Here is a 144,179-nt window from a genome sequence, read left to right on the forward strand (position 1 = left end):
AAAAACACTTTCTGAAAGATCACCCAGGAAACTCTCCTATCTTATTGGTCCCAAATAAATCACATGTTAAAGCGAAATGGAAAGATTCAGAGCTGATCCAAAAAAGATGACCATGAAGGGAAAGTACTGCACAATGAGCTTGCAAAATAAAATAAATGTCAGTCAAGTATGTGTGTGTGTGTGTGTGTGTACACATATATAAACATGTTTGTGAAAAGTGGTACAGGTACATATATCTATATCATAAAAATGCATGGTATATGCATTTTTGTGTAAACTACAGTACAGTTTATGTATACAGTATAGTTTATGTAAACTACAGTATAGTTTACAAAGAGAAGGGAAGATAATAGGCTGTCAAAGAGAACACAAGGTGGACCTCAGTTGTGTGTTACACTTTATTGATTTAAAAAGATTTTCTAAATCTGAAATAGATACAAAAAATGTTAAGATATATTAAATATCATCTATACATAAGGAGCAATCTTCTATGCACTTTATCTATATGGTCGATATAGTAAATGATAGGTCATGGGGAAATATGAAGGAATGCCTGTATACTAGAATAGTTAAAGGATTAAAAAAGTACAAAGGAAAAACATTATATAAAATAATACCATTACATAAAGATAGCGGGAATAATAATCTATCACATCCTAAAATCTTAAATTCCAAAGTAATGGGGCACCTGGGTGGCTCAGTGGGTTAAGCCGCTGTGGTCAGCTCAGGTCATGATCCCAGGGTCCTGGGATTGAGTCCCGCATTGGGCTCTCTGCTCAGCAGGGAGCCTGCTTGTGATCTCTCTCTCTGTCAAATAAATAAAAAAAAAAAAATTCCAAAGTAATGATCATTTGTTATACCACATAAGTATATAACTTTTAATCATCAAGATGATTCCAATTCAGAGGCGCGTGGGTGGCTCAGCCCGTTAAGCCTCCGGCTTTTGGCTTCGGCTCAGGTCATGATCTCAGAATCCTGGGATCAATCCCTGTCATGCTGCTTGAAAAATTCTCTCCCTCTGCCCCTCCCCCAACTCACATGCACACCCTCTTTCTCTCTCAAATAAATAAATAAATCTTTAGAAAAAAGATGACTGCAGTTCAGTAATTGTTAATAGATTTTATTTATTTATTTGACAGAAGGAGAGAGATCACAAGTAGGCAGAGCAGCAGGCAGAGAGAGAGAGGGGGGAAGCAGGCTTCCTGCTGAGCAAAGAGCTCAATGTGGGGCTCAATTCCAGGACCCTGAGATCATGACCTGGGCTGGAGCAGGGGCTTAACCCACTGAGCCACCCAGGAGTCCCTGCAGTTCAGTAATTAATAAGAATATAAATGAACCAGTCCCACTGGAATGTAAATCAGTATGGCTATTGTGAAAACAGTATGGAGGTTCCTCAAAAAAACTAAAATCAGAACTACTGTATGATATAAAAATTTTAAGCCAAAAGAAATTAAATCAGTACCTCAAAGGGATATCTGTGTTCCCATGTTCATTGCAACATTATTCACAATACCTAATATATGAAAACAATCTAAAAAGAGAGTATCTGGAACTATTATATTATGTGACAAATTTGTTACAAACATTTCAATCTCCTCAAAATAAAATTTTTATATGAAAACACAAAGTTCACATTTACCTCATGAGAACTAGCTATTTCAAAGACTGTGTAAAAAACCCGACAACTCTTCTTCTCCCCAAAACAACAGTTTGACAAAATTCTTCAACAAGAAAGTCAAGAATAACCATTGAAACCATCTATGTTAAAGATGCATTGTGCAAAATCAAAAGCTACCATATTAAGCCCATACACCCCTAGTGGTGCAGAATGTGTGTACCTGTGTAAGGCCACACACTATCAGAAGTGACAAGAGCAAAAATGTGTAAGCTACTAGTTCTTGACTAAAAGTGGAACAGAATTGTTAACTTCCTAAATCACGACCAAATGGAATTTATCCCAGGAATGCAAGGTTGGGTTAATATCAGAAAATGAATTAAAGCTACTTTCCATATCAAAAGAATACAGAACAAAATATCTGAAATCATCTCACTGGTTGAATACACATCTTACAAAAGCCAATATTTATTTATAATAAAAATTCTCAATAAACTAGGAATAGAACTATCAAAATATAACACATAAAAATGGGAAAAGATGGGGCACCTGGGTGGTTCAGTGGGTTAAAGCCGCTGCCTTCAGTTCAGGTCATGATCTCAGGGTCCTGGGATTGAGCCCCGCAACTGGCTCTCTGCTCAGCCGAGAGCCCACTTCCTCCTCTCTCTCCGCCTGCCTCTTTGGCTATTTGTGATCTCTGTCTGTCAAATAAATAAATAAATAAAATCTATTTAAAAAAATGGGAGAAGATTAGAGCTAACATCATATCTAGTGTGAGAGACTAAATATCTTATTCTTAAAATCAGGATAAAGGCAAGAATATCTACTCTCATCATTTTTATTCAGCATCATACTGAAGGACCTAGGAAAATAAAGAAAATAAGGTAAGTTAGCAAAATAAGTGGAACCTGAATTGGCAAAGAATAAAAACTGATTTTAACCCCAAAGTATGTGATTTTGTAGAAGAGTACCAAAAATAGTGACTTAATCCATTCTAATCCATTCTATGGTAGTAGAGCAGGTCTTCCAACCATAAATATTTTACTAGAGAAAATGGTACCTGAGCCTAACATCAAACTATAAGAAATACTTTCAGTTTAAGAGGTTTGGGGAAGAGAATTCATTGAGAGAGGGAGAGAGAGAGAGGGAAGATTGAGAACATGGGATGTGTGAGAAATCCCAAGCTCTTCCATGTTGCCAATGTGAACAGTGTAAGGTAAGAATGATTAGAAAGATCTACTGAAGCTAAACAAGGAGTGGATATTTACCTTTGTACCGTGGTTGATGGAAATTACCGCAGTCTTCTAAAATATGTGGTGTCATTTGTATTAAAAAATTCACTTGGGTGATTTTTTGGAGGATAGATTTGAGAACGACATTACTGGTAACACAAAGACAAGGTAGCTAGATGACACAGAACTGCACACAATGAATGGTGGGGACGTCCATCATGACTTTAATAACAGAGATGGGAAAGAGGAAATATTTCTTCAGACACGTAGAATGTAGTAAAAACTGAGCTTTGTGATTAATGGGTTTGGATAGATGAGAAAAAGAAGAGACACTGAGGCTTCAAGCTTGGGTGACAAGATCAAGATTGTCTCACTACAGAAGAAAAACATTGGTTTGGAAAAGGATGGGTCAAGATGACACCTTCCATTTGAGATATGTTAAGCTTAAAATGCCTGTTAGTTAAGGTACCAATGTATAGTAGAGAGTTTTAAAGATCTTAATAAATCTATGAGTAATGTTGTTCTGGAAATAAAATTCTAAGGATGTAAACAACAAACACATGGTAACTGATACCCTGAAATGAAATCAGAAATGGGAAGAACAGAACCAAATACAAAATACTAAGGAGTAATTACATACAAGGGCATGCAATAGTGCATAGAGACCAATGCATGAGGAGAGAGAGAAGGATCAATGGATAGAGAGAAGGGGAGAAGCTGAAGGAGGTGGAGGAGAAGCATAAGGAGGAGAAATGTTTAAATATATGTAAAGATAATCAGAATACAGAATTTTAAGAAGGTAAAAATGGTAAATCACCCAATATGGCAATGAACAAATGAGATTCATTCCACGTAACAGTAGAAAGTTTACTGCTCAACTTAGTAAGAAGCATTTAAACAGAATGAGAGAAGCCATGTGACAGTAGTTTTAAGACTGAGACTCAAAAAAGAGGAATTGTTCAGAATGAGATACCAGCACAAGTGATTTAATTTAACAATCAACTACCTACAACTAATAATCAAAAAGGGATAATCCAAGTAGTAGCCACTGGGCAGATAAGCAAGAGACTTCACAGCTACCTGTGATGTATTTCTTCCTTGAGAACCAGTTAATTCTTGTTATCACTGCTGCATTTTTGCAATTAATAGAGGAAATAGTATTACAGAAGATGAAATAAGGAGCCCATAAGTAGAAAAATATTCTGAATGTGAGACAGATATTAATAAATATAAAAAATTATATAAATCAGTTGTGAGTAAAGATCTAGTATGTTTTTTGAGTGTTTCTGGTCTTTCAAAAATTATTTTATTACATTTTCTTGTTAGTCACAGATAATAATTCCTATATAAATGAGCATAGTTCAATTTGAGTTTCATTTTTATGGGAAAAAGATAGGTGTTTAATATGAAAATTTTCTTAAATGACAAAATGAATCATTGTTTTTCTAACTCAAACATGTATGTAAATATGTCGGTGTTAATACTCTCTGTGAATAAAGCAATTTGGTGACAGTAATCATTTAAGGCAGTCTAAATTATGCATAGAATGTTCTTTAATCTGTTCATCTATAAGATAAATAAATGTAACTAATTTAAAGCATAATTACATTAGAATTTGGATTATGATTCTGTTAATATCCTGTTAATAATATGTTAATAATATGTTAATAATATTACTATGGATAAAATATCAACTGCATGAAAAATTATTTCTTTTTGTGTGTTGACACTCAAGAGTCTTGAAGGAAAAAATAACTTTTATTAAAAAGAAGGTCCTTATTCATATTTTCATATAGTGTAATTTATTTTGTAAAACAACAATGATAAAAAAATAATTGCATAGCTCCCACTCAAGTCAATAATCACAGTGGTTTCCCAAAGGGAAAAAATATAATCTAAAGCAGCTTGGCTGTACATCTTTTTATTGTTTATTTTTTTACATGTTGATGAATATATTATATAATATTTTGAATTTTCCAGGTAGTTACTTTCACTCTAACATTTATGTTACTTTGTAAACTTTCACTTCAGGAAATAAGAGTTATCATTAAATGAAAAGAAAAAAAAAGTTGATAAGGATTTCTGAGAGGTGACAATTTTTTTTCTTTTTATTTAATCAATAATCTCTCCCTACTAAAGATACCCATGATCAAAAAAGAACAAAACTCCCCAACAGCAAGGCAGTGTGTGGTATGTGGGCTATTTTCCTATTAGCAAATCTTATAAAATGTATCCTTTTACTTGCCTGTCTAAACTATTATGCCTGTATCTAATAGATCAGAATAATAATTTTTCCACAGAATTGCTAGGTCACAATGCAAGGATTCCTGAACTAGAAGGGACATGAAATTGTTGTAGGCCAGTTAAGGATTATGTAATTCTTTAAACTTGTGCAAAGTTCACTGCCTATCACAAAACTCCACTTTGCATATTATGTATGTAACCTGGCATTTCCTCAGACCTCGGTAGGTTTAGTCATGCCCTTTGGAAAGCTACGTTGTGAGAGCTGACAGGTAATTAGTTGGGGTATAGAATAAGCTGCTGTAACAACAACAACAACAAAATCATAGAAAACAATGGACAAAAAGAGAATCTTTTTTTCCTCACGTAGCAGTCCTAAACTAGGATGGGATTCCAAGGTTTGTGACACAATCTGGCCATCATCGACATGCGCTTCTATCCCTGCATCTAAGACCCTGCTCCAGTTTTTGCAATTCCCACCAAGAAAAAGAAAAGAAGAATGCAGGGCAGGAAGCAGATTCTTTTTGAAATGATGTTTAAAGCAACGGTTCATACCGAAATAATGGTGTACAGCCTAGCCAAATTTCAAAATTGATTTTTCTTTCTTCCCTTCCAAAAATGGATCCATTTTTCCAGGAAGTTACAGTTGTTGGGTTGCAGTTGAAAGAGAAGAGCGAAAGTGTTTTCTTCTGCTTGCTAACTTGTCTGTCTTTGTTGCATAGATTTCTTTATCCTCAGTACAAAGTCTGGCTTCTGACTTTTGCATCTCTCCCACAGCCACTATCTAGGGTCTAGGGGCTTCCTAATCTGTCCCAGCCAGTCCAAGATAGACAACTTTTGCCTGCATGTTATGCCAGGCCCCTGTTCTTGCTGGCATTCTCCTTTAAAGTGCTTTAAAGGAATCTGACCTTAAAGATCAAGCTCAGATTTAGTTACTGAGCTCCTCCACAATTCTGTATAGGAACATTGTAGTGGAAGTAGGGCAGACTGCAGCGTCCCATCTTTTCCTATATCGGGTTCATTCTGCAAATTTCAAGGACTTCCTTCAAATCTGCTCCAATAACTCTCCCTTACCTAGGCTTCAGGTAGAGATACCACACTTATTAGCTGCACCCCAGTCTACCTCTCTGGTAAGGTGGCATAGGGGAAGCGGGCTGCACAAGGCCTAAAGCCAGGCGGCGGGTTTTGGGGGCAGAGATTTTCTAACGGTTTCCCCAGAGACTGGTGTAACAGGCAGGGCAGCTCCCTTTGACCCTGAACTCCTTTGCTGCAGAGAGAGGCTCCATCAATACATGGAACTACACTGGGACCCCTCCTACTTGTCCACAGTCAGTGCTGACACTGGGACTACAAAGGAGGCTCCGTTAGACAGAAGAAAAGGTGTGAATGGGACACAACAGAGAGGCATGCCTGTGGGCTTGGTTTTTGGAAGATGAGTAAATCTGGGGGAAGGAATCTCTTTTCCATAAACCCCAAACTGGTCAGGATCCATATTCCAAGTCTCAGGGGCAATTAATCTTCCAGCCATAACCTACCTTCTCAATTAGAATATTATTTAGAAATATTTGAATTACTGAGAGTTCAAAAGTTTCTCTCTTTTCAATCATTCTTATTTCTTCAGTTGCTTATTCTTGGCTTTACTTTTGCCTTCTGTTCAAATTTGTTTAACTTTAATTGGATTCTACTTTTTCTCCTTAACATAAATACCTTTTTTCTAACTTTGATTCCTTACTGTTTTTCCCACCCACATGCTTTCCCATAGCATCAGTTTTCTTTTTTAAAGATCTGCATTAACCTTTGTTAACTCATGTTACAAAGTGTTAATCGTCAACAATTTGAAACAAGGAATCTAAGAAACACAGACTGAGGGAACAGGAATTGGGCAGGTTTTCTCCAATTCTTATGATGATGTCTATCATTCACAATCATCAGTGTGGATACTATATGCCAAGACAATAGGTTCTCAAATTAATAATAAATAAACTCTATGAAAAATAAACCCTTTAACAATATTTAGAGCAAAATCACAAATCTGTCTTACCACTCACTGGTTTATATTGTTTATATTTTTGAGTGTCTCCATAGGTTGTAAAGACCATGGGGTCAGGTACTATATCTTATTTACCTTTATGCTTAAGAAAGTGCCTGGTATATGGTACATGGAGAAGGCTAACTATCTGGTATTAGGCTATGTGTTTCTTTAATTTTATTTTACCCCCAACTTTCTTGTCAACAAAATTAAAGCAGCGTAAGTATATAAACAGTAGCTTTAAGTAAAGGATAATAATTAAAAAAAAAAAAAAAAAGAACTCGTTGCTTTTGAACCTTTTTAAATTCTCTGAAAAGTGTTAGAAGAACAAAATCTTGAAAGCCACGTAATATTTCATTTGCCAGAAGCAGTTCCTTAAGAAGTTTAGGGGAAACTATGAAAATCTCAGGCCTTCAAAAGGAATATGTAAGTAGCTAGAAGGATTGGAAGAAGAAAAAAAAAAAAGGCCTTCAAAATTTATGAAAGAACAATTTAGAGTGTTCTCCACAGCTAGATATTATCTAGGAGCAGAGATTATAAGTAGTTAATGCCAAGGGACAAAGGAAGACCTGCCCATACACTTCAAGATGACTTAGAACTGAGTGGAGTCTAGCAAGAAAAGAGTCCAACCATGGACGGCCCCTTAAATCATCCCTGACCCAATGCTACATTGCAGGCCTCCTGGAAACCCACATATCACCTCGTAGGATGAGCACAGGTTGTAGAGAGATGCAAATACTGACTCCTTTAACAGGGACAGTAAAGAGAGTAAGTATAGACTAACAGTGCTAAAATTAGAAAAATTATTCCAAGAGCCAAGTTAGTTTCAGTTACAGGAAATTAGGATTGCATATGTTTACACATAAAATGTATGGTCTTATAATCTTTTAGCTACTATGAAACAAAAATGATGCTTAAATGATTGGATAATTTCTAGCATACTTAACTTTGACTCAAGGTTTGACCTCCTGGATCTGATACACTCCATCTCCCAAATGCATATCTCATTTTCATTCACAGGCTCCAGCCTTCTTTCCCAACATCTAATTGCTATCAGTATTAGCATTTCTGTAGGTTAAAGCTCCTTCACTATTTGTCAACGCATTATTAAAATTTTGTCCCAGTTTTCCTTGTACATTTGCATCACTAAGATACACTCATATGCAAGCAATAGAAGCCTAATGAACACAGGCATAACTGATATAGATTTGGGTTTTTTTGTATATACTTAATAAGAGGTCTGAAGGTTGATTATGTCAGGGTCAGTTTATCACTTAACACTACTGCCAAGAAACTAGGCTCTTTTCAGATTCTAAGTGGACCATGCACAGCTGTTGAGTTTTTAATCATTAAATTCTTCTACTCATGATCACAAGGTAGCCAATGTAAGTTCAGACACTACTCAGGTACAAGGAAGAAAAAGTAAAAGGAATGGTGCCAGTGAAGTGGGTGTGTGTTAAAATTGGGCAAAGGCTATCCCTGAACTCTCCTATCAGGCTTCTTAAGTTTCATTGGCCATAAGTAGGTTTAAAAAAAAAAAATCCCCAGCCCTCAGGATGTTAAGGAAAAAACTATGTTCATGAGGACTGCTACATTAGTTTTGTTTGTTTGCTTTTTTTAAAGATTTATTTATTTTAGTTGAGACAGAGAGTACAAGTGGGAGGGGCAGGGAGTCTTAAGTGGACTCTGTGCTGAGTGCAGGAACCTGATGCGGGGCCCATCTCAAGACTCTGAGATCACCACCTGAGTCAAAGCCAAGAGTCAGACGCTTTAACCAAACGGCACCACCCAGGTGTCACGCTACATTCGTTTTGGAGGGAATCAGAATTCAATAAGCTCAGATGGCAACAAAATATGTATTCCTCTTGTTTGTGACAAATTCTAAAGATCACGTCTCTAGTTTTTCCAATAGAAACTTATATTCATTTTCTTCATTCTTAATATGTCTCCAATTTCAAATAACATTCCAAATGAACTTGTATAATATCTTTGTTGTTAATGCATGCTGAGACATGTTTCTTATCTTTCCAGAATTCAACATGGTAGCGTAAGGAAAGTAACTATATGAAGCCAGTTGGAATAAGATTATCTCCTTCCCAAACTACCACCATTTTGTTCAGAAGTAAATTCTACCAGATCGTACCACTTACCAACACAATACCTCTGGTTTCTGGAGGTGCATTAAAACCTTACAATTCAAATGCATATGAAAATACATGATTCACGGGCACCTGGGTGGCTCAGTGGGTTAAAGCCTCTGCCTTCGGCTCAGATCATGATCCCAGAGTCCTGGGATCAAGCCCCGAATCGGGATTTCTGCTCAGCAGGGAGCCTGCTTCCTCCTTTCTGCCTGCCTCTCTGCCTACTTGTGATCTCTGTCTGTCAAATAAATAAATAAATAAAAATCTTAAAAAAAAAAAAAAAAGAAAGAAAGAAAATACATGATTCAGATGGTTGCTTACAATTTCAATGAGTTCTGCCTTCTGAAAACTTTGCATCAGCACACTTTTAAAGGCACTGATAAATGCCTTTAAAATTCTGGAAACATAATTTTCTGTATTGGTTCAAAATATCAATATAAGAATTATTTTTGTTTCACATCTTGAAAAACCAGTGCACCTGTTATCTAAGATGTGTTGTAAACTTATATGTGTGAAATATCAGATTACACATGTTCATTAAATGTCATAGTGTTAAGTAAACCAGAGAATTTTACCATTTTTATTTATGTATTGAGAATAAAGATAACTACCACCTTAATTTTTTTTAATCAATTACCTTTACCAAGTTTTGCTAACAAAGGAAGAAAGATAATCAGATAGTGAATGGTCCAGAGATATTCTTTACCACTTCATATTTTTTTTCTAAGATCAGTCCATATCCAAATATATGTGGGAAAGAGATGAAGCAAACTAGCTTGTAACATGGAGAACTTACATGTAAGTGACTCTTTTATTGTTGTACAATTTTTTAAAAGATTTTATTTATTTATTTGACAGAGAACACAAGTAGGCAGAGTAGCAGGCAGAGAGAGAGAGGAGGAAGCAGGCTCCCCGCTGAGCAGTGAGTCCGATAAGGGACTCGATCCCAGGACCCTGAGATCATGACCTGAGCTGAAGGCAGAGGCTTAACTGACTGAGCCACCCAGGTGACCCATTGTTGTATAATTTTTAAAGTGAACAATTTTTAAATAGATCATTTTACTCTCATAGAAGATTAGAATCTGGATCATTATAATTAGTGAGTTGTAAAGCTCAAATGCCACAGTCAACAACTCAATGTTAGTTAACGTCTGTCCCTCAAAGCTTGTCATTTATTTTCTTAATATCTACAGCTTCCATTCTTCAGGCAAAATGTAACAGTCACAGCACTTTATTCTTGTGCTTATGTGTTTCATAACTATATGTTTAGATTTGGTTCCAGATCCTCAAATAATTGCCTTAGTTCAGAAATGCTATTTTGCAGGAAATTTTAAAATGCTCATAAATATTACTCCCTTCCACATACTACTTTGATTACAAATTGTTTTATGCTTTATCTGCCTTCCCCAGTTCTTACCTTGCCATCTTTTATTTATTTATAGTAATTCTGAAAAGCCAAACCACCGGATGTCCCACCTTGACTTTGATTATGCTTTCAGTTCACAAATTAATCAGACAAAAATAGAGGGACCCATTTCACCAGTAAAGTCATTCAAGATACTCATGGAATGCTTGAGTTGGATTCATGCCTTGGATTCATGTCTCTCAACTAAAAATGATACAAAAGCAACTGTGAATGGAAGTTCATTTCAATTGACAATGTTAAACTAAGGCTCTCACCCAAGAGCCCCCAGAAGCATGTAGTACCATGAGGTAGAAATCTTCCCCAGAACCTTGGACCGAGCAGATGAAATCATGAGGTCATAATTTTCCATCCAAGAGGTCAGAATAAGACACCATAGGATTCTCTTTCCTATTCTCGATTGTCACTGTTTTTACTATTGTTTGTATATCTTTTTTCTCTATCCTCCTTGTAAGTACAATCTTCTATGATACACTGTATTATCGCCTCTTCCTCGTTCTTTCCCCCTCTCCTTCTCCTCCTCCTCAAGTAGTCTTTTAATAATAGTCATCCCTCATCCCACCAAGGACCCCAGAAACTATGGCATTCTTTCCCTCAACATGTCTCACAATCTTATAATACAACTTCCAATTGATACTTATATACTCTTTTTCCTTTGGAAGCCTTAGCTTCCCCCACATTGCTAAACATGTCTCCAATTTAAGGGCATTCTTTGTGTTAACATTAGGGAAATTTGCTTTTCTCTGTAAATTTCAAAAGGAATATTCTTCAACTTCAATACTTTTCAAAAGAACAATCTATGCTTCTACCTTACTATAACCAAAGGTCACTTCAATGAGTCTAAGTTTTGCTAATTTTTTGCCAATATCTACTCTGTGATTATAGGAGGCAAGAATGTACATTCCTTGCCTTATTCTATGCATCTAATAAAAGATCCCAGTGATCCTGAGCACAATTTTACCTGGTACATTTGGAATTGTCCTGTAACAAAAACCTGACAATTCTTCTTTTCTCAGTTGTATGGGACAATGTCTACATCAAAAGAACTCATACGAACTCAATAAAAATCTGTGGGCAATTATTCTCATGAGCATGCATAGCCCCTAATAAAACATATTATTTTCTGTGGCAATTGTGCCTTTAAATCTGCCTATTAACTGGCCTGGGACCTGCTATCCAGTTAATTTAATCAGTTCTTATCTAATCTTTATAAAAACTGACTTCTTCTCTTAACTATTTTTTTATCTTTAAGTTTTCCTGACACTAAATGATCCCAAAGGTCGAAGACGGTATCGCACCTACAAGTTTAGGTGCCAAATCCTAGTTCCAAAAGGAGGGTGTGGCCTTTCTTGCTTTTACTAGATTCTCAAGAAGCTTTAGAGTGAGAGTCTAATATGTTGAAAGTAAATCTATTAAGAGTTAACTATCAAAGCAATTCATGTATGAGCACCTTTCATGACTGAAGCTCTGGAAAATAACCATGGCTATGGAAATCACCAAAACCAACATCATTGCTAGAGAACTATAGCAACTCCAGTGAGTGGTTCTCTAAAATGGAGTGGCACTGGATATGGTTCTGGCTTTTCATGGTGATACAGGTAGTGGTTAGAAGTGACATATATTCCCTGCAACTTCTCTGATGTCTATGCCATCACCAAAAATATTCAGTCTGTAAACCAGGAAATTTACTGGATCTCCACTTTTGTCTTCATTCTACCATCTGAAGACATTTCAGGTCCAACCTCCTAGAATATTCTCAACTAGCTCCCTTCAAATCTCAAATCTTGTTTTTATTCCTTTATTCAACCACTAATAATTAAGTAGTCCTTTGAGGCCAACAAGAACATGAAGGTCAGTCCAACTCTAAAGTTTTGCAAATCTTAATTTCACAATCACTTGGATTCTAACAATTACAGTGTTTAAGAACAGGCTTTGTTTTAAACAAGGGGTAGGAGGCTATTCTCAATTACCTCCAACTTATCTAGTGATCTGACTTGGTCAAACTTTAATCAGGCTTTTCTCCTCCCCTAAGGTCCCTGAACTTGGGCTCACCACCAAGATTAAGTAAGCACTAAGGTGCAGAACATCTCCCCTTAACAGCTCATTCCAAGAATGAACCAACTTTCAGAAAAAATATTTCCTGTTGAGGCATCCTGCTTTTCCCACCTGTTCACTCCACCACCTATCCTTTCCCCCCACAAAGTTTATGCTATGCCTACTTTCCTTTTTCTATAAAAGTCTTTTCCTCTTTGATTTTGAGACACTCTGAAGATCCTGGGATAGAAGTATTCTCCCTATGGCAATTTTTTTTTAGTAAAGTTTCTCTTTACCTAAGTCAGGATTTATTTTTAAATCACACCCAAGCTTGGAAGAGGTTCTGCACCTCGGATGTTGATTTCAACCTTTAAGACTCTGATGAGACAACTGTGATTGTACTCCTGACACACGAAAATACAAGATAATAAGTGTGTGTTGTTTCAAGCCACTAAGCTTGTAGCAATTTGCTACATAACAACACAAAACCAATAAATGTAGAAATGCACAACATGAACTTGAGTCCCAGTATAGAATTTAACCCCATTTTTTTAAAATAGAAAAACTACCTTAAGCATTTAATAGGCTCCACGTAATTATTTTCTTCTGTGCTTTACTTTATGTTAACTAGAAAAATTCTTTATTCTAATTTACTATATTTAATATAATGGTCTATACTGAGTCAAATCAAATTTACATTAAATAAACTTCAAAAATGAATTTTAACATTTACAATAAACTCTTTTGGGAGATGCATTGAGATATTTCATGACTAAGATATTTCCCATCTACACATCTGAGAAACTATTATAATATTTACTTAAAACTGATATTGCATACATTCCTTTCGCACATTGAGGTCCTTCATCCATTTTGAATCTATTTTCGTGTGTGGTGTAAGGAAATGGTCCAATTTCATTTTTCTGCATGTGGCTGTCCAATTTTTCCAGCACCATTTATAATCCTTGAGGAGAACACAGGCAGCAACCTCTTTGACCTCAGCTGCAGCAACATCTTCCTAGGAACAACGCAAAAGGCAAGGGAAGCAAGGGCAAAAATGAACTATTGGGATTTCATCAAGATCAAAAGCTTTTGCACAGCAAAGGAAACAGTTAACAAAATCAAAAGACAACTGACAGAATGGGAGAAGATATTTGCAAACGACATATCAGATAAAGGACTAGTGTCCAGAATCTATAAAGAACTTAGCAAACTCAACACCCAAAGAACAAATAACCCAATCAAGAAATGGGCAGAGGACATGAACAGACATTTCTGCAAAGAAGACATCCACATGGCCAACAGACACATGAAAAAGTGCTCCACATCACTCGGCATCAGGGAAATACAAATCAAAACCACAATGCGATATCACCTCACACCAGTCAGAATGGCTAAAATCAACAAGTCAGGAAATGACAGATGCTGGCAAGGATGCGGAGAAAGGGGAACCCTCCTACACTGTTGGTGGGAATGCAAGCTGGTGCAACCTCTCTGGAAAACAGCATGGAGGTTCCTCAAAATGTTGAAAATAGAACTGCCCTATGACCCAGCAATTGCACTATTGGGTATTTACCCTAAAGATACAAATGTAGTGATCCAAAGGGGCACGTGTACCCAAATGTTTATAGCAGCAATGTCCACAATAGCCAAACTATGGAAAGAACCTAGATGTCCATCAACAGATGAATGGATCAAGAAGATGTGGTATATATACACAATGGAATACTATGCAGCCTTCAAAGGAAATGAAATCTTGCCATTTGCGACAACATGAATGGAACTAGAGCGTATCATGCTTAGCGAAATAAGTCAAGCGGAGAAAGACAACTATCATATGATCTCCCTGATATGAGGAAGTGGTGTTGCAACATGGGGGCTTAAGTGGGTACGAGAAGAATAAATGAAAGAAGATGGGATTGGGAGGGAGACAAACCATAAGTGACTCTTAATCTCACAAAACAAACTGAGGGTTGCTGGGGGGAGGGGGTTTGGGAGAAGGGGGTGGTATTATGGACATTGGGGAGGGTATGTGCTTTGGTGAGTGCTGTGAAGTGTGTAAACCTGGTGATTCACAGACCTGTACCCCTGGCGATAAAAATATATGTTTATAAAAAATAAAAAATTATATTAAAAAAAAACTGATATTGCATACATTATTTGGATACAGAAGTACTTCCCATAGGACATTACATCTACAAATGAAAAAAGTCTTCCATTGGTTGAGCAGTAATATTCAGTTAAAGTAAATATTAGCCAGACATGATCTCCAATTCATTTTCATTAGTAGAGTCTTTTCAGGCAGATTAGGAAATCGGGAGATCACTTGGTAGAGACGATAATGTGGGGACACAGTACAAAGCTGGTTCTGACATTTAGTAAATATTTTTGTGAGACAACAAAGCTGAATTTTAGAGATTTAGTTTTGACTTAGTAATAAGGAGATGTTAATTTTTACCAGTTGTACAGTGGTTCTCACAGACCATTTTTGAAAGTTTGTTTAATCTCATCCAGGTGTACCTGAAGATATTCTTCAAATTGTAATTTTAGAAAAAATATATTTGAGTATTTGAACCAGAAGCCCATTTTATAGATATTCTGTAACTTGATGAACTGATACAGAATCCCAGATTCCCTTGGTCCCTTGCAGGAATTGTTAAGGACATCCAAGGGACTAGCCAGTCATCCGCTAGGATATAGCCAAGGTCTTCATGCTAGCAGACTGTAGCTCAGAGGAGCATAATAATCTGAAAAAGTAATAATAATAGGGGCGCCTGGGTGGCTCAGTGGATTAAAGCCTCTGCCTTCGGCTCAGGTCATGATCTCAGGGTTCTGGGATCGAGCCCCACATCCAGCTCTCTGCTCAGCAGGGAGCCTGCTTCCCCTTCTCTCTGCCTGCCTCTCTGCCTACTTGTAATCTCTGTCTGTCAAATAAATAAATAAAATCTTTAAAATAATAATAATAATAATGAGGTTTTTCAATTGTATTCCAACAATGAGAGGACTGAGAATATGAATGTTTCAGCATGTTCTGTATTTGCTACAAGAAATTTAAGGTTAGTCAAGGATGTGTTGTTTTGTTAAGGCAACAAATACATAACGCTCTCTCCAGTGTGTTGTGGGTTAAGTTTGTAGATGGACAGTAAGGGAGCTACTGTAATTTGTGCCTCAAGACACAAACAGTAAAGTTGATATTAAAAGGGTGGCAAACTTGGTTAACTACACACACAATTTTTAAACATGTCCACCATAAAATTTTTTTTAAGGAAATATACATTTGCAATTTTTTTAGTGACAGAAATTGTAAACCACACATGAACTTTAAATATCTGGGAGCTTGACCTCATAGAAAACAAAAAGAAAAGCCAACGTTCTGTAATTAACTCACCATATTTTGAATTTTTAATATAAATGATGTAAAACTTATTTTTTAGGAATGGCATAAGGTAAAAAATAAAAGGACAGCTGCTCATAACAATGTCTTCTTTCCCAAGTCATCAGTAATAAGAAATTGAATAAATTTAGGCAATTGTATAGACAAGCCTCTGTCACTGACTGTCACTGCTTAAAAGAAATAGGACTTATAAAGTATTTTATGAATTTTCTAATTCATCACGATATCAAGTATTAATTTAGATGTCGAAATAGTGATGCATCCACACTCAAGTATCTAAGCTGGCTCTCATATTGAGACAAGAATAGAACAACACAAATAATATTTATTTAATGTTTGTCAGGTAATATTGTAGGCATTTTAAATATGCTTTCTTTTTAAGTCTTCTAAACAACCTTCTGAGGTAGATACTGTTATTATGCCTATTTTACAATTATGGTAGCGTAGGCTCAGAGAGATAAAGATTAATTTACCAACGATTCACAACCAGGTGTAGAAGTCTTCCCCTACTCTATCCGTTCTCACAAAGGTCAGCTGAGATTAGGCAAAGTGCTGCAAAATGGAGAACGAGCAACGGTTTATTCTCTGAACCTTGGGTCCCTTCCTGCTCCCTCATTAGCATCTACCCCATGTTCTTTCAGGTTCCATGTGACACCAGGTGCCAACCAACACTCACATAAAGGGATTTGAGAGGCATTCTTCATTTCATTAAAACTCACTCACTGCAGTGTGTTTCTCAGAGAATGTGTAGTTTTAGTGCTTTTCCTATAATTATCTCATGAGAGGGGCCTATTTTTTGAAGTTCTGTGTGACCACCCATCTATAGGGAAGTTGTGAGGAGAGAGGAGATTAGAGGCAGACTGTTTCTTAGCTGCTTGTGATGGCACTTCTGAGAGCACAGCTGCCCTTTGCCTCCGCCTTGCTCAGCAGCCTGGGTCTCTCTCCTCTAACTTCAAACTTGCAGGTACTGTCTACGATGATCAGGCTGCTGTAGAATAAGAAGGGTTCATACACACAGGTCCCAGAATTTCTGCTGCCTCCACACTGCTAAGATCCAGGCTATAAAACATTTGTTGCATAAAGCTATCACCTCATGGATGTTGATCTGTGAGAGGAACTGTAAGAAACGTTACTAAGGCTATGAAATGCGAGGACAGAGCCAAGTCTTAAAGGGGCTACTTTTAGAGGTGACACTTAGAGTTGGTTTCAAAACTAGTTTCTGTCCTCCTTGACAATCTATAAAAATTTATTTATGAATTTTGCATTTAAAGTAGCCTCTTATGCTCATTTAAATCTTAAAAACAAATGGAATTTAGGGAGGAGATAAAAAAGATTGTAATTTATTCCAGAATCCCCATGTACTTCTTCGTTTATGTCAAAATGAGCACCTGATACACTCTGAAGACCATCACTCCAGAAGTCTCAAAGGATCTGATTTTTCTCATAAACTCGATTTTAATCTCTCTTGATTTATTTCCTTTCTGGTACTGCTGATTTTCTCCTGCTTTATCTGAAATGTTGTCTGTCTCTTTAGAATCACTTGGGATTGTCCACTTGGCTTTACCTTCAGTTTCACGTTATTTGTGGAATTATTTTAGATTCCTGTTTTGCTTCACCTGGACATGCTAGAAAGAACTCTAGGCTCTGAAGTCAAAAACATGAAATTATCAAAATGTAAGTGTATGACAATAATGTAGATGTAAAGTTGAGAATGCTTTACTCATTCTCTGATTATATAAATATTTGAGGACCCACTATGAGCCAGACAGTATTCTAATCAATGAGGGTCCGCAGTAAAAAGAAATGAAAAAGCAAAATCTGTACTCCCTACAGAGCTCACATCCTATTGGGCAGAAAGAAAAACAAATAGATAAACACACTCACACAAATATGCAAAGTGGCATTAAGTTGTATGAAAGTACAGACACTTTTGTATGCTTACTTAGGGAATAAATTCTGGAAACAGACTGCCAGGTTTTAAAGCCTGGCACCCTTCCCTTTACTTATTAGTTTAGCTGTGTGACAATGGACATGTTAATAAGTCTCTGCATGTCTAGTCCCTAGTTTGTAAGTCATAAATAATAATATCCCAATGTTGTTGTGGGTATTCAATAAATTAACATTTGTAAAACACTGAATAGTGCTTTATGGGCTAGCTATATTGCAATGTGTGTTAGCTACAATTATAAATAAAGGAAATAGAAAGCCTGGAGAAATGTTATTTTACATAGGTTGGTCATAGAAAAATCCTTAGGATAATGAGGTCATACTGTTCTTGATCAAAAATATGTCTAATGATTTTTTTTTATGTATAAGATCATGTTAGTGCCCTGGTTTCTGAAATAGTAGTAATCTCTCCCTGTTTTAGTCTTAAATTTTCGTTCTCAGTTTGAACAACAAATTGTGGGTTCATTCTATTGTACATAATGGAGAACTAACACCATGCAAAAACACAAAGCTATATAATCATTTGGGAAGTTACAAATATTGATTTTGTGTTAATGGATAAAATATATGCACTAAGTTGCCATTTGGAATAATAATACATATCTTATTACTTAATACTTCAGATAAATCTGAGTATCATTTCTTTTTTTAAAGAATTTTATTTATTTGATAGAGAGAGAGCATGCACAAGCAGGGGGAACAGGAGGCAGCTCTCCTCACTGAGCAGAAAGCAAGATGCAGGACTTGATCTAGGATCCTGGGATCATGACCTGAGCTGAAGGCAGACGCTTAACAACTCAGCCATCCAGGTGTCCCTCGTTTATTTCTTTTTTAAAAACATGAAGCATCTTAATAAATTCTTTCTGTACTGGACAAATCATACAGATCTTCCCACAAAGAAATTTATCATCTGACAAGTAGCATGTATCACCTATCATATAATAAGAAAACACATTTGTGAATAAACCACAATAGACAATGATAGAGAAATCTAAGTAGAGAAAGTGAGCTCATTTTGGAAATGTACAGAATGAGAACACTGGTGTTCTGCTGTGGACCAGACTTAAACCTGTCCCAGCATCAGCATATGCTATGAACTTCCCAGATTTGGGTTATGGAGCTGTATTTCATTAAAGTAGGTTTGGTACGTACATGAATAGTCTCCAGATTTGTCTGCTCAAGTTGTATGTTTTTCCATCTCCAACAATCACAAAATTGGAGGTGGCATTAGTCTCTACCTGGTACCCTTTTTCTTTTGTTCTTCTAATACCACTAATACCCTTTCACAGACCTTGAACAGGAACACTAAGTGGGACCTAATTACTTGTGCCCAAAATAATACACCTTTCCTCGATTCCTGCACGGTTAAGACTAATCAAACTGTCATTCAGCATTATCATATTCGGATATGGAATGTCTTTGGAGTTTTTTACTTGGAATCCGGCTCACTGTCACAAGCCATGAAAAACAACCGATTTTTAATTTAACACAAGAACCGCAGTCTAATGTATTCTCCAATATATCAGTTTTCAGAAACCCATGATTTCCACTTAGTTACACAAGGAATTTTTAAAACATGTAATTCTTGTTACATAAGCTTGCAAACATTTTATGTTGAAAAATATCTGATAATATGAATCAATAATTAAAGAAAAACTGAAAAGGTCCAAATCCTCAGTGTCCCCATGTAGGGAGCTTCTGTTTTGTTTGTTTGTTTGTTTAATATTTTATTTATTCATTGGACAGACAGAGATCACAAGTAGGCAGAGAAGCAGGCAGAGAGAGGAGGAAGCAGGCTCCCTGCTGAGCAGAGAGCCCGATGCAGGGCTCCATCTCTATGACCTGAGCTGAAGGCAGAGGCTTAACCCACTGAGCCACCCAGGTGCCCCGGGAGCTTCTGTTTTAAATGGCTCTTACCTTAGCTAGTTAGCTGGGATCCAGATCTCAGGACTCTCAGTCCAGGTCCCCTTTCCACTCTTCCAGCTCAGGCTAATGATGTTTCTTCTGAAACATGACAAGAAAAGTGAAGCAAAATACTGCTTTTTGTTGGTTCCTTAGAATCAAAGAGCTTATCTGAGGTATCTTTTAACCACAAAATAACCAGAGCAGGCTGCTGGGCCCACCTGTGCTGTGGGAAGGAAGGAAGGGCCTGTGGGCACCACAGAGGGAACCAGAAGCCCATCAGGCAACGCCCGCCCAGGTGCAGCTCCTTGGAGAGTGAGGGGTAGAGTTTATTTGAAGCAGCTACTGAGCTGGCAGTTCCAGGAGTCATCTATTAAGAGGTGGCAGAGAACTTGGTAAAGTTTGAGGTGAAGGAAGACAAATCCATTGTAAACCTCTAGAATTCCAACAAGATTTTCAAGATTTCCAGCTTGTACAAAGACAGTCCTCAGCAGATGTACAATAGGTCAGGAACAGTTACAGGAATATGTGACCAAGCAAGTGGATCTTCTGAGGTACCATAAATAGCATGCAAAGCATTATGAGCAATTAGATGTCAAAGCAAGGGAAATGGAGAGAAACATCCCAAGCATTATAACTAAAGATTCTAAATCTAGCTGAAAAAACTGATGCCTAAAGACCAATGTGGATAATCTCCAGAACCAGTTGGAGCAACTGAAAACTTTTGGCCAGGGAGGTCAGAACCAGGAGAGGTGCGACCAGTAGAAATCAGAGCGAGCATAGCTTCTCATGTCTGTCACAGCACCAAGACCCACAGGGAAAGACAAAATGAAAACCACCACATACCACTGGGCAAATAAATCCTTCTCTTTACATAGTATTCTTATAGAAGACAAAAGAACATCTAAGAGAATTGGGAATCTGCAAAGATGATCATAAAGTCTTGAAGATCAAACAGAAAATCTGGATGAAAGTCATTATGAGAAAAAGTAAAAAGATTTTTCCGAGTTGAGATTGGCTGGGTCAATGAGATTGCTGAGTTCCAAAAAAATGTATATACCATTCTTCTGAGAGTATGTAAATGTGTAATAAAGACAACAAAAGCACAAAGGTCAAAGATGACAGCAATGGCCTAAAAATTGGTAAATTTTACAAGTTATCAAATATGGGGTCCCAAAAAAGGGGATTCTGGTAAATCCTACTAGTAATGTAACATGGCTTTATGTAACACGCTGAAGCTGATTTTTTTTTTTTGGGCGGGGGTCTAGTGAAAATTCTGTAAACAGTACTCAGGAGACTTGCTAAATAAATTATACCATCAAAAGGACATAATGAGGGGCACCTGGATGGCTCTGGCAGTTAAGCATCTGCCTTTGCCTTGGGTCATGAGCCCAGGGTTCTGGGATTGAGCTCCTGGTTAGGCTCCCTGCTGAGTGGGGAGTCTGCTCCTCCCTCTGCCTGCTTTTCCTCCTGCTTGTGCTCTCTCTCTGACAAATAAATAAATATTTTTTTTAAAAAGAACATAATGATATCACAAGGCAAAACACACTAAGCCAAGTCACCAGTATTACAGTATATTTAAAAGCACATAGGAAAGCTAATACACATAAAGAACACCACAGAAATCTGAAGACAACTTCATTGTCTTAAAGTTATCTCAAAAATATCCCAAATCATGTCATTAAAAAAATTTTGTCATTAAATTAAGATTATCTAAGGAAAAAATATGGGGTTGCCCCAACAACTTATAACTACCCTATAATTAACACCAAATTTTTATTAGTCAAGTAACCAAAGATGATTGGTAAAAAGTTTACTTTAAGACTAGCAGTGGACATATATGCTGAAACATTAATTATAATATCTAATACTACATCAAAAACCAATGCTCACTTACTCTGTTTCAGGGATTGTGAAAGTTTTTTACATGAACGATCTCACTGAATCTTTACAATAATTCTAAAAGAAAAAAATAAGGAACAAAATGATGATGTCATTTTGTGAGATCATGTGTTACATGATCTAGGATTGCAAAGACTGCAACTCAAATGCTTTCAGAGGCCACAAAATGAACATATAAAGAGCTGAGTTTGTGAAGATAGAGAGGGTGAGGTGGAGAGCTAACTGAAGCTGACACATTCAAAAGCATGCGTTTATGTAACAATTCTGGAAAAAATATTTCTAAGCTACAGTGGGTTTTATCTCTGTAGACAGAAGATTTTTAATTCCTCAAATAGGTGAGAATATGGGCCACTTTGTAACATTCTAAGACAGTTGTTGTTACCATTAGAACATTCCATCTTAATGGGGCTCCTGGGTGGCTCAGTGGGTTAAAGCCTCTGCCTTCAGCTCAGGTCATGATCCAGGGGTCCTGGCATCAAGCCCCACATCGGGCTCTCTGCTCAGCAGGGAGCCTGCTTTCTCCTCTCTCTGCATACTGGTAATCTCTGTCTGTGAAATAAATAAATAAAATCTTAAAAAAAAAAGAACATTTCATCTTAAATCAATCGATTTATTACTATAAATTGTAGTGAGGGCTTTCATACAGAGGGAAGGTTAATTTGACCTAGGAATGTTTCTCAAAAATTAAAAAAAATATGTCATCTTCTATTTCATCTTATTATTGATATTTATATGTTGACTTTATTTCATGATTTCAACTGTGAGATATTTTAGAACAAATGTCATCTTTTGTCTCTGCATTTCTTTCTTTAAAAAAAAAAATTCAGTTAGCCAACATATTGTCAGCACGAGGTTCAGAGGAAGGGTTGAACAGTTGTGTATAACATTCAGTGCTGATGATATCACATGACATGACATCACAGGACATGATATCATATGTCCTCCTTTATGCCCATTCACGTAATTACCCCATCCCCCTACCAACCTCCCTTCCAGCAATCCTCAGTTGTTTCACAGTTAAGAGTGTCTCTTAGGTTTTTCTCTCTCTGATGACTTTCCAAGGTTTTCCCTCCTTCCCCTATGATCCTCTGCATTGTTGCTTATATTCCACATATGAGAGAAACCATATAATAATTCTCTTTCTCTTATTGACTTATTTCACCTAGAATAATACCCTCCAGTTCCATCCATGTCCTTGCAAGTGGTAAGATTTCACTTTGACGGTTGCATAATACTCTATTGTGTATATATCTATATATATATAGATATATAGATATACACATGTATATATATATACATATATGTGTATATATATATGGATAAAGAAGATGGGGTGTATATACATATATATGTATATACACTTTTATCCATTCATCTGTTGATGGACAATTCAGCCTCTTTCCATAGTTTGGCTATTGTGGACATGGCTGCTGTGAACACTGAGGTGGAGGTACACTTTCGAGCATAACATATTTTATCTTTGGAGTAAATACACAGTAGTGTATTTATTGCTGGGTCTTAGGGCCAGGCTTAACTTCTTGAGGAAACAAGGAAACTTCTTGAGACAAGCCTTAACATAGGGCTTAACTTCTTGCAGAAACTCCATACTGTTTTCCAGAGTGGCTGCAGCAGCTTGCATTCCCAGCAACAGTGTAAGAGCGTTCCCCTTTCTCTGCATCCTTGCCAATATGTGTTGTTTCCTGTCTTATTAGTTTTAGCCATTCTGACTGGTTTGAGGTGGTATCTCATTGTGGTTTTTTGATTTGCATTTCCCTGATGCCAAGTGATGTGGAGCATTTTTTCATAAGTCTGTTGGCCATTTCAATGTCTTTGGAGAGGTGTCTGTTCATGTCTTCTGCCCCTTTCTTGGCTGGATTGTTTTTTGGGTGTTGAGTTTGATGTTCTTTATAGATCTTGAATGCTAGCCCTTTATCAGATATGTCATCTGAAAATATCTTCTCCCATTCCATAAGTTGTCTTTTAGTTTTGCTGACTATTTCCTTTGCTGTGCAGAAAATTTTTATCTTGATGAAGTCCCAATAGTCCATTTTTCCTTTTGTTTCCCTTGCTTTGGAGACACGTCTAATAAGTTTCTGCAACCAAGGTGGAAGAAGTTGCTGCCTGTGTTCTTCACTAGGATTTTGATGGATTCCTGTTTCACATTGAGGTCTTTCATTCATTTTGATTTTTTCTTTGTGTGTGGTTTAAGAAAATGGTCTAGTTTTATTCTACATGTTACTGTCCAATTTCTTAATTTCTTTCACTAGTTACCCGTTATGGTTTTCACTTACGATATTTGTGATTCCCAAGAAATGCTTTCAAAAAATAGAGAGGAATGTTTTTAGTTACCACAAGCATTATAGATACTTAATGGGTTTAACTAGGTGAAGATAACTTCACTAGATATATTTCAATATATGGATCACTTATAAGTAATCAATAATTGCTCTACATCTGCTCCAAACTTCCAGCATCCCTACAGAAAAAAACCACTATAATTTTTGGAGGTAAAACACAAATCTCTTTTACATTTTTCCCAGTTATAAGCTGAACTTTCAGAAATGTACTTATCATATAATTCAAGGAGATTTTGATTTTTTTTTTTTTTGTTTCAATCTTACTAGAGATGATTAGCTAGTTTAAGGTATGTAACCTTAAGTAAATCTGCAGAGTCCCTTTTGAGATATAATATAATGTACTCACAACAGGGACACCTGGGTGTCCAGGGACACCATTGGTGAGCCATCAACATGGACATCTTTGGTGGGTCATTCTGATACCACAGTGGTCTAGCTGTGGTTTGATAGCTGGTTCTAACTTCAGGCCTTTATCTGTTTCCTCTCTGCCTTTTTACTCATTCTCTGCCACACAAAGTCCAGAGCTCAGTAAGAACTGGAAAATATGCTGGAATGCCCATTACCAAGATCTTAATGTCCTATTCTTTCTAAAATGTACAACCTGATATTTGTGCTATGGTCAATGTCTTTAATATCTTTACAGTTATTCACTGTTCTTTCAAAGGTAGTTACTAAGTTAAAATGAGAACATACTTATATGTTGATTTGCTGAATAGCCCTCAAAATTATCATTGCCCATTAGAATCCTATGTCACATATATATGATTTTTTAGGGGTAAAATTGTTTTACTTAGTAGAAACAATATTTTTTAAAAAACTAGATATTCAGATTAAAAAAAGTGATGAATCTGAAATGCTATTAGGCAAGTTAATTATATTTCCTGTCAATGCAGTAAGTGTAACAGTAACATGAAGCTATAGATAAAATTTACCCTAATAACTGGGTGTGAGTCAAGATGGTGGAGAAGTAGCTGGCTGAGACGACATCAGGAAGCAGGAGATCGGCTAGAGAGCTTATCTAACCATTGCGAACACCTACATATCCAACAGGAAATCAAAGAGAAGAAGAGCAACAATTCTAGAAACAGAAAATAAATCACTTTCTGAAAGACAGGACCTGCAGAGAAGTGAATCCAAAGTGACAGGAAGATAGACCATGGTGGGGAAGGCTGGCTCCCAGCAAGTGGTGGAGCAATGGAGCACAAAAACAGGACTTTTAAAAGTCTGCTCCATGGAGGGACATTGCTCCAGAGGCTAAACCAGGGGGAAGCCCACTTGGGGTCAACATAACCCCACGTTCTGTGGGGTCACAGAAGGACCGGGGGTGTCTGAGTGTTGCAGAGCTTGCAGGTATTAGAGCGGGGAAGCCAGCTACAACAACAAAGCCAAAGAGGGAGCTCTCAGCTCAGGGTTACCTTGAACCGGTCACAGGCTGGGTGAGCTTGGAGCATGGCCAGAGGCCACGGAGACGGAAGCGACCAGGCGCTTTTCTCCAAGTGCGACCAATTGAGCGCTTTCCTACCAGCCCGACCACAGGCCAGGGAGACGGCAGCGGTTGGGCGCTTTTCTCTGAGGGTGCACTGAGGAGCGGGACCCTGAGCTCTCGGCTTCTCCGGGTCAGAGACTGGGAGGCCGCCATCTTCATTCCTGTCCTCTGGAACTCTACCAAAAGCGCTCAGGGAACAAAAGCTCCCCCAAAAGCAAACCCGAGGGGATTACTCAGCCCAGCCCCTGGTAAGGGCGGTGCAATTCTGCCTGGGGCAAAGACACTTAAGAATCAGTACAACAGGCCCCTCCCCCAGAATATCAACAAGAAACCCAGCTAAGACCAACTTCACTCCCCAAGGAGAACAGCGAAATTCCAGAGGAGGAGAAAGCAAATCTTATCTGGACAAAATGACAAGGCAGAAAAACTCAGCACAGAAAAAAGAACAAGAGCCAGTACCGAAGGCTGGGGACCTAATCAATACAGACATTGCTAATATGACAGATCTAGAGTTCAGAATGACTATTCTCAAGGTTCGAGCCGGGCTCAAAAAAGGCATAGAAAATATTAGAAAAACCCTCTCTGGAGATATAAAAGCCCTTTCTGGAGAAATAAAAGAACTAAAATCTAAACAGGTTGAGATCAAAAAAGCTATTAATGAGATGCAATAAAAAATGGAGGCTCTTACTAATAGGATAAATGAGGCAGAAGAAAGAATTAGTGACATAGTAGACCAAATGACAGAGAATAAAGAAGCTGAGCAAAAGAGAGACAAATAAATACTGGACCACAAGGAGAGAATTCGAGAGATAAGTGACACCATGAGACAACACAACATTAGAATAATGGGGATTCCAGAAGAAGAAGAAAGAGAGAGGGGAGCAGAAGGTATATTGGAGAGAATTATTGTAGAGAATTTCCCTAATATGGCAAAGGGAACAAACATCAAAATCCAGGAGATGCTAAGAACACTCCTCAAAATCAATAAAAATAGGTCCACACTTCGTCAACTGATAGTAAAATTTGCAAGTCTTAGCCACAAAGAGAAAGTCCTGAAAGCAGCCTGGGAAAAGAAGTCTGTAACATACAAGGGTAAAAACATTAGATTGGCAGCGGACCTATCCACAGAGACCTGGCAGGCCAGAAAGAGCTGGCATGATATATTCAGAGCACTAAACGAGAAAATCATGCAGCCAAGAATACTATAACCAGCTAGGCTATCATTGGAAATAAAACGAGATCTGGAAGTTTTCCTTCTGCTTCAATTTTTTGAAACAGCTTCAGGAGAATAGGTGTTATTTCTTCTTTGAAAGTTTGGTAGAATTCCCCAGGGAATCCATCAGGTCCTGGGCTCTCGTTTTGGGGAGGTTTTTGATCATTGCTTCAATCTCGTTACTAGATATCGGTCTATTCAGGTTGTCAATTTCTTCCTGGTTCAATTTTGGGAGTTTATAGTTTTCCAGGAATGCATCCATTTCATCTAGCTTGCTTAGCTTATTGGCATATAACTGTTGATAATAACTTCTGATGATTGTTTCTACTTCCTTGGTGTTCATTGTGATCTCTCCCTTTTCATTCATAATTTTACGAATTTGGGCTTTCTCTCTTTTCTTTTGGATTACTGTGGCCAATGGTTTATAGATCTTATTGATTCTTTCAAAAAACCAGCTTCTAGTTTCATTGATATGTTCTACTGTATCTCTGGTTTCTACCTCATTGATGTCAGCTCTAATCTTGATTATTTCCCTTCTTATATGTGGAGTTGGTTTGATTTGTTGTTGATTCTCCAGTTCTTTAAGGTGTAGAGACAGCTGCTGTGTTCTGGATTTTTTAATTTTTTTGAGAGAGGCTTGGATGGCTATGTATTTCCCCCTTAGGACTGCTTTTCCTGTATCCCATAGGTTTTGGACTGAAGTGTCTTCATTCTCATTGGTTTCCAAGAATTGTTTCAGTTCTTCTTTGAGCTCCTGGTTGATCCAAGCATTCTTAAGCAAGGTGGTCTTTAGCTTCCAGGTGTTTGAGTTCCTTCGGAACTTTTCCTTGTGATTGAGCTCCAGTTTCAAGGCATTGTGATCTGAGAATATGAAAATATGCAGGGAACAATCTCAGTCTTTATGTATCGGTTGAGTCCTGATTTGTGACCAGTATGTGGTCTATTCTTGAGAAGGTTCCATGTGCACTTGAGAAGAATGAGTATTCTGTTCTTTTAGGGTGGAATGTTCTGTATATATCTATGAGGTCCATCTGGTCCAATGTGTCATTCAATGCTCTTGTTTCTTTATTGATTTTCTGCTTCGATGATCTATTTCTGAGAGAGGCGTGTTATGATCTCCTACTATTAATGTATTCATAGCAATATGATTCGACCCTCCCATTGCACTACTGGGTATTTAGCCCAAAGATACAGAGGTAGTGAAAAGAAGAGCCATCTGTACCCCAATGTTTATAGCAGCAATGGCCACGGTCACCAAACTGTGGAAAGAACCAAGATGCCCTTCAATGGACGAATGGATAAGGAAGATGTGGTCCATATACACTATGGAGTATCATGCCTCCATCAGAAAGGACGAATACCCAACTTTTGTAGCAACATGGACGGGACTGGAAGAGAATATGCTGAGTGAAATTAGTCAAGCAGAGAGAGTCAATTATCATATGGTTTCACTTATTTGTGGAGCATAACAAATAGCATGGAGGACAAGGGGAGATAGAGAGGAGAAGGGAGTTGGGGGAAATTGGAAGGGGAGGTGAACCATGAGAGACTATGGACTCTGAAAAACAATCTGAGGGTTCTGAAGGGGCAGGGGGTGGGAGGTTGGGGTACCAGGTGGCAGGTATTATAGAGGGCACGGATTGCATGGAGCACTCGGTGTGCAAAAATAATGAATACTGCTAATGCTGAAAATAAATTAAAAAAAGAAAATAGAAGGAGAAATAAAAAGCTTCCAGGACAAACAAAAACTGAAAGAATTTGCAAACACCAAACCAGCTCTACAGGAAATCTTGAAAGGGGTCCTCTAAGCAAAGAGAGACCCTAAAAGTAGTAGATCAGAAAGGAACAGAGACAATATACAGTAACAGTCGCCTTACAGGCAATACAATGGCACTAAACTCATATCTCTCAATAGTTACCCTGAATGTTAATGGGCTAAATGCCCCAATCAAAAGACACAGAGTATCAGAATGGATTAAAAAACAAAACAAAACACATCAATATACTGCCTACAAGAAACTCATTTTAGACCCGAAGACACCTCCATATTTAAAGAGAGGGGGTGGAAAACAATGTACCATGCTAATGGACATCAGAAGAAAGCTGGGGTGGCAATCCTTATATCAGATCAATTAGATTTCAAGCCAAAGACTATAATAAGAGATGAGGAAGGACACTATATCATATTCAAAGGGTCTGTCCAACAAGAAGACCTAACAATTTTAAATATCTATGCCCCTAACATGGGAGCAGCCAACTATATAAACCAGTTAATAACAAAATCAAAGAAATACATTGACAATAATACAATAATAGTAGGGGACTTTAATACTCCCCTCACTGAAATGGACAGATCATCTAAGCAAAATATCAACAAGGAAATAAAGGCCTTAAATGACACACTGGACCAGATGGACCTCACAGATATTTTCAGAACATTCCATCCCGAAGCAACAGAATATATGTTCTTCTCTAGTGCATATGGAACATTCTCCAGAATAGATCACATCCTCGGTCCTAAATCAGGACTCAACCTGTATCAAAAGACTGGGATCATTTCCTGCATATTTTCAGACCACAATGCTCTGAAGCTAGAAATCAATCACAAGAGGAAATTTGGAAAGAACCCAAATACATGGAGACTAAACAGCATCCTTCTAAAAACTGAATGGGTCAACCAGGAAATTAAAGAAGAATTGAAAAAATTCATGGAAACAAATGATAATGAAAACACAATGGTTCAAAATCTGTGGGACACAACAAAGGCAGTCCTGAGAGGAAAATATACAGTGGTACAAGCCTTTCTCAAGAAATAAGAAAGGTCTCAATTACACAATATAACCCTACACTAAAAGGAACTGGAGAAAGAAGAACAAAGAAAGCCTAAACCCAGCAGGAGAAGAGAAATCATAAAGATCAGAGCAGAAATCAATGAAATAGAAACTAAAAAAACAATAGGACAAATCAATGAAACTAGGAGCTAGTTCTTTGAAAGAATTAATAAGATTGACAAACCCCTGGCCAGACTTATCAAAAAGAAAAGAGAAAGGACCCAAATAAATAAAATCATGAATGAAAGTGGAGAGATCACAACCAATACCAAAGAAATACAAACAATTATAAGAACATACTATGAGCAACTCTATGCCAACAAATTCGACAATCTGGAAGAAATGGATACATTTCTAGAGACATATAAACTATCACAACTGAACCAGGAAGAAATAGAAAACCTGAACAGAGCCACAACCAGTAAGGAGATTGAAACAGTCATCAAAAATCTCTGAACAAACAAGTCCAGGGCCATATGGCTTCGCAGGGGGATTCTACCAAACATTTAAAGAATTAATTCCTATTCTCCTGAAACTGTTCCAAAAAATAGAAATGGAAGGAAAACTTCCAAACTCATTTTATGAAGCCAGCATCACCTTGATCCAAAAATCAGACAAGAACCCCGTTAAAAAAGAGAATTACAGACCAATAACCTTGATGAACACAGATGTGAAAATTCTCATCAAAAAAAGGATTACTCACCACAACCAAGTGGGATTTATTCCAGGGCTGCAGGGTTGGTTCGACCACCACAAATCAATGGGATACAACACATTAATCCAAAAAAGAATAAGAACCATATGATACTCTCAATAGAGGCTGAAAAAGCATTTGACAAAGTGCAGCATCCCTTCCTGATCAAAACTCTTCAAAGTGTAGGGATAGAGGGCACACACCTCAATAATATCAAAGCCATCTATGAAAAACCCACTGCAAATATCATTCTCAATGGAGAAAAACTGAAAGCTTTTCCGCTATGGTCAGAAACACAGCAAGGATGACTGTTATCACCACTGTTATTCAACATAGTACTAGAAGTCCTAGCCTCAGCAATCAGACAACAAAAAGAAATTAAAGGCATCCAAATTGGCAAAGAAGAAGTCAAACTATCACTCTTTGCAGATGATATGATACTATATGTGGAAAACCCAAAAGGCTTCACTCCAAAACTGCTATAACTTGTACAGGAATTCAGTAAAGTGTCAGGATATAAAAATCAATGCACAGAAATCAGTTGCATTTCTCTACACCAACAACAAGACAGAAGAAAGAGAAATTAAGGAGTCAATCCCATTTACAATTGCAACCAAAACCATAACATACCTAGGAATAAACCTAACCAAAGAGGCTAAGAATCTATACTCAGAAAACTATAAAGTACTCATGAGAGAAACTGAGGAAGACACAATGAAATGGAAAAATATTCCATGATCATGGATTGGAAGAACAAATATTGTGAAAATGTCTCCTAAATCAATCTACACATTTAATGCAATCCCTATCAAAATCCCACCCATTTTTTTTCAAAAAAATAGAACAAACAATCCTAAAATTTATATGGAACCAGAAAAGACCTCGAATAGCCAAAGGAATATTGAAAAAGAAAGCCAAAGTTGGTGGCATCACGATTCCAGACTTCAAGCTCTATTACAGAGCTGTCATCATTGGGACGCCTGGGTGGCTCAGTTGGTTAAGCAGCTGCCTTCGGCTCAGGTCATGATCCCAGCGTCCTGGGATCGAGTCCCAGGCTCAGCAGGGAGCCTGCTTCTCCCTCTGCCTGCCATTCTGTCTGCCTGTGCTCTCTCTCTCCCCCTCTCTCCCTCTGATAAATAAATAAAATCTTAAAAAAAAAAAAAAAAAAAAACCAAAAGCTGTCATCATCAAGACAGCATGGTACTGGCACAAAAACAGACACATAGATCAATGTAAAGGAAGAGAGAGCCCAAAAATAGACCCTCAACTTGATGGTCAATTAATTTTTGACAAAGCAGGAAGGAATGTCCAATGGAAAAAGACAGCCTCTTCAACAAATGGTGCTGGGAAAATTGGACAGCCACATGCAGAAAAATGAAATTGGACTATTTCCTTACACCATACACAAAAATAGACTCAAAATGGATGAAGGACCTCAATGTGAGAAAGGAATCCATCAAAATCCTTGAGGAGAACACAGGCAGCAACTTCTTCGACCTCAGCCACAGCAACTTCTTCCTAGGAACATCACCAAAGATAACAGAAGCAAGGGCAAAAATGAACTATTGGGGTTTCATCAAGATCAAAAGCTTTTGCACAGCAAAGGAAACAGGTAACAAAATGAAAAGACAACTGACAGAATGGGAGAAGATATTTGCAAATGAAATATCAGATAAAGGGCTAGTATCCAAAATCTATAAAGAGCTTAGCAAACTCAACACCCAAAGAACAAATAATCCAATCAAGAAATGGGCAGAGCACATGAACAGACATTTCTGCAAAGAAGACATCCAGATGGCCAACAGACACACAAAAAAATGCTCCACATCACTTGGCATCAGGTAAATACAAATCAAGACCACAATGAGATACCACCTCACAACAGTCAGAATGGCTAAAATTAACAAGTCAGGAAATGGCAGATGTTGGCGAGGTTGTGGAGAGAGGGGAACCCTCCTACACTGTTGGTGGGAATGCAAGCTGGTGCAACTACTCTGGAAAACCGTGTGAAGGTTCCTCAAAAAACTGAAAATAGAGCTACCCTATGACCCAGCGATTGCACTACTGGATATATATCCTAAAGATACAAATGCGGTGCTCTGAAGGGTCAGGTGCACCTGAATGTTTATAGCAGCAATGTCCACAATAGCCAAATTATGGAAAGAACCTAGATGTCCATCAACAGATGAATGGATAAAGAAGAAGTGGTATATATACACAATGGAATACTATGCAACCATCAAAAGAAATGAAATGTGCAATGACATGAATGGAACTAGAGGGTATTATGCTTAGTGAAATAAGTCAATTGGAGAAAGACAACTATCATATGAAGAAGTGGAGATGCAATGTGGGGGCTTGGCGGGTAGGAAAAGAAAAAATGAAAGAAGGTGAGATTGGGAGAGAGACAAACCATAAAAGACTCTATCTCAAAAAACAGACTGAGGGTTGCTGCAGGGAGAGGGGACTGGAGAGGGTGGTGGGGATATGGACATTGGGGAGGGTATGTGCTATGATGAGTGCTGTGAAATGTGTAAACCTGGCAATTCACAGACCTGTACCCCTGGGGATAAAAATACATTATATGTTTATTTAAAAAAATAAATAAATTTAATTAAAAAAATTTTTACCCTAATAAGTCATTATTCCAGGGACATGTTGAATATTTTCAATAGTAATTTTTAATTAATGCTCATTTGTGCAGTAAAATTATTATAATGAATAAGACAAAGCAACAAGCAATGTAAATGAGGTTAATATTTTTTAAAACTTGGAGAAATAAATTACTTTGAATGTTTAAATATGATTTATATTCCTTGGAAATTATGTTTTCTTTATTATTTTTTAAATATTTATTTATTTATTTATTTTAGAGGGAGACAGAGAAAGAGAGAAAGAGAGAGAATGAGCAGGAGGGGCAGAGGGAAAAGGAGAGAGAATCTCAAGAAGACTCTATGCTCAGTGCAGAGCCCATCATAGGGCTCGGTCCCAGGACCCTGAGATCATGACCTGAGAAGAATCAAGAGTTGGATGCCTAACTGACTGTGCCACCCAGGCACCCCTATGTTTTCGTTAGTTTAATGTAAGCTGCTAGTCACAGAATTTCTTTCAACATCTATATCATCTAAAGTGCATGTATGTCTTAATTTTAAAACATTAAGAAATAATAAGTCAAGGAATAAATCAAGAAATAATATTTTAAAAGTTTGTTTTTCTTTGTATTCTATCACAAACTTTAAGTTCTAAGAAAAACACTTTCTTTCTTAAATAAAATATTGTTTCTAGTATAATTGTAATGGCATTCATGAAAAATAATTAACATTTGTTAGTCATCTGCTATGGTCAAGTTATGAATTAGATGTTTCATAAAAGCAATTACTTTTAATCATACCAACAATTTTATTGGGCAGACAATTTATAATCACTAGTATATTACTTGGGAAATTTTGTCTTGTAATGATTAATAGAAGTCCAAGGTTTTGGAGCTGATAAGAAGACCCAGGTCTGTTTGAAAACTACCAATGGTGCTCTTCATCTCTAAGCAATGCTATCTTATAATATAAATTTGCCTATCTGTAGAAATGTAGACATAATAGTGATGCACTGACTAAAAATATAACTAATTAAAAATGTAATCAAAAAAGTCAGTTATAATTTTTACCAAGCAGGCTGGGACTATTGATAAAGTTCGGTAGGAATGGAATTGGTTGCCCAATGGGGGTCATAAGTGTCTATGACCAGTCCATGATCATCACTAGATTTGGGTATTGATCATCTTTGGAACTTCACAGGGCAATATGGAATCAACCTTATTGAGAAACATCATTTCAGATCACTGTGTGGTAGAAAGGAACTGCTGTTACTTACTGAAAACAGCTCTCACACTTATTTTCAAGTCTTTTCTTTTGAAAAGTTATGCTATTTTGGGGGGGGAGTAATATTTTTGGTTTTGGCTCTGAAAAACCTGTCATGTGCTGTACACATTGAATAAGTGGCATATTCTATTCTATTCCCATGTTCAGTTTGTGCGTAGAGAATACATGTGTCATGTGAATGAAATGAACTATATAAATAACTTTGTTCCATATGATATTAAAGTGAACTACAAGGCTGAAGTGAACTTTGGCAAGGTAATCTTTTCAAAAAGGAGTACAGACTATCCTGACTCTATGTTTTATTAGTATTAACACAAGGATTTATGAGGAAGCCAAAAGGGATAAGAAAAATGTAAGCTTTCCTTATTCATTTTGTGGCTAGTATATTTTTTCTTTAGTAAGTTGGGTATGTTCTATATATTGCAGTTTAGAATTATAATGATTTTGATCCAAGTCAAATGAAGCATGATTCTAGAAAATGCCAATCAGTAATAGATAATAATTTAAAAAAAAGCTTACTTTACTTTTTTTGTTGTTGTTGTTAGGTTAAAAATATTTACACTCAAATTCACTCATTCTTTATGGGTTTTTGTAGTCAGCACACACACAGACACACACACACACACACACACACACACACACACACACACAGCATGTGCACCATGTATTATTATTTCAAATGAAAAAAGTCTATAATTAGGCCTGGCTCCAACCTGCTTTCCTTTCAATGCACTGATCATCTTTGACTTGAAGCCAACACAGTGCCTTACAAATATTTTGGTCAAAACTTCCAAAATATACATTTAAAAATTTTTAACATTAATATGCAGTATATTAATGTTATATATCAATACTACTTTTCATCTCCCCAGACCAATTTCAATTGAAAGGTTCTGAAATAACCTTAAAATCAGTATTGTATAAGTAATTTTTTATTTTGTTTTACCAACTCCAAGCCTTGATCCTTGTAGTTTTGTTAATTGAACCACCATTCTCCAATTCTCCCAGGCTAAAAATGTGCTATTGTCATTGATTAGTTCATAGCCCTTTCTTCAAATAGCTAACTAGCCAATAGATCTTGCTGACTGAGTCTGACTTCCGCATACCGTTTGGAGTCATCTCTTTCTTTCTATTCCCCTTGCCACAAACAACATTCATGCCACTTTTACCTCTCACTCTGCATAGCTCCTTAAACTCACGTCCTTTGAAGCACACACACACACACACACACACACACACACGTATCTCTCTATCAAGCTATAAAATAATTAGAATTGAATAATTCCATTAGGGCTTTATGTATGCTATAATATTTGGAAAATTACTTAAACCCTCGAAATTCATTTTTTTTTGCTAGTAATGAAAATAATAATATCTAACCCCCAAAAAAGAAAAAAAATCTAACCCAAGAAGCTAATATGAAAATTAATTTTTTTATAAACTTGTTAGTTTTATGGAAATATGACCATAATTGGAAATATTCTTTCACTGTTTTGTCTTTAGTCTACTCTTTATTCAATCAACCAATTATTTATTTAGTCATTTTATTTATCTCTTCAACAAATAGCCATTTGTTTGAGAGGCATTAAGCGAAGTCCTGGAAGTGCGGATTTGGTTTATGTGAATTTGAAATTACACTGGTAAGTCTCATTCCTCACAACAGATTAAAGGAAGTTCAATTCCAGAGCCCACAGCATATAATTACTTTCTCTCTTTCTGATTTGGTCTTCGGACTTAAGGAGTGCATTTCACACCAGGGTAACAACTGTATGTTAGTTCCATAATGTTTAAAATACCATTACTGAAGTATTCACAGTATTTTTCAGTACATAGGATATATTTAAATCAGAAGAAAAGTTAGGGAAAGACTTTTAACGGAGGCGACACTGGAGCTGATACCTAAGAGAAGCATATAAATTGGTTAAACCAGTAAAGGGTAGGTAAAAGACAGATGAAAGTATAGGTAAGGGTATATACATATAGGGCGTAGCAAGTCCTTAATCACAGAAGAGGCTATAACTATTAAGAGAGACTTGTATTGTCTAGAGATTATTGAAATCTAATTATGAAGATGATATAGACCATTTTAAGTGTGTGCAGGGGACAGAATTATTTCTAATTTGAAATGAATATATGCCATGTATGAATAGTTACCGTAAGCACATTTTTTTTAGAAAGCAGCTTGTCTTCCTTTGTGTTCCTGGGAAACAGTCTCTGAGACAATGATTTGCCTAAAGGATGTTTACTTCGAGCACTCTGGACAACAATATCTATGAGGGAGTGAGTGAGTGGACTAGTTGTTTCATGTGGGCTATCTCTGGGGAGAGGATTTAACTGTGGGTAAGGCTGTGAAAGACAATTCCCCGAGAAGAACTCAGCTGTGTGCCATAAACACATCCTTTCTGATGGTTGGGGGAAGTCTCAGTGCTTAGGTGAGATCTTTGTGGAAAAGTACAGCATTGGGACACCTGGGTGGCTCAGTTGGTTTAAGTCTGCCTTAAACCGCTGTTCCTTTCCTTTCCTTAAGTCTGCCTTCAGCTCAGGTCATGTTCCCGGGGTCCTGGGAACAAGTCCTGCACTAGGCTCCTTGCTCCGCGGGGAGTGTGCTTCTCCCTCTGCCTTCTGCTCCCCCTGCTTGTGTTCTCCTTCTCTCTGTGACAAATAAATAAATCTTTAAAAAAGAGAGAGAAAAATACAGCATCTACAAGATTCTATTGCCCACTTAGGACCCACTTACTGCATAAAATACAGCCACCCACCTGGGAACAACTCTTGCAAGATTCTTGTTGCTTTCTTTCTCTGGGTAAACTCAAAAAAGAAAGGGTAGGAGGATAAATCAGGGTCCCTGCCCCTGCCTCTAGTCTTGGTGCCTTCGGGTACCAGTCATCTTCCCACATTATTCTACATCTTCTTCATTAGAAGTTCCTTTCATCCTTAGTATTTATGCTAGATTATAAAAGACCAGATGACTATGCCAGTGGTATGACTCAGACAAAGATCCTCAGAACTGTCATTTTGTCCTTGCAAGATTGTAACTGCTGCGCTTGTCCATCTAATGTCCAAAGAGAATTGGTAAGTAACAGGAGTCACTCCCCATGAATCACCTTGTCACTAAGGATATTATTGAATTACAGCATCCCTGCCCCTGCCTAATGATCAGTCATTGCACTGTTTATTTACCATTTAATGGTAGCCAGGAAATGGTGACTCCTGTGACTGCTTTTCTCTTGCTGCAAGAAAACTAAGATTGCCACAATTAAAATTAAATGTAACCCTTGAGGCCCCCTGATAAAAGTGTTCCTTCTCCAGAACCAAGACCTATAGTTAGTAGTTCCTAGATTTGCATGGGAGATGGCGGGGGCAGAATTCCCAAGCATGAATGGGAATGAGAGTAAGCAAGGTTGCTGCTACTTTCCTTTCTTGGTTCTTGGATCCATGTGTTCTACTCACTGGGACCTAGAAAGAATATAATTTTATTTCTTTAGACTGGAAGATGCCCAATTCTCACGAGGTATAATCTCACAAGCTAACAACTCAGCTGCCCCTTGAAAGGACTTTTCCATCAGGATGTTAGCCTCTGGATGGTATGCTTTAAGCTAGGACCAGTGTATCCTATAGTTATTCAAACATTTTTCATTTACTTTGCTGAATGTTGATCTCTTGATCCAAGGCAATGTTATGTGAAATATGAAGTCAGTGGACCAAGCACTCTGAAGTCTTCATATACCAGTGCAGTCTGAAGTATTTTTTCCTTATTCGTTATTTATAAGATTGAAATACATCGTGAGCCACATCTAAACAGCCTGACAAAATGGTGGTTCTCCAAATTGCATGTGCAAATCTCATTATTTCATTGAAAATCTATGTTTTTCAACCAAAGGTATTAGGAACATTATTGAATCCTGTTGTGCTGAGTTTACATAATATTAGTGCATTTTAAAAATCTGAAATAACTGAGCAAGAAATTTGTTGGAATTTCTTTGAAAGAGAAGTATCAATGAAGACCACAACCATTACCTAAACTATGAGGACCTGGAGAAAGACAGAATAATGAACTAGAAGAAGAGAAACAGCACTTTCCTTATTGCTCTACTGAATTTGTTAAAATTTCAGAAAATACCATTTACTTACTCTGTAAGATCCTGAAATTGAAATCTTTTCTCAAGAAGCACTCCTGATAATGCTTTCTATTTTCCCAACACATACAAGATATTACATCAGTTTGGTGAAGAACGTGATATTTGAATTGAGTCCTTTGGAATGCACATGAAAAGTAAAGAAAGAGGGAAGTAGGTGACTAAGGAGTTGGAAATAGGTTGGGAAAATATATGAGAACCACTTTTTTAAGCAAGTTCAATGCCAGGCTAAGGAAAATAACTTTTATCTTGTTTCAAAGCAAATGTGTGTAAGGTCTCTAAGCAGTGATCAGAATGCTGTGACAGAGATCTTCATCTGAAAAAAGTATAGGGAGTAGAACCTAGGAAATAGCACCCTTGCATGTATGTGGTGAACTCATTGCTAAGTTACAAAGCTGATTATGACTGGCCTTCTAACCTTTAGAGCCTTATCACATGATGGGGTACCTGGGATTTTTGCATTACACCTCATCCTTTGCATAATAATGCCATGTACTCTGCCCCATATCCCCTTCCACTTTCTGTCTTTGCCACTGTTGCCGCAGTTTCCAGGTACAGCACAGTAGCCTCTCACACGTCATCACAGCTGAACTGTCCTACAGCTTTTCTGATTTAAAAGCTTAGGGACACACAGAACAAGTGCAACCTGAATGTGAGAGGCTGTTATCTCGGCTATAGGCCAACTATAGCCCTTGAACAGAAGAGCTCCTTTTCCATCATGCAAAAAATTCTAAGCTGAATTCAACATTGCTCTTCTCAAGTGTCTGAAAGGATCAGTCCACATTTGCTCACAATGGTGAAGAACTCTAGAGCATTAACTTTCTTTCTTCTAATTCTCTATCCTCAGACCCTCTTCCTGTTTCCTAGGATCACTTCCTGACAAACTAACTGAATACAACTACATATCTAGTCTCCACTCTAGTGGTGGTGGTAGAGGAGGCATCTAGGCTATGATAAGATTTAAGTATGAAACTCATAAATTGTTTGGGATGCATCCTAGACCAATACATGCAATACAAAAGATTACCAAAATAATGTAGGATTAGTCAAGCATCAAATTATATCTAGATGGTATAACTTCTGTATTTATAGTTTAACTGATTACATTATATATGGTGCCAAAACGTTCTCTTCCTCATTAAAGTATCACAACTAAATCTTTAATTACAACAGAAATTTATAGCAATATTCAAAATTCAAAATTAGTGCAATATACAAAATTACTGTTCTTTGGAGAAAGACAATTAAAGCTAGTATTTTAATCCAACAGTAGTATTATTCAACTGTGTCATTAAAAAAAAAAAAAAAGGAAAAACACTGACTCTAGGGTCTTGAAAAAAAAGTTTTGAAATCAGGATAGGGGCTATACCTCTAGCAGTCAAAAAGTTGGTTACTGTGGACAAGCCTTAGCAAAGTTCTCATAAACTACAATGGGATACCCAGTATACAACCTATGTCAGCATATCTGGTACGTTTTTATGACTTTTCTATTGCTGTTTCTTAATTTTTCCTTCAGTATATGAGGCATAATGTTAAATATATCCCCAAAATTCAAACAACATAATCTTAAGAGAGAACATTTATGAAAAACCATGAAAATAATTTAGGTAGCTAGATTTAGTGAGAAGTTGAAAATTGCATGGGATTCGGTGAGGATCTTCTCCTCTTACTCTGTAATCACCAGCAATTTACTTAAGGCCAAACCCTGGGGCTTCTGTCTCTGTTACACATGAAAGGCTACTATTATACTTATTTTAAAGTCTAGTGATTTTTAGGTCTGTAGGGTATTAAAATACTAAAGTCCTAAAAAAAATCATCAGCACATTTCCAAAACCACATTGTTACTGCTATTACCATTTTGTGTTTTAGAGTACTTTAAGGCTTATAAAGTATATTTGTGTAAAGTATTTGAACCTCACAATGATTTCAAAATATAAGTAAATACTACTAATTTCATTTATAGGTAAAGCAACTTATGGTTCCAATAGGTTATAAGAAAAACCAGTTTTGAGCCAAGATTTTTAATTTTCTAAGTTTTCATAGATCTACAAAATGGAAGAATGCTTGGAAGAAGGAACGGTTCTCTGTGAGGCAAAATCAATATGCACGAGTTATCATCCAGGCAGCCGATGAACAACTTTGAAAAGGAGTCTTTCATTCACCTCTCCCTCAGTTAGAGATAAAATTGGAAATCACTGTGGATGGCAAGGTTAGACTTTTACCAGTAAACAACTGTCCAGGTCCACAGGGAGACATAGCTCTCACATAATTACAGCTTTCCAAGTCACTAGTAAATGATATCTTCCTAAAACAGACTTTAGAAATGTGAAAGCGTTGCTTGTTTGCCTATTTGAGTCAATGAAACAATTTTTTTAGTAAGGACTTTTCATATACTTGCATCTATGTTTTGTTTTTAATGAAAAAAAAATACACTCTAATTTCTTTTTTAAAATAATATATTGCAATCCTAGAAGATTGTCCTTTGAGGCCGCAAAGAGACGAAAGATACCATGGCCTCAAAATTAGGTTTATTTTGGGGGTGTCTGGGTAGCTCAGTAGGTTTAGCCTCTGCCTTTGGCTCAGGTCATGGTCTCAGGGTCCTGGGATCGAGCCCCGCATTGGGCTCTCTGCTCAGCTCTCTCTCTCCCTGCCTGCCTCTCTGCCTACTTGTGATCTCTCACTCTCTGTCAAATAAATAAATAAAATCATAAAAAAAATGGGTTTATTTTGAATCATTGGCAGCAGGAGAAATGTTCACAAATATATGTAAAGTAGAAGATAGGAGGATCATTACAATGGATTAACTCAATATTCATGTCTGAAATGCCTATTAAGAAACAAACTTCCTTAACAATGCATTGCTTTTAAAAATGTGAACAATGTGGGGCGCCTGGGTGGCTCAGTGGGTTAAAGCCTCTGCCTTCGGCTCAGGTCATGATCCCAGGGTCCTGGGATGGAGCCCCGCATTGGGCTCTCTGTTCAGTGGGGAGCCTGCTTCCTCCTCTTTCTCTACTTGTGATCTCTGTCAAATAAATAAAAAAATGTGAACAATGTCTACTCATGTTAATCACATATAAAATTAGCATATGAAGAAGGAAGTAGTATATCCTCCATTGATTTACAGTTAAGATAACATGTCTTTATTTCATCATAGGTAAATGACATTATAGTTTTTTATATTATTCCTAAAAATACGACTCTAAAAGTGACTGTTAGAAAGAGTAGAGAACTTAAATCACATTAGCCATTTTTTAGTCCAGGACCTAATGATTCATACTTACATTAATGGTCAAATTACCTAGGTCTCTTAAGTCTTAGACTCCTGTTGTATGGGAATAGATATACTAATGTATTTCACATGCAGAATTACTTATATTGGTATGAGCAAATGATTTTAAAATGTGTTTTCAAAAATGGTTAGCACTGTAAAAATAAGATATCCTTTTCATTTTTAATATGAACAGTCCAAATTGTTTAATGAGGTATGATCCTTTCATCCACAATCCACACATTATACTTTAGAAATATCAGATCTCTTCACTGAAATAAGAAAACCTTTAAGCATTTGGGTATGTCTTCCATCTACAATTAAACCCTTGATCTTCATAAAAAAAAAAACCCTATTATATTTTTCTTGTCCCTCCCTCAAGATATGTTATGACTGTTGTCTTTAAATGAAGCCATAATGCAGAATTATTAAATATCAATGCACTTATTTTAATTAATCCTATATCACTTTTTCATTTTTGATTAGTCGGCTATCATGGACTAACAATTACCAAGCCAAAATGAAAGTGCCCCTAATATGACCATAAAATGTACTACATACTTAATTCTACTTGAATGTAATGGGTATTAGGCTCAGAAAAAAATGAATATAAGTGTGAAGATGTGGTTCTGGCGTTACTATAAGACCTTTGAAACCATCTAACTGAGTGAATTTTGAAAAGTCACATCTCTCTGGATCTTTTTTTCCTATGCAATCAAATCTGTACTTTTCTGTCTTGAAAGATATTTTGCTGTCAAGATATTCATGTTCATTTTATTAGCATATTGGATGGATTTTCTAGCCAGATAATAGATTTTGTTTATAAAACTAACTATATCATATGGTTGCTTTATTTTATTTTTTTTAAAGATTTTATTTATTTGACAGACAGAGATCACAAGTAGGCAGAGAGGCAGGCAGATAGACAATGAGAGAAGGAAGCAGGCTCCCTGCTGAGCAGAGAGCCCGATGTGGGACTGGATCCCAGGACCCTGAGATCATGACCTGAGCCGAAGGCAGCGGCTTAACCCACTGAGCCACTCAGGCGCCCTTCATATGGTTGCTTTAAATATGAAGATATAAGCTTTAGGAAAAACTTAAGCTAAAAGGAAATGTAATGTATTATTGAGAAATATTAGAGGAAGAGAACCCAGAAATGGACTCTCAACTCTATGGCCAACTAATCTTCAACAGAGCATGAAAGAACATCCAGTGGAAAAAAGACAGTCTCTTCATTAAATGGTGTTGGAAAAGTTGGACAGCCACATGCTGAAGAATGAAATTGGACCATACACGGAAATAAATTAAAAATGGATGAAAGACCTCAATGTGAGACAAAAATCCATCAAAGTCCCAAAGGAGAACATAGGCAGGAAACTCTTTAACCTTGACTACATCAATTTCGTGCTAGACATGTCCCCAGAGGCAAGGAAAACAAAAGCAAAAATGAACTATTGGGATGTCATCGTGATAAAAACTTCTGCACAACAAAGGAAACAATCAACAAGATTAAAAGTAGAGTGATGAGGGTCACCTGGGCAGCTCAATCGGTTTTTTCCAACTCCTAATTTCATCTCAGGTCAAGATCTCAGGGTTGAGAGATGGAGCTCCTCTCCTATCCACCACCCTCAATCCTCACTGGACTTCTCACTTGGTGGGGAGTCTGCTTGAGAATCTCTCCCTTTCTCTCTGACCTTGCCCTGGTTCACATATTTTCTCTCTCTCAAATAAATAAATATATATTTTTTTAAAGGTGGTTTGGGGGTGGAGGAGTCAAGATGGCGGAGAAGTAGCAGGCTGAGACTACTTCAGCTAGCCAGAGATCAGCTAGATAGCTTATCTGAAGATTGCAAACACCTGAAAATCCATCGCCAGATCGAAGAGAAGAAGAACAGCAAATCTGGAAACAGAAAAATAACCATTTTCTGAAAGGTTGGACCGGCGGAGAAGTGAATCCAAAGCGACGGGAAGATAGACCCCGGGGGGAGGGGCCAGCTCCCAGCAAGCGGCGGAGCAAGGGAGCACAAAATCAGGACTTTTAAAAGTCTGTTCTGCTGAGGGACATCGCTCCAGAGGCTAAACCGGGGCGAAGCCCACGCAGGGTCAGCGTGGCCTCAGGTCCCGCAAGGTCACAGAAGGATCAGGGGTGTCTGAGTGTCGCAGAGCTTGCGGGTATTGGAACGGGAAAGCCGGCTGCAGAGACAGAGCCGACAGTAAGCTCGCAGCTCGGGGTGACCTTGAACCTGTCGCAGGCTCAGTGAATCGGAGCGCGGCTGGAGGTCAGGCAGATGGGAGTAACTAGGCGCTGTTCTCTGAGGGCGCACTGAGGAGTGGGGCCCCGGCTCTCGGCTCCTCCGGGCCGGAGACCAGGAGGCCGCCATTTGGATTCCCGTCCTCTGGAACTCTACGGAAAGCGCTCAGGGACAAAAGCTCCTGAAAGCAAACCCGAGCGGATTACTCACCCCGGCCCCTGGTAAGGGCGGTGCAATTCCGCCTGTGGAAAAAACACTTGAGAATCACTACAACAGGTCCCCCAACCCCCAGAAGATCAACAAGAAATCCAGCCGAGACCAAGTTCGACCTACCAAGGAGTGCGGTTTCAATACCAAGGAGAGCAGCAGTATTGAAGAGGAGGAGAAAGCAAAGCACGGAACTCATGGCTTATTCCCTGTGATTTTTTTTAGTCCTGCAGTTAATTTAATTTTTTTCTTTTTCATTTTTTGTTTTTTTTTCTCCCCTTCTGGTAAATTTTTTTTTAACTTTTACCTTTTTCTTTTTTAACGTTTTTTAACTAGTTTATCGAATATATGTATTTTTTCTTTTTTATATTTTTCTTATTTGTTTTCTTTTTTTAAAATTCCTTTCTTTTTCTTTTTTTTTTTTCTTTCTTCCTTTTTGAACCTCTTTCTATCCCCTTTCTACCCCCTCACGATTTGGGATCTCTTCTAATTTGGTTAAAGCATATTTTCCTGGGGTTGCCACCCTTTTAGTATTTTACTTGCTCCTTCATATACTCTTATCTGGAAAAAATGACAAGACGGAAAAATTCAACACAAAAAAAAGAACAAGAGGCAGTACCGAAGGCTAGGGACCTAATCAATACAGACATTGGTAATATGTCAGATCTAGAGTTCAGAATGACAATTCTCAAGGTTCTAGCCGGGCTCGAAAAAGGCATGGAAGATATTAGAGAAACCCTCTCGAGAGATATAAAAGCCCTTTCTGGAGAAATAAAAGAACTAAAATCTAAACAAGTTGAAATCAAAAAAGCTATTAATGAGGTGCAATCAAAAAATGGAGGCTCTCACTGCTAGGATAAATGAGGCAGAAGAAAGAATTAGTGATATAGAAGACCAAATGACAGAGAATAAAGAAGCTGAGCAAAAGAGGGACAAACAGCTACTGGACCACGAGGGGAGAATTTGAGAGATAAGTGACACCATAAGACGAAACAACATTAGAATAATTGGGATTCCAGAAGAAGAAGAAAGAGAGGGGAGCAGAAGGTATACTGGAGAGAATTATTGGGGAGAATTTCCCCAATATGTCAAAGGAAACGAGCATCAAAATTCAGTAGGTTCAGAGAATGCCCCTCAAAATCAATAAGAATAGGCCCACACCCCGTCACCTAATAGTAAAATTTACAAGTCTCAGTGACAAAGAGAAAATCCTGAAACCAGCCCGGGAAAAGAAGTCTATAGCATACAATGGTAAAAATATTAGATTGGCAGCTGACTTATCCACAGAGACCTGGCAGGCCAGAAAGAGCTGGCATGATATTTTCAGAGCACTAAACAAGAAAAACATGCATCCTAGAATACTATATCCAGCTAGGCTATCATTGAAAATAGAAGGAGAGATTAAAAGCTTCCAGGACAAACAACAACTGAAAGAATTTGCAAACACCAAACCAGCTCTACAGGAAATCTTGAAAGGGGTCCTCTAAGCAAAGAGAGAGCCTACAAGTGGTAGATCAAAAAGGAACAGAGACCATATACAGTAGCAGTCACCTTACAGGTAATGCAATGGCACTAAATTCATATCTCTCAATAGTTACCCTAAATGTTAATGAGCTAAATGCCCCTGTCAAAAGACACAGGGTATCAGAATGGATTAAAAAACAAAACCCATCTATATGTTGCCTCCAAGAAACTCATTTTAAGCCTGAAGAAACCTCCAGATTTAAAGTGAGGGGGTGGAAAAGAATTTACCATGCTAATGGACATCAGAAGAAAGCAGGAGTGGCAATCCTTATATCAGATCAATTAAATTTTAAGCCAAAGACTATCATAAGAGATGAGGAAGGACACTATATATACTCAAAGGGTCTGTCCAACAAGAAGATTTAACAATTTTAAATATCTATGTCCCCAACGTGGGAGCAGCCAACTATATAAACCAATTAATAACAAAATCAAAGAAACACATCAACAATAATACAATAATAGTAGGGGACTTTAACACTCCCCTCACTGAAATGGACAGATCATCCAAGCAAAAGATCAGCAAGGAAATAAAGGCCTTAAATGACACACTGGACCAGATGGACCTCACAGATATCTTCAGAACATTCCATCCCAAAGCAACAGAATACACATTCTTCTCTAGTGCACATGGAACATTCTCCAGAATAGATCACATCCTCGATCCTAAATCAGGACTCAACTGGTATCAAAAGATTGGGATCATTCCCTGCATATTTTCAGACCACAATGCTCTAAAGCTAGAACTCAACCAGAAAAGGAAGTGTGGAAAGAACCCAAATACATGGAGACTAAACAGCATCCTTCTAAAGAATGAATGGGTCAACCGGGAAATTAAAGAAGAATTGAAAAAAATCATGGAAACAAATGATAATGAAAATACAACGGTTCAAAATCTGTGGGACACAACAAAGGCAGTCCTGAGAGGAAAATATATAGCGGTACAAGCCTTTCTCAAGAAACAAGAAAGGTCTCAGGTACACAAACTAACCCTACACCTAAACTAGCTGGAGAAAGAACAAGAAAGAAACCCTAAGCCCAGCAGGAGAAGAGAAATCATAAAGATCAGAGCAGAAATCAATGAAATAGAAACCAAAAAAACAATAGAACAAATCAATGAAACTAGGAGCTGGTTCTTTGAAAGAATTAATAAAATTGATAAACCCCTGGCCCAACTTATCAAAAGGAAAAGAGAAAGGACTCAAATAAATAAAATCATGAATGAAAGAGGAGAGATCACAACTAACACCAAAGAAATATAAACTATTATAAGAACATACTATGAGCAACTCTACGCCAATAAATTTGACAATCTGGAAGAAATGGATGCATTCCTAGAAACATATAAACTACCACAACTGAACCAGGAAGAAGTAGAAAGCCTGAACAGACCCATAACCAGTAAAGAGATTGAAACAGTCATTAAAAATCTCCAAACAAACAAAAGCCCAGGGCCAGACGGCTTCCCGGGGGAATTCTACCAAACATTTAAAGAGGAACTAATTCCTATTCTCCTGAAACTGTTCCAAAAAATAGAAATGGAAGGAAAACTTCCAAACTCATTTTATGAGGCCAGCATCACCATGATCCCAAAACCAGACAAGGATCCCATCAAAAAAGAGAGCTATAGACCAATATCCGTGATGAACACAGATGCGAAAATACTCAACAAAATACTAGCCAATAGGATTCAACAGTACATTAAAAGGATTAATCACCGCGACCAAGTGGGATTTATTCCAGGGCTGCCAGTTTGGTTCAACATCCGCAAATCAGTCAATGTGATACAACACATCAATAAAAGAAAGAACAAAAACCATATGATACTCTCAATAGATGCTGAAAAAGCATTTGACAAAGTACAGCATCCCATCCTGATCAAAACTCTTCAAAGTGTAGGGATAGAGGGCACATACCTCAATAATATCAAAGCCATCTATGAAAAACCCACCGCAAATATCATTCTCAATGGAGAAAAACTGAAAGCTTTTCCGCTAAGGTCAGAAACACAGCAGGGATGTCCATTATCACCACTGCTATTCAACATAGTACTAGAGGTCCTAGCCTCAGCAATCAGACAACAAAAGGAAATTAAAGGCATCCAAATCAGCAAAGAAGAAGTCAAATTATCACTCTTCGCAGATGATATGATACTATATGTGGAAAACTCAAAAGACTCCACTCCAAAACTGCTAGAACTTATACAGGAATTCAGTAAAGTGTCAGGATATAAAATCAATGCACAGAAATCAGTTGCATTTCTCTACACCAACAACAAGACAGAAGAAAGAGAAATTAAGGAGTCCATCCCATTTTCAATTGCACCCCACACCATAAGATACCTAGGAATAAACCTAACCAAAGAAGCACAGAATCTATACTCAGAAAACTATAAAGTACTCATGAAAGAAATTGAGGAAGACACAAAGAAATGGAAAAATGTTCCATGCTCCTGGATTGGAAGAATAAATATTGTGAAAATGTCTATGCTACCGAAAGCAATCTACACATTTAATGCAATTCCTATCAAAGTACCATCCATCTTTTTCCAAGAAATGGAATAAATAATTCTAAAATTTATATGGAACCAGAAAAGACCTCGAATAGCCAAAGGGATATTGAAAAAGAAAGCCAACGTTGGTGGGATCACAATTCTGGACTTCAAGCTCTATTACAAAGCTGTTATCATCAAGACAGCATGGTACTGGCACAAAAACAGACACATAGATCAATGGAACAGAATAGAGAGCCCAGAAATAGACCCTCAACTCTAGAGTCAACTAATCTTCGACAAAGCAGGAAAGAATGTCCAATGGAAAAAAGACAGCCTCTTCAATAAATGGTGCTGGGAAAATTGGACAGCCACATGCAGAAAAAATGAAATTGGACCATTTCCTTACACCACACACAAAAATAGACTCAAAATGGATGAAGAACCTCAAGGTGCGAAAGGAATCCATCAAAATCCTTGAGGAGAACACAGGCAGCAACCTCTTCGACCTCAGCTGCAGCATCAGGGAAATACAAATCAAAACCACAATAAGATATCACCTCACACCAGTCAGAATGGCTAAAATCAACAAGTCAGGAAATGACAGATGCTGGCGAGGATGCGGAGAAAGGGGAACCCTCCTACACTGTTGGTGGGAATGCAAGCTGGTGCAGCCACTATGGAGAACAGCATGGAGGTTCCTCAAAATGTTGAAAATAGAACTGCCCTATGACCCAGAAATTGCACTATTGGGTATTTACCCTAAAGATACAAACGTAGTGATCCAAAGGGGCACGTGCACCTGAATGTTTATAGCAGCTCTGTCCATAATAGCCAAACTATGGAAAGAACCTAGATGTCCATCAACAGATGAATGGATCAAGAAGATGTGGTATATATACACAATGGAATACTATGCAGCCTTCAAAAGAAATGAAATCTTGCCATTTGCGACAACATGGATGGAACTAGAGCGCATCATGCTTAGTGAAATAAGTCAAGCAGAGAAAGACAACTATCATATGATTTCCCTGATATGAGGAAGTGGTGATGCAACATGGGGGCTTAAGTGGGTACGAGAAGAATCAATGAAACAAGATGGGATTGGGAGGGAGACAAACCATAAGTGACTCTTAATCTCACAAAACAAACTGAGGGTTGCTGGGAGGAGGGGGTTTGGGAGAAGGGGGTGGGATTATGGACATTGGGGAGGGTATGTGCTTTGGTGAGTGCTGTGAAGTGTGTAAACCTGGTGATTCACAGACCTGTATCCCTGGGGATAAAAATATATGTTTATAAAAAATAAAAAATTAAGAAAAATAAAATAAAATAAAGGTAGTTTGGGGCATCTGGGTGGCTCAGTGGGTTAAAGCCTCTGCCTTCGGCTCAGGTTGTGATGCCAGGGTCCTGGGATCGAGCCCCACATTGGGCTCTCTGCTCAGCAGGGAACCTTCTTCCTCCTCTCTCTCTGCCTACCTCTCCGCCTACTTGTGATCTCCCTCTGTCAAATAAATAAATGAAATCTTTTTAAAAAAATAAAAAATAAGTAAATAAAAATAAAAAACGTCGATTGATGGTATATCTCCAAAAATAAATAAATAAATAAATAAAAGAAAAAAGACATAAGCCCTTTGAACTGAGAGCACTAGGAGAAAAGACGAAGATAGTGTAACAATGGTTCTTTGGAAACTGCAAAGTGAAATGGAACTTTAACTGATAGCTTTAGCTCACCCAATTAAGCAGAAACCTAAGCAGCACAGGGAAAACAGAAATTCAATTCTTTCTACATGAAATAATTCCCTAAAACTTTAGTAGTTCCAGAAGTAAAAACATGGAATACAAGAACAGAGAAAATTGTCAACAAAATAATTAAAAACAACTTTCTGAAATTAAAAGTAAAAAGTTACCAGACAGAAAGGACGCACCTGATTCTCAGAAAGTTAAATAGAATCTCATGATTATTATTTCAGAAAATTAGAGACAGAGAGATCAGAGAAAAGTCTGTGGGACTTTTACATGGAAAATAGGGGTAAAGAATACATGTGTAAGGAGTGTGAATGACTTTAACTTTGGAATTCTCATTAATAACACTGGATACTGGAGTCATTGGAATAATGCCTTCAAAGTTCTTCAAAAGCTTTTCTAGACTATAATTTTATACCTATACATTAGTCAAGTGTCAGGGTAAATTAAAGACATTGTCAAATATTCAAGATCTGGAAAACTGCCCACATATAGTCTCTCTGATGAAGTGACTACAATTTAGCCTTCATCAAAATGAAAAAGCAAATAAAGATCAACAAATACTTGAGACATACAACCCAAATCCAACACAGGAGAGAGGCAGAGGCATATCCCCAGGATAATGGTAAATGCACTTCCTGTAAACCAGATAAATAACTCTGAATACCAGTTTGGAGCAGGTCAAAATGCACATAGGATAAAAACAAATAGGTAATCAGTTATCATACAAACCTCTGATTAGATGGAATTGAAGAACTAATCTCAATATTCTAAAACATTATTCTGTTATTTAAGGTTCATGACTTCTTTTAGGATTTTTTTTTTCTGTGATCAGCAATAAACATGACTAAGCCTAGAAAAAGATAATACATTGAATTTTAAACCAAATTACTGTTAATTATTCGCTATGTGAAAATTTATATGTATTTCTCCTTCAGAAAGAATGTTACAGCATAGCACATAGTTTTAATATCCAGAGAATAATAACAATGGAGTTTTTTAAAATTCCTAACAGATTAAACATCCTTTAACTTGTTTATTGAGGTATTTATGATCCATCTAGTATTTTCATGAATAATAAGAAACATACTTGGAAATGTATATTGTTTATTTATTTTAAGAGTAAGCTAGTGAGATATGGTCACTGAAAACTCCTTATAGCATAATAATATAATCTAAAGATTAAAGGAAGATTCAGTATAATCTTTAATACTATCAAGACACTTCATTTTAAATACCGGCAACCACAATGTGTATGATCATGAGTTATGGCATGTGGTTTTTAAAACATTTAATAGCTTCATTGAAAGCCCTTTTCAAATTAACAAGAAATTAAATATTTTTAGCAACAAGTCCTTGTTTTGAAGTGCCCATTTCCTTTTTTTTAGTCCTCAAATACTGGCTAATTGAATAAAATTCATTATAAACACGATGAAAAAATCTGAATTATTATGTATTAGAATTCAAAACTAAAGCTGATTAATTATATTAAACTGAGTTATCATAAAAGTTAGATCCAAGTGGGGTTTTGTTGTTGTTGTTGTTGTTTTGTTGTTAGTGTTCATCAGACTTTAAATTTAGTTATAAATCTCAGCAGTTAGGGAAATACATAAGATTTCCACTTCACTGTTATTTGTGCATGGAAAAAATAAAAGAACATTTATAGAAGATTAATTGGGTAAACAGAACTGAAAATTATTGTCTTCCAACATGAACAATTAGGTGTGCAGCAGAAATGAATATAATATTAAAAATCAAGATTCACTTCTCAGCGTCTGCCACATACAGCTGGATTAATATTACTGTATCTCCATTTACTGAAATAGGATTCCATAGAAAAGAATTAAAGTCTGTGGGGAAGTTTTAAGAGATCAGCTTTGAACAGGTTCAATTTAAGAGTGAGCAGATCATAAATGTATCTATTAAGCAACTGGATTCTAGGGTAGTGCTCATGGCAGATATATGAATTAGGAAGTAGATACAAACTCAGAAACAGGTGAGTCCACTGAATAACCCAAAGAGAAGATATAGATTAATTCTAAAATTGGACTAAGATATAACCTTGGGAAATACCAATATTTAAGTTGTGGTTGAAAAATAGCACATTAATTTTCAGGTAGTAGAACACAAGTCACAATAAAACAGCTTTCTAGAAGGCAGTAGAAGAATGTGTTTCAAGGGTTAATGGCCTGCAATAGCAAGCACTTAAGAGAGAACTTTGTTTGGTGAGATTAATATCAGAAGAATAATGAGTATTGAAAATGCATTTTAGGGCATGATGATAAACAGAGGCACTGAACAGAGATAACTATTTTAATAAGCATGTAGAAAACTACCTGTGACTGAGATCTAGTTCAACTCCGTAGTTCCAGAAAGGAAGGGTACAGGAAATAACCTGAGTTTCTAGAAATGTGTCATCATTCTAAAGGTGCTCTTTGGGGAAAAACAGTGGAATCATTAAAAAAAAAATAGTTATCAATTCTATGTTCCAAATTCTAGATTGTTTCTGATACTTCAGGATATTTTTACAGTGCTTATCATGTCCGACACACTCTTACACACTCTTATTAAACACTCACTAAGATGTAAATCTGTGATAATTACTATACAAAGTAGGTAGAAGTTTTTACCATCATCTCTTATTTTACTTACTCCAGGCCTCAAAGGAAATGGATACTGGAACCAGGACATGGGCCTAGCCTATTTGATCCAGAAAATATGTTCCTATATGTTGATAGCCCCCCTTTTCCCTCTTTTGTATAACAAACTGTATTTATTGGCTCACTAAAAGAATGAAATCATGGTATATAGGAATTAGAAAGAAAGAATTATGGCTTGGTGTAGGAGTTAGCATCAATAATCCAGGATCAGTTCTTGTATCTGCCTTTCCTTCTCTTAAGTATTACTAATCATCAAACTTAAGCCTTTTACGAAAATGATCAACTTCAGCTTCCCCAAATGGCAAGATCTTCTTAATTTGTAAATGCTATAATCATCAAATGTTATTATATATCCACCAGGTCAAATTATAGTAATTGATTTTTGAAATTATGGGTCACATGAAGGAAAATGCTTCTAAACAGTAAAAGCAGCTTTGATTTCTGAAAATATAAAGAAATGAACATGTCTAAGAGTAGAGAATGAATATTAAAAATGACAGAATATTATAACATCCCAAAGCTTATGTTCAGTTAAAATTCCAAAACAAATCATTTGTTTTAGAAAAAAAGATTAATAGGCCATGATGTACAAAGCTGTCAAGTTGATAGTAGAGTATAGCATATAAAATTAATAAGAGAGTAAGCCGGGCATTATTTGACATATAAATAAAATAGATACATGATGGATGGATAATAAAAATAGATAAAGATATAGAAACAAAAGCAACAGATATTTATTATTACTAATACTCTGTATTAGTTTTCTGGGTTTCCTTAACCTAAGTGGCTTACCAAAGGAAAGATATGTCTAACAGTTCTGGAAGCCAGAACTCCGAGATAAAAATGTGAATATACATCTGTTTTAAGAAGAGGTTAATAATAAACATCAGATTCTGCATAATGGTTATTCTTTGGAAGAAATAAGAGAACAGACTAAAAAAAAGTGCATAGGATAACTTAGTAATGGCTTAGTTATTAGACAATACAGCCATTTAAAATATCATCCTTCAGAAACAGGCTTAATAATAAGAGCATGGTAATGGTTAAACTACATAGTAGTTTTAAAATTATACTCCAGAGCCTTACTCCTTGGGTTTAAACCCTAGTGTTTATGCTGAGAAGTTATACATTCTCAGGAAATTTATAAATATCTCCATATTAAGTCCTTTTCTAAAAATAGAAATAATACTAATACCTTCCTTCTGGATTGTAAAGCATTTGGAACTGTGCCTTACGTATTGTAAGCATTTTACAAATGTGTGCCAAACAAAAATATATCATTATATTATTTAAATAAAGTCAAATACATGTCATAAAAATGTCACTCATAAAGAATTATAATTAATTAAATTATTTGTGACTGAGTACCACAAGATGGGAAGAAATATGGTGAGGGAACATAGCAAGAAACATGTTAACATCTATACAATCCATCTTTTTAAATAGAAATGTACAATTTATTATTTATTTTTTTGGCGGAGGGATAGTTGGTAAAACTTTGTCATGCTTTTCCTAAGATTAATTTTAACTATAAGGATGTAAGCTGTTCACAGCAGGGAATATGCCTTATTTTTCGGTTAACCCTCCCTCAGCCACTGTTCAGAAATCTCTTCTGCATCAGGAAAGTTTAACCATTGCCATGCTCTTATTATTAAGACTCAAATCACAATATTTCTTATAGTCAGTTATTCAACAACAGATCAGGAATGGAACCCTGGGTGGTAGAAAGTGAGGGCCTAAATGGATCACATTATTCATCCCCAAGAATACATGAGAATGGATGTGGTAGAAAATACAGCTAATTTTGTGCACCTTAGACATATCCTCTTTGTAACAGACACCATTTCCACCTCCAGCTCTCACCCTTCTAAAGCTGAACAGCATGTGGCTATGTATGTGTCTCTGACCAGTAACTCCACTTGTCCTTTTGTTTATATCTGTTCTTGGGTCATAATTTCCCTACTTGGTATACTTTTATTTTATTTTATGTCCACTGGCCTAGTCATTTAATTGTAAAATTCATTATGGTAGATTGGGGGTTGTATCTAGGGCTTAGGATTGATAGGACAGACAGAGCAAATGGACATTTATAGGAAAGAAATGAGGATGGTGATGACAAAATGATCCAAATGATCAAGAAGATAGTTTTAAGACATATTAGAATATGAATAAAAAATTGAAGTTCTTAGATGTCTGAAGTCTCTAAGAAATCAGAGAGCCATGAAAATGAAAAGAATAAAGGGATACCAAGACAGAGTGCTGTGATTAAAAATTGGGATATTGAGGGGGAGCCTGGGTGGCTCAGTTGGTTAAGCATCTGACTTTTGTGACATGGGATCAAGCTCTGTGTCTGGCTCTATGCTCAGCAAGGAGTTTGCTTGAAGATTCTCTCCATCTGCCCCTCTCCCAGCTCCCTTGCACTCAAATAAGTATATCTTTAAAAAAATGGGATATTGGGTTTTAGTATAAAGTATCCTCTCAGTAATGAATCATGTTTATTGACCATTATTTATCATCTACCAATTTATGCTAAGCCTTATTCTCAACAAAATCCTGAATATAAAAGACAAACATCCCTGAATTCCTGAATTTTATGTTCTGTTAGAGGGAAATAGAAATAAACAAAATAACATATTTAGACTATGTTATTGGAGAAAAAGAAAGCATTGATGGGTATATGGAGTATCAAGAGAGGTTAGTAATTTTAAATGGGGTGGTTAGGGAAGGCTTCGTGAAGACACACTAGAATAAAGAATCTTAAGAATATGAGGAAATAAACTAAGCAGATATCTTGGGAAAGAGCATTCCAGAGAGAGTGAACAGAAGTGCACCTCAGAAGTCTGAGGTCGGAGGGGCTGCCTGACAAATGTGAGCCACAGTAACCTGGCCTCCATAGCAGCTGAAAGTGAAACATGTATTTTAACAGGTTTATCTGGGTCGATCCTATAATGTTTCACTATTACTTTGGAAAAGAGAATAGCATAAAAAATGTAATTTAAAAATACATAAAAAGTTTTCTAAAAATAAAATTTACATAAATTGTCCCAAGGTTGTTTGACATATTCATTAAATAAATGAGGTTTAGTTATGAGCCTTTGGTTAAATAACAGGCTAAGGGTGAAGTGGTCTCCCTTCTATTAGTGACACAGAAGAAAGTAGGAGAGGAAAGCCATATGAACACCTAAAGAAAATCACAGACAGGAAAGAACACACACTTTTAAAAACTCTTTGTTTTTTCTGTATACAAATTTAAGTGCCTCTGGGGACCCTGGAGCCCTCCTCCCCTCTGCCTCACTTTGGGTCACTAACTTTCATACAAACTGAGACTCTCACCTCCTTGGGGTATCTCATTTCAGATTCCAGTTAGGTCCATGTATATGTAATCGTTCTAGAAGTAAACACTATTTTTATACCTCCTAACCTATCATCTCTGTGACCATTCAAATTAAAACATCCTTAACACTCCCGGCCTTTAAACATAAGCTTTCTTTTCTATATGGCAGGGCAGTGATGAAGAAAACCAGTTCAGAACATTGTCTGCCATTCCTTTGCTCACTCATTGGTACCAAAGACACACAGTTCTTAATTCAAGGTTAAAAGAATCCTGGTCATTATGACCTAACAGAGGATGAATGGAAAATGCTCTTCTAGGTGCATATCCTAATATCTGAACACAACTTCTCTCTCTACTCATTCCTACCAGGGGAGGTATTAAAAAGCCAGAGATAAAGGAGACAGACAGAAGACACCCACTGTCTTGATCCTAAACATCTTAACCATTTCACCTTGAATCAGGGACTTAGTCTTTTATCACCGTTTTTCTTAAAGATTAAGGAAAAATTCTATAAAAATTATATGAAGAGTTAGGATCACTACAAGATTAATATGTATCTTTATCTCTAGTATACAATTCCAGTATTTTTCAAATCAATATAAGCAGGACATAAACAAAGAAGGTGCATGCGTGCGCGCGCACCCGCATACCCTTTGAAATGGTAGTCCTGAACAGAAGTTGGTACAAGAAGTAGGAGCACTCTTTTCAACATTGTGCAAGCAAAATATAATTGTTGAGTCTGTGTTAAATAGACAAAGCAATTTTATGAAAAAGTTAAGAAAAGAGTTAAATAATTAAACTTACACAATAATATGTGTGCATTTTTATAAAATAATTCAGTTCAGCTAATGCATCTTAATAGCCAATATTAGAGAATAGCTACCATTTTTGACTCTTAAGCTGCTTTATTTGCATGCAGAATTGTAAAGAATTGAGAAGGCATTATTGAAAAGTTTGCCATAATAATGAGAAATGTAAAAGTGAGCTTACCAATATTATGTACATATCACATATAAACATTTAATATATAAATATTAACAAAAATATTAAAACAAAATAAAACTTAAAACCCTAGTGCAGATGATAGAGCTATAGACTACCTAGCAGAGAAGACATGTTAATTAATAATCTGCAATGGAACATAGAAAGTACCATTCTTTTTTTTTTTTTTTTAAGATTTTATTTATTTATTTGACAGACAGAGATCACAAGTAGGCAGAGAAGCAGGCAGAGAGAGAGAAAGAGAGGAGGAAGCAGGCTCCCTGCAGAGCAGAGAGCCTGATGCGGGGCTTGATCCCAGAACCCTGGGATAATGACCTGAGCCTAAGGCAGAGGCTTTAACCCACTGAGCCACCCAGGCGCCCCAGAAAGTGTGTACCATTTGGGGTCATTTAAGTAAGCATATTAAGGTACCGAATTCAAACTTTATTATAGAAAAATCCCAATTATCAATGTTCTCAGATTTCCCATGTTGATATGTTTATCATGGTTAGTAAACAGCTAAATAGTAGTTACTATCTTACTAGTTTCTGATTAGCACTCATTTTTTTTTTCTTGGCCAAATAAGAATTTGTCCCAGGAGGATAGAGTTATATGTGATTTTTTAAAACTGTAATAACATTACTGGACACTATGAGCAAAATAGACATATATCAAAAATTACCTAATTTCATTGTTCAAATACTGAATACCAAGTAAGTTTTGCCTAATTTTCACAAAAACATAAAGGCAAATAGTTTCAGTTATACTACAAAACTCATATATGAAGATTAAGAAAAAAAGCGACTTGTGACTTTCTTAGGAAAAATGTGTTTTATAGGAGAAAATGATTCCGAAGATAAGTTTCACATCTTATAATTTTTATGTAAAGTGATAGTTTGCCCACAAAAAAGACCTTATACTTTCTCTTCTTTCCTCTCCCTCTCCCTTCCTCCCTCTTTTTCTCTCCCATTCTTTCTTTCTCTTTCTCCTTCTCTCTCTTTCTCTTTCTTTTTCTTCTGCAAAAAGGACCCAAGCTTTTGATAACTTATGGTTCTCTGGAAAAGCACATTCTGTTATTATGCTCTCTGTTAATATGTCACATTCTGTTACTATGCTTCCCATATTAGATTCACAGTATTCTAGGTGTGTTTTCAGAAAATAAAATGCATTTTTACTAGAAATCTGTCTTCTCAAATATAAAATACTTAACATTTTACATTTAAGCCAAGAAATGATAACTTAATTCTTGAGAGTTTTTTTCTTTTTGATGCTACTGACTCTACTCTTCCAAATAATTTTTTCTTAGATTTCCTTTCCCTAATATTAGATACAAAAATAGAACTTTAGACAATTTTAATAAAGATTTTCTTCTTAGTACCTTGACATCACTAAGTTGAGCAGACGACATTGCATAGTGCATGTTTAATCTTCCGGAACCTTCAATGGTTTAATAGTGGCAGTAAATATAATGACAAAATTGACCTAAAATAATTTTAACTTTGTTTCTAGAATTGTAGAATTGTTTCTACTGGAAAACTATGTTCACAATTTCAGTTATCTTTTATCTGAATGTAAATGTTATTGTTAATTGATACCAATACTTTTATCAATTACTTTACTAGTTTCATAAAGACAGTGCTTTAGAAAAGGAAAGTAATTATATGGAACAAACAATAGCTATGAAAATCACGTCACTCCTGAAAATGTGCCATCCACATGGTGGGGACTTTAAGAAATCTTTTTAAGGTATCTTGGAGTTAATGCCAACTTAGAGATAGAATAGTAGGCGTAACTAGAGAGACAGAATTCAGTATTTTCATGCAAAAAGATTAGTATATTGCTCAGATCCACACCAGAACCACAGCATCCCTCAGATGCACTCTCAGTTCTTTAGCTTTCTTCCCCCGACCTGAGTTTCCATATTTGGATTGTATCAAAGAAAATGACCTCTGGTTTTCTTATTATTTTACCTTCCTTGCTTCAAAGAGCCACAGAGTGACTATATAACAATGCTCGGTGCAGAGTGGCTGGTTATTTGCTCCCTTTTAAGCCCAGGTGAGGTCACAGATCAACTGCTACCAGCTTATTATTCCCACACACTTACATTTTCAGAAATGGCTTAAAATAATAAACCCTCCTTGTGTTATCTTATATTGATTTTTCTAATTTTTTTTTTCCTTATTTAATAAACATATATTTTTATCCCCAGGGGTACAGGTCTGTGAATCACCAGGTTTACACACTTCACAGCACTCACCAAATCACATACCCTCCCCAATGTCCATAATCCCACCCCCTTCTCCCAAACCCCCTCCCCCCAGCAACGAAATAAGTCAAGCAGAGAAAGACAACTATCATATGATCTCCCTGATATGAGGAAGTGGTGATGCAACATGGAGGCTTAAGTGGGTAGAAGAATAAATGAAACAAGATGGGATTGGGAGGGAGACAAACCATAAGTGACTCTTAATCTCTAATTTTTTTTTGATGTTGGGTTATTGAGCCATATCCTATACTTAAGGATACTGAAATTACTAACCCAAGGACCTCATTTTGCAGGTGAAGGTACTGAATCTTAGCAATATTAAATAATTTTAGAAATGGTCAAAATGTGGGGTGCCTGGGTGGCTCAGTGAGTTAAAGCCTCTGCCTTCGGCTCAGGTCATGATCTCAGGGTCCTGGGATAGAGCCCTGCATCGGGCTCTCTGCTCAGCGGGGAGCCTGCTTCCTCCTCTCTCTCTCAGCCTGCCTCTCTGCCTACTTGTGATCTCTCTCTCTGTCAAATAAATAAATAAAATCTTAAAAAAAAAAAAGGTCAAAATGTGGATTTTTAATCAGTGTTTCAGTCTTATCTAGTTTCTGCTGTTTTTGCCATCATTTCTTAACCTTCACCATCTGTCAGAATAGCTTCGTGAGTGTTGAAGCACCCAGATTTCCCAGGTACACCCTGTTAATCTGCCTGTGTTGCAGTAAGACTGAGTTGTAATGTCTGAGTCATGCTATACCGATATACCAAAATGCGGGAGATGGAGCATTTAGGACATTTATGGAATTACATTTAAATGAAAAAAGTCTGAAAATTAATAATCTAATTATTATATTAGAGGATAGTCTACAGTTAAAAGAGATAGCAGGATAGAAATTGTGATATTAAGAAAACAAAGTAATGAACCGGTGGCAAAGGAGCAACAGAACTTAATTTTTTTTTTAATGTAATTCTTTTTCTGGAAAATCAATTATAAGACTATGAAAAGTTAACCAAATTACCAAGATTACCAAAGCATTGATTTTATAGACTAGCGGGTTTACTAAATATAGGGCAAAGTAAAGGATATATTCTTATAAAATTTTAGTAAAATTTCTGAATTAAAATTTGAAGTTTAAAACATAACATTTCTATAACCTAGAAACATAGTACTTCTACAATCAATAATATATAGTTAAATAATTGCAACTATAATTATTAAAACAAAGTATTAGAGAAGATCATCCAAGAAACCATAATGAATCTTTATTAAAAACAAACAAAAAAACCCACAAAACTGTGGGGTGCCTGGGTGGCTTAGTCAGTTAAACATCTGCCTTTGGCTCAGGTCATGATCAGAGTCCTGGGATCAAGTTCCACATAGGGCTGTCCACTCAGCAGGGAGTCTGCTTCTCTTTCTCCCTCTCCCTTTGCCCCTCCCCAATCCTGCTTGTTCTCTCTCTTCTCAGTCTCTCTCTCAAATGAGTAAATAAAAACAAAACAAAACAAAACAAAAAACCCAAAAGAGATGAAAAGAGAATGATATGTAGTGCTGGATGTACGTATACTTCAGAAACATGACAGTGGAACTTCTCCTAGCAGGTAAAATTGTGATCACAGATATAGGGTAAGAAGGAGAAAGGAGCCACATTATGTAGAAAGTAGAATGAAATTTTAAGAAAGTTCCACAGCTTTCCACAGTGGCAAAAGTGTAGAGTGATTGAGAAGTAATAACATAAAGTTTCAAGAAAGTTTAAAAAAACAAAAAGGAATTATTAAACATTCCTCAGGGAAAATGCAAATTATTTGGTTTCCACAAGATGCTTTTAAAAATCCATTTTATTAGTTATTCATGCATATTTTCCCCATAAACAATGTTAATATTGCTGAAAACGACACTTATTTTATTGTATGAGGAAAGAGGAAAGAAATACAGCTTTTGTTTAATTGGAATAGCAAAAAGCTCAGACCAAAAAAACTGATCTTAAGGACTGAAGTTTTACATTCATGTTCATTTTTCATAGTGAGCACAGTATAAAACTGTTAAAGTTAAAAAAGGACTCTTTGCCTTGATTTTCTTCATAGTGTATTTCATTACTTTTTGTATGCTAATATCTTAGAAGAGATGAAAAAATAATCCTAAAGTGAAATATTCAGGTCATATAGGGGATAACTTTAATACTTTCTTTCCTAAAACCACTCATCCTGCTTAGTACAGTCACATATTATTTTTCAATCAACTCTGGCAATGATTCATCATGAAATCTCATAGCCACAAAAATGTATTTCTGTGTCCCACAGCAATAATGAAATTCTAAAACTAATTTTTCTTTCTTTTCTCCTTGAATAGAAATATTTTATTTGTAAAAATGCAGTTGTCAACATTCATATTCAACTTGAATTGATATGTTACCAAAGCTCAAAATGGAAAAAAGAAAGGTAAAGTATAAACTTGAAGGAGTATAGTTTCTTATTAAATACATAAAATTTTTTCCAGGAAATATAAATTCAATTATTGAGTGTTTCCTTTGGTATACCTACAATTTAATGTGGCTGATGCTATTTTTTATTTAATTTTGAAGGGAGGATTAAAAATAAAATTGGTTGTTAAACCATTGTATACATTGAAATTACCCACATAACTACACTGATGTTTTGATATACATTGTTAAAAATAGGCTCATACTGTTAACCCAAACAGCTGAGTAAATTATGCTCATGAAGTAAAAATACGCTATGGTCTGTGGACTCTTTACATTATCTAACTTAATCCCAAAAACTTAGTGGAGTTTATTATTATTCTAGCTTTACAAATGAATAAACTGGGATTTAAAGTGTATTAGATTGTCAAAAACACACAACCATCACAACTTGAAACTGAGTCTTCATGACACCAGAATTCAGGTTCTTCATGGTGTATACTGCTGTACTAAAAACTGTTTTCTACATTTGTTGTACAAAGGAGTACACCTGATTAGACTGCAAACTCACAGTACTTTGTCTCTCAAATCAATGCAGTCAGCAGGCAAAAAGGGTTAAGACTCTGTCTGAGTAACATTGCATAGTTTGTGTAGATCTCTCACATCCTTATTATCAAAACTCTGAGTTTTCATTTTTTAGCCCATTCTACAGAGAAGTCACCTTGGACTGAGATTTTAGCTGAATTGCCTCAATTTTCACAGCTAGTGATTTCTGTGTAACGGGGACTTAGTGATTTCTGTCTTCCTAAAAAATAACAAAAATTCTAAATTAAGAGAAAAGAAGCCCTTTTTTCTTAACCTTACCTCTGCCACCTTTCCACCAAAAATAAATTTAAAAATTAATTATAATAAATAATAATAAAAACCCTGAAATGACCAAATAAAAATGTGTATAGAGAAAAAAAAAAGTTGCTTTCATTAAGGAGCTATGATTGCCACAAATTTATTATCTATAATCAATGGAATCAAATTAAAGAAAATCACTATAAGCCAATTTTCAAATTTGCTTCAGAAGAAGTTTAAGGTCTTGTCGTGGCTGCTAAGGAGTAGAGATAATGCACTGATTACCTTCTAATTTACAGACAGTAGAACTTTAAGCAAGTTTCATTTGTAAATCATATGAAGACAATTATTGAGTTGGCTTTGTCATTCTAAAACGGAAGCAATAACATTTAATTTTTCAAACTTAAATGTTTACTAGTAATTTTCTTTAACATATATCTTAGGACAAGATCGAATAATGAAGAAGTCCTCTATTAATTATCAAAATACCTTTTATTAATGTGTGGTTTAGAGTTATCTTTTTCTTACAATAGTACTCTCTGTTTATAGCCAGGGGTACAACAGATAGAGTGACTTGAGTCCCTGATTATTAAAAGGGAAAAGAAAGAAAAATGATAATGCACTATTTAACTTTTCCTCTATCCCACACCCTCCACCATATCCTATCCCATCTAGCCTCAAGGAAATTCCCTGAGGGTCTAGTAACCAACTGTGAACACCCTTCTATAATAGTATGTCCTTAATTTGTAATTCAACACTTCTCATACTGCAAATAGAAGCTGAAATATTCCTCCGTGGTTGTGTTCTCATCTATTTATCAACAAGAATTAGGTGTTTCTTTGTACCCCCAATTCCCAATACAGTATATTATACTAAGTACTTAAATAATGTCTTTGGATTAAATTAATCTTGAATGTTAGGTAAATTTTTTCTCCGTCGATTAGTTTAAAATGTTTTCAGAAAGTCTTCAAGATGGTTGAGAAAATGTATTATTAAAATCAAATATTTTTCTGCAAAACAAAACCTTGCAATATTCTAAAATCATTGCTGTCCTGTGAAATATCTTTACTCAAGTCAAGATGTACGGGTTTAAAATCTTTGAACTTAATAAAAGTTTCACATACTTATTTATATTCTGAACTGCTCTTGCCCTATCCATATTAATGAATCAGAATATAGATTCTACTGTATTTGCCATGATATACCTTCAAAAGGTATATCAATATTAATTTTATGCCTTCCAGGAAATGATCTGTTTAAGTAAGAAAATTGAGTTAAACAAAGGAATAACAACTTTTTTGTTAAAAAAAAAAAGATATACAGGGAGTTTGCATACATATATCTATCATTTTTGTATTTCTATGAAGAATCAAAACAGTTTGTATTAAAGTGTGCTTCTATACAATATGCTTTACCCCAAAGCTAAGGGATGTCTGGTAGAGACACACAGATCTAGAAGGTGATAATCATATTACATAACTATATTGACTACATTTCTCAAGACAGAAATTTACCATTTGTGAACCTAAATGTTCTCAAATTCATTCAAGGCAGTGCAGGCATATCCATTTCTTTTTATTATGACTAGTCATCTTTCCATGAATTTGAACATTACCTCGCCCATTTCCAGCCTCCTTCTATCTCTAAGATTGATTATGGCTGACATTCTCAGCAGTCAAAACATCTTGCTAATGACTTCTTAGCCTGGAGAGCCCAACCAAAATGATGTTCACTTCACTGCCTGCCTAGTTTGTCTCCCGTCTAGCCATCGAAGCATTTACAAAGAATACTTCTATTAAATTTGTTCCAACATGTGTTCAATTAGATGAAATCTTCTTAAATATTGTACTAGATGTGAATTGGGAAAATGCTAAATTGCCTCTGTATTTGTTTGTTAAGTGGATTCTCAAAGGTAGAAGAAGCCCATATTATATCATTGGATTCAAGAGGTAAAATAAATAGAAGATTTTTTGAAAAATTTCACTATGCTTATACATTGAGTTTTACATTTCTAATATAGTAGAATGTATTAAAGAAACTGAATATAAAGAGTAGCCCTGGGTGAAAAGTCATGCTTTATTTTCTATTTATTAGTTTAATGAGAACATAGAAAAAATGTGCCTTTCCATGTAATATAAAGAATGAGTGACAGAATTAAAAAATCAACTTAAAGACATCATTTAATCTCCTTATTCAATAACTAGTAAGCTAAATAGTGCCTACTGGTTTTGTCAAATAGCAAATACACTCAGGATTAATGCTTTGTTCCTCAGAGAACAGAGAGAAAATTTCAAATAACATGACAAACATTATATTAATACTACATGCTGTAGATCAATATTTGCTTTTCTTAATAGTAGGACTTATTTAATGAAAAGCATCCACTAGAGCCTATTTAATGTGGCAGTAAAATATCTGGAACTTCAGAAATAGTATAATAAAAATAACCTAAAACATTGTGTCTGGTAAATTCACAATGCCTGTGATGGTAGCGGTAGCGGTGGGATTGCCTATGGTTGATTGATTAGATTTGTTTGTTTACTAAGCTGATTCTTGTCACTCTTCTAATCTCACTATACACATAGATACATTTAAATAATATACACGTTAAGGGTAGAAGAGTGTGTACTTTTTTTTTTTTTCAAAGAGTGTGTACTTTTTAATGAGACACTTTTCAACATTATTACTCCTTGCCATTCTAATATTGGATATTTACTTATATATGCTTTCCCTTTTCAGGATCTTATTTGTTAATCTATGGGCCAAAATTGAAATTATGGCTACATATTTGTGGATTTAAAAAAAAATCTGTGTAAATTTTGATTATGCATTTTCTAAGGAGAATATTAGAGCTTTCATTAGATTCTTTAGAGGTCTGTGATTTTATCTTTTTAAATTTTTTTAAAAGATTTTATTTATTCCTTTGACAGAGAGAGCAAGAGAGAGGACACAAGCAGGGGGAATCGTAGAAGGCGAGGGAAAAGTAGGCTTGCCGCTGAATAGGGAGCCCGAGAAGGGGCTCTATCCCAGGACCCTGGGAATATGACCTGAGCTAAAGGCAGACAGGCAGACACTTAACCAACTAAGCTACCCACGCACCTTTGAGTCTGTGATTTTAACATAAAGAATCACTCTTCTAAGTATTGTGTGATTGATATTTAAGTCATAAATCATTTGGTATGTATAGTGCATATTTTAAGATCAGATATTATTTTATTCCATATATGTAAGGATTCCTGAATTTACTGTCTTTTTATCCTTTTTGATTTTATTAATTTGGTTATCTTTATTCCAAAATGATGTAAACCAGTTTTGAAACCATTTGTAAAAAACTAAAATGAATATGATGAATTCAGGACAATGACCCAGAAAAAAAGGGTTTAAGGAAGAAAAAATAACAAATGTCTTGTTATAATGATTAAAGGAGTCTCAAATTCAACTCTGAGGTTCCTAGAAATTAAAGTGAAGAAGTATAACCAATTACAGAAAGAAAGATAAAATCATAATGACTTAGACTGGGAAATTATCTTTGGTGGTTTTTCCTAAGCATAAAACAGTTTTTATCATAAGGATTTTTTATTATAATTTTTATAATTTTTATTATAAGGATTCTCATACACAGCTTTCCCTTACCCCGACTCTAGTGAACCAGTTCCACACACCAATCTGCATTGTAAAAATGTAAACACAGCAAACCAGAACCTTCTGCAGGATGATATGAAAGGAATGAAAGATTATTCCTTACGTGAAAGAGAAAGATTATAAAGGTGAGGAAGAACACTAGCACCTGAGAGAAGCTGAGGGAGACAGACCTGGGTAGAGACAGCAGCCGCCATTATAAAGAGCAAATAAAGAACAATGGGATAAGATACTCTAAAGAACGTGTTTCCTCTGTACTTGGCAAGGTACTTGCCACCTTCTGAAGAATACTGGTTCCCTGAGAACCTTTAGAAGCTCCTGGAACTAGACTGTGGGCTGAGGTGATTGGCTACATCAAACTGCCTTAAACGCAAATTTGGGTTTGCAGGAAAAGATTAGCTGGGTTAAATGAAAACCACTGTTAATTTAAAGCATTATATGAGTCAGCCTGGCCAGCTTTCTTTCCCAGTGGCTCCTTGTTTCCACTTTGAAGGCAAGAGTCAGTGTTTCGTCCATTCATCAAATGTGCTTGAGAATTTTTTTTTTTTTTAAATAAAATGAGTAATGAATAAGCAGCAGAAGAAACCAGAAGCCACTAAGGACATGCCAGATAACAAAACCTAGGTATTCAAACACTGCTCACGTGAAGACCTTTCTTACTTCATAACTGTTATTTATTAGCATATGTATTCTTAACTCTTTGTGCTAGCATATATTCAAAGTAGATAGTTTAAAGCTATTTAAATCATCTATATATTTTTTAATTATAGAAAATGATGAAAAACCAAAAAAAAAGTGTAACATTTTCTTCTATGTCTTTTCAGTATTTTTCTATGTATCTATATGTGGTAGTAATTATAATTTACAATTAATTACAAAATTTTTAATTACAAAAATTAAATTTTTACAATTAATTACAAAAAATTACAAAAGTAATTTTTCTTTTGAAAGAAAAAAAAGAACAAATGGAAATACTGAAAATGACAAAATCTTGTATGGTATATCTTTTGCTCGAGTTGCATAAGTAATATAACAATCTGGATATTTCTGGTCAATGATTTTCTTTATTAATGTCTGTGCTCATTGAAGAGAAAAACCTCCTGCTATATATAGGCTGACTCACTGTCCCCTGATGATTTTCCCACTTACAACTTTTTTTAATAGTTTTTGTTATAAAATTATGTATAAAATTGAATTGAAAAGGAAACTGAGATAACATAGTATCTATGTTAGAGCACAAAATTCATCACATGTTTCCTTAAACAATGCCATAGTAGGTCTAATTTGGAGCAAAATAATTAGTATTTTGTAAATACTGTTAGAGCACAAAGGATTAGGTTGTGAAATTAGCAACCTAACTCACAGGAATCAGCTATAAAGTTAGGATCAAGCTTTACTCTTAAGTTTAAGGACAAGCATTTTACAGACACAGACAAAATAGGTCCTAGCCTTGGACACCATCACATCTCCATATTTCCTTGCATCTTAGGATGTGCTCTGGTTCTGATTAAAATATGATATTTGTAATTGACATATGTTGTCATTGCTTATCAAAGAGTATTATTTTGATCATGAAAATCACCATTTTATCTCCAGACTGATATATCTTGCTTGACATTTTATAGAAAGTCATGTGCCACAAATCTATGGATTCAGATTTATTTACCTTCACTAATCCAGACAAACTAGGTCCATCCTGTTAAAGCATTCCATAGCTGGGGATAGTCTACCAGGCCTGTTATTGCATATTTATAACACATGTGACCATGTCTTTTTTTCCTTTATTTCTTAAAGACTTTCCCACTAAAAGAAAAGAATAGCTTAAAAGTTGACTGCCATTTTTCCCCCCTTTACAAATATCTATTATGTGTCAGGCATTTACTGGATCATATTTTATTTTTTTACTGGATCACATTTTAGAGTAGTTCTCAAAACACCTCTATGATTATCATTGCTTTAATTATCATTTTTAAATTAGTAAATTGAAGGTTAGGGATTTTTAGAGATTCATTCAAGGACAGGAATAGAATTCAAATACTGACTTCAGGTGCACATAATTGAGTAAATTCTCAAGCCTTTAAAAATGTCTTAGTCAAAATTAAGTTCAGGCAAATTGTCCTAAAGTAGTGAATAATGTTCAGCTTTCAACTCTGAACACCTGATATGTCCTCCACAGGAGGCCTCAACAACAAGAAGAGATTAAAAGGAGAGATGGAGAGGAGAAGGGAGTTGAGGGAAATTGGAAGGGGAGGTGAACCATGAGAGACTATGGACTCTGAAAAACAATCTGAGGGTTTTGAAGGGGTAGCGGGTGGGAGGTTGGGGGAACCAGGTGGTGGGTATTATAGAGGGCACAGATTGCATGGAGCACTGGGTGTGGTGCAAAAACAATGAATACTGTTACGCTGAAAAGAAATAAAAAATTTAAAAAAATTAAAAAAAAAAAGGAAAGAAGTAGACATAGGAAGTGAAAAAATGCAGAAACCAAGTAATGTGCGCAAGTTCGTTTTTAGGGAATTATATTAATTGTAGAATTAGAAATAGTTTTTAGTTAACTTATACTAATTAGCTTTAGATTTCTCAACCTTTGGAAAAAACAGTATTACTAAATGTATTGAAAATTCCATCTTTTATTTTAATAAGAAATGATATTTTTATCAAAATCTCTTAAAATATATTTTTTCTAGTTAACATTTATTTTAATTTCTATTTATTATATTTATTTGTATTATTATTTTTCTCAAATAATTTTAATTTCAGTTAGATATATTAATGTCATATCCTGACAGTGGATAGTCTCAAATGAATTCACTTTTGAAGTGTTGTATAACCAGTGCTCAAACCTCAGTTTATTTATAAAAGACGATTATAATCCATCCTTAATGTTTTGAAAAGATAATAAAAGGAATTCAATGGGAAAATAATCTTCTTATAACTTCTGCAAATAAACTCACAGTATTTTCCGAAGGTCATGTGCATACATTATGCCTAATGTCAATCAGTAAGTCCCCAATGCACCAAACATTAAGAAACAATCCTGGTGCCATATGGAATGTTTGCACTCTGTGGGTCCAGAACAGCATGAGAAGATATATTCTACTTTTTTTTTAACTCCTTTAAAATCATTTAAAAAATTACCAAAATTATGAAGAAATAATAAGAGTGCATTCTACAGTTTATAAAGAATTGAATTTGATTAGTTTGTATCCTGAAAATTCTATTTTACAATTTCATGGTAGACAGTATTATTGTTTATACCTATTCTCTTCTCTCCCTTGGAGGGAATTTTATATTCTATCTGGAAGAACAAAACATTTGGCCATATGAATTGTTTTAGATACGAAAGATGAAAGTAAATAATAGGTGTCACCTCTGGGCACAACTTTGAACTTTGAACTTTTCCCCCCTCACTTTGAGTACCAGACTGAAGATGTGAAGCACAGCCATGGCCACATCTTAATAGAGAAGTAGTATGTTAGGCTTTTATCATTTTAAGTCACTGAGATTTTTCCTTTTTTAACTTAAATTCAACTAATCAACATATTGTCCATCACGAGTTTCAGATGCAGAGTTCAATAATTCATTAGTTGCATATAACATCCAAGTTCATGACATCATGTGCCCTCCTTAATGCCCATCTCCCAGCTGTCCCTCCCGCACTCAACTCCCCTTCTGCAACCCTCGGCTTGAAGGTTTTTTAAATTATTTTGCAAAACCTAAGTTTCTTTGAATCATACTCATGTTTATATATTTCATCCTTTCAACTTTTCCCTCACAGGTCTAGCATTCTCATATTCCCCACTTAGGTAATTTCTCCATGAACACTACCTTTGTGATGTACCTAGCATTAGAAGCCATCATAGGAAACTTACATTGTTAAGATTGTTGGAATTCTGCTAATGATGATGGTGCCATAAGTCCCCCTTGAACAGTAGAAATCTCTACCAAGTAACTTATCACCCCACCCCCATATCCTAAGTGTCAGTCATTAACTGATTATTGTAGGTTTGCTACCCAAATTTGATTCTCACATCCCTGATAATTTATCTCCTATATATTTGAAAATCCTACCAAGTGAAAAGTGCTAAAATTTGTGAATTTTATACACACACACACACACACACACACACACACACATAGATATATATATTACTTCACTTAATCATTACACAACCCTATGAAGTATGTATACTGCATCTACTAAACACATTAGAGATGAGGACACTACCTGCTGGTATTTCTTTAATCCTCAACCATAATATTTTACATTCCTCTGTCATAATATTCATCACAACTATACTAAGTCATTTATATCTTATGGGTTATTTTTCTGCTAGACTATGAACTTCAATTAGATAGATCCCGACAATGCTAAGTGTTCAATTATTATCTGTTGCATGCATCAGTGGATTGGGAATGCAATTAGTTAACCAAATAACACTGAGGTTTTTACGTGGTATGTGACAAGTTTGAAACTAGGTCTGAATCAGTCTGAATCAGTCATCTTTGCATATTGCTCTACTTTGGAGGCTATCCTTCCTTGAGGATTATATACTGACATAAGAAACATTCTTTCATGCTTCTGCTGTGTCATGCCCATCACAGCTGGAATCTCAGAAAGACTGAACCTACTGAATGACTCAGAACATGCTCTCTAACCATCTTTTTTCACACTTCCATTATTTTAAATGAGTATGCTCTTTTCTAGGTTTCATGTTGGAAAACATTTTATAAATATATTCATATCACTTTATCAGTAATGTATGGCAGCAAAATGACTATAAATAAAGATATGCTTCTTGAAAGAAAAAATACTTTAACCCAAATAAACTGATTTTGAAGGAAAATTGCAGACATGCCAACTACCTATTTGTAAAAATAAAAATACTCAAATTATCCTGAAAGCATACTGCAAAGGAAAGTGTATACTTTAATTTGCTTCATTTGTATAATGTCCCTTCCTGTATCATGTCTAATATAAAAGATGACAATCTAAAGATCGAACTCTGCGTATCAGATTTTTTTTTGTGAAACCTCTGATTTTTTTTTTAAACAAGTTACCATCAATTCTTAATCTCACAAGGGTCATAACCCCCTATGAGAACCAGTGAAAGCTTTTTTTTTTTTTTTAAAAAGGTTTTATTTATTTGTCAGAGAGAGAGAGCGAGCACAGGCAGAGACAGAGGGAGAAGCAGGCTCCCTGCCAAGCAAGGAGCCCGATGTGGGACTCGATCCCAGGACGCTGGGATCATGACCTCAGCGGAAGGCAGCTGCTTAACCAAGTGAGCCACCCAGGTGTCCCCCAAACCTCTGATTTTTAAACCTTATCACTAAGTCTTCTTTTTATGATCACAATTTACTGGTTTTTACAAGAATAAATAGCACTTGTTTTGTCATTTGTACTTGTAAATTAAAGCCTAGATTTTCAGGGTTTCTTTAATGCCTAGAGTTACATCACTAGTAAAAGCTTCACATGAGTTCTAACTATATGTAGCTTCATCCCAAATGTCACTCACAAACGTATAATATATATTGATACAGAGAAATATAACATATATCACCTATACTACATTAGAGATTTAGTTTTACTTTTAGGAAAACCAACAGGGGTAATAAAAAGGCAATCAGATTCTGCAATCTGTTATCGGGATGTATTTTCCTAAAGCCATCAGCAAACATATACATTTAATTTAGAGGCATGGGCAAGCCTCACAGTGTCAGAATACAAGTTTCATTAGACTGGTATTTCATTAATTTGTTCTCTGCAGTATCTTCAACAAAGAATATGTAGCCTATACTTAATAAATATTTCTCAAAACAATAATTTCTCAAAACTTAATAAATATTTCTCAAAACAGACACCTCAAAGCAGGTGTCTGTTTCAAAAAGCTATTATTGTTGCTATTAAACAGGTTGCTCTATACAAAAAAGGGAGAAAAAGTCTTCAAAACATTGAGTTTAACAAATATTAAAAAAAATAAAGGTGAAGATGTTTTTGAAATTCAAGATGTATCAAACTCTGTTGTAAATTTGGAACTTAAAGTGGAGTCAGAAATATCAGACTGAAGAGAACATCTAAAAGCCCACTTTTAAGTGAATACGAGGGGTGGAGGGTGGAACCTGCATTGCCTGAATATGCAGGCCAGAACTGGGATGCAGACCTACACTGGGAGAGTGAGCAATGGAAAAATGAAAGAGCAAAATAGAAAACAAAATAGAGAACAGTGCAAACTGCAGGGAGAGAATGTGGAAATTCCAAAGATTTAAAGGAACGATCTGAAACGGGATGGAAGTCAGGACAAGACATTGGAGTAGAAACAAAAAATGGTATAGAGATAAAAACAGTCTTGAAAAGACTAAGGAATGCTTAGTACAAATGATAAAAAGAACAAAGCAGATTTTGTAATTTGCCCTACTCGGGAAGCCAGGAAAGGGCAGCCGTCAAGAGTTAGATCATGAACTATCTTGTGGCCAAGCTAGGGAATTTGAACTTTATTTGGAAGACTACGGGGAGCTCTTGAAGGATTTTTAGCTGGGAAGTGACATGATTAGTTTTGTATTTTATAAAGGTCACTCTGGCAGCTGTGCAGACCGTGTAATTGAGAATGGTAATAAACTTGGAACATAGAATTTAGACTTTCCTGGAGTAATTAAATTAAACCTTCTTTAATGAACAAGAATACTATTACCCAACATTCAGATCAATATATAAAACTTAATCAATAAAAAGTACAAGAATTTCTGTTAGAGAAATCAAATCAACAGGCCTGTTAATGTAAGCAATTTCACTGTGCATTTAAAATCAGTAAAGCATATAATAAACTTGTTTTATCTTTGTCTTACCCTAACTCCAGTTCTGATTTACTGGATGCAAAATTAATATTATGAAAGGTGGTTTAAATGCTTGCATGGAATTTATTTCACAGATGTCCAAGCTCCTTGTAGTATATATGTATCCCCAACCTCATTTGAATGGTTAAGGACTTCACGGGCAAGGACCTTGAAACCTCCATGGATAGATCACTGCTTCTCGAATCTTACATTAACAAAAACAAGCTGTTCTTTCCCTGTACTTACTTTTTGAGTACGTGTGCTGTGGTTCAAAAAAAAAAAAAAATGCTGCTTTAGAAAAAATGAATCTTCTGTTGACTTCATGAAATAAGATAAAACAATTATTTTTTTTTTCGAGTAATAGCTCTTCAATAGCCTTTCGATGAGCTATAAATTTAAATGTTTCAGCAATAATTCTCAGTCATAATGCATAATGTTAACAGAGGGAATAACTAAATTTGGTGCCAGAAATATTTATTTCTGGTTTCTATAGCTGACAAATAATAAAATTTTGTAAAGTTAAAATGTGCAGTAGTAAAGTAAGGGTCCATGCAGATTTCAAGACATCTTAACTAGAAGCTTACCATCCTCACCTTTCCTTCAAATGTTTAAGGAAATGTGATATTGTGACACACCCCACTTGGCAAGAAACTGGGGTAATCCAGTAGCCTGGGGATTACTTATGTAAAAAATAGGAATATAGATATTACTGTGCAAGATTAATATTTTTCTATTTTTTATTTCTGTTCCTAGACAAAACAAGGATTCACTCTCATTCATGAAAATGGCTCACTTTTTCATAGACTTCTCTAATCTGTATATAAAATAAATCTAGGCTGAAAGCCCTTGAGATAAACTGGCCTCACACGCTAAACAGAAATATTATATCTGGATGCTATAATTTCACCTTATATTTATCGTTCATTGAACCAATAGTAACCTTGCGTGCTGTGTAAATAAGAATGGACCTCATGCTCCAAGCTAAGAGTTAGAATTACAGCCAAACCTTTTCTGTAGAATCGATATCTGAATTTGTTAGGGGTGCTATTAAAGATGTGGTGAGTCCTTGGCTGAATGTGGTGTTAAATAAGGCCACAGCTTGCTAATTCGTATGGCCTCGAGCAGGAAAAGCAGTAATTGTCCACTTTGAAAAATTTCTTTAGAAGTTCACATTTATGAAACTCATTGTACATTCCAATAGAAATATGGAGTAAATTGAAACTATCTTATTTTAAAATCCAGTTTGAGTCATTTTGCTTCCTTTCTCCAAAAAGAGCTTTCAATATATTATTCCATTCAGTGATAAAAGTGATGGTAGGGTAATAAAACAATTGAAACTTAATGAAAAGCTATGAGCAACTTCTCTAATGCAACAGAACATTTTCTGTTCCCAACAGCGTTCTTGTAATTTCACAAGACTGAATAAAGAATTTAATAAACACTTAAATATAAATATGTGCCATTTTAGACCTTCAATTAAATTGAACTGTGTTAATAATAAAGTAATAAAATACTCACCCATTTTACTCCTGGATACGGAATTCCAAAAAGTATATGCTATTTGAGAACACATTTTCAAACTAAAAATTTTAAACTGTGAACTCTGTGGAATCATTTGAATGATCTAAGTGGAAAGAAACAAATAAATGTGGTACCAAATTTCAGTATCTAATACGCAATAGGTAAAATTTTCTTCCTGATATTGTCTCATAGTCTCTTAAGGGAAAGGCACTTCAAAGACTCATTCCACTTTCCCAGATCCTGTGTTTATTACCAACCAACAAACAAACAAAAACAACAGTAAAACCACAATGAGGGACTTTCTTAATTTTAGAAGATAACTATTTATTCAGTAATAATTTGCAATACAACATGAATGCACAATAACATAAATAAGATACTCTTAATTATTTCTCTTGACCTCCCCTGGGGATTTTGCACCACAGAGAGTCAATGTCTTCTACAATTTTTCGGTTATAGACAGATTGAGATCAGAAACTTTGTTGCTAAATGGTGGGTAATATGGAGAGCCCAGTCCTCTTAATTGGTAGTACTAAACATGAATAATTTTTAGAGATACTAATTTATCATTCTTGCTTAAAGGACACTACCAATGTTCAGGTCCTGAACCTGCAGAGTGGATCAGGAAAGTGATACTATTATTTCTACAGTGTTCTTATTTCTGCTCAGAGACAACTATAATTGCCTTCTGGAGGTTTATAGTTTTCCTATGCCTCTTTTACTGCTAGCTTTGTACAATTTCCCCACCCTTAAAAAAAAAAAAAAACCCTCAAATGGCATATAGTGGATGATACCGTATATCACTAGAATTCCCTCTTCAGTACTGAAATGCTGAGATGCTAGAAGTGTTGCTTCTGATGAACTAAGTTGAAGTATTTTGAAACTTTCCATTGGAAGACTCCTCTCCAAGAACACAAACCCTCCAGAGAGCAGTATATATCAAACAAGTGGCCATAGTGTGGAGTAAAGGGATAAAACCCCTTACCTCAAATGTAGATTATGAAGAGGATCAGGTGAGATCTTTGTTAAAACTGCATCAGAGTTCAGTGCCTACCTTTGCCCAATATTTATTTCTTTCTTCACTCCCAGTATACCTCTTGCATGTGAATCCTCAGCTTCCTCCCAGGGAACTGAGATCTGCAACAAGCTGGGCCAGGCCTGGTCTAGGGAAGCAAACTCTAAAATGGGACTTGGGAGTTAGATCACTTACTGGCTGGATGATAATGAGGACCACATTAGAAGTGACAGGGATGGCCCTGAAAACCTTTGGCATCCTGAAATAATGTATTTTCAAAAAGTTTTCACAATAGTAGACTGAAAGGATTCCAATGCAAAGAATGCACTGATAGGCTTTACAAGGGCAAAACTAAAGTAGTAATTCTAAATACAGTAGAAGTTCGCGGCACTAGCTGAGTAGAATTAACGCATCAAAGACTGGCAAAGAAAATCTGAAGGTGACTAACTGCCAACTAAAGGTGAAGTATGAAAACAAGGAGACTACTTTGGCAATATATAAAGGACAGTTACATCCTATAGAAGGAAGTTTGAGAAGTCTAAAGATTGGAGTAGCAGATTTCCACAAAGGGTTGAATCCTAAACCTTATCAAGCAAGACTAAGATGGAATTCAAGTGGGTTTATCCACTCGCCCAATCTCTGTCTTTTGATTAGCACATTTAAACCATTTGCATTTTAGGTAATTACTAATCTGTTAGCACTTAAGTCTACCTTTTAAAAAAAAATTTGCTTCTGTTTGTTTCCTTTCATTGCCTTTCTCTTATTTCTCCTTTTTTTTTTTTTTTTTTTTTTTTTTTTTTTTTTTAATTTCTTCCTTCCTGTGGGTTACTGGAGCTTCTCCTGCACCCATCTGTTTGAACTTTGATTTATTTATGAGGTGTTTGGTGTATTTCTCTGTGTGGTTTTGTCTAGTGTCTCTGAGCATTGAAGTATTGACTTATTGCACATGTGACTTATTGCAGACTCCTGATATCTACAGTTCACACTTCAAGTGAAGTGTGAAAATGAGGTAAATAAAAATACTACTGTTTTGAGTGTCATATGATGTTTTCCTCATAGAATATAATTTATAATAAATGCATGAGGAAAAGTAATAGGCTACTGTATATATAAATACCTCTGTTTTCCCATTGTTCATTTTTCCTTCCTGATGCTTCAAGTTTCTTTCTTTTATCATTTCATTTTTGCTTGAAGAATTCCTTATAGCCAGTCTTTAAAGATAGTCCTGGTAAACACAGATTCTTTTTAGTCTCCTTTGCCTGAGAATGTCTTTATTTCTTCTCCATTTTTGAATAATAGTTTTAGTGGCTATAAAAGGCACAGTTGACAGTTCCTTTTTTGCAGAGTTTGAAAAACACTGTGTAACTTCCTTCTTGCCCCCTTGGTTTGGATGACAAATCCAAAGTCATGTGAATTTGTTTTCAGGCAGTGCATCGTTTCCCTTAACTGTTTTCAGGACTTTGTCTTTATTTTTCAAAAGTTTAATTACAGTGTGTGTTGGCATGATTTTCTTTGGGTTTACCCTGTTTGGGGTTACTTAGCTTCTTAAATCTTTAGATTTGTGTCCTTTGCCAAATTTGGGAAATTTTCAGCCATTGTTTCTTTTAACACTCTTTTAGCCTCACTCTTTCTCTCCTCTGGGACTCATGATATAAATGTTGGATCTTTTGTTCTTCCACGGGTCCCTAAAGCCCTGTCCTTTTTTTTTCTTCCCCATTTTACTCTCCTCTTTGCTATTCAGATTGGATAGATTTTTGATTTATCCTCTAATTCACTATTCTACTCTTTGTCATCTTCACTTTCCTACAGAACTCACTTGGCAAGATGTTTTTTTTTTTTTAAACTATGTTAGTGGATTTTTTTAGTTCCTTAAGTTTCAATTGTAGCTCGCTCTTTCTTTCTTTCTTTCTTTCTTTCTTTCTTTTTGTAGCTTTTCTGTAAAGTCTACTTGCTAAAATGTTTTTTTTAATTTTTCAAGACAATTTTAATTATTATAGAAAAAATTCTCTTTAGTCTTCTTTAAAATACTTGTGAGATACCATCAATATAATTCATCTCAGGGTTTGCATCAACTCACCCAAGCTGTTATTTTCTTGGTTCTTGACATGACGGGTGATTTTGTATTTATACTGGACATCTTTTCCATGATTTTAGGAGACCCAGGGTCCTATTTAAATATTTAAGTGGATGTCACCCTGTTTAAGTTTAGTGGGCAGGTCCTCACCTACATTAGTATGCTGTGGTTCTAATGACAGTTTAATTTTCAGAGCCTTTACAGTGTTATTTTCTCTTTGGTATCTGATGCTGCTGGTATTCTCACTTCTCACTGATGTCTGCTGGTGCTGCCTACCGAGGTTGAAGGGGTTTCCATAGGTTGAGTAATCATTTGTTCCTTGATGGTAAAGATAATCTCAGGACTTGGGGCCTAAGAGACTTCCTAGACTTGGATGCTTGCTTTTAAGTGTCCATCGTGCTGATACGTCCCACCCATCTCACTCCCTCTGAGTGTGAGAGGGAAGTTCCAGGCCCACAGAGACTAAGAGACTTTCTGGGCCAAGCCAGCTTCTGTGACTGAGTACCTCCTCCCACTCCATCAACCTATGTATATGTCTCTCAGCACAAAAGGGAATCCTCAAGCTTGGTGAACAAGAGTGCTTCTTTGACCATTTATCTTTAGTAGCTCTCCCCCACCAATCCTCCTTTCAGGTAGTGTTAGCTCACCTAATGTCAGAGGGATTCCTGTTCCATCTAAAGGATGCATGAGTCTACCTGAGCTGCCTTTTGTTCCTATGCCAGGGATCAGACAGGGATGGGAAGACCTGGGAGAAATAGCTCTAAATCATTGTATACAGACTGAGAGGGCTCCACTAATGCTCAGTTAAAGAGAGTATCCTTTTTTTTTTTTTTAAGAGAAAGAAGGATTTCCTTGCCTAGGAAAAGATAGTCTTATTAATTACCCTGAAAACATGAAATATGGGGGCCTTGTATGTAAAGTAAAAGATACCTCTTGGTTTTATGCAGCAATTGATGCCATATAAAAGTGCTTTACAAAACTTTTCTATACCTCATCCTCAGAGAAGCCAAGAAAGATGGCCAAATATTGGAGTGAAAGTGGTTGTCATCTAAGGAAATGCAAAAAACTTTTATTCCAAGTTAACGCAAGATTTAAAGTTCTTTGTCATGCAATTTTCCGCATTCTAAGCCTTCAGATGTTCCCAGGTCTATCTCTGGAGTTTGGCCAAAGACATGATTAGCTATTGTCAATGTCTAATAATAGTCGTCCATCTGTCTTCTCTCATCCTAGTGACAAGGAAAAAACCAAACTGCAACTGAATAAGCAGCACTGCAATGGTGCCCAGTGAGACTCAGAGTCCCTGATGACGTGGAGGAAAACAAACAAACAAGGAAAAAACTACCTTGGCCATGGGGAGACCTGAGAAATCAGGACTATGTGAGCCAGATGACAGAAGACAGAGAATTAAAGGACATCTGTGTCTGTATCAAAAACAGATATTGCTGTGCCAAAGCTACGGTTCTGCTGAAAACGACTGTTATTTGCCTAGTGTGCTTATTAATGCTTCAAATGAAAAAGCCCAGTTGCTAATCCTAAACTAAGATGAGACCAGTATGGTATTTGAAAATGGGTCAGAAAATTTAGAGTGTAAACAGGGCTTAGATCTTGAAACTTGCTATTCAGCTTCTGCGTGCCGCTACTCAGGCCACCAGCTGGCATGCAGCAGGCTCTTTTATATCCCCAGCAAGTGAGAGAATCAAATTCAACCAGACTTCATTGAACCATCATCTGCATGATCATCGCCTGCATAGGACTAAGAAATACAGAGACAGGTGAGGTTTCTTGAACACTCTCTTTAGGCAACTTTGGAAGATAAGAGAGTAAAGAAAAAGAATATATTCTACCTGGAAATCTAGGGAGTAACATAAATATCCATCTGCCTGAGATAGTTTATAGAATGTCTCTGCCAATGGAATGGTCAAGGTAACCTTGGACTTTATTCCAGTTCAGTAGTTTCTGGCTCTTCAGCAAAACAGAAGATGAGGCAGGGCTCAAACTTAAGAATGCCGAGCCAGCCATTCTGTGAGGCTTACCCTGAAATCTCTCTGGAGAAACACCACCTGTTTATGTCCGCCTGGCACTGGATGCTTGTTAGATCTCTGCCTTCCTTGTTTATCATATGCAATTGATGTTTTCCTCAAAGTCATGGCAAGACTGTCTGTACTGAGGTGATAGATGTACAACTACCTTATAACAATAAGTCTAGACTAGTGTTTTGAAATAGTCCCTGATGAATATGCCAACATTCATGTTGAACTCACAATATTTCTTTATATTCCTATAATGAGAAGTGACTTCCCTGGAGCCAATATTTCTATAATTTCCCCAAGTTTCTCTGGTTCTCTTGGGGATATGAGCCATAAAGATTAGAAGCCAGTGCATTGGGCCTGTAACTGCTGGCCAGAAGCCTGAGATTGTACACACTGCCAGCCAGCTTACTCAGGGCCAGCTGGCAGGCTGGGATGTGGGGACAGATGCATCTTATAAATGGACATCTGTGGAAAGGCTGCACTCCAGGCCTTCCAGGCTGGCAAAGGATCAAAGGGACCATTCTTCTTCCTTGATGATGGGAAGTACAACCTAACCAAAGATGTGATATCCAGTTGGCAGAGGAAAGGCTGAGATATTAAATGGACCGAAATTGCAATCTCTCCACCCCATAACTTTCACAGGAAAAAGGAAAAATCCTACTAGAATAGTGATTTTTTTTTTTTTTTTTGCTTTTCCTTCATCTATAAAATCAAGTAATAATGAGCTGCAGGGAGGAATTAAAAAACAACTTTTTGTTTTGTGTAGTTCTCCAAAGAGCAAATGTTATATATGTGTATTTACATCCATTGCATATGTTGATATATATACATGTGTTTGTATATATAAATGAATATATGCACAGGTGTATATACATATGATATGCACATACACGTGTATGCACATACCTACATATATACATATGCATACATATATGTTTGTGTATGTGTGTATGTGTAGAGAAAGAGAATATATGTTCTTAAAATTTCCGAGAAAATCCCAGTTTATTTTAGGTCTTAAGTTTTAAACATGTCTGAGCAATACCTGGTAAATGACTTGGTGGGACAGGACTCAAAAGTCTTTCATGAGAGACTGATTATATTCCTATGAGAAATTAGTCTTAGTAGAGCAAACTGTCAAGAAGACAACTAGGCTCCATAAAAAGCCCTAGTCTGGGGCGCCTGGGTGGCTCAGTGGGTTAAAGCCTCTGCCTTCCGCTCAGGTCATAATCCCAGGGTCCTGGGATCGAGCCCCGCATCGGGCTCTCTGCTCAGCGGGGAGCCTGCTTCCTCCTCTCTCTTTCTCTCTGCCTACCTGTGATCTCTGTCAAATAAATAAATAAAATCTTTAAAAAAAAAAAGCCCTAGTCCATTGTTTCCACAGACATGGACTCTGTCAACATGTGTAGGTATACAAATACACACACAGAGTAATCTGTAATAAGTTATGAAATATGATGGATTAAACAAAGACATTCTGATTCTCTTTCTACAGCATTTCATAGAGGTTTTCATAAGTGTGTGTGTGTGTGTGTGTGTGTGTGGGTGGGTGTGTGTATAATAAATGTCCATGATGAGACTATTAGTATGTCATGTTCCCCGGATTTTTTCTGATCAAGAATATGTCACAGAACAACATTTAGCAAATGCTGAAATAATAAATGGAGGATGGACTGAGTCTTATTTATGGCATGAAGTTTAAGAACGAAACATGTCTCTGGACTCTGTCTTATAAGACCTCCTGTCTGAGTACAAATCACAGGAGGAAGAAGCATTGAGGGAAGAAATGGAGTAGACACTGAATTGTTCACAGAGCGTTGTGACATTGTAACATAAAGAATGCCACGAATACTGCTGGGACCTAGATTGTTGGGGTTTCTGTGCTTCCCTATGGAGCACAGCTCTACTTCAGGACAATGAAGTCTCCAGAGAACTTGCTCTCCTTAGCACCTGGGAACTCCAGTACACCAGCAGAATGCCTAGAGAAAGCTGACAGCTTACAACAGCATTGGTGTCTATGCCAACCAAACACTTGGACGTCCAAGACCATACAGTTGGGCCTAGATGCAATGATTCCTGGAAGACCTCTTGGTCCTCAGCAGGAGTCCTGGTGAATTAAAGAAAGAAGCAGAAATAGTAGTAAGCAGTTGGGATGGTGCCTAGGAACACACAGTGTCTAAAAGATGTACCAGCTAGAAATCTTCCCTGTAAGCAGTGAAAGCGTGAAACTTCCTGACTAATGTCGGTAATACCCGGTGGGTGGAATGCTATCTAGCCACAGGGTCAGTGACTATAGGAGAGGGTGCTGCCTGTCAAAAATAGCAGCATTCAGAAGCAGAAGCAACAGCCCACAGCAGATGCTGAAAGCACAACCAGGCCCTGGTGCCCAGCGAAGTGGGTCTTTTCCAAGCAGATACAGAATTTAATTTGTTGTACAATATAAATTGCCTCCTGTTTGTGCTCTGAACTACTTTGGGTTCTCTGTTAGTGGGATAACTTAACAGATAGGATTAACATTTTATATATCAAACTCTAAAGAATGTTTTTTTTTTCTTACAGTGAAATTTTATTTCTTACAATGTAATATCAACAATATGACTTGATATAGAAATTTGGGGTATAAGGAAAAGTTATAAAATATATCTGGCATATTGATATAGACATTGGATGAGTACAGAAGTCTGAGCAACTGAAAAATCAATGTTGGTACAGCTGATAATAATATAATTCTGCCTGAAAGATTTCTATTTGTAATGCATATAAAGAGGGATATTCCTCTAGAGAAGTAATATTTGGCAATAGCATAGTATATGTAAGTTTTCTTACTTTAAACAGTTGTATATATTTTCAAGAATTTTGTTATTTGGCCACATTAGAATATGTTTGGGATAGGAAAGTAGGCATGCATTCATGCATCCAAAAAACATTTCAAATATTAATTTAGAGCTTACTATATCTGAAGCTATCTGCTTTTCCCTGAGGAGAAAAAGAGTGATACAGAGTCCATGCAAGGCAGACTCTCAAAGATGAGCAGAGCTGTCAAACTGGAAGAGAGGGAAGGACACATAAGGAAGCCACAGTGATGTGTGCTGATAGGTTCCACAGTCGATATATGTATAGATTATTCTGAGATTATACATGGAGGAAAAACTAATCTTGTCAAGGGTAATAGGAAAGGTATCAGAGCAAGGTGACATTAATGCTGAGCCCTGAAGGGTAATTAGAAATCTTGACAGCAGAGAATGTGAATGTAAAGTAGGCCAAGCAGTGGGAACATTGCATAAAAGGCCTAGTTTGTCAAAGGGCACAAGATATCCAGGGAATCCTAAATAGATAAATAAGACCGGAACATAGGCTTTGTCCAAAAAGGACAGAGGGAGGAGGAGTGAACATTACATTATAGTAAATGAGAAGCAGGATAAATTTAAAGTTATATTTAAATTAAGCAGAGAAACCAGTTAAGGGATTACCATCAAATGCCAGGTAAGAAATAGTGAAGGGAAGGGGTGACGGAAGATAGTGGAGATGTGTTAGAGACAGAATCTAGATATATTGATGAAGTAGAATATGACAATGATATGACTAATTGATGGCTTGGGGATAATGAAGAGGGAGTCATGATGACCTCCAAGGTTTAGCTGGATCACTAGAACAACTCCCTTAACAACTCAGGGGCACCTGGGTGGTGCAGTCAATTACGCAACTGACTCTTGGTTTCAGCTCAGGTCATGATCTCAGGGCTGTGCGGCTGGGCTCTGTGCTTGGTGCATCAGAGAGAGAGTCTCTCTCCCCTTCTCTCCCTCTTCCTTTTGCCCCTCCTTCTCACTCTCTCTAAAATAAAAACAAATCTTAAGAAAACACTAAAAACAAGGTGTAAACTCTAAGGAAGAATACATTTGAAAGAGAAATATGAGCGCTGTTTTGGACATACTATGCTTGATATTTGCTGATTCATTCCCCTTGGTTTCACTAATTAAGATCTCAAGAACTGAGATCCTTAATCCATGAGGATTATACCAGAAAAATAGATTTTGAAATCAATTGACCCATACACATATACAGTCTTTGAAGACACAGACACAGAGGAGATTGAGTAAAGTGTGAAGTGCAGGTGAGTGTCATTGGATCCCTTAGGACACCTCCTGCTTTTTAATTCTTCCTCCTTCCCAGTTGTGTTTAGATAATCCTGTACTTCTCCTCATGGCCACGTGCTTGTCTGTGCTGTGATGGGGTTAGAAATAAACATGTGTTCACATCCAAATAATGAGAATGAAGAAGAATCTCTGCATTTTGGGGCAGGACTGGAAGGATCAGTGCTGGTTATAGGAAAGGTGTCCTCTACACAAAGAAACAGAAGAGATGAAAATTAAATAAGACACCCCAATTCATCCTAAGAAATGTTACACAAGTTTATTTTAGAAACATACATCTAATTAGTCGTTTCAGTATTTTCTTCTATCAGATGGTTGTGTCTATATGTGTTAGGAGTATTCATGAAAAGGGGCAGAGATTAATGACCCATAAGTCATGTATTTATTCAGAAAACGTACAGTGCTCATACCAAGCACAATGTAGGCTATCATTAAACCAAAAAAAATGAATAAACATATTCTCTTCACTTCCCTAATAACTCATGATCCAGTAAGAGGAAAAGACATACATTTAAATAATTATAGTACAGGGAATAATTAGAGAAACAAGGGGTAAAGGGAATCATATACCAAATGTTTTACACATAGTGTCTCTTAATTTTTTAATTTATGTTTAATAGGAAAATGATCAAAACTTGCAAGTGTGGGTTAATTTTCCCTTGGCGAATCAGCTATTAAATAATTCCCTGGGGATTAAACTTTAAGGTTCTCTCGGGTCAAAAGAATTTTAGTGACTCAGAAAGATGTCAAATGCTTTAATCAGCTGATGCTCACGAGGGAGACATGCACAGAGGGTGCTCTGTGAGGAGAAGCTGGATCCAACGTCTATAAGCTGAAGAGCTGAGAGAGGAACTTGTTCTAGTGATACGGCACAGTTAGCAATTTTCATCTTTAACTTCTGGAAAACTTGGGGTTGGAATGTTTGGCTATTGAGTATTATTCCAGTATTTCATGCCTCTTACTTGGCGTCTCTGACACAATCCCATCCTGATAACTGATAAAACAGTGCTTTCGAGAGAGCTGCTTTTTTAAAAATTGTTTTCAGTAATTATGGTTTATCAATGTTCAGAGTCAGTCTGGGGGCGGGGAGGGAGGGTAGGCTTGCAAAAAAAAAAAAAAAAAAGGCAGGGTGGGGGGCTGGGGAAAGAAAAGAAAAAGGAGAAGGAAGCAAAGTTTGATGGCAAGGGAATGAGGGTTGCTGGGCGAAGAGCCAGTTTTAAACGTCTGCAGTTCCATACCCAAATCTCTTTTCTATGACAATTCTCCGCCACACTGATTTGGCTTGCCCTTGACTTCTAGAATCCACCTGTGTGAACTAAGAAGCAGCAATAAATACCTGCCTGAGAGATCAGGTTCAGGCATCACAGAGGAGATGACATAGGATTTAAGGTTATAGGGATAAGTAGTATTTCAGTGGGTAGACAAAGCAGAGGCTTTGAGCCAGTACAGTATCTTGGGAAGAGTCTTGGAATCCCTAGCAAAAAAAGACATAGGACTGAATGATAGAAAATAAGGATATAAATATTACTTGGGATTACTAAATTCAACATGACAATAATGAAGATTAGAGACATGCTTGAGAATTAATAATTTTCTGTTTGGGGTGTCTGGCTGGTTCAGTGGGTAGAGCATACAACTTTTGATATTGGGGTTGTGAGTCTGAGCCCCACATTGGGTGGAGAGATTATTCAAAAATAAGAAATATATATCTTATATTTCATATATATATACTTTCTGATCACAATCAGGTGTAGTATGTGACTTCAAATCCATTGCCCTAGGCAGGTAATGAAGGATCAATAAAAATTTAGAAAAAATCCATTCCAAGGGTAATGTGAAAACCAGAGCAAGGGTAAGCTAGAAATAATAGAGGGGAGAGAAATAGGCAAAAGGTTTAGTGAGAGGTTTTACTCATAAAAATTCCTCTGATGCTTGAAAAGCAGCTGAATGTCACAATACACTTCGATTCTTGAGCCCTGAATAGATTTCAGAGACAAAATCCCTGGGTTCAAATCTTAGCATTGACATTTACCATCTATATGATATTATGTAAGTTATTTAAATGTATGGAAATTGCACAACTATTTCATATAGTTGTTATTAAGATCTCTAATCTAAGATACTTAAAATTCTTAAAATATTATTGGACAAGTAATGCTTGTTACCACCTACTAATTTAGTACAATGATGATATTTACCTGAGAGCAGTGATTCTTAAAATGTATTTTCCAGAACAGGAGCATCAGCATTCTCTGGTAACTGTCAGAAACAGAAATACTTGAGCCCTATCCCAGAGCTATGAAATCAAAAACCACAGAGTGGAGAGAGCAGCAATTTGAGTTTTAACCTGCCTTCTTAGTAATTCAGAAAACCATAATGTTTGAGAACCACCTCTTTAGAGCAACTTAAGGTTAAAGTAATGCTTATTGCTATGAAAAGTAGGGCCATTTTTGAAGCAGATTTTAAAAGAAGAGTGTGGCAAGACTAAGTATGTCAAATTATAGCCACAATATTGGCCATATGTAAATACACTTAAGATGTATGTCTCTTGCTAAATGTCTACTAATTTGTTGCTTTGAGTTAAGCAGTACTTGCTACAGATAGTACAAATTAATACAAATGGTCCTGGGGTAAATAACATTGCTAGGCAAGCTGTACGACAAATCCAAATTAACATTTAATAAGAAAAATATCATTTACAAACACATTCCTCATAATAAATTTAAAATTTATACAGGGGAAGCATTATTACTACTTTTATTTTAAAATGAGAAAATGAGAGAAATTTAAAATGATTTGACAAGGGGTGCCTGTGTGGCTCAGTTGGTTAAGCACCTGACTCCTGATTTCAGCTCAAGGTCATGATCTTATGGGTCAGGAGACTGAGCCTTGGGTCAGGCTGTGCTCTCAGTGGGGAGTATGCCTGAGATTCTCTCTCTCCACCTCTCTCTCCTCCCTCACTCTCTCTCACACACAAAACAAATAAATAAATCTTTAAAAATAAATAAATAAAGTGATTTTACTAGAATTATTTCCATGTCTTTGATACTAAATTTCATGTTTATTTTATTTTCTTTAAATAAAAATAATACAGTACTTACTAGTCTATTTGTTCTTAATAATTATTAACACACCTTTCCACAATGTACCTAATTCTTTAATATTATTTGTATAATCAGTGTTTCATCCTTTACAGAAAAAAACTGAGGTTCTGAGGTTGGAAGATAAAGAATCTGGGTTCAATTAATTTAAACAGACTTAGATTAAATATGCATCTTGTCTTAGGCACAGTAGTAGATGCTGAGGATATAAACACTGATTGGATACAATATTTTCCTTCAAAGAACTTATATTTTGATACAGGATTTTACAGTTCAATGGTAAATAAGTTAGGAAATTGAGTAGAAATTGTTACTGGATGTGAAATGGACAGCTACTACTAATTTTATTACGTTCCCTGATGTTATCCGAGACAGTGTTTGGATAACTGCCACCAATCATCACCATGGTTCATGGGTATAAGATTGACAACTGCACCTGGGTCAAATACCAAGAACATGTGACCTAAATTTTGTTAAAATTTCTATAATACCCAAAACAATCTACAAATTTAATACATCCCCATCAAAATACCAACATCATTTTTCACAGAAATAGAACTACAATGCTAAAATTTGTATGGAACCACAGATGACCTCAAATAGCCAAACCAATAAAAAAAAAAAAAAACTGGAGGTATCACAATTCCAGTTTTAAAGTTATATTACAAAGCAGTAGTAATTAAAACAGTACGGTACTGGCATTAAAAGTAGACACATGGGGCACCTGGGTGGCTCAGTGGGTTAAAGCCTCTGCCTTTGGCTCAGATCATGATCCCAGGGTCCTGGGATCGAGCCCCACATTGGGCTCTCTGCTTGGTGGGGAGCCTGCTCTCATTCCTCTCTCTGCCTGCCTCTCTGCCTACTTGTGGTCTCTGTCAAATAAATAAATAAAATCTTGTGGTCTCTGTCAAATAAATAAATAAAATCTTAAAATAGATGAATGGAGCAGAATAAAAAGCACAGAAATAAACCCATAATTAAAAACCAATTAATTTCTGAAAAAGGAGGCAAGAATATGCAGCAGAAAAAAGTCTCATCAGCAAACGGTGTTGGCAACACTGGATAGCCATAAGCAAAAGAATGAAACTGGACCACTTCCTTTCACCACACAAAAAAATAAATTCAAAATGGAATAGATTAAAGACCTAATTATGCAACCCAAAACCATAAAAATCCTTGAAGAGAGCACAGACAGTAATGTTTCTGATATTAGTCATAGCCATATTTTTTCTAGACAAGCTTCCTAAGGTAAGGGAAATAAAACCAAAAATAAACTATTGGGACATCAAAATAAAAAGCTTCTGCACAGCCAAAAAGCAATCAACAAAACTGACAGGCAACCTACAGAATAAGAGAAGATATTTGCAAGTGGATTATCTGATAAAGGGTTAGCATACAAAATATATAACGAACAGACACAACTCAATACCTAAAATACAAATAATCCATTATGAACAGACATTTCTCTAAAGATGAAATACAGATGGACAAGAGACACATGAAAAGATGCTCAACATCACTCAACATCAGGGAAATGTAAATCAAAATTACAATGAGATATCATTTCATACCAGTTAGAATGGCTAAAATCAAAAACACAAAAACAACAAGTACAGGCAAAGATGTGGAGAAAAACCCTCATACCATGCTGGTGGGAATGCAGATTGGTATAGCTATTGTGGAAAACTGTATGTTCCTCAAAAAGTTAAAAATAGGACTACCCTATGATCTAGTACTTGGACTACTGGGTATTTACCCCCTCCCCCCAAAAAATGAAAACACTACTTTGAAGGGATACATGCACCTCTGTGTTTATTACAGCATTATTTACAATAGTCAAGAAATGGAAGCAGCCCAAATGTCTACCCATAGATGAATGGATAAAGAAGAGGTGATAGATATATACAATGGAATATTTAGGCATAAAAAATGAAATCTTGCCATTTGTATCAACATGGATAGCTGAGCAAAAAAAGTCAGAGAAGACTAATACCATCTGATCTCACTCATATGTGGAATTTAAGAAACAAAACAAATGAGCAAAGAAAAAAAAGCACAAGAGAGAGAGAAAGAGAAAGAAAAAGGAGAGAGAAACCAAGAAACAGACTCTTAACTATAAAGAACAAACAGATAGTTACCAGAGGGTGGGTGAGGGGATGGGTGAAATAAGTGATGAGTATTAAAGAGTACATTTATCAACTTATCATAATGAAGAAATAAAAAAGAACATGTCACCTTGTAGGAAAACAACCCTAAGTCCCAACTGATTTCCTTATATTCAAAGATTATTAGAACTCTGATTATAGTTCTTTTCAATAAGTTTAGGTGCTATAATTGTGTAGGGGCTACCAAAGCGCTAGATTAACTAAGGTTCCTTTAAATCAACTTATTCTTGTACCTATTGCCTTCTTGTCTTTTACCAAGCTCTGCATGCATGCAAGTGACCTTGACAAATAAAAATGGTCAGGTCCTAGTTTTGATTTTGCATTATATTCTACTATTGCTATTTAGATAGTGAATAAATGCTATTCTATAAGATGATATTCTAATGTTATTTCAACATTCAAATTTCATGTTGACTAGTTGTACATATTCATTATTTTCTGTCACTCCTCACATTAGATGTGCCTATCCCATGACTGTCCTCTGTTGGTCTTCAATCTAATCATTCAACCCACTCAAATTATTGAGTTAATCATTTGGTCAAAAAATATTAAATGTACCAGGTGCCACTTTGAAAACTATAAAGATGAAGAGCAGTTCTAGGCCATATGGCAGACTGAAATGACAAAACTAATCCCACTCTTATTTCAAGCATAACAGACCTCTCTACAGTAACTCCATGTGTTGAAATGGGAAAAATATCTTCTCAATATTGAAGGGAAATAGCTATAGACTTAGAATTCTATACCAATTAAACTGTCATTCAAACTGGAGGAAGACTAAAAACATTTTCAGACTAACACAAACATTTTTCCACTTAGAGATCCTTGCTAAAGGAGTTAATAAAAAATTTTCACAGAGGGAAACAAATAAGATAAAAGAAGTGAGATATGAGAATCAATCATGGATAGTAATATGCCAAAAATTAAAAATTAAAAATTAAATTGGCAAATATGTGGAATTTAATACTGACTGTAAAAATGGATAGCTATTATCTTGAATTTAAAACTAAGGTCCCACTAATAAAATGACATGGCATAAGGTGATCAAATTTGTATTCCAAGGTCCTTATTAAATATAGTAAGATAAGAGCAATTTGATAAATAAATGTATATAAAAAGTTATAGAGATAATCATTTGTAGAAGAGAAACACAATGAGTGATTTCTCAGCCAGTATAAGAAATAAGATGAAAAGGGAACCTATTCAAGAGAACACAACACTGGAAATACTAAATGTTTATTTAATAACAAGTAAATGTTAAAATAAATAAGTATGGATAGCAAGGAATATAAATAGTAACTATTGTTATTATGTGTCTAACTTTATATATTAAATGTACAAAGATGGACTTGTAGGAGACCTTCTGAAGATACCAGGGGAGTGAACTCAGGGAGGTAAAAAAGTTATTTAAATTTTGTAACAATATTTTATTTATTTAAATAACATTTGAAAAAATGAAATGTCAACATTACTTTGGGGTAATTGATACTCTGTAATCTACTAAGTATTTTCTGTATTTTCTTAATTTAAAAAATTAATGCAAAAAACAAACACATATAATTGGTTTTACACTTACTGGTACTTTGTTTTTGACCAAAAAAGTTGTTAAGTTTATATATGATAAAACAGTCACACTGCTGAATCTAAATTTCAACCCCACATGAGTTTGTTTTAAATAATTTTAGTTTGAATTAAAATAATTTTAGTTTGCATATAACATTATTTTCTGATAAATAAATTCCCCAGGATCTGGCAGAAATCAGAACTAACAATGGTTACATTCTAACCTCAAAATCCTAGAAGTAGGGGGAGAGTCAAGATGGCAGAGGAGTAGTAGACTGAGATGACATCAGGTTGCAGGAGTTCAGTTAGATAGTTATCAAACCATTCCAAACACCTACAAACCCAACAGGATATTGAAGAGAAGAAGAGCAGCAGTTCTAGAAACAGAAAATCCACCATTTTCTGAAAGGTAGGGCAAGCGGAGAAGTGAATGCAAAGCGACGGGAAGATAGACCATGGAGGGAGGGGCTGGCTCCTGGCAAGTGGTGGAGCAATAGAGCACGAAATCTGAAATTTTAGAAGTCTGTCTTCTTCAATTTCTTTCACGAGTGTTCTGTAGTTCCTCAAATACAGATCCTTTACCTCTTTGGTTAGGTTTATTCCCAGGTATCTTATGGTTCTTGGTGCTATAGCAAATGGAATCAATTCTCTCATTTCCCTTTCTGTATTTTCATTATTAGTGTATAAGAAAGCCACTGATTTCTCTACATTGACTTTGTATCCTGCCACGTTGCTGAATTGCTGTATGAGTTCTAGTAGTTTGGAGGTGGAGTTTTTTGGGTTTTCCATATAAAGAATCATGTCATCTGCGAAGAGAGAGAGTTTGACTTCTTCATTGCCAATTTGGATACCTTTTATTTCTCTTTGTGGTCTGATTGCTGTTGCTAGGACTTCTAATATTGTGTTGAACAAGAGTGGTGAGAGTGGGCATCTTTGTCGTGTTCCTGATCTCAACAGGAAGGCTGCGAGCTTTTTCCCATTGAGGATGATATTTGCTGTGGGTCTTTCATAGACAGATTTGATGAAGTTCAGGAATGTTCCCTCTATCCCTATACTTTGAAGCGTTTTAATCAGGAACGGATGCTGGATTTTGTCAAATGCTTTTTCTGCATCAATTGAGAGGACCATGTGGTTCTTCTCTCTTCTCTTATTAATTTGTTCTATCACATTGATTGATTTGCAAATGTTGAACCATCTTGTAGCCTAGGAATGAATCCCACCTGGTCATGATGGATAATCTTTTTAATGTGCTGTTGGGTCCTGTTTGCTAGGATCTTGTTGAGAATCTTAGCATCCATATAAATCAGTGATATTGGTCTGAAATTCTCCTTTTTGGTAGGGTCTTTGCCTGGTTTGGGGATCAGGGTAATGCTGGCTGTTCCACGGAGAAACATCAGACCAGAGGCTAAGAATGGGTGAAGCCTTGTCTCAGGTACTGCAGGATCACAGAAGGATCAGGAGTGTGGTGGTGTAGCAGAGCTCGCAAGTATCAGATCAAGGAAGCTGACTACAGAGACAGAGCCAAGTAGTGAGCTCTGGGCTTGGAGTTACCTTAAACTGTGATCTGCAGCACAGGAGGACCACTGATCTTTGAGCAGGTACACAAGTGATAGATCTGGGGAGACCCACCTCCCTTTTCCAAAAGACCAGTGTGGCAGGAATCTCTTGCATTTGGACCCCCCAAATGGGGCTGTGTGCCGGAGACAGAAATGTTCAGTCACAGGCCAGGTGAGCTTGGAGTGTGGCCAGAAACCAGGGAGATGGGAGTGACTGAACGCGTTTCTCTGAGGGTGCACAGAGGAGTGGGACCCTGAGCTCTCAGCATCTCTGGGCCAGAGACTGCAAGGTGGCCATTTTCATTCAGTCCTCCAGAGCTCTATGGAAAGTGTTCAGGGAACAAAAGCTCCTGAGACCCATAACCAGGAAGGAGATTGAAGCTATCTCCCAACAAACAAGAGCCCAGGGCCAGATAGCTTCCCAGGGGAATTCCTCCAAACATTTAAAGAATTAATGCCTATTCTCCTAAAACTTCAAAAAAATATAAAGAGAAGGAAACCTTCCAAACTCATTTTATGAAGTCAGCATTACCTTGATCCCAAAACCAGATGAAGACTCCATCAAAAAAGAGAATGACAAACCAAAATCCTTGATGAACACAGATGAAAATTCTCACCAAAATATTATCTAGTAGTATCCAACCATATATTAAAAGATTATTCACCATGACTAAGTAGGGATTTATACCTGGGCTGCAAGGTTGATTCGATATCTGCAAATCAATCAATGTGATACATTACATTAATAAAAGAAAGAACAGGAAACATATGATACCCTCAATAGATGCTAAAAAAGCATTTGACAAAGTAGAGCATCCTTTCTTGATCAAAACTCTTCAAAGTGTAGGGATAGAAGGTACATACCTCAATATCATCAAAGCCACCTATAAAAAACCCACAGCGACTATCATTCTCAATGGGAAAAATCTGAGAGCTTTTCCAATAAGGTCAGGAACATGGTAGGGCTGTCCACTATCACCCCTGTTATTCAACATAGTACTAGAAGACCCAGCCTCAGCAATCAGACAACAAAAAGAAATTAAAGGCATCCTAACTGGCAAAGAAGTCAAACTCTCAGTCTTTGCACATGATAGGATACTTTATGTGGAAAACCCAAAAGACTGCACTCCAATCCTGCTAAAACTTACACTGGAATTCAGAAAAGTGTGAGGACATAAAATCAATACACAACAATCAGTTGCCTTTCTATACACCAACAGCAATACAGAAGAAAGAGAAATTAAGTAGTCAACCCCATTTACAATTGCACCCAAAACCATAAGATACCTAGGAATAAACCTTACCAAAGAGGCAAAGAATCTGTACTCTGAAAACTATAAAGTACTCATGAAAGAAATTGATAAGACACAAAGAAATGGAAAAATGTTCCATGCTCATAGATTGGAAGAAAAAAATATTGTGAAAATGTCAATGCTATCTAAAGCAATCTACATGTTTAATGCAATGCCTATCAAAATACTATCCATTTTTTTCAAAGAATGGAACAAATAATCCTAAAATTTTATATGGAACCAGAAAAGACCTCGAATATCCAGAGGAATGTTGAAAAAGAAATCCAAAGCTGGTGGCATCATAATTACAGACTTCAGCTCTATTACAAAGCTGTCATCATCAAGAGAGTATGGTAATGGCACAAAAACAGACACATCGATCAATGGAACAGAATAGAGAGCCCAGAAATAGACCCTCAACTCTATTGGTCAACTAATCTTCAACAAAGCAGGAAAGAATGTCCCATGGAAAAAAGACAGTCTCTTCAACAGATGGTGTTGCGAAAATTGGACAGCCACATGCAGAAAAATGAAACTGGATCATTTTCTTACACCACACACAAAATTAGACTCAAAATGGATGACAGACCTCAATGTGAGACAGGAATCCATCAAAATCCTTGAGGAGAACACAGGCAGCAACTTTTCCGACATCAGCCGCAGCAACCTCTTCCTAGAAACACTGCCAAAGGTAAGGGAAGCAAGGGCAAAAATGAACTATTGGGACATCATCAAGATCAAAAGCTTTTGCAAAGCAAAGGAAACAGTCAACCAAACCAAAAGACAACTGAGAGAATGGGAGAATATATTTGCAAACGACATATCAGATAATGGGCTAGTATCCAATATCTATAAAGAACTTAGCAAACTCAACACCCAAAGAACAAATAATCCAATGAAGACATGGGCAGAGGGCATGAACAGACATTTCTGCAAAGACATCTAGATGGCCAACAGACACATGAAAAAGTGCTCCACATCACTCAGCATCAGGGAAATACAAATTAAAACCACAATGAGATACCACCACACACCAGTTAAAATGACTAAAATTAACAAGTCAGGAAATGACAGATGCTGGTGAGGATGCAGAGAAAGGGGAACCCTACTACACTGCTGGTGGGAATGCAAGCTGGTGCAACCACTCCGGAAAACAGAACGGGGGTTCCTCAAAAAGTTTAAAATAGAACTACCCTACAACCCAGCAATCACACTACTGGGTATTTACCCTAAAGATACAAATTTAGTGATCCAAAGGGGTGCATGCATCCAAATGTTTAAAGCAGCAATGTCCACAATAGCCAAGCTATGGAAAGGACCTAGATGTCCATCAACAGATGAATGGATAAAGAAGAGATGGTTTATATGTACAATGGAATACTACATAGCCATCAAAAGAAATGAAATCTTGCCATTTGCCATGACATAGATGGATTTGGAGGGTATTACACTGAGCGAAATAAGTCAATCAAAGAAAGACAATTATAATATGATCTCCCTGATGTGAGGAATTTGAGAGGCAAAGTGGGGTGTTTGGGGGATAGGGAAGGAAAAAATGAAGCAAGATGGGATTGGTAGGGAGACAAACCATAAGAGATTGTTAATCTCACAAATCAAACTGAGGGTTGCGGCAGGGAGGTGTTTAGGGAGAGGGTGGTTGGGTTATGGATACTGGAGAGGGTATGTGCTATGGTGAGTCTTGTGAAGTGTGTAATTTTGAAGTTTCATAGACCTGCACCCCTGGTGCAAATAATATATGTTAATAAAAATTTTTTTAAATAATAAAGACTTCTAAATTAAAAAAAAAAAAAGAATCCTAGAAGTATAGACATAGATCTATAGTGCTGAGAGAAAAGTTCACTTGCATAATCAAGTATGAATGTTCTTATGTGTCCTTAGGAAAAGATAACCTTGAGGATTTCACCTCATTTTGCTAATTATTCTTTAGCATACAAGGTATCATTGTGCTGAGAGTTTTAGTCACATGGGAATTTTTATTTTAGGATGATATACTTCCAATACTGTGAATCTTGACTATTAAAGATATACCAGTAAATCAGTGATATAACCAGTTTTCCTTCAAAAAATTGAGAATAAAATAAAATTTGATAAAAGGAAGTAATTCCTAGTAAGATTATAAGAAAACAGGCATAAAGCCAGTTTCATGTCCAAACTCTAGCTATAAAATGTTTTCTTCTCACATTTCTAGATAATGTCCTTTAGTAATATTAAAAGAGGAGAGGTAGGTCATGTTTTAATCAAAGACAGGAGCTCTAGGATATTTACAAGTTAAAAGAATATATTGTACACCTAAAACTAATGTAATTGGTGTCATCTATACTCAAATTAAAAAATAATATTACATAAATTATTGATATGGAAATACTTCCAATTATTTTATTTTATGCATTTTTGGCAATAGGATTTAAACAGATTCAGAGTAAAAACAACAATCTAACAATCTATATTTCATAATTATCTTGATTTCCAATATTACCATAGGTAAAAATAACTGGACTATAAGAGCATTTATTTGTTGTGTTTAATTATTTAATCATTATTTATATATGCCAGAATAAATTTTAAAAAATCATTTGAATTTACTTACAATAACCTCATATATACAATATACAAATAAAAAATATAAAATGGGGGCGCCTGGGTGGCTCAGTGGGTTAAAGCCTCTGCCTTCGGCTCAGGTCATTATCCCAGGTTCCTGGGATTGAGCCCCGCATCAGGCTCTCTGCTCAGCGGGGAGCCTGCTTCCTCCTCTCTCTCTGCCTGCCTCTCTGTCTACTTGTTATCTCTGTCTGTCAAATAAATAAATAAAATCTTTAAAAAATATATATATATATAAATTGTAAGCATCTAGGAAATGTTAAGGTAGAATAGGGCCCCAAACTGAGGTAGGGGGAGGAGGGTTCACACAGATTTAGAATGTAAGGACTGATGGTTTTTCTGTGTTTGGGTCCCAAATTTGTTTTGAACTTCCTGGCTCCAATATAAAATACAAAAAAGACGTGGTCAGTTTTATTGTTTGTATAGCAGTGAAGAAAAAGCAACTATATATGCATATGTATACACACACACACACACACACGTTTGTAGATACATATATACACACATGTGTACACATGTGTGTATATATGTAAATATTTATCTTTTTATTCATGGCTACACAATGGGTATATATGCACACATATACATATGTGCATATATGTACACATATATATACCTGTAGACATAAATATACACACATGCACACCCTGAGTTCTAAATTCTAAAATAGATTTTTTAAATAAGAGTTTCCATTTAGAGGCACTGAATGATGTAGTGGAAAATGTTCTCTATTTTTGTTTTTAAAGTTATTTCATTTAACATCAATTAAAAATAGGAACATTCATTCATTTATCTGAGCAGCTATCATGTGTTCATTGACTGCCTGCTTGTTTGAGGCAACACACTAAGTACTTGGTGCAAAAGTGAGCAGCTTAGACATCTTTGATATATTTATAAATTTAGACTATTTGGGAATCAAATTATATACTCACACGGATAAATACAATTAAAATAAAAGCTTATGTACTAGTATGGGGATATACATATATATATTTCATAGATCTGCATCTATATACCAATATATATCTATCTTTGTATCTGTCTCTCTTTTATGTCTCTCTCTCTCTCCCTATATATAGATAAACATATATAAGCATGTTGCCTCAGACCTGCACTAGTGTGTCTATAAAGTTATAGATATATAGATACACATATGTACATATATAGAGGATATCAAATTCATATTACATTTTTCAAGAGAAGGACTCCACAATCAATTATAGTTTAAATTAGCAAAAGATATTCAGATATATGCTATATCTGTTCATCATGGATTATGAGCTCAAAATAAAAACTGATGTTGGAATCAATGCTAAAATGGAAACCAATCATAAATTGTGCATTAGTTCAGTGTAATCCAGTTTATATTTTAACTTTTATGCCTCACTCACCCTTGATCAGATGTGTTACTCTCCGTAACATAATGTATACTCCAAGTGCAAAGATTCTATCTCCTAGTATTTACAGATATTATAAATAATAGATATCTAAACACATGTGTTAGTAAGCTGAAGTCAATGATTACTAGACAAGTTGAAAAAAGCAAAGATAACCCTTAACAATCCACTACAGGAAACATAGAAAAAAATTCCAAATCACAGCCATTTCATTTAAGCATAAGACAATGATAAACAGATCACTTTTAAGTCAGTTAACATTCACTGTAAAGATAAGTATTCAATATATAATCAGACTTGGAAAGGAACACAAAGTAGAAGAATATGAAGGAGAAAAAATGCTAAGAGTTCAAAAAATAATTTAGAAGGCATGAATTATTTCTTCTAGATGAACTCTCCTAATCTTCCATTTCTCTGACAACTACTACTCAGAATTGTTCTAGATTCTACAATTTTAAAGCAGATATAGTTGGGGCGCCTGGGTGGCTCAGTCATTGGACGTCTGCCTTTGTTTGGCTCAGGTCATGATCCCAGGGTTCTGGAATTGAGCCCTGCATTAGGCTCCCTTCTCAGAGAGAAGCCTGCTTCTCTCTCTTCCACTCCTTCTACTGTGTTCCCTCTCTTTCTGTCTCTGTGTCCAATAAATAAATAAAATCTTTTAAAAATAAATAAATAAAGCAGATATGGTTGTCATTTCTTGATTCTGTCATATCCACATAAATCATGCATAAGATATATCAGTAGAGGTATGATTTCTGTCATTTATATAATTCTCTTTATAAATTCTCCCTTTTTCCCCCCTTAGAATTGCTGTTTACAACCCGTGTTCTTTCTGTGTTAGTTTCTCTTTTTCTTTCTTTTCCTTTTTTTCACATTTGTGAGAAAGAAAATGCTGGTTTTCTCTTGTTTGCAACTTGATATTTTCGTTGTTGCTATCGGTGTTGCATCTCCAGACTATGACAACCAAGATAGTCACTTATTCTGAAAACCAATCACATTAATATTCTTTATCTCATTGCTCAATGCCTCCTAAGGACAAACATGCCATAAAATAGTACCCATAAATCAAATTTAAGTGAACTACAGAGGTAATGGGGATTGTAAAAATGTCATGCTTTGGCAGTGGTTGAGTGGAGAATGACCCATTATCATATTAAAGTGATAAAAACTATGTGATAAAACATGTAAAGATTGTAACATTTCTGCTTCTCGGTAGCCTAGGAGATTTAGATCAAAGTTATAGCATCAGATTGAGTTCTAGTAATTTAAAAATAAATTGAATTTTCAAAAAATCAAGGAATTTAAAAGTATTTATTTTCCTTGTATGAGATTTAGATTTATTAAAGTCAAATAACTTATAGTATATTAATGTGTAATATATTTGGGAGGGCGTTAGTGATAAAAAGTTTTCATAATCTATAAATTGGTGTGTAAGGTGACAGAAACAGGAGGAAACATTTGCAAGTGTTGTTAAAAAAGTTACTTTCAGACCACATAGTGGCATTCAGAATAAACTACTTTCACCTTAAAAAACAAGATCATATGGCTGTCCATGCAACATACTGACATATGGCTTAGTCATCATATAATGTTAACTTGTGGTTTAACTGGAGGCCGATAAAGAAATGAGTCCTGTTAATTACAAGCAGGTAGAAAATTTTCTCAGAACCTGGAAAAAAAATCACAAATGTTACTGTGCACCAGAAGTGAATACTAAAAAATTTCTCCTGTCAATATAAAAGCTTCATAGGACTTCCCAAAACAAACAAACAAAAAGCAAAAACAAAACAAGTTTTCTAGCCACAAGGAATTTCCTCCAATAATGGGATACTGCACCATTCATTATTGTCCAATTAGTTGGATCCTTTGGTCAACCAAATTACAACAATTACATTGCTGACCTCACAAGCTTTAAGTAAAGAACAATTTTGCTGAGAGCATCTAATTGCATGGCATACATACACCCCATTATGAAATCAACATGAAATTACAGTATATGTACATAGAAACAGGGAAAATAGTAGCTTTCTTTCCCAAATATCTAATTAGTTACAAATTATAGCTTACTGGTAAATAGACAAAATAAGGAATGTACTTCCTCAATAAATACAGATTTGATATTATGCTCTAACTAAATGTGAGCACACTATTTGAACAAAAATGGCTCGACCTTATCCAAATATTATCTTTCAGATGAAGAACTGAACTAAATGATGCCTTAACAACACACATACATTTGGAAATGCAGAGAAATTCTTGTTTACTTTTTATACAGAAGTATATATGAATAAAATATACCCTTTGTAGCAATTACTGAAGTTGTAATGTATTACTTTTTTTTTTTTTTTTTTTTTTTTTGGCTGAACACTTCAGAAATGATTTGGTTTTCAAATCATTCAGGCCTGGTCTAAAAAGCAGCATTGAATGAAAGAGAAGTTATTTACTTTTGAATCAAATTTACTCAAAATGAGCAAATACTAGAAGATATATGACTTTTAATGAGCAGAACCAAGATTCCTTTTCTTACTAATTTAAACTTCCCCCGTATTGAAATGCAATTCTCTATGGTTTTCATGCATTTATGCACATCTTGTGAGCAGAGACACTGACAACTTTTCTTTCACATTATCATTTCAAGAATGATTGAAGAGTAAAAACCTGAATGATAGAAATAGTGTCACTTTCCAGACCAAAGGGAAGATTTCTTTTCTGTTCATATCTCCCTGCGGGGAAAAGATCAGGCAGCTTTACTGAAGCTTATTATCAAAGGTTCATAAGCTGTGTTGAGTTCTTCAGCTGTGACACAAATCTACTGTGTGCACAGGACCCACATGAGCTTGTCCAAGTCTTCCCTACGGGACTTAGGAGACATCAAGAACCACCATGAACATGAAGTGCATGGGACTTGCTGTGCAATGAGTAATAAAATCTTTGTCTCTGGCCCAGGAGACTCATGTCTCTTACCAGAATCCATAAAACAGTGTCAAGCTAACATGTTAGCTTTTAAGTAAGGTAAAGATCTCAGACTCTTCGCAGTTCCTGAAAGTACTCAAATACAAATCCCCAAATATTCTGTGGTTCTCAGGTGATGGCATATTAGACAACGGGGATAAAAACCACATATTATGACAACAAATTTGTAAAAAAAAAAAAAAGCATATAAGCGGTAATGATGTATATAAGTCTACTACAGTTTGTAACCTGAAGCTCTGAAATTTAATTAAAAAATGGGTTGGCATGTCATAGTAAAAATAAAACCTGTTTCAGCCGAATGTCAAACTGATTGAGATCTGCAATAATAACCGGAAGTACTACACTAAAACCAGAATTCAATAGCTCTGGGGTACTAATAGAGCAAGTCATCTGAAGAATTGGCCTATTTTGGAAGGCACATAAAAAGAAATCAACAAACGAATAAAAACAATGCTTCTGTTCAGGCTTTTTTTTCTTCTTTTTTTTTTTGGTAGAAAATTATAAACTCCATTTGCTAATGTGGAAACTGTTATTAATTCATTGATAGACATATTCCCAGTGCATTTATGCTAAGAAATATTGATAGTTTATACTTCTCTTGAATACTCCTAACCTATACATGTAATGATTACATGTTGCATATAATTGTGTCTCTGTGGTTCTAGCATTTTCCATCTCTGACAGTTTGTTAAAGATATATGACCTCCGATTATCAACTAAATTGTGCCCCCTCCCAAACTGTGCTCACTTTTCACCTCTGCTACCTCAAAATGTGACTGTATTTGAAGATAAGTTATCTTAAAAAGTAAAATGAGGTCCTTAGGGTGGGCCCTAATCCAATGTGACTGAAGTCCTTGTAAGAGGAAGAGATGAGGACGCAGACATGCCCAGGGAGGAAGACAAAGCAAAGATAAAAAAGATAGACACTTGTAAGCTAAAGAGAGAGCACCATACTCAGAAGAAACCAATCCTGCCAACACTTTCTTCTGACTACCTAGCCTCTAGAGCTATGAAAAAATAAATTTCTTTTTGTTAAGCTGCTGGTCTGTGGTACTTTGTTATGGCGACCTTAGCAAATGAATACACCTCCCTTATACCTAATTTTGTTGACATGTGTAAATAAAGAAATATCACTATATGCGTTTTAGTATTTCTGGAATATTTAAAGGAGGTAATATATTCCAACCATAATAGAAAATGAATATTATCATTTATATCCCTAATAGAAAATGAATGCTCAGTGAAATCTCAGAACCCTCTTTCCTCCTCTAAGAACTTGAAAAGCCTATGCCCAAGGAGAAAAATCCCAAAGATGAGTGATGTGTGTCCTGCTGCCTTCATCTGTTAAAGATATAATAAAGAAAAACACAAATACATATCTGGAATGAGAAAAGATATGGTATCTAACCTCATGATTTAAACTCTAAAAGATGTGAAAGATGTGTTAGATATCACATCTGAGGGCAAAAATGGGTGCTAATGGGTATTCTGAAATTTCAAGCATGGGGATATTTAGAACTATAATACAAAGTCAAAATTATAAGAGAATTTTTTAAGTGCAGGCTAATGAATTTGATTTTTAAACAGTTCAAGTATAAAATACCCAAATGTCTAAAGAAATAATTATTATACCACCAAGGTATTTTCCCAGAATAAAAAGCTGCTGACAACTTACAATAATAGGAAATTCAATATTTGTTGTGGGGGGGATAGTTAAAGTTTAAGGTCAGGTTATCAGAGGAAGGACTTTAGAAAACAAAATTCTTGTAGTTTAAAAATGCAGTTGGGAGATGTGAGGACACAGCAGCAGTCACACAAAGAGAAAGGCTTAATGAAACATGACACAGTCTAAGAGAATACAGAATTAGACTCTAAATAGAGAAGAGACTCCTTATGCTGCTGAAGTAGAACTGCAGTTCTCAGAGAATAGGTAGAGTATTAGAGAAGCATCTCAAGATTATGGTTTGTGTCATTGTGACGGAAAAATGTTTTACCACTGTTTACTTGGTTTGCTTTTCCATCCGACACTCTACTCATAAGGGAGAAAGACATTGAAGCCACGAGGGAGTATGTTTTGCTGAACACTTGGTTGGGTTTATAGAGGTCAATTTGGAAACAATACATTTCTCAATGACACACCTGGTAACACTTCATATCAGGGCTTCAGAATGGAAAAGATGGTTACAGGAAAGAAGGGAGATAGTTTTTCAAAGGCCTGAAAGTGAAATATATCCCTATGTATTTAAGCGTAATTTTTAAAAAGACCATGAGGAGCAGATGCAAGTGAAATCTGAAGAAGGAACAATCAGTTATGCTATCAGAGCCTTTACTTAATCCCCTAAATTACAAAGAAATTAAACTAAAACTCATGTAGTGGTTTGCACAGAGACATCTCTGTGCACAATGTCATACATTCTGGGGAAAAAAAGAAAATCTCAATAAAAGGACACAGGCACTAGCTCCATAGAAAAATAAATACGAGATATCTCAAAATTTTGGAGAGAGGATCACGCAGTTATAGGCTGTAGAACTTGATCATATTTATGTCTCTCGTAAAGGGATTCTCCAAGGTGGACACCAAGGGACTTCCCGAAAGCTAAAGTACAGTAGAAAGAGTGGGGCAGATGGCAACAAGGTGCGGTAGCTCAGGCGGTGTGGTGTTATAGGGACAGCTGTCTATGCTTTGAGAACTATTATTTGAAAATGTGTTTAAATTTCCAATTGATTTTTGTTATTTATGGTAGGGGTAAGATGTGAGGAGGCTAACTATGTTGTGCGTATTGAAAGAGATTGCTAGAATGCTAGTTACTTTGGGGAAAAAAAAAGTGCTGCTTAGCTAATATTCTTTTTAAGGACCATGTAGGAGACTTCATTGTTCCAAATGCAAGGAACAGATTAGGTCATAATTCTATACAAAACTGTTCTTTACCCACATTATAATTTGCATGCATTTGAATTTTCAACAAAAGCGTTTCTTTCCAAAAAGCCCAAAAAGCATAGTGATAAGTAAAAATAGAACTGATTTATTGGCAAGAACTACTAAGTAAAGGACTCATAATTTTAAATGTATTTATACAGTTGCAAAGATAATTTACACATTCTCTGATTATAGATAAAAGAAACCAGCAGAAGAATAGGAAAAGTAATGTACTTCTATAAGATCCTCTTATCCCTGGTATAATTAGGACAATATTAGCCATGCTTTTCTGTGGTGATCAATACTGACATATCTACAATTTTGTAAAATTTAGTGAAATTACTTTTTAGACCACTGATAATTCATATTATTATGTAACCCTCCTGCATATGTTTGAATATTCTGCAGATATTACATTAATCCAGTCTTATGCATGTACATAAACTAATATTTACACATACACAAATACAAAGCACAAGCCTATTTCTTAATGTGCAACCAGCAACAAGACTATGTTTTCCTTTTGACTATCAGATTTAGGATAAAGCTGCTTATTTACTACATTTTCGTATTTTTTTTTTCTGTGCTGTGCTTTTTAATAGCCATTATAAATACTAAGCAGTTTTGCCTGGTCATTGCTCAGTTAAGATTTGTTCAGAAAATGCATTTTTACACATAAGACATTATAGTCTTCCTAAATTATGTCTGGAAATGAATTTTGGCTCATGGAATAGATAGGATAGAGAGATAATTAACAAATGAAATTGAGGTCCTTCAAAATAGAAAATTATTTCTTTTAAAACTTTCAAATATTGAATTAATCAAAAACTAAAAATGTTGATTTCTTTGTCAATATATCCCTTCAGTTTACACAAGATATAAAGAAATGTTAAAAGCTGTGATTAATCAACTCAACAAATACTTATTTATGTTATAATTATGTCACAATTTCCATGCTATGTAAAATACAGAGTAAAATTTTTCATGTTGGTTATGTTTATATTGCATGTGGTGATAAAATGTAAAAGGTTAATCACAGTAGCACAGAAAAAGTGCTAACGGAAACAACTTTTATGGGGCTAATTGCTGTATCAGAAAATATTTATTGGGGCTAGAATCACAAGTGTGGAATGATGTCTACAACCATAAATTCACTCTTTAAATGAATTACTTTGAAATACTTTCCAGAAATACTCTTTTCCTCAAACTTTTACCATCTTAGAGTCATTAGTGCATGTCAAGTCTGGTATAATGTAAATAGTATAATTATAAAAGCAAGACTCTAAACTTTATGCCTAGTCCTGCCAGTAGCTCTTATGTTGCTCTCATGAATAAGTTTTCTTCATTTTTTAAAAAATGAGGTCACTGACATTGATCAATGTCTGTGGAGCTTTAGGATTTCCCAGAGATGCCTCAGTCCCCAGAGAGAAACTCATTGCAACCCTAACTTTAATAAGATCAAATCTGCTTTGACCTATTTTTATAATAGTTAGAAAATATTTCACATGGAAAACCAGTTTCATGGTTTCAATTAATTTAAAAAGAAGTAAGTGATATTTAGGTCCTTGCCGATCCAAGCACAATGAAAATCTAGCAAATTAGAAAATGAATTTTGATGACAATCACGTCAAAAAAAGTTAAAGTAAATTTAATTTTTGCTTAAAACTTAACCAAAATAAGAAAAATAACATCTTTAATCAAATCAAGATAATTTGATATAATTTCATTGTAATATATATTTATATTATATATATCCAAATTAGGGAAGTTCAATGAACAAATAGGTGATTAGTTGATTGTATATATATATTTTTTTAAGATTTTTTTTTTTTCATTTCTTTTGAGAGAGAAAGAGAGTGCAAGGGGAGGGGCAGAGGCAGAGGGAGAAGCAGACCCCCTCTGAGCATGGAGCCTGATGCAGGGCTCTACTCCAGGACCATGGGGTCATGACCAGAGCTGAAGGCAGATGCTTAACCAACTGAGCCACCCAGACACCCTATATATACATTTTGCTTTTGTTGTTGCTGTTATTGTTAGATCAGACTAAGTTTCACTCTGCCTTTGTTATAAGAATATGGCTATTTTTTTAAAGCCTTACTGAAAAATATAACATAGATCAAATGTAACCAACATTCAGAAACTTAAAGAATTAGCAACTTATATTTTATGTTGGAGGGACTGTCCTGTTATATCTGCCCCTAAGCCCTGGCTCCCTAAAATTTTTGCTAAAAGTGGAAAGTCTTTGACATTACAGGGTTTATCACCAACCGTCTCCCATTCTGGTGTCTTATCATGGCATCTAGTATACTAAAGCAAGATGTTATTTCTGTATTAGGTTAATGTGATGTCTTGATGTTTCTTGGAATATATAAGTGGTCTAAATTTTTTGTGACTATACTAGGACAGAGGGCAAGATATTTAGCTTGGCCCTGGTTCAAAATTATGAATGCACACTGTTGTCCATCCAACACAATGGCAACTGTTTCTCTTCTCTAACAGGAATAGAGAACAATACATCTGTCATATCAATGGCCAAATATCATATACCTGAAATCTTTTTAATCTGAACAATACTGTATTGTGCAGGGTAGCTGTGATTTGAATTGAGAGTTGGTTGAGTAGTCATCCTCCTGAATTCTGGTTTCTACAGAAGCCAGACTGCGTAGTTAAATATAACCGTGATAAGGACAACCATCCTCACATCATTGAGATCTTTAAAGGTGGTCCTTATGCCCACTATTGATATTTCCTTCCATTCTGGCATGCATCTTATTTTTGTTGACTATTTGACTACTGGGAGGAACAGATCCAGAGGCTTCCCTCTGGCCTTCCTCACTATGACAGCTCATCCCACAGGCCAAGGACTCAGTGTCAGAATGATATATCTGGGGCCTAAAGGAACTACAACTAAGTGGATCACTGAATCAGTGGACTTCATCTGGGACTTTGCTTATTACTTGACCCCTACATACTCCGACTCAAAGAGGGTTATCAATGTCAACTCAGACTCATTGTGCAACAGTCTTGAAACGTCCTCGTTTTTCCCTGTGCCCACAATAAATACAGCTAAGTAAATTGCTGTCAGTCTCTTTGGGGCAAGGCTGGAGTAATTCTTATAAGATATACCCACTTTAGTATAGCAGGGCCATTCCTCTTGGGGGCTGGCCACCTTTTCAGTCATTAAACTCCACACCTGAATATTGACTCAAGCTAAGAAACTCAAAAATGGCTTGTGACTTATTAGGACAATTGTTCTAAACTTCTTGATCCTAAAGTGTGCCTTCTTCTACTTGTAGATGTTAAGCAGCATCTTCATTTACTTCGTGTGTTTTGCCCCTGAGACAAAACATCATGTTTTATTAACCTCCTGAACTCTCTGCGGGGACAGCCCGGTGGCAGTCCCTCCAACCTTGCCATTTGCTATGATAAATGTGGCATCATGGCTTCTGGCAGTTATGTGCTGCCTTTTGACATTTAACACTCTGGAGATCTGTCGGCCCCATTGCTATTAATGAACCAGACTCTGGGAATATCTTTCCTATCCTCAGCCCTACTGTAAAGAAAAGAACCAACACTGGACTTAGTAATGCTGTCATCCATTCTATCAGTACATTCTCAAACTGACTGAACTGAATTGAACTGTCTGAACAACGCTTGCAATTTTTTCCTGCAATATAAAACTTTCCTAAAATAAAATACTTATTAAATGTTTGGAAATCTATAAGATAGTGTTAGAGGAGATTCACAGAAGTATTTATATTTAAAATGTATATATTTATTTAATCTGAAAGTATATTACATGAAATGGAAAAATTCTTGAAGGGCAACTATGTAATTTGGTTATTTCATCATAATTAACCATTTATAGTACTTTTGTAAGTAGGAAGACAGGACATGTCCAGGTCAGAGAACTTGTGTAAAATGAAAAAGACAAGATCAAAATTCTCTCCTATTGAATTGCTCAGAATATTTTTTTCCTTTTTTTCCTCATTATGAACCTTATGAGAAAACAAAGTTTCTTAAGTTACTGTTGGAAATGTTGAAGTTTTAAAGACAGGTCAGAAAATTCTCAGTTAAATTGTCTCATCTTCAAATTAAATGTTGCTGAATTTCCAGTGTACTTCATTTAAGGACATTAGGGCTGGTTATAGTTTTGAAATTTCTTGGAATAATCGATCCTTTGCTGAATCACTTGTTAAGGTACAAGGAAATTAGCTTTCTTTATTACACATTATGTGCACAATTGGTGGTGTGTTTACAGTGCTGGATATATAACACTCTAAGGAGAATTCTGAATTCTAGTACTGTGGGGAGAATGTTGATTGATACAGTGAAGATGTTAACAATGCTTATTCTTGGCAAAGCTTTGAAAAATCAGTGTTGCCTAATCATGTGATTTGTATGGCTTTTCAATAGTTAGTGACTTTGTAAATTGGTGAAATAACTTGAAAAATTACTATTGTTTCAGTTGAATATCTTGTGAAGTAATTTCGCTGATGAAAATAAGAGAATTTACTTTGGCAAATTTATTAAGCTTTAACTTTGCTCTCTAAGTCTTTTAATTTTAAAAATTAGGTGAAAAAACTTTAACATAAGTATGTTACATGTACACATTCAATCTTCTTTAATATATATATATATATTCACATGTTAACTATTTAATTGAAAAGAGTTTTCACTAAGCACTTACTATAGACTATTCATTAAATACATCTGGGTATAAATAAATAAATAACATATCTTGTTAGCCCTGAATTATACTCAGTACAGTGGACAGAAGAATATAGAGAAGCACATCAGATCATTAATTTTCATACTTTTCTGAAAATTACACCTTGAGGGATGAAAGAAACTACTCTAAGAAATTCAGGAAAACTGTAAAGGAAGGGTAGAGTAAGTGTAATAAATAAAGAGTATAATAGGACGGTAGGCAGAAATAACATCTGATGCACCTGATTTGCCTGACCCAGAAGTTTGGATTTCCTATCAACAGGGAAAGTAAGACTGTTGAAAGATGTAAGGAACTGAAAAGCATTATAAAATTAAAGAAATTGACTCTTGAATAACAAATTATTAACTTAAACATTAGAGGCCCCAAAACATGCTGGCATTTATTGCAATAATTCAGGTGAGCAACATAACAATGTTATGTAGACAACATAGGCAAAGTAAAAAGAAGACAATGTTGATGTAGATAAGATCAGAAAGAAGAAAATGACTGAAGAGAAAAGAACATCTCGAGATATTTGGGCAGTAAACTGGACATGGTATCATTGTGGAAAGAAAACAGAAGTGCCTAAAACAACTACTTTGGACATCAGTGACCTTCAGAGATACCTGTTATGTCAACTGTGTCAACTGTGTTCAACCTTCCCTCCTAGTTTATGGATGTGCCCATATTTCTTAAAATCTTTTTTGTAGTAATACACATGCTGTTTCTCAATTTATAATTATATCATTTGCTTAAAGGCAGCTAATAAAAATTTTAAATAATTTGTCTTTTTTTCTTACAGACAGCATAAATATTTTTTAAATATTTGAATTTAATTATTTGAAATGAAAATTCCATGTATTAGGATACCATTTGTAATAGTTTGCTGAAAAAAATCTACACATACATATTTAATTTTTAAAATTAAGGTTATTGTATATGGTATGCTCCAAATAAATAGAAAAAATCAGTTGTTATAATTAGAGGAGATTATCAATAACAACTTACTTATGATGTGAAAAAGCAAAAGTGCCCATCATGTAAAACATCATTAAACAAGTTTTACTAACTTAATAATGGAATATATACATTTAGACAGGTAATATGAGAAGTAAATTATAAGTTTATCTTTTCAGCATATATGGAAAATGCAAGAGTTTTAGCCCAATGACATCACATATACTTATAAATTAGAATTGGCCTTTCACGTATTCCTGATTGGTCATACTTTTTTTGAAGATTTATTTATTTTAGACAGAGTACACAAGCACATGTGTGTGTGTGAGGGGTGGGGAAGGGGTGGAGAAAGAATCCCTGAGCAGGCTACAGCCTGAGCCTGAACCCATGTAGAGCTCCAAATCATGGTCCATGAAATCATGACCTGAGCGGAAAGCAAGAGCCCCACGCTCAACTGACTGTACCACCAAGGTGCCCCCTGAGTGACCATATTAATAAGCTAAAAAGTACCATTTTGATTTGGATTGGTTTGTTAGGGGAACCAATGGTTTAGACTTGCTTATTGATAAATGTACACATAATTAATCTAGTCTGAAAGCCTGATGTAGTAAAGTGTTTCTGGATAAGGTTTCAGAAGCCAGCAATACAAACCATGGTTTGCAATTAATGTCTGTGTGACCCAGGTAGTCACTTAATTTTTCTGAATTTTTTATTATTAAGGAAGTTTAGCATCCTTTAAGGCTTTTGGTAAGGGAGACTAGGAATAACAATCCATAATACTACTGGACATAGCTGAATACATGTATCAAATAACATAGTAATTTTTGCTTCATACAACAAAAATAATTTCTAAGTGATAGATATGTACAAGGCAATATTGAAGTTACTGATGATTCAGCAAGGAAATAAGACCAAGTCTCTGTTTATATGTTTCACACATTCTGATGGGGAGATTAACTGGACTTGTTTTAATGTATCTTTTTAAATTTCTCTGTACATTTTATTAGCTGCAGTCCAGTAAGCATGTGTGAAATTGCTCTAGATAATGAATATCCTTGGATTTGTAGTTCTTAGCTCAAGCATATTTTAAGTGTTGATTAGAACACAAAATAGTCTCAGCTCTGTGAATAGTTCTGATATTATTCAGTTTATACCCCTCCCAGCCCTGTAGTCCTTTGTGAAGCTGTATGAAGTTTCTCCTTATGCCTCACACACTTAGTAACATTCCCAGGAGGAATGTATGTAGACTTCTGGCTTTCTTTTTTCTATGTAGCTCTTTCTTATTTGTATTATTGTTCCTAAAAATCCAGCTAGCTGTGCCTTTACAAACTCCAAACTGTCTCTTAAATTCAATGAAATTACCATGCACTACTTGCCTCCTCCCTCCTGTGCTGAAGTCTGGAAAGTACCTCTAAGCAGAAGCTGGATGATCTCTGTCCTAGCTTTTCAGCTGCCCAATGTTGGAAACTAATTTCTCCAATTGTCTTACTGTTTAGAGTAGGAGGTTAAGTCTATTATCTGTTAATCCATCCTGGTCTGATACAGTTCTCTACTTCTTTTTCAAAATTATCTATTTGATTATTTTTATAAAGTTAAATTCCCTTTTGAATTCATCTACATATTCGTCTAATTTTCCATTTTTCTATATTTTCATGAACATATCAAAGTTATTTATTGATTGATTTTACTACTTTTATTTATTCATTAGAGAGACAGAGAGAGCACATGTGAGGGAGAGGCAGAGGAAGAGGGAGAGGGAGAAGCTGGCTCCCCACTGAGCCAGGATCCTGACATAGGGCTCAATCCCAGGACCCTGGGATCACAACCTGAGCCCAAGGAAGACACTTAACCATCTGAGGCACCCAGGTGCTCCCAAAGTTATCTTAAAGTCTATCTTCTATATGCAACTTCTAAGTCATTTGTGGATCTGCTTCTTATTTTATTTTTTTAATATTTATTTATTTTAGAGAGACAGGGAGAAAATGGTGGGGGGGGGGCAAGAGGGCGGGAAAGATTCTCAAGATGGCTCCACGCTGAGCACAGGGCCTGATGACTGGGGCTCTAGCTCATGAATCTGAGGTCAGGGCCTTGAGATGACAACCTGAGCTGAAACCTAGAGTTGGATGCTTAACCGACTGAGCCACGCATGTGCCTCTGTGGATCTGCTCTATTATTCATATTATCTCTTACTTTTTAATAATGACTGCTTGCCTCTTCACCTGTCTAAATACATTAGTTTGTGTGGTAGGACTTTACATGTGGAAGACTCCCTTTACCACATAATAATTTACCAAGAAGGTTTGTCTGTTCATATATTAAGACAACAAGGAGCTGGTAATCTCAAAACACTTAGTGGGTTATGTTGTGTATTGTTTGCAGTTTTAGGACAGTTAGTGAACTGCTTTAGTCTTTTTTTTTCTGGCATGTTAATTTCCTAGGTTTTCATTAGAAATTCACAGGTTTGTCTCCTCTTTTAGCCCTAAAGACTATGAGAAATTCAAATTTTGCCCTCCCTTTAAAGTAACAACAAAAAACCAATCTGTCCTTCAAATGTTTTCTCTAATTCTTCAGACTTCTGACCACTCAATTTCAAAATGAGACAGATTTCTTGAGTGAAAAAACAGCTATGTGCTAGAAGCAGGTCAACCTCCGTCAGGCTGGTGTTTGCTTATCTAAACCTTAGGGGACTGTAGATTTCATTCTGCCTTTCCCAAACACTTGGCTTAGCTTTCTGGCCTTCCATGTGGATCCACAACTGAACAAATGATCCTTGAGGAAACCAGTGAGTTTTAAGTGGCTACATCGTTGCAATTTGTAGCCAGTCACTTGTAAGCACCAAAAGATGTGCTGGTTTTTCTTTTTTCTTTTTCTGTTTAGAATGCACCGTTAGGAGTCTTCCCAAGCCAAAACCAAATTTCAGATGATGCCTGAAATTAGCAAATGTCCAAGGGGAAAATGTACATAGAAATAATAGATCATTGTAGAAGAGTTTTTCCTCTCTCACTCTTATTTCAAAATCATTTAATTTTTCTTGGTGCCATATCTCCCTAAGGACTGTAACTTCATCTCACTTTTTTTTTTTTTTTTTTTTTTTTTAGTTTTTTCAGTTGTAATGTTGACATGCTATGATACATTATATCCTACTTGGAAACAACATTCTGTATTGTGGTTTTACTTACAATAATTATATTTTTCAGATCAAGAATCTTTTTTTTTTTTTTGGTAAAGAATATCCATTTTCTTAATTTCAAATCTTCTTGGTCATTCTTTATGGACTCTTGTACCTGCTTATGTTTTCAACTTTCACAGGAATTCTTTTAGGACTGGGTAGAAGTTAAGCTTCTCCATAAAGAACTTAAGGTTTTCTGCTAATAATCTTTCTGGAAGCACTATGAATCTGTAAGTATTTTAATATTTTTCAAGATTTACTTATTTATTTGAAGGAGAGAATGAGAGAGAAAGCACTTTCGCCTGTGTGTGTGCAGTACACATGTGAGCAGAGGAGGGGCAGAGGAAGAGAGAGAGTCACAAGAAGACCCTGTGAGACACTCAGGTGCCCCAATGTTTTTTTGTTTTTTTCCTTGAGATTTTCCAAACTAAGTAGCAGGAAGTGGCACAAAAAATTCTGTAGATAGGCCATTTTATAGTTAGAAATTTCAGAAGTAATTTACTTTCTCCTACTCAGTTTCAAGGTGGAGATATATTTTGTCTCCGTCTATGATTTAAGTAAATTTCTCATTTATCTTGTCCACGAAAATGTATTCTATTGAAAGACTGAGCTTTATTTTGTGTATTAAATCCATTTGGGGAAAACCTTATTACTATCCTGTTCTCAGTTTTTTAAGAATCCAGAAAAGCAGAAGCCTAAGATCTCAAATGTATGTTTATAGAGAATTTGCTTATCTCCAAAAGTTTTTGTAACTTTGTAATAGGGTCCTGCAGATACTTTAATTTGATACTAACTTCACAATGTATTACTATATATACACCATTTCTATATAATATATACTATATATATTTATAACATATGTATATTTATTTATACAAATAGCATGTTTGTATTTATATATCCAATATCCAATATTCTGTTTGTACTTATTTTATTTGGGATAGTTTATAAGTTATCTAATTAGCCATACCTCTAGAAAGAATTCATTTTTATTTAATTTTCATAAATTATCTGTTAGATACCACTATTACACACTACACATAAATTATATACTACTTTGTAGTTGTTACAGATTTGACATATGTAGTTGTTTCTTCCATTATGTAACATGTAAGAGTAGACTAATTATTTTAGTAAGGTTTTATTTTATTTATTTAAGAAAGAGAGTGCATGTGAGTGGGGGGAGGGACAGAGAGAAGGAAGGGGAGAGGCAAATGCCAAATGAGCTTGGAGTTAGAGGAGAGGCATCATCCCCTGACCCTGAAATCATCACCTGAGCCCAAAACTAAAAATCAGATGCTCAATGGACTGAGCCATCCAGGCACCCACGAATAGACTAACTCAACTAACACTTGTCTTTTAATAGTAAATTGAATAAAGCTAAAGATCTTTGTTAAAACATGAGAAAGTGGGGGTGCCTGTGTGGCTCGGTCTGTTAAGTGGCTGCCTTAGGCTCCGGTCATGATCCCAGGGTCCTGGGATCTAGCCCCTAATAATGTTCCCTGCTCCATGGGGCATCTGCTTCTCCATCTCCCTTTGCTGCTCCCCCTGCTTTGCACTCTTGCTCTCTCTCTCTTTCTCTGTCAAATAAAAATCTTTAAAAAAAATGATGAAGTGGAGTTAACTGGCACTTCAGAAAAATCTGTCTAAAGAAAAAAAAATGCATAGTTGATAAGTTGTAAGGACTGCGGCTTTTGGTAAGATATTGCAATTGAAGTCATAACAGAAAACCTGCTGGAAGCTGGAAATGTGAAATTGGTTTTCCAAAAGTGTAAAGTGAATGTTATTGCACTGCAATTTGGCAGCATAACAAAATAATATAAAAGTATTATTGTTTCTCATGCTGATCAAAATTCAGACAAAATAATGGATCCATACATATTGGCATTTTTATCATAATACTTTTTAAGGATTTACTTGTGTCTAAAACATAAGATACTCTTCATTATGCCACAGATTCAAATAAAATTCTAAGAAAACTCACTTAAATCAGATGCTTTACACAAAAGGAAAATAACATGACTCTGGCTTAGTTTTTAACATTTTTCAAGAGTCATGCTTTCTTTATTATTAATATAATTCACTTTATATTTGCTATCCTTAATAAAATTTGAATTAAAATGTAGATAAGTGGCTGCCTTAGGCTCCCGTCATGATCCCAGGGTCCTGGGATCTAGCCCGTAATAATGTTCCCTGCTCCATGGGGCATCTGCTTCTCCCTCTCCCTTTGCTGCTCCCCCTGCTTTGCTCTCTTGCTCTCTCTCTCTCTCTGTCAAATAAATAAACACAATCTTTAAAAAAAAAATGATGAAGTGGAGTTAACTGGCACTTCAGAAAAATCTGTCTAAAGAAAAAAAAATGCATAGTTGATAAGTTGTAAATACTATAGTTGAAATACTGGGTATTAATTTGTTAAATTATTACTTTGTAAAAGGTAAAATTATGACTCTAATGGAATATAAAGTGAGCACATATCAAAAATAGTATTTAACTAAGTAATGATATTTCCAGTAACATGTTAAAACCATTCCGCTGAACATTTAAGAAGCTGGTTGTTTATAGCCAATGGTATAATTAGATTGTTGCAAACATAGTTCCAAAAAACATAATCTTTGGAGTTTATCTCTTCCATTAGATAGAAATCATTTGCTTGTCTGCCTGACAAAATTTTTTTTCTTTTCCATTGTTAATACATGAATAACCCTTGATAGTTAAGAAGATTAGCAAACACTGAAGAAATATCTTAGTGGTAACATCTTTTGCCTGTATTTATCTTTTGGCTTTATAAATTATATATTCATTGTTTTTTATGTATGAAGTTTTCATTTATACACAGTAAAATGTATATTAAGGATATATCTAGAGGCCATTTTCATAGTTTTATTTATGTATAATTAACATGTAAGACATTTCACATATGCCAAGTGTACAAGATGAAAACTGACATTTGTATATTTCTATTAAATAATCACTCCACAAACAGAGCATGTCCATCACCCCCAAAACTTCCTAGTTTCCTTTATAATGCCTTCTCAATAATCTGCATATGGATATCAAGTTAATTAAGCATCATTTGTTCAAAACATACTTAGGACATGTATTGTCCATGAAACTGTTGAAAACACAAGTGTCCATACACAGAATCTATTTCTGGTCTCTTCATAGTGTTCTTTTTGCCTATCTTTACACTAGTCCTATACCATCTTGATTGCTGTAACTTTCTAAGTCTTGAAACCAGGTGGTGTTAGTTCTCTACATTTGGCAGATCTCTTTCAAAGAAAGCCTCAGAAAAGTAGGCCAAGAGAGAAGATATTTCAAAACAGTAAAGGCCTTAGATGAAAAGCCCACAGGTAGGTGCCTGGGTGATTCAATCATTTAGGTGGCTGCCTTCAGCTCAGGTCATGATCCCAGGGACCTGGGATTGAGTTCCACATGAGGCTCCCTGTTCAGCAGGGATCCTGCTTCTCCACCCCCCCGCCCCGCTTGTGTTCTCTCTTCTTCTCTCTCTCTCTCTTTCAAACAAATAAAACCTTAAGAAAAAGAAAAACTCACAGTTAATATGATGTTCAATGGGGAAACACTTAGAACTTTTCCTCTATAGTCAGGAATAAGACAAGGATTTGCATTTTCACCATTGTTATTTAACATATTACTGGAAGTCCTAGCCTCAGCAATCATACAACAAAAAGAAAAGGCATCCAAATAAGCAAGAAAGAAGTCAAATTTCACAATGTGTAGACACATGACTCTATACAGAAAACCTGAAAGACTTCACCAAAAAACTGCTAGAACTGATACAAGAATTCAGTAAAGTCACATGATACAAAATCAATGTACAGAAATCTATAGCATTTCTATACACCAGTAATGAAGCGTGAGAAAGAGAAATTAAGGAACAAAACCCATTTACAATTGCACCAAAAACAATAAATTACTTAGGAATAAACCTAACCAGAGAAATGAAAGACCTGTACTCTGAAAACTATAAAACACTGTTGAAAGAAACTGAAGAAGACACAAAGAAATGGAAAAACATTCCATGTTCACAGATTGGAAGAATAACTATTATTAAAATGTCTGTACTACCCAAAGCAATTTACACATTCAGTGCAATCCCTATGAAAATATCAACAGCATTTTTCCCAGAGCTAGAACAAGCAATCCTAAATTTGAATGGAACCAAAAAGAGCTCAAATAGCCAAAGCAACCTTGAAAAAGAAAAGCGAAGTCGGAAGCATCACCATTCTGGGCTGCAAATCACATTATAAAACTGTAGTGATCTAGATAGTATGGTACTGTAGACAAATAGATCAAAGGAACAGAACAGAAAACTCAGAAATGAGCCCACAACCATATGGCTAATAATTTTCAACAAAGCAGGAATGAATAGCCACTGGGGGAAAAATCCACTCTTCAACCAATAGTGTAGGGGAAACTGGAAAACAACATGCAAAAGAAGAAACTGGACCACTTTTTTACACCGCACACAAAAATAAATTCAAAATGGATGAAAGACCTAACTGTGAGTCAGGAAATCATAAAAATCCTAAAGGAGAACACAGGTAGTAACCTCTCTGATACCAGCCATAGCAACTTCTTTCTAGATGTGTGTCCTGAGGCAAGGAAACAAAAGCAAAAATAAACTATTAGGACTTCATTGAAATAAAAAGCTTTTGCACAATGAAGGGAGCAATCAACAAAACTAAAAGGCAACCTATGGAATGGGAGAAGATATTTGAAAATGACGTATCTGATAAAGGGCTAGTATCCGAAATCTATAAAGAACTTATCAAACTCAACACCCAAAGAAAAATCAAGAAATGGGCAGAAGAAGAAAATAATTTTTTTCCTTAATAGGATTTCAGTTCTTCAAACCAATCATCTCAATTTTAATGTTTAATGAGATGCTATCCAAATTTGTGTTAACGGCATAGAATTTTACAAGATCAAAAAGCTTCTTCTAGAGCCATTTATTTTTAGGTTCTTTCTAAGCCACTCAAGAGTCAACTGGCTCTCCATAAATTATATCACCTACTTACCTTTTCAGGATTAAAAACAAAATGTGTTGGGCATGCAATGTCAGCCTCAGTGTTAGCTAAGTAAATTAATATGGAATAAAGCTTTGCTCTTAAAAAGTCATTTACAGGATGATCTTAATATTTGTTTTCTCCAAGTGAAACATATTCATAAAGTTTAATGCCCTTCTGGAGGAAAATGTCTGAGGCAAATACAGAAACACTGAAGGACCTTAAGCATTTTTCCCAAAACTATAACCTTCAAAACTTCGTTTCAGATGGATCTATGTATGGCCAAGCTCCTAGGGCTTCCATAAATAAAGGTGATTGAGATTCCTGACTAGATAGTAGAGAATCTCAGTAGAAGCCTATCCCCACTCTAGTGCCTATATATTAGTACAAAACCTTTGTGAACTGTAGTTAGCTATTTAACTAAATCACAATTACAAAGTATTTCATCCTAGATGAAGTAGTTCCTCTGATGTTTAATTTTCATGATGGATGCATTTGCTGAGCTCCAAAAATGTCTCATAACCATAGGATTCTAAGTAATCTAGAAAGAGAGAGAGAGAGAGAGACAACGACCCTTTCTGTTATTGTAATTAAATAGAATTATTTTCTGATAATGTAATTAAAATTAGAGGTACTATTTAACATTTGTATCTTCAAGATAAATTTAGAATCATGAATAAATTAATTTGCTGAAGTGTTTAACTTGACTTGAGATCCCAGTGTCATGTTAAAGAAAGCATAGAAGTTGAAGTAAATGAGAGAGAACATCTTATTCCACATTAACTCCAATCTCAAAGCTGGACTGAACTTGAACCTAGCAACTCAGAGGCCTCCTAACATCTATGATGGCTTGATAAGTACATTTAGGAGGCATTGCTTTTCCTCTCCTCATATATCCAGCATAGTATGAGTTTCAGAATTCCAATACTCCTAAGCTATTTGGAAAAATTACTTAATATTTCTATGATTCCATACTCTTTTCTGTAATACAAGAGTAAAGATAGTACCTAGTTATTCAGCTCTTAAAATGTGATGTATGGCAAATGAATCATAGTCCCTGGCATATAGTAATTTCTCAGTAAATATTTACCATTGTTTCAGTACAGGCAGAAAAACTGGATTGTCATAATGACGATGCTATTCTCCTCATGGTAGCCCATGAATGAACACAAAAGATGTATGTAAGATATTTAACTGCCCCTAGAAAAATTTAGTTTTATATTTGGGCACTACTATGCTCAAAATGAAAGTATTCTATACTTAGAATAAAAAATTATACATGAATGTTTTAATATCAGAATTCATAAGTGAACTTGAGCAAAGGGGATGGAAAAAGTATTGTAAAGCCTTGTAATATCAGAAGAAATTACAGGAAATCTTTCTGGGATTCAGAAGGGTTGGAAAAAATCTAAAGATATGATTGACCCTGATGAGTTTGTGAGAAAAATATAGTCTATCACCGTTTAGAAGAGAAAATCAGTCAAAGTAATTTTTAAGAAAATGTTGTAAAGGGAGAGAACACGAAATGGGGAAGATCAGGTATATAATTATTATAATAATCTAGACATGAGATTCATAAGCATTAAGAGTGGTATTTTGCTTAAGGGGGACAATAGTTTGAAGAGCCATTTTTTGTTCAGTCTAGAGAGGATTTTATATTTTGAACTAGCACCATATGGGGCTAAAGTAATATCCCAAATATATTGGCATTTTTATTCTCAATCAGAACTCTTGATTCACATAAATGATGACTATCTGTACTTGATTTACTACTAAAATACCAAACTGGGACTTAAGAAAAATAATGCTAGAGTTAAAAAAGTTTAAATTGAAAATAATGATCCAGTCCAACTTATTATTGAAATAAGAAAAATGAAGACACAAAATTATATGAGCATTTGCTTCTCTCCCGGGTATCAAATATGAAAAGTTGATGAGAAAAGGGCAGGAAATTATTTGATACCACAAACCTAGCAAAAGTGCACTGTGTCAGAGGGATAGGAGAAGAAAACACATCCACCATGAGAGAAGCTCAGGAAGGCCCACTTACTCTCCCTTCCTCTGGTTCTGAGTCCAGGCAAAGGATGACTGCTCTGCAGGGAGGTGCAGAAGCAAAATACTTCTGCACCATCAGAGGGACAGGAAATATTTCTGGGTCCAGTATCTTGCATTAATCAATGCAGAGATGTGCTACTACTGTGGAACAATGCAGAGATGTGCTACTGCTGAGGGAACACCTCCAGCCAGTGGTCTCAGGCAAATCTACTGTGCTCCTGATAAAGGAAAAGAAAAACTATTTCCCCTTATGTGTGGAGAAGGAAACTTGCAATGATACAATGCAGAGGCTTATTACCACTGAGGATGAAGGCAAGATAAGAATTTTTTTTTTTAACTGCAAAATGCAATACAGATAAAAGACATCTTTTGGTTCCCATCTGAGTAAGACTTAGGGAATGCTGTGAATGCCTCACTTCTGAGTCTGACTTCAAGGCTGGGTTATGAGTGCCATGAATCATTCTCCTGCCTCCAATATGGATTCTGTGTCTCATTACAGCAATCGTGTGCTAAGGCTAGAGGAGTAGCCAGAATATAAAGAGAGAGCTTCTCTCTGATACAGGCATACCAACACCATTGAAAGAACAACTGCTGGGCACCTGGGTGGCTCAGTGGGTTAAGCATCTGCCTTCGGATCAGGTCATGATCCAGGGTCCTGGGATGGAGTCCTGTGATAGGCTTCCTGTTCAGCGGGGAGTTTGCTTCTCCTTTTGTACTTCCTCCCACAAATTCTCCCAATCTCTCTCTCAAATAAATAAGTAAAATCTTAAAAAAAAAAAAAAAAAAAAAAAGAACACCATGCCACAACACTGACATATACCCTACCGAGCTCCATGCCGCACGAGGCACAAGATAGTCGCAGCCTACTTCTGGAGAAATTTTATTTATATGGTCTACTGAATGTTAACAACGACCACAGGAAAACCCAACCCAGGCCAACAACTGAATGTATTAACCCAACCCTTGCCCTGTGCATAAATATGCATTTCATGATCTACTATTCATTTCTACCTGATGATCTGCCTCCATTTAAAGATTAGGAGACTCATATAAAAGCAAGAAAAACAAAACAAAATGAATATTGTCAAGAGATAAAGATATCAATAGGATTAGACTCAAATAACACAGATGTTAGAACTCACATGCAAATACTTTAAAATAATAATCATTAAAATGTTAAAGAATCATGGCACCTGGGTGGCTTAGTAGGTTAAGCCTCTGCCTCTGACTCAGGTCATGATCTCAGGGTCCTGGGATAAAGCCCTGAATCAGGCTCCCTGCTCAGTAGGGACCCTGCTTCCCCTTCTCTCTCTGCCTGCCTCTCTGCCTACTTGTGATTTCTCTCTCTCTCTCTGTCTCTCTCTGTCAAATAAATAAATAAATAAATCTTTAAAAAAAATGTTACAGAATCTAGGGGAAAAACCAGACACCATACATAGACATGGAGAATTTCTGCAATGATAAAAGTAAGTCAAATGCAAATGCTAGAAACAAATGAAAACATGACAGCAAGATAAAGAATTACACCATATCAGGAAGCTCATTAACAAACTAGTAAGAGCTGAGGAAAGAAACAGTACATTTTATAATAGGTGAATACAAATTTAAAAAAGTAAAACAAAACAAAACCACAAAGAGAGTGCAAAAATTAAGTGATGGATTAAAATACATTTAATTGGAAACCCAGAAGGAAAGATAGAACTGGGAAAAAAAATTGAAGAGATGATAGATAATTTTGAAACATTATTGAAAAACACCGAACCATAGCTCAATAAACTCAGAGAATTCTTAAGAAGGATTAAAACAAAAATTAAACATATCAAGAGCAATCATATGTAAAGTGCTGAAAACTAAAGATAAAGAAAATAATCTTGATTTAAGCCACAGTAGAAAAAAAAGGACATTATCTACAGGCAAACAAAACAAATATTCCAATGACCTTCTTGCTAACAACTATGCAAACCAGAAGCCAAAGATATAAAATGTTAAAAAAAAAAAAAAAACTAAAGGAGAAAAGCCAACCTATAATTTTATACCCATTGAATACACAGCTCAAAAATAACAATGAAATGAAGACATTTACAGAGAAATAAATGCTGAAAGAGTTCACTGCCAACAGGTTTGCACTAAAATAAATGTTAAAAAAAATAATTTCTTAAGGCAAAAGGAGTATAAAAACAGATGGAAACTGAAACTACATAAGGAAATAAAGAGCACAAGAAAAGATAAAAATAAGAATTGAAAAATGCAACTCTTTTTCATTGTTCTAAAGATAATTGATGGACTAAATAAAAATAGTAACTCTGTACTAGGGAGATTACAACATTTGACAGTATGATACATGACAAAACTAGTATAGGATATGAGAGAAAAGAAATAGAAATTTTATTTGAAAGGATTCTATACTGCATAAGAGTTTGAATGATATACATTTTAGGTCACTATAATATGTTAAAATATATACTGAAATCCGCAGAGAAACACATAAATTTTCTTTTCATTTTTTTTTTTTAATTTTTTATTTTTATAAACATATATTTTTATCCCCAGGGGTACAGGTCTGTGAATCAACAGGTTTACACACTTCACAGCACTCACCAAATCACATACCCTCCCCAATGTCCATAATCCCACCCCCTTCTCCCAAACCCCCTCCCCCCGGCAACCCTCAGTTTGTTTTGTGAGATTAAGAGTCACTTATGGTTTGTCTCCCTCCCAATCCCATCTTGTTTCATTGATTCTTCTACCCACTTACTTGCCCCTTCATTTACTCTTATCTGGACAAAATGACAAGACGTAAAAATTCAACACAAAAAAAAGAACAAGATGCAACATGGAGAAACACATAAATTTTAAAAAGGTGGTATCTATAGTAATTTTTCTACTAATATTTTTCAAAGTGGTTGTTTTGATTTTACATATGTAGTGAGATTTCTTAAGTATCAATACTTTGACAATTCATGACAAAGACAAATTAATTTCTTTCGAACTAAATAATACTTTTAAAAATAAATATTAAAATAATTATTTAAAATTTTTCTTCTAACACCAGGACACATATTAGAGGTAATAGTTTAAAATTAGTATGGATCATATTAAAGTTTTCTGTTATTTCCTCAGGTCATTTCAGTTAACTTCAGTCTTGCACCTAATATAGACTAGGGGCCACATAAAGGTTGTGTAAAGGAGTGCCCAGGATTAGTATTCTCAGAAGAGCTGTCACACTAGAGTTCCTGAGAATGTGTGCTATTAGTTAAGTCCTGTTACAGTCTCCAGAAAGTAATGCATTCTTTTTTTCCTCTGAAGATAAATTCCATATGACTTGGAGAAAGTCCTTATATTTTGATCTCTCTCTCTCCTTCATAATATTCATGAATATTTGAAACAGAGGCAGTAGATTCAACAGGTTCAAAGTCTAAAATAATTTCTGAGTTTCTCTGGATGTGTTTCTTGCTCTATTTTTTTGCTAGTACATTTTATTTTTATTCTACAACATACTAAATGTCTTCACTCTTCAGCTTCCTGGTACAGTAACTTTCTAAGAATTTTTATCACACTGAATACTGCAGCAGAATCAGATCTGTCATCACTTAAGGATTCTTCACAAATTCTTATTCTTTCAGAAGTAAGGTGTGATCTAGATGCCGTATTAGTCTGGGTTCTCCAGAGTAACAGAAACAATAGGTTATATAGAAAAATGTAGATATATATGAGATTTATTCAATGAATTGATCTGCGTAATTACAAAGGTCAAGAAGGCCCATGAATGCTGTCTGTAAGCTGGAAAACCAGGCAAGTTGGTGGTGTAGTTCAGTATAAGTAGATGGTCTGAAAATGAGGGGTGTAGATGGTGTAAGTCCCAACCTGAGTTCAAAAGTTCCGAGAATCAAGAGCGCAAACCTTGGACACAAGAGAAAAATCCAACCAAGGAGGAAATTTCCCTTTCCTCAGACTTTTTGTTCTATTCAGACCCTCAACAGATTGGATGATGCCTGGCCTGAATGGTGAGAATCATCTTCTTTACTCAGTCTACTAATTCAAAGGCTAAAGTCTTCTAAAAAACCCTCACAAACATACACAGGAATAATGTTTTACCAGCTAGCAAGGCAAGTCCTTAGCCCAGTCAAACTGAACTATAAAATTAACCATCCTTTACACTAATATGAAAAGTAAAGTTCTGGCTAGAAGATTAGTTCACTGTGTAAATTACTTTTCTGCTACAGTGTCGATTTTGAAGATTATTGGAATTGATTGATATGAGGCCTCTGCTTCAAATCACAGTGGAATAACAGAGAGCAGATTTATCATTACACATGAAACAGCTAAAATAACAGAAAAGACATACGAAACAATAGTGTGCAAGACACTGGACCTCTGACAACAAAGCACAGTAAACCCAGAGATAAGAGCAATGAATAAGGTAAACTCTAGGATTACCCCCAGCTTACTTCCTAGACAGTTTCCAGGCTGCAGTGAAATGTTTTGTGGATGTGGGGAAAATGGAACATATTCTCCTTGAGTTTCATAAGCAAAACTGATAGTCTAGTGAGACAAGTGGGTAGAGGTCAGATAGCAGAGTCATGGAGAACAGAGAAGTGCCAAGAGGGAGAACTCTGAAAATCTACAGGGGAAGCTCTCAAGTACTCAACAAAAAAGCGATCAAACACAGATGTGCATTAACTAGTGGTAACTGAGGAAGCAGACACCCAGAAGGATTAGAGATATAAGATGATAAGAGAGTACTGCACTGTTGCTCACCAAGAATTGGAAATAGCAATTGTTTCCACCAGTCAGAATGGAATTGTGAATCATCTACGAGAGTCGTAAGGGTTCTGTTTTAGTAGTGGGTAATTATTAGCCATAAAAAAAACACTACTTTGTTCACACCTAACAATTTTTAAAAGCAAGACATGACAAGATCAAACTTTTTCAAAGTAATTTTACTGCCTTATACAATAGAGTTCAAAAATATTGTTAGGAATAAAAAAATATCCAAAAGTCAACAAGGTGAAATTCATAGTGTAGGAAATCTGATGGAGCATTACCCAGATTTGCAGTGGAAAAGAAGAATATAGCCCCTATAGGGGAAAAAAAAATCCATTAAAACCAAGTCAGAAGTATTTCAGGTTTTAGAAATATCCAACTCGTTGCTTGATGTCACAGAATAGTTATTCTGCATTCTAATTGTTCAAAAAGAGTAAAAATTAAACACATTAACTAGAGAAAAGTAATAGATATCAAAAATACCCCAATGAAGGTTCTAAGGTTGAAAATGATAATTTCTGGGATGAAAAGTGCTATGATGGGAAAGAACTTGAGAAAATAAATAGCGAGAAAAACAATAAATAATAACACAAAGACAGAAGACCCCTTCTCAAGGGTGGGGACAGCAATAAGGGAAGAAGAAAGTTTCAGTTACTGTAGTAAAACTTTGAGTTGCAAAATCTCATGTAATTGGACTTTCCTAATGGAGTAGTGAGTGGAGAAAGAGAAAAAACTAACCATGCATGATAGAACACCAAGCACAGCAAAATCAAATTACATAAATCCAGTGACAGAGATTCTTAAAGGAAGCTTGAGAAAAATGGCACAGTATGTACAGAAGAACAAAGATAAAAATGAGAGTAAATTTCTGGTTAGAAACAGAAATGAAAAGACAATAAAGCAACATCTTTAAAATGCTTAAAAAGAATATGTGTCAATTTAGCATTCATAAACAATACAAAATATTTTTAAAATGAAGGCAAATTGAAGACTCTTTCAAGTATTAAAAAAAAAACTGAAAAAATTCATGACCATTATAAGAAATACTGAAGTCCTAATGCAGAAGATAAATGATAGCAAATATGTGTATATATATATATATATATATATATATATATATATATATGAATATGAACGAGGGAACAAATAACACAAGACATAGTATATATATATAAATATAGTATTATTTTTCTTATTACTTAAATGTCTTTAAAATATGATTGTTTCAACAAAAATAAATATAGTATAATGTATAGTTTATACTGCACATAGAAGTAAAGTATATGCAACAACAACAGAGATGTTAAATAGGGAGAAATGGAAATACACTGTTATAATGTTCTTACTTAAGGTTAACTATGAAAAGTAAAAGTTGTACACTATAAACCCTAAAGAAACTACCAAAAGAAAAAATGCTATTAGCCAATAAGCCAACAAAGTAAAATTTGGTAAAATTTGTATCATAAAAAAGAAAAGTACTCAATCAAAAAGAGAAATCAAACCTAAAGGAAAAGGGGAACAAAAAACATGGGACAGGGAAGAAACAAAGAGAATGCTAGTAGAGTTAAAGTTCATCATATCAAAAGCTATATTAAAGGTAAATAATCTAAATTCCCCAATTAGAGGCAGAAATTGTCAGATTAGACAAAAAAGACAAGAATTAACTACATGCTGCCTACCAAGAAAGCAACTTTAAACACAAAACCAAAATTGGGTTGCATGTAAAAATATGAAAAAATATACTATGTTTACAGTAGTCACAAGAGAGCTGGGTAGTTATATTAATATCTAAGTAAATTTCAGATCAAAGAATACAACTGGAAGAAAAAAGTCATCTCATAAAATTTAAAGGGTCAATTTAGCAAATAGACAAAGTGATCCTAAGCATTTATGTATCCAATGACAAATGTTCAAAATAAATGTAGCAAAATGAATAACAATCTTTTCACCAAATGCTGCTGGAAGAAGAGAATATTAGGGAAGAAAAAGTGAACTTCCATCTAGTCATCATATACACAAAAGCAGTAAAAGTGGATAACATATCTAAATAGAAAATCTAAAACTAGACAATTTCTAGGGGCACCTGGGTGGCTCAGTGGGTTAAAGCCTCTGCCTTCAGCCCAGGTCATGATCCCAAGGTCCTGGGATTGAGCCCCGCTTCGAGCTCTCTGCTCAATGGGGAGCCTGCTTCCCTTCCTCTCTCTCTGCCTGCCTTTCTGCCTACTTGTGATCTTTGTCTGTCAAATAAATAAATAAATAATCTAAAAAAAATAAACAAGAAAAAAAAACTATACAATTTCTATACTAAAACATAAGATGCAATCTTTGCGAAGCTTGGGGTTAGGCAAAGATTTCTTAGATTTGGTATCAAAAGCTCAATCCATAAGACACTAATTGATATAATGAAGTTCATCAAAACTAATAGCTTTTGCTCTTTGAAAGATAATGTTATGAGGATTAAAAGTCAAGCCATAGACTGGAGAAACACTGACAAATAATATACATGAAAAAGTACTTGAGTCAAGGATATATAAGGAACTCTCAAAAATACAGTAAGAACAAAAACAATCCAATAAAAATGGGTAAAAATATACAGATGGCAAATAAATAAATGGCAAGATGCTTAATAGCACCCAAAGGATATAAGAACACTAATTCAAAGGGATACATGCATCCTTATGTTTATAGCAGCATTATTTACAACAGCCAAGACATGGAAGCAACCCAAGTGTCCATCGTTTAATAAGTGGATAAAGAAGATGTGGTATTACATACACAATGGAATATTATTCATCCATAAAAAAGAATGAAATTTTGCTATTTGCAACAACATGGATGGAGCTAGAGTGTGTTATGCCAAGTGAAATAAGTCAGACAAAGAAAGACAAATACCAAATGATTTCATTCATATGTGGAATTTAAGAAACAAATGAGCAGAGGTGAAAAGAGAGAGAGAGGGAGACAAGCAAGAAACAGACTCTTAATTAGAGAATAATTTGATGGGTACCAGAAGGGAGGTGGGTGGGGGATGCATTAAATAAGTGATAGGGATTAAGAAGTGAGCTTGTGATGATGACTGGGTTATGTGTGGAACTACTACATCATTATATTGTATACCAGAACCTAATATAACACTGTAAGTTAACTAACTGGAATTAAAATTAAAACTTAAAAAAAAAAAGCTTAATATCATTAGTCACCAGAGAAATGCAAATTAAATCCACAATGAAACAGTATACCTGCTCCAAAGGCCAGAATTTTAAAAACTGGCTATATCAAATGTCAAAGAGAATGTAAAGAGATAGGGACTCTTAAACACTATTGTGAGAGCATAAATTGGACACTTTGGAAAATGGTTTGTCAATTTATTTATTTATTTTTTAAAATTAAACATATACACATACCATATATAAAGCAATTCCACTGCTAGTGAAAAAGAAGGCATGAAAGCATATGTCCATTCACTGGCCTATGTGCATAGCAGTTTTATTTGTAACAGCCAAAACTGGAAACAATCCATATGTCTACTGACAGATGAATCTGCTGTCACAAACACAGTGGTGTATGTATATATAATGACGTACTACTCAGAATTAAAAGTAGAAATGTTAATACATGTAGACATGGCTAAATCTCAGTTATTTTAGTATATGTGCTGCTGAAGCGAGCACCTAAATCTCAGTTATAAGGAATGATTAAAAACTGTCAAAAAGGGCATGCCTGGGTGGTTGAATCAGTTAAGCATCTGTCTTGGGCTCAGGTCATGACCTTGGGGTCTTGAGATGGAGCCCTGCATTGGGCTTCATGTTCAGTGTAGGGTCTGTTCTTCCCACTCCCCCTTTGTTCCTCACCCTCTGCCTCTCTTCCCTGCTCCTCCTCCCTCTCTAATAAATAAAATCTTAAAAAAAAATAAAAATAAAAGCCGTTACAAAGCAACATACTGTATGATTCCATTTGTATGGGCATGTAAACTTATGTACGGTGACTGGGTTTGTGGTTGCCTGAGGATGGGGCAAGGACAGGCAGGAAGAGGGAATAGTAATTATGCAAACTATTGCTATGTTAAAGATATGCTCATTGATTCTGTATATCCTGCCTTCTGATTCAAATAATAAAACCCTGTGCTAATGGTCATTGTACAGAATATTGCCACTTTTGCATATAGCTATAATTAACCTTCATCTTATACTAACTGGAAATCTTAGGTAAATTAGGGCTTTGTAAAAGAGGGAAGCATTGTAAAACTAGAAAATTAGACTAATAAGAAATAATGTAGAGGGCGCCTGGGTGGCTCAGTGGGTTAAGCCGCTGCCTTCTGCTCAGGTCATGATCTCAGGGTCCTGGGATCGAGTCCCGCATCAGGCTCTCTGCTCAGCGGGGAGCCTGCTTCCCTCTCTGTCTCTGCCTGCCTCTCAGTCTACTTGTGATCTCTCTCTGTTAAAAAAAAAAAAAAAAAAGAAAGAAATAATGTAGAAGGCTTTTGGTGTAAGAAATGATGGCACTTACTTTTTTTCCTATTACCTTTACTTTAACTTGTGAAGTCTCTTCTGTTCTTTATAATTAGCCCTGTTTGGAAATCAAAAATTGTTTAAATGTTACTTAAAACCAAATAAATGCACTAACAGAAATGGTTTTACATAAGAAAATAGGCATTGCTGTTCTTTCTTCTAAGTATTGAGATAGCAGTTCAATACCTTTCTGCAAAGAAGACATCCAGATGGCCAACAGACACATGAAAAAGTGCTCCATATCACTCGGCATCAGGGAAATACAAATCAAAACCACAATGGGATATCACCTCACACCAGTCAGAATGGCTAAAATCAACAAGTCAGGAAATGACAGATGCTGGCGAGGATGCGGAGAAAGGGGAACCCTCCTACACTGTTGGTGGGAATGCAAGCTGGTGCAACCTCTCTGGAAAACAGCATGGAGGTTCCTCAAAATGTTGAAAATAGAACTGCCCTATGACCCAGCAATTGCACTATTGGGTATTTACCCTAAAGATACAAATGTAGCTGTAATATTTTTGTGTGTGGTGTAAGGAAATGGTCCAATTTCATTTTTCTGCATGTGGCTGTCCAATTTTCCCAGCACCATTTATTGAAGAGGCTGTCTTTTTTCCATTGGACATTCTTTCCTGCTTTGTCGAAGATTAGTTGACCATAGATTTGAGGGTCTATTTCTGGGTTCTCTATTCTGTTCCATTGATCTATGTGTCTGTTTTTGTGGATGCATAGTATTCCATTGTGTATATATACCACATCTTCTTGATCCATTCATCTGTTGATGGACATCTAGGTTCTTTCCATAGTTTGGCTATTGTAGACATTGCTGCAATAAACATTCGAGTACACGTGCCCCTTTGGATCACTACGTTTGTATCTTTAGGGTAAATGCCCAATAGTGCAATTGCTGGGTCATAGGGCAGTTCTATTTTCAACATTTTGAGGAACCTCCATGCTGTTTTCCAGAGAGGTTGCACCAGCTTGCATTCCCACCAACAGTGTAGGAGGGTTCCCCTTTCTCCGCATCCTCGCCAGCATCTGTCATTTCCTGACTTGTTGATTTTAGCCATTCTGACTGGTGTGAGGTGATATCCCATTGTGGTTTTGATTTGTATTTCCCTGATGCCGAGTGATATGGAGCACTTTTTCATGTGTCTGTTGGCCATCTGGATGTCTTCTTTGCAGAAATGTCTGTTCATGTCCTCTGCCCATTTCTTGATTGGATTATTTGTTCTTTGGGTGTTGAGTTTGCTAAGTTCTTTATAGATTCTGGACACTAGTCCTTTATCTGATATGTCGTTTGCAAATATCTTCTCCCATTCTGTCAGTTGTCTTTTGATTTTGTTAACTGTTTCCTTTGCTGTGCAAAAGCTTTTGATCTTGATGAAATCCCAATAGTTCATTTTTTTCCCTTGCTTCCCTTGCCTTTTGCGTTGTTCCTAGGAAGATGTTGCTGCGGCAGAGGTCAAAGAGGTTGCTGCCCGTGTTCTCCTCAAGGATTTTGATGGATTCCTTTCGCACATTGAGGTCCTTCATCCATTTTGAGTCTATTTTTGTGTGTGGTGTAAGGACAAAAGAAATGAAATCTTGCCATTTGCGACAACATGGATGGAACTAGAGCATATCATGCTTAGCGAAATAAGTCAAGCAGAGAAAGACAACTATCATATGATCTCCCTGATATGAGGAAGTGGTGATGCAACATGGAGGCTTAAGTGGGTAGGAGAAGAATAAATGAAACAAGATGGGATTGGGAGGGAGACAAACCATAAGTGACTCTTAATCTCCCAAAACAAACTGAGGGTTGCTGGGGGGAGGGGGTTTGGGAGAAGGGGGTGGGATCATGGACATTGGGGAGGGTGTGTGCTTTGGTGAGTGCTGTGAAGTGTGTGGACCTGGTGATTCACAGACCTGTACCCCTGGGGATAAAAATATATGTTCATAAAAAAAATAAAAAATTATATAAAATAAAGAAAAAAAAATTCGGAATCCCTAAAAAAAAAAAAAAAAGAAATTAGCTGTAATAATGAATTGGTTTTCAACTATATTATTACTTTGTTTATAAGACTGATTCTCTTACTACTTCTTTAACAATAACTTTCAAACTATTGCCCACCTATTTTAAAGTCTACAATACCAAATAAATGGAAGTAAACTATCTTTTTCTTTAAAATAGGTTTCTCAGGGGTGCCTGGGTGGCTCAGTGGGTTAAAGCCTCTGTCTTCGGCTCAGGTCTTGATCTCAGGGTCCTCCATCAAATCCTGCCCACATCAGGCTCTCTGCTCAGCAGGGAGCCTGCTTCTTCCTCTCTCTCTCTCTCTTTCTCTCTCTCACTGCCTACTTGTGATCCTCTCTCTGTCAAATAAATAAATAAAATCTTTAAAAAATGGGTTTTTCATTGATCCTAAAATTCCTAATTTCCTCTTTAAGTAAGTAATTCTATCAAGTTGTAGTTAGTACAGTGAACTGCTAAGAACTAGTGTCTATCATTTCAAGAGCCATAATCTTGCAGTCCATTCTATATCACTGACTTTAAATCTTTGATCATTGATACTTCATGTTCTCAGTAAGGCTATTTGACAACAGCTGAGTGAGTTTAACACGTGGTTTTTAGAGTAACATTCCCCTCACAACCCTTAGTTTAATTCAGATTGACTGACTATTGTTCAGTAGAAGCTGCCAGAAGTATGTCATTGCACTTTGGATCTCACCTCAGTGTTCCATAAAGCTACAGGGTTTTAAATTGTTCAGAAAAATGCCTCATGTTTTCTTTCTAGGTCCTGTTTTTCATGTCCGTCTCCACCCTTGTCAGGATCTGCATTGAGCAAATTGCGTAGAAACTCCCACTATCTTTAAAATGGAAAAACAAAACTGACTGAGGGAGGCAAGCCAGGCAAAGTCTGCTTTGATTGACCTCCAGCCATGGTAGACAGCAATCACTATAGAACACAGCCTTCTGCATTCTGATTAAAAAAAAAAAAATCTGAAAAAATGTAATAGCATAAACTCATTCGTCCAGGTACTAAAAAATGTTCTAATAATTTAGCAGATTAGTTGGTATTACTAGGTTAAAATAATGTGGATAAAACATTTGGTAATAATCTGTTAAAAATATGTAGATAAAACAAAAGTAAATGTTATCAGATAACCAGGAAACAGCAAAAATACGTAGATATGTATTTGTAATTCTCTTAGTAGAATTAACATTTATTTAATATAAAATTTATAAGTAAACTGCAATTTGCATATTAAGCTTTAATTTTCTATTCATGTTTCCATTCATATTCATAGTCATCATATTTCAAATAGAAGAGGTGCTTCATTGAAAATAACACTTCATTGTTGGTTAATTCTGTAGATTAGGGGAAATGAGTAAAGTTAGTCTACATTTCTGTGCTTCATGTATATGAGAGGTAAGGAAAGTGTTTAATTTTGTTTGGCTAAAACTGAAGTATTTAAAAAAAAAAACCTGAAATATAAGGGTTCAGTTAATGGATAGAAAATGTGTTGGAACAAGAGTTGGAATTCATCATTAAAACCAGACCTATGAGGACTTAGGTCTGCATATATGGCTTCTAATCACTGAACATTTTGCATTTATGAGCTCAATCCCAAAGAACCACAATGAGCAGTTACTCTCCACAGGAAGCTAAGGTTTTTCTGTCCTAGGTCACACCGTTTGAGCTGACAAGCTCCTTTTCCATAACGAATGTAAGAGTTTTGTTCTTGATGTGGCAATGCTCTCCGGGGGTTTAGCAATTCAGAAATGAAACATTTTGATTTTCAAAATGGCTCAGACACAAGCCCTGCAGACAGAGAGTACTAGAGGCAACCAGAAGCTGCTCAAGGAAAAAGCTTAGATGTTCTTTGGGAAGAAACCCTAGCTGCTCCAATACTGGCAACATTGTCAAATTACCACTTTACAACCTGTTTTGCGCTCCTGAGAGAGTTCTGTAAGACTTTGGAATAGCTACCATTCCTTGGCAGCTCTTCTCACATTTAGCAGCCCCTGACTCTTAAAATGCTTATATGGCAATGATACATACTCAAAAACTTATTGACCTTTGGATTTAACTGTTATCCAATTATTTCTGAGAAAGTTCAACTGCCAGGAAGAAAACAGGTTCCTGTCGCCTTGTGAGATGCCATCTGAGGATGGGAAAATGGGAGGAGCTTCAAGCCTTTGTGCATTCTGGGAGATGTAGTGAACCTTGGCAGTCATTCTCAAACTGACAAACAAAAACTGTTGTTATTTTCCAATTATTCAAAGGCTTTTTCCCTTAAAAATCCCAGGAGTCTCTCCACAGTAGCACTTCACTAATCATGTAGAAAGCATGGGCATGTATGCAGAATAAATTCAGATATTAAGCTGAAGTCAATTCTCACTGAGGCACTTAGAGAAGACAAGCAGCTTGTGCAGAATGCCAACAATGTTACAATGGAGAGCAAATATTACTTACTCTGTCTGAATGCTTTGGAGAATATTTTATTTCTTTTATGTTATCCCAGTTGCAAAAAGAAAATAGAATTCCCAGTATAGATCTCTTAAGCTTATACGGATTAAATAGCACAAAAGGAAGGACATAGATCAGTGTTGTGTATAAACAATAATAAAATAGTCAAACCCCAGCAAAAGAGGAAATCTGTCAGATTTATTGTGAGAGGTTCGTGCGAATTTAATGTTGACAAATACGCTAACAACGTTTCCTCTAATTTCTAAACTCTTGTTCTTTAAATAAGTTCAAAGATTCACTTAATAAGTGAGTGGAAATGGAAAAAGAATACTTTAAAATTTTAAAATTAAATAAACTACATACATTTATTTCTATCCTTTAAGGAAACAGGTTTTAGCTACAATATAAGAAATTTATACTGAATTAAAAATAAAGCCCTAAAATATGGGTTGTCTAAAATAGATTTTTTTTAAGAGGAGGGTAATAATAGGATGTGGCCTTTAAAACAATAATACATTCTAAAATGACAAAGAATTAACATAGTGTTATAAATGTAAGGTGTAATAAAGCCTTCTTTGCCTCAAAAGTCAATAATCAGAGAAGAATCAGGAAAAAAAAATCAATTTAGATTTTAATTTAAAAATATTTTCTAATATACAGTAGATACTTTAAAGAGAAAAACTGTTAAGTCCTTTACCCTGATCCCATTCCTTTCCATTTGAGGAATAACATATTCCTCAACCCTATCAGAGAAACCAAAAACAAAGGCAGAGAAACAAAAGACTTAATGGTGTCAGAATTTTGGGGGAGGGGCTTGCATTTTCTACCCCTGGGATTAAGCTTCAGTGGAAATAGTGAAAGAACTCTCCAACAACTGATTATCAAAAACAGATCCACTTCTGAATCCCAGGTGAACACCTGGGAGATAGAGCCTTCCTTCGAATTGCTTGAGCCACCAGAGCTTGAGTTCAGCAGAGCAAGGGATGAGATACAGTGATGTCAGAGGCAAAGACGGCCAAAGACAATGACACCGTTCTTCCTGCTGCCCCAGGTTGGCAAAGGGTTTAGAACTAACATTATATACTCTGAGGGTGTAAATTTATAAAATTAGAAAGAGAATTAAGAAATACCATAATAGTGAAAACAGATACAGTGAGGTTATGGCAGTCTATAAAGGACCCATTAGGAATGCAAGCTTCAGTATGGAGGAATGGCCATGTTTGAGGATGATCTGATTCAGCAATGTGCCCCAAATACCACAATGCTACCCAAGCATGTGGAATTTAGATATCTCCTTAGGATTAAAAAGAAAAAAAGAAAATAATAGGAATTCTAAATGGGCTGAACTCAGGGTTTATTTTTAAATTGACTAAAGAATCCTGATGTTATTGAAATCATTATATGATAAGGTAAAACATGCTGTTTTTCAGACAAAATATGGGCTGGTAGTTTTACAAAGGATAAAAGCTTTATTTCTATATAATTGAATTTATGACCTTAGAAATTTATCAGCACAATATAATGATAACCAATATTTATGACAGAACTAACACTTACAGAATGTGCCAAGTTCTAAAGTATTTATGTAGATTTATTTTATGCTTTTTGAAATAATCTGTATTATTTCCAAAATAATCTGTAAGATGAACATTATGATTATTTCCATTTTACAGATAAAGAAACATGCTGAGAGAGAGTAAATAGCTACCCCAGGCTACTAAATAGGTAGAGAAAGAAGGTTTTTGAATTGAGGCAATCTGACTCCAGACTCTGGATTTCTAAGCACCATGTGTTGTATTATTATAAATAAATTGATGCATTATGGGCTAAAAATTAAATAAGATAAAATAACAAATGTACCAGAGGTAAAATATGTAGTATGAATATAATACACACAGGGAAGTATAATAAACTACGATATTTTTGAATGCTTGTTTAGTTTTGTTTATATTTTTAACATTCCCAGAGTCTTAGAAATACAAGATAAGGTGTCCTTTCCTGAATTCAGGGTACATGTTTGTCAGGTTTTGTTTCTGTAGTTTCATGAGAGCAAGACCTTGAAAACAAATGGCTGTGGATGAATGATTGAGATGAGAAAGCCATGTATGAATTCCAGTTTTTGTTTTGCTTTGTGGTTTTTTTCAGATCCAAAACGGTTAAATAATAATTCTATTTACTGAGGTAAAGAACTGTGAAAAAGTGATACCTTTGGGTAGAAGATGTTGCTTCCCATTTTAAAAGTTAGCATTTGGGCTTCCAATTATAATAGATGAATGGAATTATTCAATCATAAATGAATGTAAAGTTCCATGACATGAGCACACTCTGAAGGCACACACATGAGTTGTGCCTCACCACAGTGTCAGCAGCTTTATTCAATCATAAAGCAAAGTTAAATCACAGCTATAAAGCAGGTTCAGGATTCTAAACTCAATGACGTTTCACCATGTGATTCAACTTGGCTTCTTGCACAGCACACAGAGCAGGACGGAGGACAAGCCATACCACAAACCAAGATGACAGAAGGGTGGAGGAAGTTAAGGAACCAAAGGCTAAGCCAGTCTGTGGCATGCAATTGAAATAAGGCCTGGGTCTGATCCCAGTTGGCTCACGGCACTTTCTGCTTCTGATGTTGAAGTAGCTAAGGATCTTGGCTCTGTTAGGAGACTAGTAGGGCAGAGTCTTTGGTGGCAGTTGCCTTACGTGGTCAGACATAAAAGGGTCAGGTCTCAAGAATCTGACAGTTTGCTGCCCAAATCCTTCCCTTTTTAAAGGGATTTAATCAGTTTTGGGTCTCTGCAGACCTCCCTTGATTCTGTTTGCTATCAGTTCTAGGGGGTCAGCTGACGTTGGTCCTGGTGATAGCTGCAGTACCTTAACTATTTGTGTCACTGCTTGACAGAGGCTCCTGCTTGACATGAGACTCCATCTTGCTCTCTGCATCCCAAGTTCAGGAGAGCAAGGCATAGAGAGTGAACAGGCTGTTTGTAGAGAAATACAGGAGTGCAAAGCTGAGAGCTTCGGACAAAGTCCACAGGAATACTGATACTGGAAGAGTGGGGACATGAGGATAAGCTGCTCTCAGAGACTCAGTAGTGGGAATACAGGAAACACACTAGAGAGAAAGGGGCAAAGGAGTCAAGAGATGAGTTTCAAAGACAGAATAGTCTATGTTGTTTGCAATACCTGATAAACTGATCTCAGCAGTGTTGTCATTATTGACATATGATTCAATAGTGATTTTCTGAGAATAACTTCATTTAATTTATGAGTGCAAATACACAGACTATTGAGTTGGAAATAAAGAAACAGATACAGAAATTTGGACAAACTCTATTGTATATTTTAAAGAACAATGTTGTTTTGCGCATTATTCTGATTCTGAAATTTAAACTTTGACCATGAGATAACAAATTCATTTTCCAGTGCTCCATGGGCTAGATCTCTGTTCTCGCTACTATTTGGAAAGAGGCCACTCTATAAAATTATGTTCCAGATTCCCTTTATGTTTAGTTGAGCCTGAAAAACATGGGATCAGACATCGAACTAGTTGATTGGTGAGTCTCTGAAGCGATCTCTAGCTAGAAGTGATAATGATAGCAAATTTATATCATTAATAAAGAAAAATGTTTCTGACTTTTTAAATTAAAAGTGACATTTCTCAAAAAATTCCCAAGTCTAGATGGTATATAATAATTTGATTAGTACGCAGCAGTGTTAACAACTGTGTTTTATATTCTAAGTTTTAAACCCTTCAATCAAATATCCTGAATTGGTTATGAATACTTCTAGAGGTTTTTAAAAAATTCAGGGAAGGTAAAATAGAAATCATTTCTAAGGATAAAATTTCTTGGGATATGGATGCCCTTTACCACTAGGAAAAATAAAGGGAATACAAATAAAATTCATTAGGCCTCTTTTCTGATCTCTATTTCCATTTTCCAACTTTCTTAATTCCACAATTCATTGAGAAGACAATCACATTCACTCCTGCATTTTTTTAAAGACTTTATTTATTTATTTGACAGACAGAGATCACGAGTAGGCAGAGAGGCAGGCAGAGAGAGAGAGAGAAGGAAACAGACTCCCCACTGAGCAGAGAGCCTGATGCGGGGCTCGATCCCAGGACCTTGGGATCATGACCTGAGCCGAAGCAGAGGCTTTAACCGTCCTGAGCCAACCAGGCGCCCCTCACTCCTGCATTTTATATGGGTCCTTCTTTCCACCACATTTTCCAAAAACCATTAGACATCTAAGAGACCCATATTTAGGAAAATAATTTTTATTCTGCATTTTCTTTAGTGTCAATTTATTTATAAATGTTTAATTTGAATTCAAATTTCATCATTTTCTCTAAATAACAGACCCTCTAGAAATGCCAATGAATTTGGTTAAAATAGAATGATAATATATTTTGTGAAATAGTTCTTTGCTCTTTATTTAATCTTTCTATGTTTTTATTTCTGTCATTTTAGGGTTCTGTGAACATGGAGAACACTTTTTTTTTCCCCTTCCCAACAGAGATGGAGAACAGGTATTGAGGAGGTTAAAGGATACATTTACCCACGGAATGTTGTTTCCCCAACAGAGTATATCTTTGGGTGTTTGCAGATGTCAAAGCATGCTCTAGTTTGGCTTCACAGTTTCACTTTGTTGAACTATCTCAAGACTGATTTTCACATGCTCATATTTCTTTTTTCTAAAACTAATTCATACTGTATGAGTATCTTGGCCTCTTGGTCAATGTGAGACTTCCAGTGAACATTCTTTTTTTTTTCCCCTGTCCCTACATTCTCCCCACCTTATGTTATTACTAGCACTTTGTTTTTTTTCTTCAGGGAAATGTCTTTTCTCTTTTCCAGTTAGTTCTGTCTTTGCTATCAGGCATAAGTTCCCCTCTCTGTAATTAACTCCACCAGAGAAACTTGACTCTGGTTTGACTATTTCTATTATCTCCTATATCTGAGTAACACTAATTCCAGGATAGGCACATGATTCAAGAAGGTCCAAATAAAGCTTGCAATTTTTCACTGCCATTAATATACATTTGTTGAAGGAAAACCTCTTTTCTCCCTACTTCAACTGTAAATGTTAACTAGAATCATACAAGGCAGAAGCATTTGGTTACAACATTCCTTAAATTCTGGAAAACAGACCACTAACATGGGAAAAAGTGAAGCAAAAAGTGTCCAAAGAAAAGCTATTTAGAAGAAGAGAAATAGTGGCAATGAAATCTTTTGAGTTCCTTATTACTGATATATGTACATTTTTTATTTTAGAAAAAATTATCTTAGTTTTTTTATCTCATTATTTAATTATAAATCATCCCAAGGATCATTTTTTTTTATTGATAGAATTTTAAATTCAGTAACTTAAAACTTCTAGATATGTCTTTTTCTTAACTCTGTGCTTCAGTTTACATTTTAAATATAATTTTTAAAATTGTACCTATTGAACACCTGTATCACCTTGGACACTTGGACCTGAGGACCAAGCATCTCTTGCTATAATAATATTGTCTTTATTCTCTTTATTTTTTATAGATTTCATATATATAAGGAAGTTCTATCAATATATATTTTAACAATATATATTTTTTCAATATATATTTAACATGCCAGATTTAATTACTTAGGCAAAGAATCACCTAATAATAATTCCTGATGTGGGGTTTTCAATCTAGTCACAATCTTTCTAAGTGATTATTTGAAGAAAACAAATGAAATATGAAATAAATATTTCATTTTGATTTATCTCTATAACTCAGCAGACAAATTATAGCCTGTGATACCAATGTATAACAAAAAAATTATTTCCTTAGCATATGTCTAAAAATTAATGGATATATAAACAGAAAAAGACTTACTTTTATTATGGTCCTCTATAAGATATAAATTCTAACTAGAAAAATGGACTTATACTATATATAGCTAAATATCCTTGTTTGAGGAGGAAAAGGGGAACACAAAATTATACTCTACCAGTTAAAATCTTTCACTTTCTTTTTTCTTAAAGATTTTATTTGATTTTAAGTAATCTCTATACCCAATATGGGGTTCAAACTCACAACCCCAAGATCAAGAGTTGCATCCTTTACTAACTGAACCAGCCATGTGCCCCTATTTTCACTGTTTTAAATAAGATAAAAACAACCTAATCTATATAACTTTAAATGAAAGAGTATATATTGGCTCATAGAACTTGAAAAATTGAAGGATGTGCTGACATCAGGTTTGCTTTGGCTTATGGCCAAAAGGATTTCATCAAAGCACTGTTTTTTAATTTATTTTCCATGTCTTCTTTCTTTTCCATTACTTGTCCCACTATAGCTATGCCAGTTTAGGTTCAGTCTTTGTTGTGTTAATATATTGGCAACTTCTCTATCCCTCCATCCCTTCAGTGGGGGGAATGTGAGGTGAGTCAGAGGATCTGTACCAGATTTGTAGAAAAATGCGCTTTCTTTTTAGTTGCCCATCTATGAAGCAATCACTATGACTTCGAGAAACCAGCTTGCTTAGGTTTGAGCCAAGTGCTCTAATTTCATAAACTATGTAGAAATCTAACAGAAAAGGATGTTCTGAGGAGAAGAATTAGCATGGTTTCCCAGATGGGTTTCAAGTCCTAATAACCCAAAGCAAAGTAAATATATGGGAAGGACCTAAATTATGCAAGTCCACTATAAAAGAGAATGAGAGGCTTCTGGTTAAATACAAAGCATCTCTCTCTATTCTTTCACCTTGGTTAATGGACTGCTTGCACAAAAAGACTCTGTCTCAAACCTACCCTTATGGAACTCTCACAAATACCACATGTATGGTTTACAGACACACAATTCATGGTGAAAAATATTTTTGTAATTAACTTGTTATCAACTCCTAAGATAAGGAGATATTTATTACACCTCTCCCAGATTTACTTGACAGAACGATCACTTAGATGTGAGGCATCATTGCATGGGAATGTGGCATTGCTTGAAAAATTCTTAACCATACTCTTGAGCCTAAAATAGATCAGACATAATAAAGAAGGTTGCACATTTCAAGAAATGGTATATTCCAAACACTCATTTTTAAAGAAACTAGCTTTGTTTATCTGAAAAGTGACCACGAATATCTTACAAATTCCCTTATACAATATGCCCTTTATAAACAAACCTACATATACTAATGTCAAAAATATCTCAGTATTGGAGCACCTGGGTGGCTCAGTGGGTTAAGCCTCTGCCTTCGGCTCAGGTCATGATCTCAGGATCCTGATCTCAGGATCCCGGGATCGAGTCCTGTACCGGGCTCTTTGCTCAGCAGGGAGCCTGCTTCCTCCTCTTTCTCTCTCTCTCTCTGCCTGCCTCTCTGCCTACTTGTGATCTGACTCTGTCAAATAAATAAATAAAATCTTAAAAAAGAGAAAAATCTCAGTATTTATTTCAGAATTTTACTATAACTGACTAGACCATTTAAATTAATTCAATAAAATAAAAGGCATCCATTATTTCAATTTTAGAGGGAAAAAAAGTATAGCCCGCAAATCATTTTGCCAAAGAGAAACATGCAAAACCTTTATCCAGTCATAATAAAATTCTTCCCATTTACTATTAATACTCCACAGGTTTAATAAGGTCAGCAAAAAGAGATAATTTCACAATAAAACCTGATGGCCAAAGCTACCTTAAATTAACATAAGACTAATTAAACATAAATTTCTTATGAAAGACAACACATACTTTCTCCAGACATTTCTTTAAACCAGGATATAATGCATAATGTTTTATGCTTTATAATTAGACCTCAAATCCATCATTTGCAACACATTTATTGTTAATTTTCAACTTGTAAACCTGGACTTTTATCACTACTCCCCCTTCCTCTTAGTCTGATTTCTTATTCAAATAAAATAACCTATCAGGAAAATTAGATGATGAGACATCTTACTATCTTTTTTGAAACCATCTCAAGAACCTTCCCTTCACCTCACAATGCCAAGTAGAAGAACTGAAGATCTTGTAAATTTGGCAATAATGGTAAATCCTTTCCTTCTCATGAGCCATCTAATCAGGAGCACAATTCCTCATCTAGTTAGCATAAAGCAGACAGTAAAATCTTACAAGGTAGTATTTGTGAGAAAACAATCATGATTCAATTTAAAAAAATACATACTCTTGATTTATAGTTATATATATTCATGTAACATACACTTATCACATAAATGAATCATGAACCTTCAGAGTATATTTAGTTACATAGAGATGAAGAGAGCAAAAACACATATTTATATGACTTAAATGATATGAAAAAAACTTATGTCAGATAGCCTTGTTATATAAATGCTAGTGTAAATTCTGACAAAGAGGACCGTATTTAAATTAAATATTACATATTCCCTCACAGTGTAAATACTGAAAAAATGCACCACAAGTGGTTCAAGAAAGAAGGCAAGAACTACTGTAAGCATTTCATGATGGGGAAATTTAATAAAAGGTATAGGCTTCATACCAGAAAAGGGCTTAAAAGGGACCCCAGGCATTATTAACAGCCAGAAGCTCCTATCATCTTAAGAGCTAGAGGAATAGCAGGAGGTACTAGAATACAAAATCAGGGCCATCTGATGAGAACTGGGCATGGCCTACTGTGTGCCACAGAGCGTAGGGACAGGAACAGAGGACTTAGGTATAATGCAATACATACATTGTTCCACTGAAATAAATGGGCATGTTGAGAAAGGTAAACTATGAGGGGCACTGGGTGGCTAAGTCTGTTAATGGACAGACTCTTGGTCTCCACTCAGGCCATGATCTCATGGGTAGTATCATCAAGCCCCGAGTGGGGCTCCACACTCAGCCGGAATCTTCTTGAAGCTTCTCCCCTCTGCTCCTTCTCCCACTGACGCACTCTCTCCCTTTCTCTCCATCCCACTAAAATAAATAGATAAATATTTTTAAAAAGCTATGAAACATGGAATTTCAAAATCCAAAAACAATTACCATTTAGAAAAGCACTTCAAAAAAGAAATGTTTTGTGAATTCCTAAGAATTATTAAATTAGCTCATAACCTTTGGACAGGTGTTTCAAACCTTAGAGGCAAGTGACCTGGGCTGTGGAGCAGGTGGTGGCCAGAACAATGCAGATGTTTTCCGTTTAACTGGACTCACCTTCCTCACCAACGCAAATGCAGATGACACCATGTTAAGTCTATTTAGATGTATAAATCATTCCTCTGAAGTTGTCACATGGTTATAACAAATCAGATCACTCATTTGTCAAATGGTCAAAGACCAAAGTTCCCAACTTCATTACTTTAGTTTGATCTTTCATATTTGTCAACACATACTTACTGAAAATTAAAACAAGAACTAAGGTCTAAAAAAAAAAAAAAAAAAAAAAAAAAAAAAGAAACGTTTTGTATAAATCAAACACTATATGTACTATCTGTATGTTGGACACTCTAAAACATTAATAAAAATTTTAAAAAGATAAAAATAAATGGTAAGATAAACAACGATCATGGATTGGAACACTAAACATTAAGATGTCAATTCTCTGCTCTTTGATATATAGATTCAGTGCAATCTTGACAATATAACAGCAAGAATTTTTAGAGATACAGATGATCTGATTTTAAAAGTTATATGGAAAAGCAAAGAGACTAGAGTGGCCAAGACAATTCTGAAAAAGAAAAACAGTGTCTGAGGGTTCATATTGTCCAATTTCAACACTTAATATGAAGCTACAGTAATCAAGGATTTTATTCACATAAGGGGAGACACTTATAACAGTGGAAAGAATAGAGAAGCAGAAATGAACCCACCTAAATCAAGTGATTCTTCACAAAGTTCCAAAGATAATGCAATGAAGAATGTTTTCAACAGATAAGATTGGAACAATTAGATTTCTATATGTCAAAATAATGAATCATGACACATACCCTCCTTTACACAGAAATGAACTTAAAATGGATCACAGATATACAAGTAAAATGGAAAATTATAAAATGTAGTGAAAAACACTTAAAAAAGAATATATGTAACCTTAGGTTTTATGAAGATAAATTGCACACTATAAAAAATTAAAAACTTTGCTTTGTGAAACTTACTGTTAATAGAATAAAAGAGAAGCTAGCAACTAGGAAAAGTATTTGTAAATCACATATCTAACAAAGGACTTCTATCTAGAACATTTAGATTACTCTTAAAGTGAAAAAATATAAACTAATAAAAGTTGGACAAAAGATCTAAAATAGACACTCCACCAAAGAATGTACATAAATACAAATTAAGTATATGAAAAGTTTCTCTACATCATTTGTCACTAGAGAAACTGAATTAAAACAATGAGATACTACAGCACATGGATTAGAATACATAATTTTAAAATAACTAGCAATGCCATTGTTTTGGCAAGAATGTAGAGCAACTCAATTAGTATAGGTGGGAATAAAAAAACAACATAGCTATTTCAGAAAACAATTAGGCAGCTTCTTATAAAGTTAATCCTGTACTTACTTAATAAAGCAGCAAAGCAAATCCTAAATATTTACCCAACAAAAAATATATAAATATGTATCCATACAAATTTGTGTATGAGTATTTGTAGCAGCTTAATTTATTATTGCTCAAATCTGTGAATAGCCCAAATCTAAATTGACTGATGAAGGGATAGCCATAACCTGGTATAAAGCAGAATAGCACATATTATTATATATAAGAATGTACTACTGATATGTTCAGAATGGATCCCAGCTGAATTATGCTATGTGAAAAAATGCCACTCTAAATGTTGTATACTGTAGAATTTAAAGTATCTGACTTTCTGAAAAAAAAAAAAAAAAACAAATAACAAGGTGAGTCATAAGTGATTGGGAGGAGATATGGGACTGATTTCCAGCAGGAACATTAAAAAACTTTTTTGGGTGATGAATATAATCTATATATTGATTGTGGTGATACTAAATGACTGTATACCTTTGTCAAAACTTCCTGAATGTTACTTTTGGTGATTAAACTTCCAGTCATTGACTAAAAATGGAGGAAAAATAAGTAAAACTAAATTCCCATGTGTTGTCAAAGTGTTGAACTGGATCACTAATGCAGTGTTAGTGGGGATGTAAATTATTATGTATTATTTGATATCATCTATAAAAGTTGAACACAAGGATACCTATGAACCAGTAGTTTCATGAGTAGGTAAGTAATCAACAGAACTGTATTAACACAAAAACCATGCACAAGAGAACCCATAATACTACCATTTCCAAGAGTCTTAAAATGGAAACAACTGAAA

This window comes from Mustela putorius, unplaced genomic scaffold (assembly GCF_011764305.1).
Source record: "Mustela putorius furo isolate JIRA1106 unplaced genomic scaffold, ASM1176430v1.1 tig00000421_pilon_pilon_pilon, whole genome shotgun sequence".
NCBI lineage: Eukaryota > Metazoa > Chordata > Mammalia > Carnivora > Mustelidae > Mustela > Mustela putorius.